Source organism: Argopecten irradians, chromosome 6 (genome assembly GCF_041381155.1).
Source record: "Argopecten irradians isolate NY chromosome 6, Ai_NY, whole genome shotgun sequence".
NCBI classification, from domain to species: Eukaryota; Metazoa; Mollusca; class Bivalvia; order Pectinida; family Pectinidae; genus Argopecten; species Argopecten irradians.
In genome coordinates, this window is record NC_091139.1 from 41,511,071 (window position 1) to 41,622,957 (window position 111,887).

The 111,887-nt window shown below is 36.3% G+C and overlaps 6 protein-coding genes, 1 long non-coding RNA gene and 1 pseudogene across 9 annotated transcripts; 4 read left to right on the forward strand and 4 right to left on the reverse strand.

Moving 5' to 3' along the window:
• The first annotated feature begins 4,273 nt into the window (after positions 1–4,273).
• On the forward strand, positions 4,274–4,982 carry LOC138325915 (uncharacterized). The gene is made up of 2 exons (XR_011208838.1): positions 4,274–4,715; positions 4,825–4,982. It is a non-coding gene; the product is annotated as an uncharacterized lncRNA (long non-coding RNA).
• A 5,144-nt stretch (positions 4,983–10,126) lies between these two features.
• On the reverse strand, positions 10,127–10,729 carry LOC138326521 (zinc finger CCHC domain-containing protein 10-like). Its single transcript, XM_069272620.1, has one exon. It carries the CDS (start codon positions 10,727–10,729, stop codon positions 10,127–10,129), a length of 603 nt encoding a protein of 200 aa, XP_069128721.1.
• A 3,402-nt stretch (positions 10,730–14,131) lies between these two features.
• Positions 14,132–20,970, forward strand: LOC138325916 (OTU domain-containing protein 5-like; annotated as a pseudogene).
• A 1,167-nt stretch (positions 20,971–22,137) lies between these two features.
• LOC138325919 (uncharacterized protein C6orf62 homolog) lies at positions 22,138–34,426 on the forward strand. The gene is given in 8 exon segments (XM_069271930.1): positions 22,138–22,341; positions 24,454–24,540; positions 25,039–25,128; positions 25,652–25,720; positions 25,723–25,776; positions 27,641–27,775; positions 28,253–28,312; positions 32,358–34,426. Coding segments are annotated over 8 exon segments (711 nt in total). The 5' UTR covers positions 22,138–22,212; the 3' UTR covers positions 32,445–34,426.
• Positions 34,427–34,801: 375 nt separating this feature from the next.
• On the reverse strand, positions 34,802–53,887 carry LOC138325917 (BLOC-2 complex member HPS6-like). 2 transcript variants are annotated; one of them, XM_069271926.1, is made up of 19 exons: positions 53,692–53,887; positions 53,073–53,210; positions 52,615–52,707; positions 52,182–52,392; positions 51,193–51,295; positions 50,585–50,747; positions 50,302–50,407; positions 49,818–49,929; positions 49,356–49,494; positions 48,684–48,776; positions 42,231–42,342; positions 41,971–42,047; positions 41,505–41,673; positions 40,352–40,494; positions 39,646–39,723; positions 38,952–39,052; positions 38,186–38,333; positions 36,433–36,491; positions 34,802–36,182 (listed from the first exon to the last, which is right to left on the reverse strand). In XM_069271926.1, the coding sequence occupies exons 1-19, from the start codon at positions 53,749–53,751 to the stop codon at positions 36,005–36,007; spliced, it is 2,283 nt and encodes a 760-aa protein (XP_069128027.1). In that variant the 5' UTR covers positions 53,752–53,887; the 3' UTR covers positions 34,802–36,004. The 2 variants fall into 2 exon arrangements, with proteins under 2 accessions (XP_069128027.1, XP_069128028.1); XM_069271927.1 differs by having other exon boundaries at positions 41,983–42,047; positions 53,692–53,886.
• Positions 53,888–53,903: 16 nt separating this feature from the next.
• LOC138325918 (threonylcarbamoyladenosine tRNA methylthiotransferase-like) lies at positions 53,904–71,567 on the forward strand. Of its 2 annotated transcripts, none has more exons than XM_069271928.1 (15): positions 53,904–54,031; positions 57,506–57,696; positions 58,019–58,120; positions 58,437–58,600; positions 59,157–59,223; positions 59,834–59,954; positions 62,927–63,030; positions 63,297–63,463; positions 64,986–65,131; positions 65,366–65,426; positions 65,627–65,746; positions 66,122–66,184; positions 66,889–66,972; positions 68,824–68,997; positions 69,664–71,567. In XM_069271928.1, exons 2-15 carry the CDS (start codon positions 57,525–57,527, stop codon positions 69,766–69,768), a joined length of 1,650 nt encoding a protein of 549 aa, XP_069128029.1. In that variant the 5' UTR covers positions 53,904–54,031; positions 57,506–57,524; the 3' UTR covers positions 69,769–71,567. The 2 variants fall into 2 exon arrangements, with proteins under 2 accessions (XP_069128029.1, XP_069128030.1); XM_069271929.1 differs by having other exon boundaries at positions 53,911–53,965.
• Positions 71,568–85,323: 13,756 nt separating this feature from the next.
• Positions 85,324–92,047, reverse strand: LOC138325920 (POTE ankyrin domain family member B-like). Its single transcript, XM_069271931.1, has 4 exons — positions 91,888–92,047; positions 87,648–87,776; positions 87,434–87,535; positions 85,324–86,954 (listed from the first exon to the last, which is right to left on the reverse strand). The coding sequence occupies exons 1-4, from the start codon at positions 91,933–91,935 to the stop codon at positions 85,341–85,343; spliced, it is 1,893 nt and encodes a 630-aa protein (XP_069128032.1). The 5' UTR covers positions 91,936–92,047; the 3' UTR covers positions 85,324–85,340.
• A 1,862-nt stretch (positions 92,048–93,909) lies between these two features.
• Positions 93,910–96,317, reverse strand: LOC138325921 (forkhead box protein D2-like). Its single transcript, XM_069271932.1, has one exon. The coding sequence runs from the start codon at positions 95,620–95,622 to the stop codon at positions 94,228–94,230; it is 1,395 nt and encodes a 464-aa protein (XP_069128033.1). The 5' UTR covers positions 95,623–96,317; the 3' UTR covers positions 93,910–94,227.
• Positions 96,318–111,887: the final 15,570 nt, after the last annotated feature.

The following is a 111,887-nucleotide window of genomic DNA, read 5'->3' on the forward strand; positions in this document are numbered from 1 at the left end:
ATCCACTGAAATGATATAATCTATGGTCTAAAATATACGCTTTTATCCGAATTCAGCCGTGACAATGATTGGTTCCGGAAGTATTGACTAGCAGATAGGTATTCGAATATTTAACTTTTACCGGAAGTCTGGTATGTGTCAACGATTGATCAACAAACCTCACCCAGGAGATACGCCGTCGTCACTTTGGACGTCAGGTACGGTCTGATGACCACGTGACGTATGGCTGGGCTTAGAGGTGTGCTGCATTTGTTCCACTTCCGATGTAGTAAAGTCCCGCATTTTTTGTGTGAGCCTTTTTTCATGAAATGTTTTGATCCTTTTGTTTGATGTGGTTTATCAGTGATAGATTAAGAAATGACAGATGATTGATGTGATTATAACATATTAAAACAAAACAAGTGACATTAAATGTTAAGAATAGTTAGGCTTCAAATATTCTATTCCAAAATATTTTTTTCATTATATCTTGAATCAAGATGTTGCAACCCAAAATTTCGTTTGATATTTCTTGCATTACAAAGTTGCAACGGTTTCATTTCAGAACTAATGGCATGTTTAAGCAGCGTTACACACAATTTTTCTATTTTTCATTAATCTTGCAATTTATGTAATTCAGGAAACAAAACAAATTTCCTTTCAGAGTATAAATTAGTAACGCATCTTCTTGATGCTATATTTATTGTTATTTGGTATCAAATAAATAATTTACCTACTAATTCAGTCTTCACTGATTTCCTTGAAAGCTCACAATGACTTTATTATTTATATGTATCTTCAAACAATATAGGTAGTGAGTACAATAAGTGTGATTAGGGGTGACAGGGTAAATGTCAATGTCAGGATATCTTCTATGCTTCTTATATTTTCAGGTCATCTGACCCGAAGGGTCAGGTTGACCTATTGTCATCATGCACCGTCCGTCGTCGTGCGCCGTCCGCCGTGCGTAAACTTTTCATTCAAACGACTTCTTCTCAATAACCGGAAGGCCCAGGGTACTCATATTTGGCCTGTAGGTTGCTGGGATGAAGGGCTACCTAGTTTGTTCAAATGAATGACATTGACAGTCATTCAAGGTCACCGGGGTCAAAAAGGCTAAAATCTTTAAACGACTTTTTCTCAAGAACCAGAAGGCCCAGGGTACTGATATTTGGCCTGTAGGATGCTGGGATGAAGGGCTACCAAGTTTTTTCAAATAAATGACCTTGACAGTCATTCAGGGTCACCGGGGTCAAATAGGCTAAAATCAATATAACAACTTCTTGTGAATAACTAAGAGGCCTAGATACCTGATATTAGGCCTGTGGCATGCTGGGATGAAGGGCTACCAAGTTTGTTCAAATAAATGACATTGACCTTCATTCAAGGTCACAGGGGTCAAATAGGCTTAAATCTTTAAACGACTTCTTCTCAAGAATCCGAAGGCCCAGAATAGTTATATTGGGCCTGTGACATGCTGGGATGAAGGGCTACCAAGTTTGTTAGAATAAATAACCTTGACCTTCATTCAAGGTCACGATGATCAAATAGGCTAAAATCTTCAAACAACTTCTTCTCAAGAACCAGAAGGCCCAGGGTACTTATATTGGTCCTGTGACATGCTGGGATGAAGGGCTACCAAGTTTGTTCAAATGAATGACCTTAACCTTCATTGAAGGTCACAGGGGTCAAAAAGGCTAAAATCTTTAAATGACTTCTTCTCAAGAACTAGATAGCCAAGGGTACTGATATTTGGCCTGTAGGATGCTGGGATGAAGGGCTACCAAGTTTGTTCAAATAAATGACCTTGACCTTCATTATAGGTCATAGGGGTCGAATAGGCTAAAATCCTTTAAAAAACTTCTTGTGAATAACTAATAGGCCTATAGACCTGATATTAGGCCTGTGGCATGCTGGATGAAAGGCTACCAAGTTTGTTCAAATAAAGGACATTGACCTTCATTCAAGGTCACGGGTGTCAAATAGGCTAAAATCTTTAAACAACTTCTTCTCAAGAACCAGAAGGCCCAGGGTATTGATATTGGGCCTATGACATGCTGAGATGAAGGGCTACAACGATTGTTCAAATGAATGACCTTAACCTTCATTCAAGGTCACAGGGGTCAAAAAGGCTAAAATATTTAAACGACTTCTTTTCAAGAACCAGACGGCCCAGGGTACTGATATTTGGCCCGTAGGATGCTGGGATGAAAGGCTATCAAGATTGTTCAAATAAATGACTTTGACCTTCATTCAAGGTCACAGGGGTCAAATAGGCTATAATCATTTAAACAACATCTTTTGAATAATGAAGAGGTTTAGAGACCTGATATTAGGCCTGTGGCATGCTGTGATGAAGGGCTACCAAGTTTGTTTAAATGAATGACCTTAACCTTCATTCAAGGTCACAGGGGTCAAAAAGGCAAAATTCTTTAAAGGATTTCTTCTCAAGAACCAGACGGCCGAATGTACTGATATTGGGCCCGTAGGATGCTGGGATGAAAGGCTACCAAGTTTGTTCAAATAAATGACCTTGACCTTCATTCAAGAACACAGGGGTCAAATAGGCTATAATCATTTAAACAACATCTTGTGAATAATGAAGAGGCTTAGAGACCTGATATTAGGCCTGTGGCATGCTGGGATGAAGGGCTTCCAAGTTTGTTAGAATAAATTACCTTGACCTTCATTCAAGGTCACGGGGATCAAATAGGCTAAAATCTTTAAACGACTATGTTGTATTGTACTAATAGTCAGATGACCGTTAAGGCCCATGGGCCTCTCGTCTTTAATATGAACACTACAATGCACTTGTAAATCAAAAAGATGCAGTTACAGCAAATATCAATGTTCACCTTTACCTGTAATATGGGTTAATCCATCATATAAACTTTGGATAACATTCGCTTCGTACCTTCAAAACACCGCACAGAAAAATTGTCGATAGATTGGAAATATACACCATGAAATTACCTCACTGTTCGTTTATTTATTTTCATCATTAGATATGTATGTAATGCATTAAAGATGCCATAATCTTTTAACCTATCAATCTTTTTAATAGTTTTCTCTGTGATGTTATACAAAATAATGAATTTCAATTTGTTAAACGTGTGGGGTTTATTAGTCATTTATTTATTTTATTTATTTATTTATTTATTTAAAAAAATGATTAAGACGTCTAACTGTTACTCCATGATAACATAATAAATTGATGTTTGGGTAATCCTAGATAAGACAGTATATCACATATCAAAATCAAGAAACAAAAATCCATTAATTACAATGTTTATGAAATGGATACCAGATTAAGAATTTTGGATGTGATGTTGTTTCTTCTTCCTAAAGTCTCTCTTGACATGGCCACACTCTTGGCCAAGCTAAGGTTATGAGAAAGTCTCTGTTTCTGTCCCCTGGCTGAGACACATCATAGTCTGTAAAAGTGGCAGTCCCTGTTCTTGCATAGCGCTTAGAATAAATGAAGCGAAACGACTGACATTGCTGTTGTCTGCCATGAATTGCATATATTGCAAATAGAGATGGCCATTTTCCCATGACATTAGCTGTTATAATGCTAATAGATCTATATTAAGATCTAGAAGAGTTTTTTTCAATGGATGGCAATGGATGAAATATATGTCACAGTTTCTTGGTTTTGGTATGCGCTCCACCGATTTCCCGAATTCATGCACCAGGTATGAAATTCCAGTGTCCTATGAAAATGAAAATATAGCCCAAACACGTTTTTTGTTAAATTGCATGAGGTCAAAAATATGTTATAGTGATTTGGTTTTGGTATTTCACAATAACCTAATCAAGATGAAACCATACATCACATTATAAGTACTAAATGCTTCATAGTATTTAACATCAAGATAAGACCACGAACGCAAAGATGAAAAATTGAGTGGTGGAAGGAAAGACTGACGAAACAACACGACAAAAACTATACCTTTACCACTTGTTCGAGGACGAGGACTATATAAACAACGCCAGTGAATATTTTAATTCATTAATAATTCAAGATAGAAATAATATATTTATCAACCCATTTAATTATAAAATGATGGCCATATTGAAAACCAATTTTCATAAAGGCATTGACACAAAAATTAGGATTCCAAATCAATTAAGTTTCAAAATACATGATATTTTTAACTTTTCTGCGGCGGCCATTTTGAAAAAATAATCAACAAAGTGTCTGATAGTTTTACCAATCAGGAAAATAAGTAACTTTTATTTTTGCTTTCAGGAACCTTCAGACACAAAAATATAGGTATAGACGTAAAAAAATTATTGCTTATTAAACATATTGTAATAAAGTTAATGTATTTGAATATATAAATTAAAAGTTTGTCTCATTTGCAATACCATGACATTAAAAAATGTGATTTTGGATATTAAATCAAAGATTTTCAAGGGACATAACTCAGACAAAATGCGAATGAACTATGCAATGGATAAATTACTATTTTGCAACATATAAATAATACATCATATATTTTGACTTTTATAGTAGTTTTATAACGAATTTGTCGATGACCATAATAAAGCAAATCGAAATGAAAAAAAAAATATTGAGTCGATGACTAGTGTAAACCGGAAGAAGATAACTCTCATAACCGGAAATCATAACGAAAACAACATACACGTGGTTTTTTCGTTGGAGAAGTACCTGTGCGAAGTATTTGTATGTATGTGGAGAAAACAATGGTTTGAACAGATAACTATTTCAGGTGAGTATTATGTACGTCAGTATAAATAGTGTATTTTACTTAATATTGCACAAAAATAATTATTTTCCAATATATTATGACACGTGTCGTTCTGTTTAATCTTTTTCAGATGAAGTGTACTGTAAAGGACAGCTACATGGAAAGTTATCAAGGACAGTGAAAATTATGGTGAAGGATTAGGAAGATTTGAGTGTGAATCTTGATGTCATTTTACTGAAAACCAACTGGATTTACTATCAAAGTTTCACAGAATATCGGAGTCAAGATTTTATTCCGAGGATTTCACAAGCTGATTTTATGAATGTTGGGAGAGGTGATTTGTTGTACTTTTTAGTTCTCATGACTGAGTGTAATTCTCGTCTGAGTGAATGTTCTAGGTTTATTGCTTTTTGTTTACAATTGCTTGTGTAGTAGGCCTTGTAAATGACGTAGCCTATATAAGTAAGTAGAAAGTTAACTCCTTCATATTTTTCATAATCAATTTTATAACCTAACACTATATTTTCCAATGTCACCATTTTTTTGCAATAACCTAGTTTACTGAACATATCGCTGACATGTGCAATAAATGATTTAATATATTTACATTCTACAAAAAAGTGTTTGTAATTTTCTTCAACTCCGCATGTATTACATAGTGGACTATCTTTTATTTTCCATTTATAAAGTAGGTAATTATTTGCCAGAACTCTGTTAATCAGTTTCCATTTAAATATTTTCATTCTATTGTCTTCAAAATGTTTAAAGGTGCACTGAAGGGATTTTCTTAATTTGTGTTCTATCTCGGATTTTTTAAAATGTATAAATGTGTTTTCCCATGATATATATGCAATCGGTCTAACTGATATTTTCTCAATCAGGTTGTTGTATATGATTTTGTTTGTAATTTTAATTATAGGTATTGTTTTTAGTGAGGGTGTCATAACAACTGACAGTTCATAATATTTCTCATTTATGTTGTATTTTGATATATCTGATTTTTTTAATTTTTCCTGCCATATTTTAGGTATTGCGTTTTTAAGTATTGATATTTGTGATATCCAATTGTGTTTATCTTGTAATATGTTCAATATTACATTTTCATTTATGTATCCTTCAACATCTAACAGATCTTTTATAGTGATGATATTACTTTTTATCCAATTTTTAAAGATCAATGATCTATTATTATATGTGATGAATTGATTGCCCCATATTATTTGTTTTCCAATATCTGTTATGTTTTTGGGGGGTTTCACATTTCTCCCATTTATGTCTACCCAAGCATTAATGATATTTTGATAGAATTGTGGAATGTTAGAGAAATCTTCTAGTTGTTTTGTGTGTTTTATATTCATTGAAAAAATTAACAAATCTTCTCCAAATTGATTTAAAAATAATCTTGGTATGATTTTCCATTGATTTTCTTCATTGCTTTTTAATTTTTTTATCCATCCTAATTGTACAGTTGTAATATAGGAGTTGAGATCAAGTGTGTTAAGACCTCCTTCGCTATATGATCTGCATAGAGTTTTTTTCGCTTTACCTTCTCACTTTTACCCTCCCAAATGAAATTGTAAATAATTTTTTCTACTTCTGTTACAATATGTTTTGGTATAGTCAGTACAGATATAAGATAAGATAATTGAGGAATAAGTAATGATTTAACAATTTGTATTTTCCCTATCATTGATAATTTCCTCCTTTTCCATGTATTGACTAATTTATTTATTTTTTTTCAATCTTACTTTCCCAGTTGATTTGAGATGTTTTAATAGCATTAAGCCCAAAGTATACTCCTAGTGCTTTTATTTCACTTTGTGACCAATCAATCTTTTCAAAGTCATCTTCTATGTTTATTTTATTAATTCCTAATTTTAGACCTAGTGATTTTTTTCTATTTAGGATTAATCCTGAAAGACTACCAAATATCTCTATAGCATTTAGGGCTGCAGTTATGTCTTTTTTATGTTTCAAGAAGAGGGTGGTGTCATCTGCTAGTTGTGAGATTTTAAAATGTCTTTCTTGTGAATTTTTAATTTGGATTCCATGAATATTGATATCTTGTCTCATTTTCATTGATAATGTCTCGACTGTTATTACAAAAAGTAGAGCTGATAACGGACATCCTTGACGGATTCCGCGCATAATCTTTACTGGTTCTGATAGCCATCCATTGTTTGTTATTATGCAATATATATCACTGTATAGGACTGAAAACCCATTTCATAAAACTTTCTTTAAATCCAAATTTTTTCAAAGTATGAAACATAAATTCCCATTCTATTGAATCAAATGCCTTGGCAAAATCTAAAAATAGTATAGATCCAGTAATATTAAATTTCTCGGCATATTCTATTATATCCTGAATAAGTCTAATGCTATATCTTATGTCGCGCCCTTTGATAAAGCCATTCTGATCAGTATTTATTATTTTAGGTAGGATGGGTTTTATTCTTTCAGATAGACAATGAGCTAATATCTTATAATCTATATTTAGAAGTGTCAATGGTCGCCAATTATTTAAGTCTAATGGATCATTTTTTTTAAACATTAATGATAATATTCCTACTCTCTGTGAATATGCTAGTTGATTTTGTAAATAGCCTTCATTTAGACAATCTATTAACATTTCTTTTAAATGTGGCCAAAATATTTTGTAAAATTCTATTGTTAATCCATCTGAGCCTGGAGCTTTGTTTAATTTCATCTTATTTATAGCTATATAGCATTCATTTTCAATTAATAAACCTTCACATTTATTGCTATCTTCCTCAGATAGTATCTTTTCAAAATTTATTGAACCTAAATACTGCTTTATGTCATCTACATTTGGGTTTTTTGATGTATACATTTTTTCATAGAACTGTTTCTCATATTTGATTATGTCTTCTTGTTTTGTCAGTAATTCTTCCTTTTCATTTTTTAGTTTAGTAATGGATTTTTTAATTTGTCTTCCTTTTTCTAAAGAAAGAAAATATTTAGTGTTCTTTTCACCATGTTCAAACCACTTAGCGCGTGATCTTATTTGCGAACCGAGAGCTATTTGAGTGTATTGTTCTTCTATCTGTTCTGTGACTTGATCTATTTCTTCTGCTGTGTCTGTATTTTCTTCGTTAAGCTTTTTAAGTTTATTTTCTAATACAGAAATAATATTCTTTCTTAATTTTGATTTCTTTTTTCCATATTCAATTGATCTTTCGCGAATTTCAGTTTTACATAGATCCCATATCATTCGACTTGACATGCTTTTATCTTCTTTTAATTTTTTAAATTCATTAAGTACTTCAATTATTATTTTTTTTTGGTACATATAATCATTTAGCAGACTATTGTTTAACTTCCAATACCCTGGTCCACGTATTGTTTTTTCAACATTTAGATAAAGTGATACAGCTTGATGATCAGTGTATTTAATTAATACTGGTCTTATATCAGTTGATGAAATTTTATGAATAAGTTCATTTTGTATAAGGAAATAGTCAATTCTACTAGCCTCATTATTTACATTTTTCCGCTTCCATGTAAACTGTTTTGTGGTTGGGTGTTTTATTCTCCAACAGTCTATTAAACGACATTCGTTTATCAGTGACTTTAAAGATTTTACAGGTTTTTGGGGGTTTACTCTAGATTTTCTGTCAGATTTGGTGTCTTGAATTTCATTCCAATCTCCACCTATGATAATTAGGCCTAAACTGTGTTCTTGTGTAAATGTTTTCAAATTTTTAAAAAAAATATTTCTCCTGTTTTTATCATTAGGGGCATAAATATTTATTATTGTGTAAACATTGTCATTTATTTTCAAATTAACTAGCAAAAGCCTGCCATCGTTGTCTCTGTGTACATCAATTATCTCATACTCTAAGTTTTTTGTTAGAAAGATAGCTACCCCACAGCTCTGGCTGGTGCCAAAATTATGTAATACTTCACCATTCCATTCTGATTGTACGAATGGGGCATTAGTTGCTGTAAAATGTGTTTCTTGTGCCAGGATTATGTTACCTTTTTGATATTTAGCCCATGTATAGAATCTCTCTCGTTTTTGTTTATCACCTAAACCTTGTGTGTTAGCAGTCAAAAAATGTAGTTTCTGCAACATGTTATGTAGAAGAGTAAAAATATTTTGGTAAGTATTATGTATATTACACCTACATGTATATACACACTCGAAAAAGATCTAGCCAGGAATGTATCCATTCTTACGTATACTATTCATTTATGTATTGCAGATAAAATTTATAAAAATATAATCGTACATACATATCTAAACAGCAGACATACAGTCTCATAGTCACATATATATACATATATACACCTGCCGACCACACTAGTATGTTTACATACACATAGCCGGATGTCTTCATATACTTTCATGTATAAAAATTGTATGCACACATACACTTAAAAAAACAATTGAATCAGAGGTAGGTTATTCAATTTCATTTCTCTTTTTATAGAGTTGTACCATATGTTGAATTCTAATAATATTAGAAAAAATCTTTTTAGCACTTTAGTAATATTACCTTGCAGATAATATATCAAGATAATTTTATTCTTATCAAAATTAGGATATGAGCAAATAGTAATATCATTGTGATGATATATTATCTTTGAGATATAATAATTCAATACGTGCATATTTTGATTTAAGTGACCATATGCATATAAACTTTGAATTATTATATGTATAAGTGATTCCTGGAATAAACTTTCATATTTAATAATCTGTAACACTCTTCTAAATATCACACATATTATCATATTAGTATAATATATTACACTGATAATATATAATATAAATAGAAATATTTTCTCATGTAATATACAATTTTGTGTATATGTTAACCAGCTTTTATAACATGTTAAGCATTTATGTATAAAAATGTAATGTAATTCACATATGTCATAACAGATGCATTGTGATACACTTACAGATATCCTACTGTTACAATATACTATACTTAGTACTACAATCACGTGAAACACATAACTGGCATAATATACTAAACTTAGAAATTTGATACTGGTATAATATGATACCGGTATATATAGAGATATTATCACATATACTGTATAACTTTGTGCAAATTTTAACCAGTTTTCATAATATTTTGTGTATTTATATATACTATTATTATATGATACACAACAAACATAATGTGATACACTTAGAACTATACTAAATATACTGTTATAAAATAATATACTTAGGAATATTATAACGGGTAATATATAGCATTGTGCATATTTTAACCAACTTACTTGATATTTTAGGCATTTGTAAGTATATGCTGTGTAAAACTTTGTGGCATTTTCAAAAAGAGATAAATTTATACAAATTTTAACTTCTTTCCTTCTATCCATATCTTGAATGTAGTTTTTTATGATTGTTTTTAATAAATTTCAGTTAAGCATAAATACTCTCTTTTTTGTCATTTGGCATTACATTTTTTCTTTGGGGTATTGTTCAGTTCATCCAGTGGGGATCTGACATCCGACGGGAGTTGACTTGATTTTCTGGAGGGAGTCTCTTTCAGGAAAGAGTCTATGATTGTCTGATTCTGTGGTTGTTTACTTTCTTGTTTTTTACCTTTTGATTTTTTGCTCTTTTTTCGTTTTCTTGGCTCATCTTTGGAATCTGTTGACTCTGCTGCTGATGAGGGCACATTTGTTGATCCGGATGAGGGCACAGGGGTTATGTCTGTTGAGGGCACATTGGTTGTATCAGTTGCAATTGGAGGCTTATGGGTTTCCGTTTGGCTTTCGGACTTAGTTTCATTGCCATCATCGATTTGTTCGTCGTCATCTTCGCTGTCGCTCTCATCATCGGAGCTTTCATCAGCGCTATTGTCATCTTTCAACAATGAAGGACAGTTAGACTGGATATGACCTGGGCTCTTGCAATGTCTGCACACTTTATCGTTAATACAGTCTCTGGCTACGTGGCCAGCCTGCAGACAGTTGCTACAGTGAGCGTTCTCATTGGGTTGACCTCTGTGTCTTATCATGGCTCTGTATTTTCCCCCTATGGTCATTGATGTTGGAAGTGGATTTTCCAGCTTCTTGACAATAACTATTCGGTCACCGGTTTCACAATTGGTGAGGTATCCATCACTCTAAGTCTTTCTCTATATAGGCTCTGAATTTCACAACCTTTGAGCTCAAGGTCACGTTTGATTTGACCATCAAAGGCAGATAGTGGAACATTTTTCACTCGAATTAGTGTAGTGTTTTCATCGTATGTATTCCCTATTACTGGATTGTTTGCATATATCTTGATGGATTTGCTCCTAACGACAAGCCCTTGAGTGATAAGTTTGAGTCGCGACTCATAACTGTCGAGGTAAATCCTCCACATTCCTCGGACACGCTGAAGTCCGATTAATTGTTCTATGGGAACTACATTGCCTATTGCTCTGTACAGTTCTACATGATTCTTTAGGGACAGTTCTAGTGCAAATATATCAAATTCATGATAAAAACTGGCTTTACCGTTCTGGCTGGAAGTAGCAACACGGCTGCTTATGAGGCGGTGCCCATTTTCTGTAGCTCGATAAATTGTTGATTAGGGATACACGCACATTTTCCTTCTATGTGTTTGTTGTCGCGCTGATTTTTCCTTAGAACTCCTTTATGTAGCTTGCGGGTTGATTTCCTTGGTTTTTCTGGTACATTTCATGACGCTCGAAACTTCATCATTGTTGATTTATTTTGATTTATTAAAAGATCATATGAACTGATGAATGATTGTTTGTTATATTTACATAATTATACAGAAACCTAAGGAGGGAAAATTATTTAGATGCTTTCATGTATTATTCCATTACCTTTATAAATAATAACCGTTGTAAATTTGAAAGTATTTTCATATGAAAATATCTTTGTTGCTTTGTATCAATACATTTCCGTCTTTAGGTCTCATTAGATGTCTGACAAAAACAAAAGAATTCAGTTCCTTTTCAAATGAAGCAATTTATCTATAAATTAGACAGAAGAATTTTTCTATTATCTCTTATTAAAGAGAACAAATATGCTGATTATCTTCCCTTGTGTAAGAAATTTGCTTTCAAACTTCTATTGCACTTGAGCGCGAAATGTGTTGTCGAGTCGAAACTTTCTCCCCTTTGAGAATTTTTGAAAAGTTGGCATGTATGATAAAATCATTGAATGACTTCTTGTCGTGCATGAAGAAACATACTTAGTATTGTCAGAAACATCTCTACATAGAGGTTGGAAGCTCCTTTGTTTTTTGTTGAAAGACAGAGGGACCTCCGGCTTATAGGCATTTCCATTGGGTAACTACTTTTAAGTTTATTATTTTAAACATGATATTTCTGCATCAATGCAAAGTCCGATTGATATATTTAATAGGATTTTTGAAAGCCTAAAAATCAGCAATTTTACCTGGTTTCTTGAAAATCAGACATTCAAAACTGAAGTTCATTTTTTTTTTTATCAAATAAGTTAAAAAAAAATTTTTTTTTCGTTCCAAAATTGTACTCAAACCATCTGAAAATTACTGAACTTGTATATAACATATAAAAGGTTTCTCTGGTATTTAAATATTTTTAACTATAAACCCCTAAGCACAGACAGAGGTACATATCTGTAGATCGTAATTTTAGGTGGTGGAGTTGCCAATCTCTCTATATGTTTCTGGTCTTGGTAAAGCAATAAATGATCTTTTCAATCACTTAAGCGCTTACGACGTTTGCCTTAGTCTTGACCTTGAGCTGATGACCATGTAATTAGACATTGTCCAAGATACATATGTATATTAATTAGCTATCCATATGTGAAGTTTGGAAATAATTCATGACGAAATGGAATTGTGAGAACGCAAACAATATTTTTCTAAAACCAATTTTGTACTTAAACTTAATAGTAATTTTGTACTGATGGGCAGAAGCCTACAGTAATAAAAGAATTTGAATTTGAATTTGACCTTAATTGGTCTCGACTTGATTACCTGTAATACGAACTTGTCAAAGATAGTCTAGTGCACATGTTGGGTTTGATGATAATTCCTTGATACTTACGTCAATCTGTAAGCACAGACAAAATACCGAGACTGTATTGGACCTGAAGCATTTGATTCAATGAAGGGCTTTCAAGTTTTTGCAATCAGGGATCGTGTACTTTTGATTCTATCGACCTTTTTCTTACGTACATATATCAGGCCTGTTGATAAAACGTATGATACACTAATCATAATGTATACATTTTCGTATTTACATTTTCAGTCACTGCAGCTCAACTATATGTAACTTCTTACCAAGATTCCGAAATTACGGAACTGATAGTTAGGCTTGTAATAAAATGTTGCAATCGGCTATCATACTTTTGAATTCCAATGTTTTTGCCAGTGTTTATGTGTCCGGAAACACAAATTGTTGTTGTTATATTCAAACAGCGGTATAAATAAAAAAAAAAAAAAAAATTGTCTCTACATAATGTAAGTGAACTTTTACAAATGATACAATGACAGAATGAATTTTAGATCAATTAAACTGAGTTTTTTTCTGTATAGTTTTCAAAACATTGCCTTCAAAATCCAACTACATGCAGTACATATACAGTGTATATATGATACAAAATCAAGTCGCGTATTTTATTATTTGCGTTCCATTTTTCTTTTAAGTTAAAAACAACATTTAAGGCACATTGTCGGCCCAAAAGCTTTTATGGTTGAAATCTTCGGTATTGTCTATAACATTCTGGGGACTCAGAGTTACATGTATATATTCTGAATAGCAAAGCTCTCCTTCCGATTATCTCCAATCATCTAGCCAGTGCATGAGCTTGGCGCAAATTAAAGAGGCTAAAAAGTAATTAAAAAAGTTGGAGTGAAAAACAGACAACAAAAATAGCATCAACTCAGATATATGTGATATTGAAAAGTGATTCTGTAACACATAAAATGGACTTTGTTTCTCTTCTATTTTATTAAATAATAAATTTTGATTTAATGTATTTTGGTGGTTTGCTAATGAAAATTTTCGTCCTTGCAAGTTGCAACTCTCAAAGATTCTTAGCTGATGATATAATAAACAAATATATATAGTTAATAACATCTTTAATCAAATGTATAGTTAATATCCTATACGCTGCTAAATCAAGTTTTGTATTAATTAAGTAACGACATCATAGTATTACAGACAAATGTGATGCTTGTAATTAAAAAAATGTAAACCAGAAACACGTGTTTCAATGTAGACATAGGCCTACGAATTACATAGATGGAAAAGCGCAAACTAAAATTACCAATATTAATTTAAATCCAAGATAAGAAAACTTTCGATAATGTTCTTCCTAATATAAAATCATTTTAATTACTTTTTTCTCTGAATAAATAACAGTTTCTTATGTCTAAATAAAATAGTTAGGTTAGGATATCATTTCCGAAGATTGGCGGAAATTTTCCGAAGTTATCCGATTGAGAAAAACCTATTCTCGCTCCCTGACATTTTGCTATTAAACTATAGTACGTATACACTGGGAACGAGGATGGTGCGCACGATCAAAATAAAGCTCGTCGTGACGTCGATTAACCTGATGAATACGACGTGGTTGAGCCAGTGCCATTCACACAAACGGAGCGAAGCTACCAAAACCCAAATCGACTGCTTGTTAGCCAGACGCCATATTTTGCAATTTGACGATGGAAAGAGAATCGTAGGGAAATTATTTCCAGAGAAATCTTCATTCCAACAGAAAGCAGCTGTCAAAAAGCTGGTGTGCAAGAAAGCTGTGTAGAAATTTTATCATAAAATGACGATTTTACCGAAAAAGAAAGTAACAAAAGACAAGAATGAAGTTGAATCATCGGACCATTCCAAAGGACACCATCCATCTACTCCAGAAAATCGACACGAAAAAGTAAATAGGACTCGAAACTCCCCAACCAGATGGCTTCCATCAACATCTAGAGACGATAATTCAGCCACACTTGAGGCGGGTTGTTCCTATGATGGACACGAACCCGCCCCTAATCATAATAAGCGGAGACATAGATCGTCGCCCCATCGAAACGTCCGGAAACATCGGGGTCACGGCCAGGGAGGTGCGAGTCCGTCCCGAGAGTATGACGAGGAGGGATACAACAGTGAGGATGAATACAACCCTCCAGCATACCCGACAGATAACATAGACGAGGTGGGGATGCTTGACATTCCATTGTCATGACCAATATCATACATGTCGCATATAAAACAAACCTGTTTACATTATGTAATATGATCCTTTCCAAACGGTATCTTATCACTGACAGATGTACGTGTACAGTAGGTCTGTTAGAGAACATGTGATCATGAAAGTTGATGAACATTCTACTGATGAGTTGTGTATACAGAAATCTTTATTTCATTTCTATTGCAATGAATTTTCCATTATTATCAATATTACATACTGGGGTGTTCCCTAAATACTTTGACAATGACTCTAGTGACAAGTCTGAAATATTAATATTGGGGAAAAACTTGATATTTATATTTTGCGAGTACTGACTTAAATATTCACCAATTCGCATATACAATAAAGGTATACAGTTCACAATTTGGCAACTCTTGAACCTTAAAAAGACAAATTCCGCGATTCGCATCAATATTGACATAAATTATCCAGAGATTAAAAGACTGGAATCTGGAAATGAAGAACAGTAGTGAGACCCACTGTAAAGAAAATATAGGTGTAAAATTGACACTCAATATGTGTAAGGGATTTACAGTTATTACAAGTTATTGAATCGCCCATTATTTTAGGTTTCATTCCCCATATTACAAATTTAAATTTATATTTTATGGTTGCTGTGTGAAATGAAAGTTTATTTACGCGCTACAATGTAATATTTCTCTCGGACATACTCTTGAGAAATATTACACCTTCAGGTAATTATAAATAAATCTACATATTGCACTGCATTCAGGTCTATAAATACATATTATCATTATTAGATATTGTCGTTAAATATTCCTTGAGTGTATTATATATATTACTTTGGTAAATCTTGATACTCCAGGGGTTACTATTACTGATGTATATCCACCCCTGGGCTATCAACTCATAGTAAATTTTCAGGCAGTTCAATAGAAAAAAGAAAGAGTGATGCCCAACTCCAAAGTCACACAGTCAACCACAGTGTACTGTTTTCAATTTCAATAAAAGAACCATTTTACCTCTTTCTTATGTTGCCTTCATTTTACTATGACATAGTCCAGGGGTGTGTATAACATTAGTGATGATAACCCCTGCAGTATCGAGGATGGGTAAATACTAGAAGCAATATAGACTAATTATGATTAAATTTTATATTTAATTGATATTTTCTTCAGTTGGAAAGACTATTTGACACAACCATGAAAGATAAGAAAGGCTGGGTGATAAAGAAAATGGCCGAGGATGGAGCCTGTCTATTCAGAGCAGTTGGTATGTACTGAAGAACCTATAGAAATGTGCATGTGTACACTGTACTGTTATTTACCGGTACATAAATCAGGTTGCAGTTGACACTAGCAAAGACATATTTTATAGGCAAATCAATATAAATCATAATACAATAAAATCATTGATACATGTTTACAATAAAAGATATATATATATACCTCCCCAGTTACAGATTTTAACATATAAGTCATTTGCTTTGAATTTAAACATGATATATGTGTCATTAACTCTCCAGCTGACCAGGTATATGGGGACCAAGAGATGCACACCGTCGTACGCAAGTTGTGTGTGGATTACATGGTAAAATTTCATTTTAATATCCTTTTACTTCTAAACAACTGTTAATGTGATCTAAGATGTTACATGTTGCTTGGATTATTTTAACTTTTTAAGGTTCACTACCTTTCCGAAACAGCTTTTAATGTTTAAAATGGGAATGTAAAACGAGATTGATAATTTTGTAGAGTTGCATAAACAATTTAATCAAAATGAACTAAATGTTAATTTCATAACGCAGGTCGTCATGTTTCCTACATGTTAGTTGACTATCACTTTGCCAGACGACAACACAGCGAAATTAATCTTCATGAATCTTCGCTGTAAACATCGATTACCCAGAGAAGTTCATATTTGTTTGGTGTTGTAACTTCATCTTAAGTCAACGATAAACTTCATCTTGGGTCATCAATATAAATCTTAGTATGTTATAATTGTCTTAAAAGAAACTTTTAATTTTTGTTTTGGAAAGGTAGTGGGCCTTCAATAATTTTTTGCTTAGAATAAAATTATGTAGTTTAACTGAAGAACTACAGTAAAACTTGTCTAATTGACCACAAATTAACAAAATGATATAATACAACTGCTTATTGTTCATTTCTGTAATTTACAGGGCAAGAATGAAGATTATTTTTCACAATATGTAACTGAAGATTTTAACACATATCTAAACCGCAAGAGAATGGACCATTGCCATGGAAACCATGTTGAAATGCAAGCTATATCAGAAGTCTTCAATAGGCCAATAGAAGTTTACCAGTATAGCATAGGTAATAATGTTATCCAAGTCTGTCGCATCCTGCCCATATTTAGCTCATTAACCCCCGAAAATTCATAATGAACTGTTCCAGCATTGAATTGGAAGAGTCCAAATGTGTTTAAAGGGGTGAAAGAGTTAACATATAGACAGGATTTTTTCGTTGTTTAGTTTTATTTTTTGATAATTCTTCACTGCCAGTAAGGCATTATTAAAAAAAATTGATTGACAAAAAATAAAAAAATTTACATGGTGCACAGTTATCATGAATTATCTTTAGTCAAATATCTTGTTTGTTAAAAACATGTTTTTAGCTCACCTGGCCCGAAGGGCCGGTGAGCTTATGTCATGGCGCGGCGTCCGTCGTCCTTCCGTCGTCCGTCCGTCGTCCGTCCGTCCGTCTGTCCGTCAACATTTCCTTTAAATCGCTACTAGTCATAGAGTTCTGCATGGATTGTAACCAAATTTTGCCACAAACATCCTTGGGGGAAGGGGAACAGAACTTGTATAAATTTTGGCTCTGACCCCCCCCGGGGGGGTAGGAGGGGCGGGGCCCAATAGGGGAAATAGAGGTAAATCCTTTAAATCGCTACTTGTCATAGAGTTCTGAATGGATTGTAACTAAATTTTGCCACAAACATCCTTGGGGGAAGGGGAACAGAACTTGTATAAATTTTGGCTCTGACCCCCCCGGGGGCAGGAGGGGCGGGGCCCAATAGGGGAAATAGAGGTAAATCCTTTAAATCGCTACTTGTCATAGAGTTCTACATGGATTGTAACCAAATTTGGCCAGAAACATCCTTGGGGGAAGGGGAACAGAACTTGTATAAATTTTGGCTCTGGCCCCCCGGGGGCTCGAGGGGTGGGGCCCAATAGGGGAAATAGAGGTAAATCCTTTAATTCGCTACTAGTCATAGAGTTCTGCATGGAATGTAACCAAATTTGGCCAGAAATATCCTTGGGAGAATAAGAACTGAGTTTGTATAAATTTTGGCTCTGGTCCCCGGGGCAGGAGGGGCGGGGCCCAATAGGGGAATTATAGGTAAATTCTATAAATTGCTACTTAATTGTCCTAGAGTTTTGTATGGATTGTAACTAAATTTGGCCACAAACATCCTTCGGGGTAGGAGAACAGAACTTGTATAAATTTTGGCTCTGACCCTCAGGGGGCAGGAGGGGCGGGGCCCAATAGGGGAAATAGAGGTAAATTCTATCAATCGCTACTTCTCATAGAGTTCTGCATGGATTGTAACCAAATTTGGCCACAAACATCCTTTGTGGAAGGGGAACAGAACTTGTGTAAATTTTGGCTCTGATCCCCTGGGGGTAGGAGAGGTGGGGCCCAATAGGGGAAATAGAGGTAAATCCTATAAATTGCTACTAGTCGTAGAGTTTCTGCATGGATTGTAACCAAATTTGGCCAGAAACATCCTTGGGGGAAGGGGAAACAGAACCTGTATAAATTTTGGCTCTGGCCCCCCGGGGGCTGGAGGGGTGGGGCCCAATAGGGGAAATAGAGGTAAATCCCTTTAATTCGCTACTAGTCATAGAGTTCTGCATGGAATGTAACCAAATTTGGCCAGAAATATCCTTGGGAGAATAAGAACTGAGTTTGTATAAATTTTGGCTCTGGTCCCCGGGGCAGGAGGGGGGGCCCCAATAGGGAATTATAGGTAAATTCTATAAATTGCTACTTAATTGTCCTAGAGTTTTTTGTATGGATGTGTAACTAAATTTGGTCACAAACATCCTTCGGGGTAGGAGAACAGAACTTGTATAAATTTTGGCTCTGACCCTCAGGGGAGCAGGATGGGGCGGGGCCCAATAGGGGAAATAGAGGTAAATTCTATCAATCGCTACTTCTCATAGAGTTCTGCATGGATTGTAACCAAAATTGGCCACAATCATCCTTTGTGGAAGGGGAACAGAACTTGAATAAATTTTGGCTCTTGACCCCCAGGGGGCAGGAGGGGTGGGGCCCAATAGAGGATTTAGAGGTTAAAAATATTAAAATTCCTTCAGAAAAGAAACAATGAACCTGTATTTCAGAAAATTATTTGGCATTACAAAACCAGGTGAGCGATACAGGCCCTCTGGGCCTCTTTGTTTGTTTTAACAAAATTGATTTATAAGGAATTTTCGTGCTGGCAGAAAAATTATTTAGAAAGGAAAGTTTATGAGACCTTTGGACAGTTAATTGAAATTTGTATCATTTGTTTGAGAAATGATGAATAAATGAATGATTTCTATCTTTAATAGTATGATGTACTCTAATCTTTCAGAACCAATCAATACATTTAGTGGTACATATATAAACAGAGAATGAACCAATCCGGATAAGTTATCATCGTAATACCCATTATAACTCGTGTGTAGACCCTTATAAGGCAACAATTGGGTCGGTCTTGGGTTACCAGGCTTCCAACCAGGGTAAGTTGTTGATGGTCTTATTTACAGTATAATTTCTGATTCCTTGGTATCACAACAAAAGGCAATTGTTTAACTTGTTCATATGTATTTGAGTCTGCTGTGATTAATCTTTGTACATGAAATTTATGCAAAATCTGCCTGGAGGTATGGTATATAAATTTGATTCAGTGATGTTTCTAAATTGTATCTAAATGTTGTAATTTCAAATTCCTAATGCTTACAAACAAAAGACTAGGCACGAGTCTTGTCATCAGTACATTAATGGGTACCCTGAAATTTCTGGACCTAGAGCAATGATTTTTGATATGTTGACTTTTGATGTATTATTTTGTGCCTTTTCTTTCAGATTTATTAATATACTAGCTTTAATAACCTAGCGTTTTTTGCCTCATTTCCTATTTTCTGGTATTTATAATCATATTTATTACATACAACTTTTTCCCTGGACACTCAGGAGTATGGCTTTTATTGTGGAACAAAAAACTAAAATATAAAAGATGGTTTGAAAACAAAGTAATGATTTACATGTGTAAATACATAATAGGTAATTTTGAGTCTGTTGCAAACAGTATACTTGTGGAAAAGTCCCCCGATGTACAAAATATTTTCTCGAAAATCTGTCTGATGTATTATAAAAATGGTTTCCAGGTGAAGTTTCTATATTGATGCTATTTCTGTATTTTGTCAGCAACAGATGTATAAATACTCAACTATAATCCTCTTCAATGTGTAATATACAACTCATAAATGTAATTTAAAACACAACTGTTCTATGTTTGCCCTCACGTTATAATAATCATGAAGGGAACTACTTTAAAAGCGTTCTAGTTGGACTTGTACCAGTCATAGAAGTCCTGAAAAATCAAAGGTATCTTTTGACATAAATACCGAGCAGGGAATATTTTGTGATTTGTTGAAACTTTAAAAGTTATAATTAGAAGAAAAGATAAATGTTTGCAAATATTTTTCTTTTTCATCTTTGCAGCTGGCAGCATAAAAAGAATCTTAGGGGCGACGCAAGTAAAACAATCAGAAAAAATTTCATTTAGAAAAGGTAGGATCCTATTACATATACTGCACAAAAACATTACTGGATTTAGTAATTGTTAATAATGAAATGTTATATGCTGTTGTAGTGTAGTAGTATAGGGACAAGCTCCGTGTGAGGACAGACTGGGAGGTCTTGATGTTTCCTAAATGATGTTTATTTAATAAGTTTTGTATGTGCTGTTGTAAGTGTATGTTGGTGAACAAGCAGCCGTGAGACAGACTGGTGGAGGTCTGATGTTTCTATGTGATGTCTTTAAATTAATAAGTTTGTATGTGCTGTTGTAGTGTATGTTGGTGGACAAGCTCTGTGAGACAGATTGAGAGGTCCGGATGTTTCTATGTGATGTTTATTTAATAAGTTTGTATGTTCTGTTGTAGTGTATGTTTGGGGGATAAGCTCCGTGAGACAGACTGGGAGGTCTGATGTTTCTATGTGATGTTATATTTACATAAGTTTGAATATTCTGAAGTAGTGTATGTTGGAGGACAAACTCCGTGACGACTCATTGGGAGAATCCGATGTTTCTATGTGATGTTTATTTAATAAGTTTGTATGTTCTGTTGTAGTTGTATGTTGGGGTATTAATAAGCTCCGTGAGACCTCATTGGGAGGTCCGAGTTTCTATGTGATGTTTATTTAATAAGTTTGTATGTTCTGTTGTAGTGTATGTTGGGGGATAAGCTCCCGTGAGACAGACTGGAGAGGTCTGATGTTTCTATGTGATGTTTATTGTAATAAGTTTGAATATTCTGTTGTAGTGTAAGGTTGGAAGGACGAAACACCTTGAAGATCTCAATGGGGATGCTCATTTTTTCTATGTGATGTATAATTTTAATACGTTTGGTATGTACTTTTTTAGTGTATGTTTGGGGGATAAGCTCCCGTTGAGACAGACTGTGAGAGTTCCGATGTGTAACTAAATTAATGTTTAGTTAAATAAGTTTGGTATGTTCATGATTGAAGGATGAATATTTTGGAGGACAAACTCCTTTAGATCATCATTTGTGAGGTTCATTATACTCACTTCATTAACTTACAACCTATATACTGTTCTTAATAGTTTAAATAAGTAGTTCACTCACATATCCTCCATTTAGGAGAATCATGAAAAACACATATCCATTATACTTACCACATAATTAGTGTTATATAAATACTATACATATTTTTTGTTTATGCAATTTTGGATGATATGCCGTACCAAAACCATGTAGATTTTCGATGATAACGATAACCAGCCACTTTCTAATACGATAATTATGAAAACTATCGCGAAAAATGAAATTGTAAAACTACAACTGTATGTTGCACGTATGTAGTGATGGTAAAGGCGGCAAGTATTTCGTATGACTTGCTTTTAGTCTGAGGAGATTTTGTCGATAGTTCGTAGTTTACTGTTCCGCTATAAAACAGAACAAGCAAAGCTAAAAGATTGAAAACATTTTTAGAAAGTGACAAACTGCCACAAAAAAACTTTTATACTGGATCAACATTTGGTTATTTATATATTATCACAACAAAAATGTGAATTTGAATACAATACTTACTAAGTTAGATTGATCATGGGTGATCCACACAACAGGAAAAATCTTGCTGTTAGCCGTTTGAGGCATCAATTGAGAAAGAAGAGGGAATCTTTGGCAGACCACTTTGATTTCAAGATGTACATTGCTTTCCATTTCAAGGAAAAGGTGATTTTATTGAAACAAACATGCATATTTCTATTATAACACTGTATCTGTATACATATACATTATTATATACAAACATGTATCCAAATGAGTTGGTAACCACCACTAAAAGTTCATATTGAAGCCTCGAGAATGAAAATGGAGGATTACATAGTTGCATGTAGCTGTAGTTAAGACCGGTGGTTCTCAAAATGTTGAAGGATAAAGGGATAGAAATAGCTGAACTATTTGTTAAGCCCCACTGTTTCAGCGCTTTCCCTCTCCTCCATTCCCTGTTATGTGACTAGTAGTAAAGATGTCCCAACATACATACAATATATTACCAATTACCCCTTTACCTATGTTTTTACCAGGGAAACACACATGAGGCAGTTGCCAGGTATTGACTGTATATAGGCCAGGTTTGAACTTAACTTTCCTAAAAAAATGTAGGTTGGGAGGGAACTTTCCTAAAAAAATGTAGGTTGGGAGGGGGGAATTCATATTTTTTTTTGTGTGGGGAATTACGAATACGTATACACTAAAATTTGACTTGAATTTTGATTTTTGATCCTAGAAAGAGCTCTGCTTTCAGCTATTATGTTCACTTTAAAGTCAGTCTATGTTAGTTGAAAATTCTCTTAGGTCATCCATTGTACATAGTCAATCTCACTAGTGTTTCCCACAGGAAAAAAAAAGGGCATGGTGCTGGGTTTTGAAAAGGGCACCTTGACCGCGATAAATAACCATCAGAGGGGCACAAAGGTTATATCGACGACTTCCAATACAAGGGAAAATCTTTAAAACTGTCTTGTTGTTTATTTAATTCTGGTTCAACTTAATATCATTTAAATGCTTTAAACTCTCTGAGTTGCTAAGTAATATCAGGACATCTATTCAATTATTCTGAGTGAAAAAAATGATTTTGAAAATTGTAATCTGCAGATCATATGATCATGACTATAATTGATTCATAATAAAGATCTAAATTTCATTTATATTAATTAAAAGAATGGGAAAATTCAAAATGTATTTCTTTATTTCAATCCAATTACCTTTATTTTAATATATATATCTTTATTCAAATATTTAAAATACTGTATTGATTTGAATAAGATAACATGTTTCATAATAATGGACAATTAATTAAAATAATGTTCTAAATTTACAAGCACTAAATTAAGAAAATACAGATAAGTGTTAGAGTAGTATGCAAAATATTTCAATTTAATCTGATAGAGAAAAAAGTTGATTTCTTTTTAATTTGATTTATTTTAATTACTTTGCTATTAATAATTTTATTATTGTTAGAGATATCTTTTCTAAAAATAAATTCACACCGAAATTCTAAAAGAAATAATACCGTTTTCATTTTTAAAAAACGTGAATATTAGTAAAATCCTGAAATTCAATACCTCCGGTTCTACTATTACAATACACCCAAAATGGCGGCCATTACGATTGCAAATCTTGTGACATCAATCCGATATAGATAGGCTTATTAAACATTAAAAACGTGAGTAAATAATTTACAGTTGTAAGCAGTATTTGTTTTTGAAGTAATGCTCACTAGCTGTAGTCATAACTTATTGAAAGGCCAGCTGATTGTTTTCTAGGTTGCCGATCGGCTGCTTGACTTCAGCTTACGTAATACACAGACCTGAAAGTGACACCACAAATGCAAGCCAAGGGGGAAATAGCCCAAGGCTGCTAATAAGGGCCACTGGGGGTCTTGGCCAGGAGGTCAGGGGAGTGGTCACACTTCTTTTTGTTTACTTAATTATCAAGCCACTCCTGGTATTTTGGTAGTTTAGTAGAAGTGTACGGGGGACATAATCGCAGGGCACGGCGTTAGGTCATAGGGGCATGGCGTCAGGTAAAAAGGGCACGGCGCGGCCGTCATGCTAATCGGGGCTGTGGGAAACAATCTCACATGAAAGTTGTTAAAGAGTTTTAATTCCCCTTTCAATCTAATACATGCATGTACTTGTATAGAACCCAGATGCAATGTCTACAGAGCCATAAATAGCCATGTATAGTCCTTTCCATTATTGTGTGCTATTGAGGAAAACATAAATGTTTATTAAAAGCTAATAATGTTATTCATTTCTATTATTCATTTTATTTTTTCAGAAGAAGAATTGTGCCTTGTTTGAAGTTGCTGAAGTGGTACCAGTTATGACTAATAACTATGAAGATAGTATTCTTAGAGGGGTAAAGGTATATAAATGTTTGTTGTATTAATCCCATTCCAATATTACACCAAGAGATGTTGTTCACTCTCTATGAAACTGTATTAGAATTCAAATGTTCCATATAACTAAGAATTTTACATTACCAGTAACAGTAGGTTACCTACTGTATATTTGGACTGTATTGCAGTCTAACTCTTCTTCAGCACATTTGACTGAAGTCAGAAGACCATGGTACAGTTAAATATACCATTACTAGTAATGTGTTATGGAAAATTTGAATTATAATTTCGTATTGTTGGAACTTTTTAACATCAGGCAAAGTCATGAAATAATAGTTATGAAAATGATTGGTCAATTGAAAAACTGGAATTTGGGGATTTAATGACTATAATAGTGTATACATTTCCCTTCCAAACTTGCTGAGAAATAATGGTAACAGATAATAATTCTTAATTTGAATCAGATCTACAGTATATCTGTAGACAATGGTGCGTTAATGACTGGTAATGATTGTTCTCTTTAGGAAGAAGCCTATACATATGAAAGTTCTAAAGAGCTTTTAGAAAAAGATGTTGTACAATTACACGCACCGAGATGGCAGTCTATGAGAAGGGTAAGATTTTACTATACAAGCGTTATTGAAATAAAATAAAACAATTACATACACCGAGATGGCAGTCTATGAGAAGGGTAAGATTTTACTAAACATGCTATTTTTGGGGGAAAAAAATCTGTAAACCAGCTTTCCTTTGTGTGCAATATATTTTTGCGAATTTCATGATCAAGGTAAATTTTTGTGAAAGTTTTTATCTGCGAATTGAATTCTTCCACAATTCTTGCACTATTAAATTGAAAGGTATTTCCATTCAATTTTAAATCTTTGAAGTTTGATTTCTGTGAAAATGCTATGAAATGCACTATGGAAATAACTGAATTTGTTAGCTATGAAAGATATTTGGTTTACAATAGTAAGGCTGCTTCAGAAGCAATCTCACAACAAGATCATGTGATATTGACATATTCTAATTCTAAAACTAATCAACTTCAACTGTCTACACTGTCACAAACTGTAAAAATCCATCTGTACATTGACGACTGTAATACATGGGTAATAATAATTGTGTATTTCCCTACAGGATGTTTTGGGATGCACCACAGAAATGGACTTTTTTCTTTGGCCTCGCAGCGACATAGACAAAATAGAGTGTGTATGCTCTTCTCCAAGTGGAAGGGAGACGAGAGTCCATTCAAACCGATACAGGTATTAAATACTCCAGGTGTTGATGTCTATAAATAGAAGGCAAAATCATGTTACCATGGGAGCAATTTTTGTTCATGCGTAAAAGAGTGACAACAATGTTTTGAGAAAACTACTTTTTAAAGTAAAATCATCATTGCTTAAATTGCCATTATAATTTAATAAGTTATTAAAATGAGATAACTGTTAGGGCCCTTTGGCAAAAAAGCAGGTGTGTTCTATACAAATAAGGTAGCCCTATAATCATTTTCATCCTTTGGTTGAAGTTGATGAGAAAAGTTATCATTATGAATAAAATTAAAGCAATGCTTTTGAAATACATTTTTACAATCTGTGATTATCACCTATGCTTTTACCATCTCAAATACAAAGGTCACTGTTACTAAAAATAGATTGTTTCACAAATTTTTCGGTTTCAGGTAATAACTTGAGAAAACTTCAACGGATTTTGATCAGATTTCACTCTATCGTAGCATATGAGAAAATACAGCTTGGGATTGAATTTGGGGTCAAAAGGTCAAATACAAAGGTCACTGTTGCTAAACCTAGTTTGTTTCACAAATTTTCATTGCCAGACAATAACTTGAGAACACATCAACAGAATTTGTTCAAACTTCATAGCATTACTAAGCAATAACATTTGCCATACATTAGAAAATGTAATTGATGGCAGGGGACGTGTGTTGCTTGCAACACTTACTGTAAGCACAGGTGTTCGTTTCTAATATAAGTATAAGTATAATACTGGGTCAAGGTCTATAACTCGGCCGGCCATATAACACTACCCAATTTCAGAAAAAAAGTATGATTATTAACCAACCGTATAGGATATAATAATAGGAATACTCTCAATCGACAGCCAGATAATTTATCTTTATTTTGGTATATGATACAATATATATCATGCCGTATAAATGTCACTAGGTATCCAAAAACATCGGAAAACAGCCAGATTTCAACTGGTCGGACACTGTGGTGTCCTCCGATGAACACGCCAGGGCTCTAATGGGTAGCTCAAAAACCACTGCATGTCAACACTTCAGCGTCATAAGAATGAAAGTTTGGTAGAAAACAAACTTACCGGTTAGTAAATCCCTGGATAAATACCATCCATTTGCCTAACGTAGCCCTTTGAAATTTCCGATTGAAAAAAATTATGTCTCTAGCCGCCATGTAAGTATGTGTGCAGTAGATTTGTTTTGTCGGCGTTGATTGGCTCTCGAAAATTAATTGACCAATCAACGCCGAGAAAACAAATGTACTACACACATATCAACATGACGGCTAGAGACACACATTTTTTCAATCGGAAATTTCAAAAGGCTGTATTGCGCAAATGGATGGTACATAGATAAACACTAACATACCGGTAAGTTTGTTTTTTACCAAACTTTAATTCCTATGAAGCTGAAGTGTTGACATGCAGTGGTTTTTGAACTACCCATTAGAGCCCTAGCGTGTTTATCGGAGGACACCACAGTGTCCGACCAGTTGAAATCTGGCTGTTTTCCGATGTTTCTGGATACCTAGTGACATTTATACGGCATGATATATATTGTATCATATACCAAATTAAAGATAAATTATCTGGTTGTCGATTGAGAGTATTTCTATTATTATATCCTATACGGTTGGATAATAATCATACTTTTTCTGAAATTGGGTAGTGTTATATGGCCGGCCGAGTTATAGACCTTGACCCAGTATTATACTTATACTTATATTAGAAACGAACACCTGTGCTGTAAGCTTGTTAAAATCTGTGACTTTCACCTATATATTTTTAAATTCAAGCCTGTGACGTTTGCCTAATTGTTATATATATTTTTAGCATTTTATTCAAGTCTGTGACCTTCACCTTTTTTAGGCTGAATTTAGATTTGATCACGCTGATTATGAGAAACAACTGATGCGACTGTTGACTAAAAAGGAAAGATCGGGCCTCATCATCAATAACCCGGACCAGTCAATGTTTCTCTTTATTGACAAAAACCAACTACAGGTAACTACTGATGTTTGTGACAGGAATTTTACAACAAAATTAAAAACAGGCAACTATTGATATATGTGTAACCCTGGTCAATACTAGCCGCAATATATCGCTCCGCTAGAGAGAACTTCTCTTTAGCTCGATCGCTTGAGCGTCAGACTAGTAATCCAGAGGTCCCGGGTTGGATCCCTAGCTGAGGCAGGTTTTAAATTTATTGTAAATCCTGCACCCTGTTACATATGTAACTAAATGAACTACAGGTTAATATTGAAGTTCTTTTAAATGGAGTTTTAGGGGCAAAAGAAACTGGTGAGAAACTTACAAGTGCATACCTTAGCTGCAGACATCGATACTCTACCAAACTTCTATCACAATGAAAACCTCACTTGAAATGCTTGCACTTTAGCAAGAAATTCAAATTTAAATATCTTTACGTATATCTAAAGGATCCAAGTGTATCTGTTTTGTTAAAATTGCATTTTTTTTCAGACCAGCAAGAGCAAAGTGATTGTGTTCAAGCTGTCCAGCATCTGTTTGTATCTACCCCAGGTGTGTACTCATCCATTTTACTAATCTACTACAAATAAGGTAAAAACTTAGTTCTATTTACTGCCTCCTTGACAAAAAAATAGGGTAGATATAGGTAGAAAAAAAACTTTATTTACAAAACAACTGAATATCAAATTCTAATTAATCCAATGTGTATTAAAAAGTGAAGTCAAACTGTGAAAATGAAACTTAATCTGAGGGAGAATTTTTTTTAAATTTCTTTGCAATTTGATTTAAATTTATTTACTGTTTCAGCCTGTAATAATTTTATTTTTGCGTCGCCTGCAACACAAGGGCAACACGTAGGTATCACTTTGTCGGCGTCGACAGTGTCGGTGTCGTCGGCATCTGGGAAATGGTTTCCATATGATAACTTAAGTATTTATTGTCCGATTTCAACCAAATTTGGTATATTGCTTTTTATCAATGAGATCTCAGATGAGATCGATAATGGTCAAAATCCCTCAATATTTGCAAGAGTTACGGGACTTTAAAATCGTCAAAACAGATAAATCCTTGGTTTACGCTCGATAACTTAAATATTTATCGTCCAATTTCATAAATTGTTATATATCAATGAGATCTTGAATGAGTTCAATAATGGTCAAAATCCATCAACATCTGCAAGAGTTACTGTACTTCAAAATCGTCAAAACAGATAAATCCATGGTTTCCCCTCAATAACTTTAGTATTTATTGTCTGATTTCAACCAAATTTGGTATATTGCTTTATATCCATGAGATCTAAGATACGTTTGATACTGGTCAAAAATCTGTTACTATTTGCAAGAGTTAATATGGGACTTTAAAATCGTCAAAACATGGTTTCAGCTTGATAACTTTTGTATTTATTTTCCAATTTCAACCAAATTTGGCATATTGCTTTTACATCAATGAGATGATGGGTTCGATACTGGTCAAAATCCAAAATTATTTGCGAGAGTTACGGGACTTGATAACTTCACCTAATTAATTACAATATTTTCAACTGTTAATAACTATTTTGTGATGCTGTGCGGGCGCACATCCACTTCCTTGGAATTCTTGTTAAATTTTTTTTGTCTAAATTTCACATCACAATTCTGGAAAAATTACCCCTTTCAATTAAAAACAGATTAGTGAAATCCTGGCATTGTATACCAATCCGATTCCACTATTATAATAGCAAAAAATGGCGGCCATAACGATTGCAAGGGATTTGTACCTTCCATGGATATTTAGGCCTAATAAACATTAAAAACGTGCTAGCTTTAATCACAAACTTTATTGAAAGGCAAGATGTTGTTTAGTAAATGGCCATCAGCTGATGACATAAGCTGTACAAGTAACACCACAAAGTCAAGTTGGAAATAGCTTTACCATGCTGCTAATTAGGGCTGCTGTGGTGTTGGTCAGGGAGTGTTCACTCTCGATTCTTTTAAAAATGTCTGACCTCTTGTCATTACACTATTATGTCTGTTTGAGTGAATAATAAAATCTTAAAATCTTGTTTACTTAATGTGGGTTTCCAGACCTGAATCGACCATCAATTTTTTTTGTACAATAAAAACTTTAGGATCGGTAGGTATAATTTAGGGTTGGTCAGGAGGCAGGAAAGACAACTATTTTTTATTTGGCTTAAAGTGAATAGTCGGGCAAAGAAAACCAGTCTAAATGCGTTCAGTGGCCTTCCAAAAGTTCTCACATATTAATACGACGGTCAAGTTCTGTTTAGTTTCCCAGTTCTGACCATTAAAATAAAGAAAAGTTGAAAGCATTGAAAGCGAGGCTGCGTGGGAATGTAACCACGGACATAGTGAGCCGGGAGGACGTTTTAGAATTTCTATACTTTAAATTAATTTCTTCGTACGCAGACAGATTTTGACGAGAGATTTTATTTTTCCATTTCATAAGAAGTTATACTGGATACATTCACACCATTTTTACCGACTTTAGCCATCCTTGCCCGACTGTTCACTTTAATAAGCGGTTTAATTTCTTATTTATATCATTTGTATTTAATTATTGGAGAAAAGAACACATACTCAGCATTATATATAAAAAGAATAGTAAACGGCAGTATAGTAACTCACCATTGTTGACATTATAAATGTACCATTAGTTTACGGCTACTATTAGCAACCAATTTATAAGCAATTATTTGATAAGTCCATTGCCATCATAAAACAAGAGATCCCAGAGGGATCTTGGCGCCCACCAAAGAATGATCTATATCTGACAAAGGAGAGATAGATCTTTTCTCTACTTTTTAAACTTTTTCAAACATACTACATATAAAATTTGAGACAGATCGCTTCAGTACCTTTTGAGAAATAGCGGTAACAAACTTCAACTATCAAAATCCAGGATGACTCCTTGGCGGCCATCTTGTTGATCAATCGGTCCCAAATCACAATATGCACAACTAGGGCCCTAGGGGAACCTACATGTGAAATTTGAGAAAGATCCATTCAATACTTTCTGAGAAATAGCGATAACAAACTTTGAATATAAAAATCCAAGATGGCTGCCTGGCAGCAATTTTGTTGACCGATCGGTCCCAAATCACAATTTGCACAACTAGGGCCCTAGGGGAACCAACATATGAATTTTGAGACAGATCCCTTCAGTACTTTATGAGAAATAGCGATAACAAACTTTGAATAACAAAATCCAAGATTGCTGCCTGGCGGCCATCTTATAAACCGATCGGTCCCAAAATGCAATATGCACAACTAGGTCCCTAGGGTAACCTACATATGAAATTTGAGACAGATCCCTTCAGTACAATCTGAGAAATAGCCATAACAAACTTTAACTTTCAAAATCCAAGATGGCGGCCATCTTGTTCACCGATTGGTCCAAAAATGCAATTTGCACATCAAGGGCCTTAGGGGAACCTACATATTAAATTTGAGAAAGATCCCTTCAGCACTTTTTGAGAAATAGGGATATCAAACCTTAACTATCAAAATCCAAGATGTCCGCCTGGCGGCCATCTTGTTTTTCCTATCAGCCTCAAAATCTGTATGGCACAACTAGGGACCAAGGGTACCCTCCATGTGAAGTTTGAACAAAATCCCTTCAGTAGTTCTCAAGAAATATCGATAACAAACTTCAACTGCCAAAATCAAAGATGGCTGCCTGGCGGCCATCTTGTTTTTCCGATCAGCCTCAAAATCTGTATGGCACAACTAGGGACCAAGGGTAACCTCCATGTGAAGTTTGAACAAAAACCCTTCAGTAGTTCTTAAGAAATATTGATAACAAACTTCAACTGCCAAAATCAAAGATGGCGGCCATCTTGTTTTTCCGATCAGCCTCAAAATCTGTATGGCACAACTAGGGACCAAGGGTAACCTCCATGTGAAGTTTGAACAGAATCCCTTCTGTAGTTCTCAAGAAATATCCAAAGATGGCTGCCTTGCGGCCATCTTGTTTTTTCCGATCAGCCTCAAAATCTGTATGGCACAACTAGGGACCAAGGGTAACCTCCATGTGAAGTTTGAACAGAATCCCTTCTGTAGTTCTCAAGAAATATCAATAACAAACTTCAACTGCCAAAATCAAAGATGGCTGCCTTGCGGCCATCTTGTTTTTCCGATCAGCCTCAAAATCTGTATGGCACAACTAGGGACCAAGGGTAACCTCCATGTGAAGTTTGAACAGAATCCCTTCTGTAGTTCTCAAGAAATATCAATAACAAACTTCAACTGCCAAAATCAAAGATGGCTGCCTGGCGGCCATCTTGTTTTTCCGATCAGCCTCAAAATCTGTATGGCACAAATATGGACCAAGGGGACCCTCCATGTGAAGTTTGAACAAAATCCCTGCAGCAGTTATTAAGAAATAGTGATAACAAGCATTGTTTACGGACGGACGACGGACCACGGACGCAGGGCGATTTGAATAGCCCACCATCTGATGATGGTGGGCTAACAATTCATTATGAAGGACTGAATTCATAATTACTAGAGCATTTTTTATTTTGTGTATAGTTGTTTGCTTGTAAGTAGTGTTTATAAGATCAATATAGATCATAATTTTTGTTTCTCATTGTGAACAGGATCAGCTGACCTCGTGGGGAGCAGGAACTGCAGAAGAGTTACTGTCGCCGCTAATGGCTGAGCCTCAGTCGGAACCCCAGGGATGAGAAGCAGACATCAACGGAAGCAGGTGTTTTAGGAGTCAGACGCCCCTAATAGCAAAGCTTCTGTCAGAACCTTTAGAAACTAGCTGACAGTTCATGCTCTGTATCTCAAACTTCATATTTAAAATTGATGGCTGCTTCTGTTTCAGGAACTAAAATTATATACAACATATTATTTTTGGTTCAAGAATAGATTTCAAATTTCAATATTTTCTAGAATAACTTTCTACTACTATCACATTAATACAGCTTCCTGATGCACAAATAGAAATCAGCTGTTTTTAAAGCATCTTTAAGGATTTGTAGTTCTTGACAAAACTTATCCAACAAAAATATATTGTATATAAGTTTTATAGTAAAACACTGGTGTTGTAGAGAACACATACAGTATGTGTATCCTGGCTTTCTTATCATTGGTTTCAGCAGCCATATTGTGTATAATACTGTATTCATTCCATTAGTAGGTCCTCGTTTTAAATGCCATACAAAATACTGCGCAACAAATGCTCTAAGCTTTTGTTTCCTTCTTTATTTTTTCTTTTATTATGAAGATGAGATGGTATGTCATTGTTGCATACCTTTCATATTTTGTTTCACTCATTTGAATGGTTTTACATTCCAGAGTTCATCGCAGATTTATAAATGCTAAAATGTTTTAAAATTTGCATTAGAGTTTACTTCATAGTTGTATACAGAAAGGAGAAATTAATTATCAAATTAATACTTATTATGTTTGATATTTCTAAAACTTAATAAAAACACAATATGAATAGATTTTGCCTTCTTGAATAATTATAATTACATGTATACGAGTTGGCTATTTACTTACAAGCTATGATTTAAAGCAACATTGATTGGTAATTTTGTGGTCCTTATCAGAAATAAATTCTCTATTAGCTTGGTGCTTACATTTGTAGAATTTCACTTGTTAAATTGGACTTGTACTTTAGTGAAGTAAACATACATATTTGGCTATTATCTTATTTCTGTGCTAATGGTACTTTCTGTACAAAGTAAATATAGCTGTTTTTGATAACGCTCAATTTACTGTTTGTGCTAATCTGTTCAAAATCATATATGTGCTAAATTTGATAAAGCCAAACTAAATTTGTTTACAGTAGCTAATATAAGTGTTAAACTTAGTGAAGTTCCCTCATTGAAGTTTTCTGTTTGTATGTAATGATAATAGAGTGAATGTGTCTGATTTATGCGATTAATCGAGGGACAATTTTGGATATGTAGGGTGATTAAGGTCTTCTACCGACCTTTCAATATAATGAGGATCTTTTGTGTACATATAGAAACATTGGCAGCCAAACCTCTTGGTGTTCGCTGTATGAATATGTATTCTCTACTTGAGCTAAAATATAATAGGTTCAGGTTAAAAAGTTCATTTAAAAAGAAAACAAATAAAAACAGCATTTGTCTTCATTTGTCTATTGTTGCAAGAGATCATTGATTTTAACGACATTTTTCAAATATCTTATATAGCCCCTGCGTGAATTTACTTTGTCAATTACAAATTAAGATTTTAATAACATTTTAAACAAAATAGATACACTTTATAAACACTATTACACCTTTTCTTAAGTTTTAAAATAAAAGCTTTGTATATTATGTTTTTGACTATGCATTCAAGTATTTTTTTTTTTTTTTTTTTCTCGAATTGATTACAATTTTTGAAATTATTATTTAAGTTTTGAGTTTGTTGCAAAGTATAGAGAAAATGATAGAATATAAAAATCTAACTTTTGATGCTGTGTAGTATGCTTTACAAAGGTGTATGGTACTATACAAAAAAGTGTAAGTAAAGTGTGAATTTCAGTACTAGTGACCATAGTTATCATGTAAATCGTCGGTAAAAGCGATGGTATACAAAAGACTGAAAGTTCCACAAGTTTTAAAGTAAATGTGCGAAAATTTTGTTGGGGTAAAACATATCTATTTTATAAAGTAATTTCAAAAATAAAGATGTTTAACAATTACAGATGTAATGTTTTTTGTCCAAGAAGCTTATGCATATTGGAACATCTGAGCCCAGCTTGATTTGTGCTCTTTTCAGAAAGGAAGTCTTCCCAAATCTTTCAGCTCATAGCCAGAAGAGTGGAATTTATGTACAAGTCTAGATATAGAAAAAGGTAAATCAAGTTTACCATAGCTTGTCAAGGATTGGCTTTTCCTTTTCAATATTATCTTCTTGATACTCAGTAAACAGAAGCCTAGATTGTACCGAGCTAGCAACATGCTAGTGCTTAGGATTATCGCATATATTCAAATGAAATAGCTTGGCCTTTATTCCATCTGTAAAAGCTAGAAACTACTTTGGGCGATGTAGTAAGTAATTACTCGAGATACAAATCAATAATTCTTCATTTTATTGTAAAAATCAATAATATTATAATAATGAAACAAGTGATGTTACGATCATAAATACAAACATTAATCATAACATCAACAATTCAAATGGACCATCGACTCCTTTGCGCTTGTTGAACACTGGACACAACCTATATAGCTAGATAGAAGTATGACACTAATCAATAAATTAGGAATTTGTTTGTTCGACCTTCATCTGAACAAACCTGGATTTCTTTATCCTTAAAGATGATACAAACATATTGCACATTAGTAAAGAATAAATTCTGGTGTTATCATACGTACTTCCGTATATTTGATTTCTTATACATTGTATAAAAGAATAATTTGATTTATTACTGTTCTGTCATATGTAACGAGACGTGAAATAACACCACGTGACTTCAATGTAAATGAAAATTCATGATATGCGACGTTATTGTCTTGTTAGGATGGTCAGATACATGTATCTGGTGTCTTTTATCGAAACAAAATACACTGATAATGATGATACTAAGAAAGCATGGTTATTGAGTCCATGTCGGTGCAAGTTTAGAATTTGCCTATATTCTCATAAGTACAAGTTATGTGATAAATAGAATCTTACACTTGTGGCTATATATTATGAAATTAAAATATTAATGGTTCTTGCCTAAAAAGTTTTCGGCATATCAATTCATTGAACTTATTTTAATAGATTTCATATTATAACCATTCAAGTAAGATCCTGTAGATCATGTATAAATGTACACCGAACTACATATATTGAAATATATCCTACAAGCATCCATATTGTCATTGAACTTAATTCTCACAAAAACATTTAACTTAATTATACAAAATGCATCCATACTACCGTCAAACTTCTCTTGAGGCAATAATTTATCAAATTCTCACACATACACGTCCTACTACTCTAGACACTGATACAAGACAATGTGAACACCTGTTTATATATTATCTACCCTGTGTACCTCCAAATATTTAGCATTTGAAATGAAGACCTTCATAAAGAAATATGCAATGAATCCATCATTTGTTCCTTCAATTAAGCCAACTGACTTTTGCTGTGATTTACTTACTCATTTCTATGCCTGTTTTATTCAAATATTTACTTTTATTGTCTGTACATGTAGTTATTTCACTATTTCACAAAGATTACCACATGGAAACTTGTTCATAGATTATTACTCTATCATCAATTCAATTCAGTCATTTGTTGCATCAAGCATCTTGTCCAATAGATGTGGCTTTATGTTTCCCAACAAATGTGGCCGTATTTGTGCAATCTGGACACTCTTAGGATCTGTAGCAAATACCTGTTTCAAACTGCCTGTATTAGGGTTATTACTGTGTAGGGGAAATGCTGACGTCACAGAATCCATACTGTGTAATGAAAAAAGTAATTGTAAAAGTAAAATGGTTAAACAATCCCAATGGAGATTTCCAAAGGTTATTTGTTTTGTCTGTAGAAATAGTTGTATTAAACTTCTTTTTCTCTTTGCTGGGTTATTAAATTACATCACTCCTAGACACAGCTAAATTTGAGAAATTCAGTTCTTTTCTCCAGAAAAGTGAAAACTATGAAACAATGGCCAATAATTAACTGTTTCATCCTAGAAAAATGAAAACTTACCTCTTACAGTTCGGCATGTTGTTGAACAAGGCATCAGCATGAATGGCAAGCATATTTTTCTGTTATACACAAAAAGAAATCATTTAAATGATATAACACACTGGCATCTGGTTTATAAATTTCTACTACATAATATAATCAGGTGATGCTAAACGGGGCTATTTGGGTTTTTTTCCCTTTGTTTTTGTTTTTTCATTTATATATTTTTTTAACAAAATTTGAATAAATGTGGCCTTAAGTTGCTAACAGTCTCAATACTGAAAATAATAAATTTCTTGAAGCACTGATAGTACTGGAAGCATTGTTTTAAGTGATAATGTTTTAGTACAAGTACACTCTTTGTTTACAAATCTGTACCGGTATATTGTTTTGCAAACGCTAATATAAAATAGCTTCATGTAATGTGCCACTAGCTGGTGACAAATACAGTGGATCCACAATGATCCGGACACCAAAAGTCTGGAAAACTCTCAATCTGGACAGAAATATCAGGGACCGGATTGACAAAGTAGATGGAATTCAGCAGACGGGGAAAATTCATAATCTGGACAGTTTGAGATGCAAGTGTCAGGATTATCAAGAGTCCTGCACTCTCACTCACCAGATATACATCAGATGTACACAGAGGTTTGGGATTTACAGTTTACAAGATGATAAAATACTAGTGTGGAGAATAAATAGGGAATTACAGAGAGAAAAAAAACTAATGTCAATGAATGACGGCACAGCAATACATGTTTGCATTAAAAATGACTAATAATGTTATTGTGACTACAGGGGTGGGAGACGGGTTGGATGAGGACAAAATCTGTGTCATACATCAGGAAATTGTACTTACCTGTGTCATACATTAGGAAATTGTACTTACCTGTGTCATACATCAGGAAATTGTACTTACCTGTGTCATACATCAGGAAATTGTACTTACCTGTGTCATACATCAGGAAATTGTACTTACCTGTGTCATACATCGAGTAATACTGGCTGGTCTAGGGCAATACACTCATGTCGCCTAAGGCTGTATTGCATGGCTACCCATGCAATAAAGCCTCGTGACGTCACGGCGTCAACAAAATCTCTATTTCCTCGGTAAAATTTTAACATTTTTTTCACAAAATTGACTGGTTTTACTATAAAAGATGCAAGCAACGGAATTTGTGTTGAAAATATCACGTAATTTTTCATGTATGGAAATTGACTTCCAGTCGTGGATTTCTTCGAATTTATTTCAAAATGGCGGGATATTATAGTTGTAAAATTGCAGTAAAACGTCGTGGTATGAAAGAAAAATACTCTTTCATAAGTGGATATGAAGGATAGGGATATTCTACCCTCGGGATCACAAAATGTTGCAAAACCCTCGGCAAGCCTCGGGTTTTACTACATTTTGTGACCCTCGGGTAGAATATCCCTATCCTTCATATCCACATATGAAAGAGTCTTATAGTACTTACTGTGTCATACATCAGGAAATATTACTTACCTGTGTCATACATCAGGAAATTGTACTCACCCGTGTCATACATCAGGAAATTGTACTTACCTGTGTCATGCATCAGGAAATTGTACTTATCTGTGTCATACATCAGGAAATTGTACTTACCTGTGTCATACATCAGGAAATATTACTTACCTGTGTCATACATCAGGAAATTGTACTTACCTGTGTTATACATCAGGAAATTGTACTTACCTGTGTCATACATCAGGAAATATTACTTACATGTGTCATACATCAAGAAATTGCACTTACCTGTGTCATACACAAAAGGATGGTATGGAATAACTTGACATGAAGAGATGGATTGTCTGCATATAAAGGGAGGAGATCGATGGCTTCCCTCCAGCATTCTTGTTCCATGTAAGTCTGAACTGCTTTTATTTCACAACCATCTTCTTCACTGTAAACAGTGAATGAAAAAAACTGTTCAAACCTATGTTTCTTTAAAAAAAATAATCAACAAAATTATCAAATAAGATCCCTCTCGCAAATAAGACATTTATTTTTACAAATTTCCAGAATTGGGGGTAGGAAAAAAAAAAGCAAATACATTGTTCAGTTTTTCTAGATGGCGACTTTGTCACCTATCTTGGATATGAGAAAAAGTTCAAAATGCGTTTTCAAGATGACAGTCATGATGGCCACCTTGGATTTCGAAATGATCCAAAAATATAACAGCACTTTGTTGGAATTCTATCAGGATACTTTGAGGCAAATTTCAGCTAAATTGTACTGGTAGAACATGAGAAGTTCACAATATATTTTCAAGCTGGCAGCTGTGGGAGCCATCCTAGATTTCAGATCAACCAGAAAAATGACAACACATGGTCAGGGATTATGTTAGGATTATTCCAGGCAAGTTTCCGCTAAATCGCAATGGTGGAACATGCTGACGTTGAATGAAGCATGATGACTATAGGTCAGATGACCTAAAAGAATCAACAAAATATTCAGATGACCTAAAAGAATCAACAAAATATTGAGTGCTAATTATTTTGGTACAAATACTCTGACTTACCTGGCCAGTAGGAGCTGTACATAGACAGTAGTAGCTTCCTTCACACACTGAGACTTGGAGAGTGTTGGTAGACACGCGATTGCCCGGTCATAGTACTGAAGCTGTAAGGTCAATGTATTGTATGTTATTGTTCTATCTGCTGTGGACGTCTACAGCATCATAACATCTATATAGACAGAGCCAAATATATTAATTAACCAGTAATATCATTATATAAATAAAAGTTTGATAAATAGATTGAATATCACATTCAACCATCACCACATAGCAATATTAGTAGTCCTTGTTTATATGCACCTCCCCCAAATACCCATCTATCATTTAATTAGTCCTTCATCCCTCCTGTTCTCTCTTTAACCATTTTGATAAATCGTCAATGTCTACAACTCCTTTCCTCCCCTCTCACCATACATTAGGTGATTCTACTCTGAGACAGTCCCTATGCAACCCTTCCCGAAAGCTCCCCCTCCTCAACCTCTCACCAGCTCCACAACAACCCCAAATCCCCATCCCTCCCCACACAACTTCTTCCCTAACCCCTGCTCATCCTCTCCCAAACATCTCTACTCCTCCCACAACCCCTCCCCACCTCTCCCCATCCCTTCTCCTCCACCAACCCTCCCCCAACCCTCCCCCATCTCCTCTCCTCCACCAAACCCTCCTACCTCCCTCCCCATTAGTTATTGCCACTCACTGCTTGTCTCCTCCTAATGAAGGCTGATACCCCCACACGCTGGTCATTGATCAGCTGGGCAATCTTCACAAAGTTTACCTGAAAAAAGTTAAAAGAATCTTAAAATAATTTACCAAAGGTTTTCACTCAGAGAAAAGATGCGACAATCATGTCCAAATGTAACTTATCTCAGAAAACTTAAAAACGTAACTTTATCTGGTTGTTCAGAAAACTTAAAGACCTGACCGCAAACTTTAAATGTATCTACATTTTTATGAAACATATAAAACATTGTTAAGTATTTAATAACCTTGAAATACAAAAAAAAGTTGTTAAAATCACCGGGCCTGCACGTTGTACATAACCACAAAGGTGATAAAATGATTTTCTGTAAGTAAACACACTATGTCAGAGCGATTGAGCAGTTCTAGCCAAAAGTTGCATTACTTTACGAGCAAGGGACAGGGTTCGGCATACAAAAGTTCGACCACAGTGTGTAATGGCGGACAGCGAGCAAGTTTGAATATTTCACACACGTGTCACCACCATAGGCGTTTCAGCATATCACAGTAACACTGACTGATGTAATTTCCATTAGAAGTTGTTTTATCTGATATATATACAAATTTTAATGTTCTCTTAGACTGAATTGTCCCTTTAAGATTAAGTAACATTTCTCAAAAATTTATTGGATAAATGTTAAAAATGTTATCAGTGAGAAACTCACCAGTCTGGATGGCTGGACAATAAATAGCAGACGACAGATGTGTTCAAACATGGGTACGGCGACCTTGGAGCTGACTGGACTCACAACGCTATCCTTGGCCAGAATACACTGCCAGCGGTGTAACTGGGCAGAACTGATGTCCTCTAAATACACAATATTAATACAAAAACGTAAGTTTGTGGTGTAACTGGGCAGAACTGATGTCCTCTAAATACACAAAAATAATACAAAAACGTAAGTTTGTGGTGTAACTGGGCAGAACTGATGTCCTCTAAATACACAATAATAATACAAAAACGTAAGTTTGTGGTGTAACTGGGCAGAACTGATGTCATCTAAATACACAATAATAATACAAAAACGTAAGTTTGTGGTGTAATTGAGCAGAACTGATGTCTCTAAATACACAAAATAATACAAAAACGTAAGTTTGTGGTGTAATGGCAGAACTGATGTCCTCTAAATACACAAAAATAATACAAAAACGTAAGTTTGTGGTGTAACTGGGCAGAACTGATGTCCTCTAAATACACAATAATAATACAAAAACGTAAGTTTGTGGTGTAACTGGGCAGAACTGATGTCCTCTAAATACACAAAAATAATACAAAAACGTAAGTTTGTGGTGTAACTGGGCAGAACTGATGTCCTCTAAATACACAAAAATAATACAAAAACGTAAGTTTGTGGTGTAACTGGGCAGAACTGATGTCATCTAAATACACAATAATAATACAAATACGTAAGTTTGTGGTGTAACTGGGCAGAACTGATGTCATCTAAATACACAATAATAATACAAATATGTAAGTTTGTGGGTGGTTTTCTTTTATATTTCTTAATATAAATTCAAAAATAATCATTAAGGATTTGAAGCAGAAATTGTGTTTATATACACAGTTATCTCCCTTCGACAGGTTTATCATAGTCATAGCTGATGAATCTTGTCTCAGAAATACCCAGGTCTAACTAGTTCTAACAATCTGCCACAACAATGTAAAAATTGTGTATGACTACAGTTTGCAAAATCTGTTCATCATAACAAGATTCTAATTTATTTTGAATTATTTTGAAAATGAGATTTTTATTATTGTACTCTTGACAAACCCCAATAACCAAATAAAGTCATTATTCCCAGGTACCCCCAGCCTACCTGTATCAAAGTCCAGTTGCTCCATGAGGACACTGAGAACCTCATGGGGGAACTTGTCGGCCAGGAGTAGGAGCCACGCCTGTCTGCCGGACATAGACATACTGGTCTCTGGACTTAGGACTCGTAGAACCTCCTCCTCGATGTCACCAGGACATACGCTCGGTAACACCTGGTGTCAGAAGTGGTCAGACATTTAAGCTATCAAGATTTGAAAGGTTAATCTCAATTAACATAATCAGTATGAAGATAAAAATTATATCTTAAATGTATATTAAAGATAAGTAGAAGGTCAAGGTCATTCATTAAACAAATATGGTTGTGCTTCCTTCCAACAGAAATCCGTATGGCCCAATAACATTACCCTTTGTTATTTAGAAGAAAAAACAAATACCGACATACAGCATGACACATACAATGTACTTAACAAAAGTTTTCCACGATTAATTTATTCAACAAACTTTGATACATTTATATATACCAATGTTCCATTAAGGATCTCTTGTTGAAACTTCTCCAAACTCCAATACTCCTTCAAATATGGATCTAAAACAGACACATGCACAATGATGGTTAATCTTCAGTGGTATTGGAGAAGATAATGAAACAGATTATTTATAGATGACACATGCTACAATGGTGATTAATGGTGATAAGAAAAGGTTAAGACCAATGATTATAACATTGTGAAGCCAAGAAAACAACCATGTTACAAAGTTTATCTCTTACTCAGAGTCTCAGCTAATTTAGTATTAGGAGGGTGGCTACTCTCTGTTTCCCAAGCCTTGCCAAGTTTGGTAATGCTGTCATACACAGGTAAGCTACTGTTATTGGTCTTCAACTGTAACATACACACAATACACAGGTAAGCTATTGTTATTGGTCTTCAACTATAACATAAACACAATACACAGGTAAGGTACTGTTATTGGTCTTCAACTGTAACATAAACACAATACACAGGTAAGCTATTGTTATTGGTCTTCAACTATAACATAAACACAATACACAGGTAAGCTACTGTTATTGGTCTTCAACTGTAACATACACACAATACACAGGTAAGCTACTGTTATTGGTCTTCAACTGTAACATAAACACAATACACAGGTAAGCTACTGTTATTGGTCTTCAACTATAACATAAACACAATATAAACACAATACAGAGGTAAGCTACTGTTATTGGTCTTCAACTGTAACATACACACAATACACAGGTAAGCTACTGTTATTGGTCTTCAACGGTAACATAAACACAATACACAGGTAAGCTACTGTTATTGGTCTTCAACTGTAACATAAACACAATACACAGGTAAGGTACTGTTATTGGTCTTCAACTGTAACATAAACACAATACACAGGTAAGGTACTGTTATTGGTCTTCAACTGTAACATACACACAATACACAGGTAAGCTACTGTTATTGGTCTTCAACTGTAACATAAACACAATACACAGGTAAGGTACTGTTATTGGTCTTCAACTGTAACATAAACACAATACACAGGTAAGCTATTGTTATTGGTCTTCAACTATAACATAAACACAATACACAGGTAAGCTACTGTTATTGGTCTTCAACTGTAACATACACACAATACACAGGTAAGCTACTGTTATTGGTCTTCAACTATAACATAAACACAATACACAGGTAAGGTACTGTTATTGGTCTTCAACTGTAACATACACACAATACACAGGTAAGCTATTGTTATTGGTCTTCAACTGTAACATAAACACAATACACAGGTAAGCTACTGTTATTGGTCTTCAACTATAACATAAACACAATACACAGGTAAGCTACTGTTATTGGTCTTCAACTGTAACATAAACACAATACACAGGTAAGCTACTGTTATTGGTCTTCAACTATAACATAAACACAATACACAGGTAAGCTATTGTTATTGGTCTTCAACTATAACATAAACACAATACACAGGTAAGCTACTGTTATTGGTCTTCAACTGTAACATACACACAATACACAGGTAAGCTACTGTTATTGGTCTTCAACTATAACATAAACACAATACACAGGTAAGGTACTGTTATTGGTCTTCAACTGTAACATAAACACAATACACAGGTAAGCTACTGTTATTGGTCTTCAACTATAACATAAACACAATACACAGGTAAGCTACTGTTATTGGTCTTCAACTGTAACATAAACACAATACACAGGTAAGCTACTGTTATTGGTCTTCAACTATAACATAAACACAATATAACATTAAACAATACACAGGTAAGGTACTGTTATTGGTCTTCAACTGTAACATAAACACAATACACAGGTAAGCTATTGTTATTGGTCTTCAACTATAACATAAACACAATACACAGGTAAGCTATTGTTATTGGTCTTCAACTGTAAACATACACACAATACACAGGTAAGGTACTGTTATTGGTCTTCAACTGTAACATAAACACAATACACAGGTAAGGCTACTGTTATTGGTCTTCAACTATAACATAAACACAATATAAACACAATACACAGGTAAGCTACTGTTATTGGTCTTCAACTGTAACATACACACAATACACAGGTAAGGTACTGTTATTGGTCTTCAACTGTAACATAAACACAATACACAGGTAAGTACTGTTATTGGTCTTCAACTATAACATAAACACAATACACAGGTAAGCTACTGTTATTGGTCTTCAACTGTAACATAAACACAATACACAGGTAAGCTACTGTTATTGGTCTTCAACTATAACATAAACACAATACACAGGTAAGCTACTGTTATTGGTCTTCAACTATAACATAAACACAATACACAGGTAAGGTACTGTTATTGGTCTTCAACTGTAACATAAACACAATACACAGGTAAGGTACTGTTATTGGTCTTCAACTATAACATAAACACAATACACAGGTAAGGTACTGTTATTGGTCTTCAACTGTAACATAAACACAATACACAGGTAAGGTACTGTTATTGGTCTTCAACTATAACATAAACACAATACACAGGTAAGGTACTGTTATTGGTCTTCAACTGTAACATAAACACAATACACAGGTAAGCTACTGTTATTGGTCTTCAACTATAACATAAACACAATACACAGGTAAGCTATTGTTATTGGTCTTCAACTGTAACATAAACACAATACACAGGTAAGCTACTGTTATTGGTCTTCAACTGTAACATAAACACAAATACACAGGTAAGCTACTGTTATTGGTCTTCAACTGTAACATAAACACAATACACAGGTAAGGTACTGTTATTGGTCTTCAACTGTAACATAAACACAATACACAGGTAAGTACTGTTATTGGTCTTCAACTGTAACATAAACACAATACACAGGTAAGGTACTGTTATTGGTCTTCAACTGTAACATAAACACAATACACAGGTAAGCTACTGTTATTGGTCTTCAACTATAACATAAACACAATACACAGGTAAGGTACTGTTATTGGTCTTCAACTATAACATAAACACAATACACAGGTAAGCTACTGTTATTGGTCTTCAACTGTAACATAAACACAATACACAGGTAAGCTACTGTTATTGGTCTTCAACTATAACATAAACACAATACACAGGTAAGGTACTGTTATTGGTCTTCAACTGTAACATAAACACAATACACAGGTAAGGTACTGTTATTGGTCTTCAACTGTAACATAAACACAATACACAGGTAAGGTACTGTTATTGGTCTTCAACTGTAACATAAACACAATACACAGGTAAGGTACTGTTATTGGTCTTCAACTGTAACATAAACACAATACACAGGTAAGCTACTGTTATTGGTCTTCAACTGTAACATAAACACAATACACAGGTAAGGTACTGTTATTGGTCTTCAACTGTAACATAAACACAATACACAGGTAAGGTACTGTTATTGGTCTTCAACTATAACATAAACACAATACACAGGTAAGGTACTGTTATTGGTCTTCAACTGTAACATAAACACAATACACAGGTAAGCTACTGTTATTGGTCTTCAACTGTAACATAAACACAATACACAGGTAAGGTACTGTTATTGGTCTTCAACTGTAACATAAACACAATACACAGGTAAGCTACTGTTATTGGTCTTCAACTGTAACATAAACACAATACACAGGTAAGCTACTGTTATTGGTCTTCAACTGTAACATAAACACAATACACAGGTAAGCTACTGTTATTGGTCTTCAACTATACATAAACACAATACACAGGTAAGGTACTGTTATTGGTCTTCAACTGTAACATAAACACAATACACAGGTAAGTACTGTTATTGGTCTTCAACTGTAACATAAACACAATCCAGTAACATGTATGGTAAGAACATAACACATACAGTATGTTATTGGTCTTCAACTATAACATAAACACAATACACAGGTAAGGTACTGTTATTGGTCTTCAACTGTAACATAAACACAATACACAGGTAAGCTACTGTTATTGGTCTTCAACTGTAACATAAACACAATACACAGGTAAGCTACTGTTATTGGTCTTCAACTGTAACATAAACACAATACACAGGTAAGCTACTGTTATTGGTCTTCAACTATAACATAAACACAATACACAGGTAAGGTACTGTTATTGGTCTTCAACTGTAACATAAACACAATACACAGGTAAGCTACTGTTATTGGTCTTCAACTATAACATAAACACAATACACAGGTAAGGTACTGTTATTGGTCTTCAACTGTAACATAACACAATACACAGGTAAGGTACTGTTATTGGTCTTCAACTATAACATAAACACAATACACAGGTAAGGTACTGTTATTGGTCTTCAACTGTAACATAAACACAATACACAGGTAAGGTACTGTTATTGGTCTTCAACTATAACATAAACACAATACACAGGTAAGCTACTGTTATTGGTCTTCAACTGTAACATAAACACAATACACAGGTAAGGTACTGTTATTGGTCTTCAACTATAACATAAACACAATACACAGGTAAGGTACTGTTATTGGTCTTCAACTGTAACATACACACAATACACAGGTAAGGTACTGTTATTGGTCTTCAACTGTAACATACACACAATACACAGGTAAGGTACTGTTATTGGTCTTCAACTTAACATAAACACAATACACAGGTAAGGTACTGTTATTGGTCTTCAACTGTAACATAAACACAATACACAGGTAAGGTACTGTTATTGGTCTTCAACTGTAACATAAACACAATACACAGGTAAGGTACTGTTATTGGTCTTCAACTGTAACATAAACACAATACACAGGTAAGGTACTGTTATTGGTCTTCAACTGTAACATAAACACAATACACAGGTAAGGTACTGTTATTGGTCTTCAACTGTAACATACACACAATACACAGGTAAGGTACTGTTATTGGTCTTCAACTGTAACATACACACAATACACAGGTAAGGTACTGTTATTGGTCTTCAACTGTAACATAAACACAATACACAGGTAAGGTACTGTTATTGGTCTTCAACTGTAACATAAACACAATACACAGGTAAGGTACTGTTATTGGTCTTCAACTATAACATAAACACAATACACAGGTAAGGTACTGTTATTGGTCTTCAACTATAACATAAACACAATACACAGGTAAGGTACTGTTATTGGTCTTCAACTGTAACATAAACACAATACACAGGTAAGGTACTGTTATTGGTCTTCAACTGTAACATACACACAATACACAGGTAAGGTACTGTTATTGGTCTTCAACTGTAACATAAACACAATACACAGGTAAGCTACTGTTATTGGTCTTCAACTGTAACATACACACAATACACAGGTAAGGTACTGTTATTGGTCTTCAACTGTAACATAAACACAATACACAGGTAAGCTACTGTTATTGGTCTTCAACTGTAACATAAACACAATACACAGGTAAGGTACTGTTATTGGTCTTCAACTGTAACATAAACACAATACACAGGTAAGGTACTGTTATTGGTCTTCAACTGTAACATAAACACAATACACAGGTAAGTACTGTTATTGGTCTTCAACTGTAACATAAACACAATACACAGGTAAGTACTGTTATTGGTCTTCAACTGTAACATAAACACAATACACAGGTAAGGTACTGTTATTGGTCTTCAACTGTAACATACACACAATACACAGGTAAGGTACTGTTATTGGTCTTCAACTGTAACATAAACACAATACACAGGTAAGGTACTGTTATTGGTCTTCAACTGTAACATACACATACACAGGTAAGTACTGTTATTGTCTTCAATGTAACATAACACAATACACAGGTAAGGTACTGTTATTGGTCTTCAACTGTAACATAAACACAATACACAGGTAAGGTACTGTTATTGGTCTTCAACTATAACATACACAATACACAGGTAAGGTACTGTTATTGGTCTTCAACTGTAACATACACACAATACACAGGTAAGGTACTGTTATTGGTCTTCAACTGTAACATAAACACAATACACAGGTAAGGTACTGTTATTGGTCTTCAACTATAACATAAACACAATACACAGGTAAGGTACTGTTATTGGTCTTCAACTATAACATAAACACAATACACAGGTAAGCTATTGTTATTGGTCTTCAACTGTAACATAAACACAATACACAGGTAAGGTACTGTTATTGGTCTTCAACTGTAACATAAACACAATACACAGGTAAGGTACTGTTATTGGTCTTCAACTATAACATAAACACAATACACAGGTAAGCTACTGTTATTGGTCTTCAACTGTAACATACACAGGTAAGGTACTGTTATTGGTCTTCAACTATAACATAAACACAATACACAGGTAAGGTACTGTTATTGGTCTTCAACTATAACATAAACACAATACACAGGTAAGGTACTGTTATTGGTCTTCAACTATAACATAAACACAATACACAGGTAAGGTACAGTTATTGGTCTTCAACTATAACATAAACACAATACACAGGTAAGGTACTGTTATTGGTCTTCAACTATAACATAAACACATAAAAACATAACATTAAAGAATGAATTTCAAATTTCAACATTTTATAAGGAAAATCATCAAGAAAATTCCTTAATCTAGTGTTATCAATTAACTTATTATGTTGAATATCAGGACATCTAAAACCTGTTTTAATAATGAAGTTTGTAACACTATTCTACCTACCGACTCGAGATAACCCAGTTCCACTGCCTGTGTCTGAAAATGGCTGCTATTTAACATATCCTTTATTTTTACTTCTTTATCTTCTTTGGTCCTCTGAATAAGTTAAATAAATTGGTATTGATATCCATTCACCATAACAACTGTAAGTAAACTGATATTTAACTTGCTGCATTATTTGATTTACAAAAGCTCAATAAACACTAAAATCATAGGCTTAATTCATGTACATACATGGGGCCTCCTTCAACAAGCATACTTCATAAGTCTCATCAATCACAATTGTATTGTTATGAGCAATCTGACCGTTACAAAATATGTGTATATTGGTCTGATCACCATAGCAACCAAATTCATTTCAAAACCTTGCAGTTTTCATGTAACACTTCTCCCCTGCTATCACCCAGTTGCAGAGAATAGTAAGTCTCATTTCAAGAAAAATTTCTTGTTTGAAACAAGATGGATGTTGAGGTTTAACACCTACACATTATACTTAATTAACATTCTTAGATATTTCCATTGAAATTGATTGATAAATGTAAGAGTAGTTTTCTGGACAAATATCTACCGGGTGTGTACATATAGAAACATATCTTGTAGCAACCAAACATTCTGTAGAAAATCCCAGCAAACACATCAACACATTTATATGATTTCTATAACCATTACACTCACCTGGATGATATAAATATTGCTTGTAGTGAAGAATGACATCCACATTACTCCTGTACTTAACTGACAAACGTCGACAATATCAGATTTATCAGGACTGGACAGGCTGTCCACCAAGTGTCCGGTGTCATGGTCAAAGAGCCTGTAGTAACAAATGACCATCATCAAGTCAAAACAAACCAGGGCCGAGGGATTATTTTGTTTTACATGCCAGGTTTGAGAAGTGAAGAAAAACTAGAGTACCCTGAGGAAAACTATCAAACTACAGTCAGTAACTGGCATTTTTAAAACTATCCTACATTGAAATTGAACTCACCACCCAGAGGGCTAGTGGTAATGTGGTGGAACACCTTACAATAAATAACCATTCGGCCATCATGACACGTACCATGGTCACAAAATTGAAAAACATTCTATGATTCTCAAAAATTTACTCCAAACAATAAACCATCAAGCTATACTTACATTATATGTGATCTAAACACGGCTGCCAGAAAACCACCGAACTTGATCCAATTCGTCGCCCTTTCTGTTTCTTTGACATCTTTGAGCTTTTGGAAGCTTTTAAGTTGACATTCTTCAAATTTTCAGGGAAGAAAAAAAGAAACATACAGAAACACTTATACAAATAATGTCAACGTGAACAAAATATCTATCAATTGTTAAAAAATATATAAGTCCTGGGGCTTAAAAATCGTAAGTGAATGGAACCTCTAGAGTATCGAGGCTGGCGAGTTTCAAGTTGGTAAGGTTATATAGCAAAGAAAAAACGAAAAACGTAAATATAAATGTATAAATTCAGAAGTGTTTCAATGGGTATCTTAATGAAAACTCAGAAGTTGATAGAAATTAACTTCAATGTTTTGGAGAAGAATAGGTTTAGGCACCCAACTTCATTTTAAGAATGCTACACTGAGACAAAAATGGATTTCATAAATATAAAACTTACTTTTGGAGTCTGAAATAGTTCTGATATTTGTGAGATCTTCTATAACAGAAACCTCCATTGTCTGGGGGTCATACGTAACATTTGTCATTCTGTGTTCAGGTTTCAGCTACAAAACAAATTAAGGTTTGTATTTGTGTAGTACAGCACTATAAATTGGGCAATGTGTACTCAATCATGAGAAGACAAACATGTTAATTTCAGCAAGTGGTTCAACATTCACGCAAGTGATTTTTCATTTATCATTGATAAATTCTTTTTATTGAAAATAATTCAGAACATATACCTGTACTGTGTAGCCAATCACTTTGAAAGCTAGACTCCTAAAGTCTATTGGTTGTCGTGTTCCTAATTCTGGAAGCTCCACCTGGTGGGGACCTACATTTATCATAACTTTGTTTGCTACTGGTAGCCATGATATCACCATGGAAACTAGAGGAGGTTTTAACCTGAAATAAAAATACTTTTTAATTTCAAAGTCAGACATAAAACACAGTAAGAATACATAAGTTCCAGAGCTGTTTCTGCTGTGAAAGCTGACACATGGTTGCATGGATGGGATGGATGGATGAATGGATGGATGAATGGATGGATGAGTTATCACAGCATAAGCTTAGTTGCTCTTTAGATCAGGTAAACTCAAATTTTAATTAAAAAGCCCTTGCTTTAAATATCAATTTTACTGCATGAAATAATAAGCAAAGTCAGTGAGTCATTTTAGATATAAGTAGCGTTGCTTGTCCAAGTTTCTGTATTTGACAATTTCTAGGCTCCATGGCCATTGATTTTTGCGACACATTTACCAATGGATACAACTGGTTCATGCATATCAATTTAGATATTAAAGAATTTCAGTCAATATTTTTTTTACAAAAACAGTATTAGAATACTTACTTAATGACGATGGCGACCCCGAATGGCACAGGATAAAGAGAAGCAGACGGACAGTTGTGTAGGATCAACTGGGTAACAGTGTGGTCTCGGAGTTTTTCTTCATCTGCCCAACAAACAAACTATATATATACACAGGGGAATTGGAAACACTTTTTCATAAACACATAAAAAGGCATCATTTCAAACAAATGGCATATATTTCATATTACACAGACATTTCTAACATGACATGGTTAACTCAAAGTAAAATTTACAGCTTCAACAAAATTTATGTGTAAATATCATTTGTTATATGTTTTGAATATTATTCGTTTGTTCACCAATGTTTATATGTAGTTTATATCTCATCAATGTTTATATGTAGTTTATATCTCATCAATGTTTATATGTAGTTTATATCACCCCTCACCCATTTTTATGTGTCGTTTATATCTCACCCATTTTTATATCTCATCAATGTTTATGTGTCGTTTATATTTCACCAATGTTTATATGTTGTTTATATCTCATCAATGTTTATATGTTATTTATATCTCACCCATTTTTATGTGTCGTTTATATTTCACCAATGTTTATATGTTGTTTATATCTCATCAATGTTTATATGTTATTTATATCTCATCAATGTTTATGTGTCGTTTATATTTCACCAATGTTTATATGTTGTTTATATCTCATCAATGTTTATATGTTATTTATATCTCATCAATGTTTATGTGTCGTTTATATTTCACCAATGTTTATATGTTGTTTATATCTCATCAATGTTTATATGTTATTTATATTTCACCAATGTTTATGTGTCGTTTATATTTCACCAATGTTTATATGTTGTTTATATCTCATCAATGTTTATATGTTGTTTATATCTCATCAATGTTTATATGTTATTTATATCTCATCAATGTTTATGTGTTGTTTATATCTCATCAATGTTTATGTGTCGTTTATATTTCACCAATGTTTATATGTAGTTTATATTATCTCACCTATGTTTATATGTCGTTTATATATTGAGTAGTTAGCAACATCTGTTATATCAGGCCTTCGCTCACACCAGTAAAGTGTTTCCTGTGAAGAGTGCAGACATATGCTGGTGACCTCTGATCTATTGACACTGCAGAGGTCAAACCTCTTGACCAACATCCATGTCAGGTCACTCCGGAACTTCCAGCATTGGATATGGCCATTCCTAAGAACCTGTCAAGTGAAAGTTCAAAGTCATTTCTCTGAGCTTTACAAATTAAAATTTGATCTTTTTCTAAAAACAAAAATTCAAAGTCATTACTCTCAACAAGTAAAAATTCCAATTTTAAAGTTTAACCATCATAATATAATTTCATCAGCTAAGTTGTTAGAAGACATATACAGGGTTTCATCCTAGCTGTCCAAATTCAACCAGAATTATTCAGAGATACTTACTACATGGACAATACTGTAGTTTGTTGAGGATACAAGAACATCTAACACAGGATGATCAAGGTCAATTAAGTCCAGACAGCCTCGCTTCTCCTCCTACACAAGTGGTATGTATCCAGGTAATAGAAAAATAATCTTCTCATCAAAATGAATGAAGAAAGGTTCAGTTTTCATTACTGGTTCAACATTCATGTCCAAGCGGAGTCCATTTTAATAAACCAAATGTCGCTGGAAATCACACAGCATGTAGATAACCAGTTACCTTAGATTTATCATATGCACATGCATGTACATGTATTTACACATTGATAAAGACTCACTGTTAGATACAATATTCTTTGAGGTCTGAAAAATTCTAATAATATTACAATCCTTGAGAAAATAATAACTTGGTTACAGTTGAAAATTTTATTTCCTAAATTCTTTCATAAAAATTAGTTTGTTAACTGTATATGACTTACATGTGTTTTGTTGGTAGGCTTGGTATCAAATGTATACATATGGCTTCCTCCATTGAAGGTTATGAAGACATGACCTGGGGACAGCCATACTCTCTCTACAGGGCCAGACTTGGCATCACACACTAGGTCCTCGTACAGCTGTAAAAAAGAAAACAAAGTTATCTATCCTACAAATAAGATTTAATACCCAGCTAGTAGTTGTAAGTTCTGTTCTGTAGTGCTGCTACATGGAGAAATAAATTTGAGTATCAATCTAGGAGACTTATCCACATTTGAGAATTTAGGTCGATAGACACCTGATTGAATGGTTTCAAAACTTTAACAAGTCAGTACAGCTTCCCCTTAATAGTGAACACAATAATTGTTTCACCATTTTCTTTTTATGTGATTGCAATTGCCTAATTTCGTTCAATTAATAGATCTAAATATAAATTCTCATGTCCTTGACATTTATCTCGAAAATATAACAAGTAACATTGCAAATGTCTGTCAACATAAATGAAAAAGTCTTTGATATGCTATCATGAATTGAACCTCTTATAAAATTACATATCCAGTCACCGACAGACTCGACCTTACTTTGTTACTTTCGATTTGACCGATCCATAACGTTACGTACCTGCCATCGACATATTGGAAGATTAGTCGACAGTGGCCGCGAAGAAAACTTATAACTCATCAAATTCGTTGTTTGTTAATTTCTTTAAGACATCTGTCTGTTTCTCTTTGGTGAATCATACCCTGATTTGATCTCATCGGTTGTATCAGTTTGTAATTTCTTTTCCGCCTCCGTGCAGGAAATAAGTTTAGAATAGTCTCCCTTCCATTAGAGCTCTTCAAAAATCACGTTGAGCATGTTTCCGGTGAAATTGCACAGAAGTTTTAGAAGTTACGTATGTATTTATCGTTGTGAACAAAATGAAGGGCCTTTATTGATCGGTAACAAAACGTGTTTCTCTGTAAGTACACATATCATAAAATTCAAAAATCGTGTTGTCATCAAAATGAATTTCATTCGGTGTAGATTATGGGCTTACCAATAAGTTTACTGAAATTACCCAGCTTGACAAAATCAATCTGTTGCAACAGTTACAAGTTAGTTTAGACGATGAAGATAGTCATCCAATGATATTAGGTGCTCGACATTGAGCAACTTCTTATAGTCAATATCGAGGATTTTGATACACGATTTTATTTTATTCTTACGAGTAAAAACTCGGAATAGATTTAGAATTCCACTTGAAAAGCCGCGGGTTTTACAACATTTGGTGACTCTCAGTCTCGGGTAGAATATCCCTGCCCTTAATATCCACGAGTCTTATCATATTTAACCATTTCACATAGCATATATCAGAAGGAACAAATCATTAGAATGGGACAGGACTAGCTACTGTTGTAGCGGAAAAGATATCACCTTCTGACTGACTCTTTTCCGCTACAACAATAGCTAGGACAGGACAAGATTAGAATGTATGAATATACCATGACTACAAAAAACTAGCTGGCCAATGTCTACATTATAACCCCATCAGGTGATCGCATACATGCCATATTTTTCTAGGGGTGGTAAGGGAGATTGATAACCAATTTAAGGGATTTTGGTCTCAGATAAGTGAGGTATATGCGCGACATATATGAATAAACTCAATATCTCCTTTTTATGATGAAATTCTTTGCAAAATAAACACAAACACATAATTTCATGTTCTGTAACAATTTTGCTTCATTTTGGTATCAATTTTCACATTGCATTTGCTTTCTTTGCTTTTTGGAATACAGCATTAGTCAAAGTGAAGCTGAAACAGTCTACATCCATATTGAAATATACTGAAATAAGGGAATGCATGGTTTTGCAAAAGTAGTCACATCTCTATATATATACACCCAGTTCTGGAGCAGTTTTCATGTTCAAAATATTAGACTGGGCTTTTTTAATATATCTTTTACAAAAGCAGATACTGTAATTAACTTAAATGAAGTTGTTAAATTTACAAGCACTAAATTAAGAAAATACAGAGAATTGTTACAGTAGTATTGAAAATGTATTTTTTTTTTAATCTGAGAGAGTAAAAAAGTAAATTTCTTTTTAATTTGATTTATTTAAATTCAGTTACTCATAATGATTTTTAGCTCACCTGGCCCGAAGGGCCGGTGAGCTTATGTCATGGCGCGGCGCGGCGTCCGTCGTCCGTCCGCCGTCCGTCCGTCCGTCGTCCGTCCGTCCGTCCGTCCGTCAACATTTCCTTTAAATCGCTACTAGTCATAGAGTTCTGCATGGATTGTAACCAAATTTGGCCACAAACATCCTTGGGGGAGGGGAAATAGAACTTGTATAAATTTTGGCTCTGTCCCCCCCGGGGCAGGAGGGGCGGGGCCCAATAGGGGTAATAGAGGTAAATCCTTTAAATCGCTACTTGTCCTAGAGTTCTGCATGGATTGTAACCAAAATTTGCCACAAACATCCTTGGGGGAAGGGGAACAGAACTTGTATAAATTTTGACTCTGGTCCCCAGGGGGCAGGAGGGGCGGGGCCCAATAGGGAAAAATAGAGGTAAATCCTTTAAATCGCTACTAGTCATAGAGTTCTGAATGGAATGTAACCAAATTTGGCCACAAACATCCTTGGGGGAAGGGGAACAGAACTTGTATAAATTTTGGCTCTGATCCCCCCGGGGGCAGGAGGGGCGGGGCCCAATAGGGGTAATAGAGGTAAATCCTTAAAGTCGCTACTAGTCATAAAGTTTTGAATGGAATGTAACCAAATTTGGCCACAAACATCCTTGAGGGAGGGGGAACAGACCTTGTATAAATTTTGGCTCTGACCCCCTGGGGGCAGGAGGGGCGGGGCCCAATAGGGGAAATAGAGGTAAATCCTTTAAATCTCTACTTGTCCTAGAGCTCTACATGAATTGTAACCAAATTTGGCCACAAACATCCTTGGGGGAAGGGGAACAGAACTTGTATAAATTTTGGCTCTGATCCCCCAGGGGCAGGAGGGGCGGGGCCCAATAGGGGAAATAGAGGTAAATCCTTTAAATCACTACTTGTCATAGAGTTCTGAATGGAATGTAACCAAATTTGGCCACAAACATCCTTTGGGGAAGGGGAACAGAACTTGTATAAATTTTAGCTCTGCTCCCCCAGGGGCAGGAGGGGCGGGGCCCAATAGGGGTAATAGAGGTAAATCCTTTAAATCGCTACTAGTCATAGAGTTCTGAATGGAATGTAACCAAATTTGGCCACAGACATCCTTTGGGGAAGGGGAACAGAACTTGTATAAATTTTGGCTCTGACCCCCGGGGGCAGGAGGGGCGGGGCCCAATAGGGAAAATAGAGGTAAATCCTTTAAATCGCTACTAGTCATAGAGTTCTACATGGTTTGTAACCAAATTTGGCAACAAACATCCTTGGGGGAAGGGGAACAGAACTCGTATAAATTTTGACTCTGGCCCCCCGAGGGCAGGACGGGTGGGGCCCAATAGGGGAAATAGAGGTAAATCCTATAAATCACTTCTTGTCCTAGAGTTTTGTTTGGATTGTGACCAAATTTGGCCATAAACATCCTTGGAAGAAGGGGAACAGAACTAGTATAAATTTTGGCTCTGACCCCCTGGGGGCGGGAGGGGTGGGGCCCAATAGGGGATTTAGAGGTTAATATTAAAATTCCTTCAGAAAAGAAACAATGAACCTGTATTCAGAACATTACTTGGCATTACAAACCAGGTGATTTAAATTCAGTTACTCATAATGATTTTTTATTATAAATGTATTTTTTCTAAAAATAAATTCACACTTCCATTTTTAAAAATGTGATTATTAGGAAATCAGGAAATTCTATAAAATCCGGATCATCTATTACAATTACCCAAAGTGGCGGCCATTACGATTGCAAAGCTTGTGACATCCATCAGCTAATAGGCCTATTAACATTAAAAAATGTGAGTAAATCATTTACAGTTGTAAGCAGTATTTGTTTTGTAGTAATGATCACTAGCTGTAGTCATAAAATTTATTGAAAGGCCAGCTGATTTTTTCTAGGCAGCGGATCCGCTGCTTAACTTCAATTTACGCAATACACAGACGTGAGTGAAAGTGACACCACAAGCCAAGGTGGAAATAGCCCTAATTAGCGTAATAGGGCCACTGGGGTGTTGGTCAGGGGGTCAGGGAGTGGTTACTCTTGTGCTAATATTAACCTAGCATGTACACAAGTATGGCGGCAAAAAAAACCTGGAGGGGTTTACAGAATACAGGAATTTAGACTCTCCTCCGGGGAGACAACAAAAGGCTTTAAAATATGGGAGGTTTTGTCTCAGGCCGGGAGGTATGGCATGTATGTGATCAGTATTATCATTATAACTTTAAAATTACAGCTTACAAAAGACTATTATCAAATAGTATAATCAATAAGTAAAGTGATGGTTTTATTAAAGGTGATTAAAATACATCACGATGCCAGCTTCATCAGGGTGTGATAAAGATGTGGATGTGGCAGACATCGAGGACATCATCTCCAAAGGCACGTCATCATCAGATATCAGACATCAACCTCACAAGACTGTTATAGCTAGAGCAAAAAAGACCAAAGTCCAGGAACAACCTCATGGAGACAGCCATATACCAGGTTTGTGTAGTTGTTTACAAAAATTTCATTGGTCTTGGTAACAATCTTCGTTACCTATTAACCAACTAATTAGGGTTAACTTTGTTAGGTTTATTTACTTATTTACAGATATGTCATTGGCCTCACTATCATCATTATTTGGTAACTTAGTAAGGGATAGCTGTTAAAGAATTGATAAAGAGTTATTTAAGTTAAAACTAGTATAAGGATGCCTGACTTTTGTGCAGATATTAAAAATTAATATATATATTTGAATCAGACCAATGTTACTTGTTTTGATTGCATACATTTTACTTAAGTTTGCATTCCAATGTTTAATAAGGTACACAAAAAGTTTATGTGAAGACCTGGGGATGTTCTCACAACAACTCAGACAGTGAATATATGGCTGGGCAGTTGGCATCCTACGGCTATCAAATAGTGGGTAAGTAGGATACCTATTGATTGATCTCAATGATGCTGGTGGCCAAAACAAGGAATTTTAGATGATGATTCAAAGAAAATTGTAAAAAGATAACTGAATATGATGACGACGATGATGATGCTGATGTAGATGATGGTGGTGGTTGTGTCAGCAATTAATAATGATGATAATGGTGATGTGGTACAACTACAATTACAATTATGATAGTGATTTCCTGATGATTATGATGAAGTTGGTCCAAGCTTATTGCATAAACTGAGTATTAACTTTACATATATTTGTTTGTATGTGACATGTATGATTCTTTGATTTCCAGATAACAAGGAGTTAGCAGATTTGTGGCTACTGAACAGTTGTACTGTGAAGAATCCAGCAGAGGACCACTTCAGGAATGAGATAACCAAGGCCAGACAACTTGATAAAAAGATGGTGGTGGCTGGCTGTGTACCCCAGGGACAGCCCAGGGCCGACTACTTAAAGGTCAGTACAACTTGATAAAAAGATGGTGGTGGCTGGCTGTGTACCCCAGGGACAGCCCAGGGCCGACTACTTAAAGGTCAGTACAACTTGATAAAAAGATGGTGGTGGCTGGCTGTGTACCCCAGGGACAGCCCAGGGCCGACTACTTAAAGGTCAGTACAACTTGATAAAAAGATGGGGGTGGCTGGCCGGGGACAATCCAGGGCAGACTACTTAAAGGTCAGTACAACTTGATAAAAAGATGGGGGTGGCTGGCTGTGTACCCCGGGGACAACCCAGGGCAGACTACTTAAAGGTCAGTAAGGTTTCTGTACAGACAAAACTTTCAATATCAAAGTTGCCTGAGTATTAATCTAAAGGGTATTTATCAAGCTCATATTGATAAAATTCTGTTCTTTGGATTTCTTAAGTTTGTAGTTGCCAAGATTTAGCTCTGAATTTAGGACTTGTTAAGAAGATACATGACATATTGTTTTTGTTTGTGTAGATATACATCTATTATTAACGGTACAATATTAAGGAATTCAACAGTACAGTGGTATGTTAACATTTTCAGGGTTTAAGTGTGATTGGAGTTCAACAAATAGACAGAGTAACGGAGGTGGTAGAGGAAACACTGAAAGGTAGGAATTCCTGTTAACATCATGCTAACAAGGCATATCCCACTGGGTCATTATGCCATTATCTCAGATCATAGAGAAGGCATCCAAGTTGCATTTGGTAAATGTTTATTATTCATAATGCAATGCACAGTTGAGTTACATGAAAAATCCATTGATGTGTAATATGGTATTTCTTATGACATTAAAGTTTCATTGTTATAACTGCAAGTTACATTTATCACTGGCATGTTGAAGTCAGAATTAAAAAGTCATAAATGCAATAATCATGGATTCTATAGTCTCTTGTAATCAGTCTTGTTTCTGTTTCCACTGAAAAATCACCTTTATATGTAATCCATTTTTACGATTTTGGTGCCCTAAACGTTTGATAGAATATGGTTTACAAATACGCTATTAAATTTATCAAAATCATATGTTCAAAATATGAATTCAGTCAGTTTCTGTCACTTGTTAAATCAGAATTGCTGTTTTCATTGAAGATTATACCAGTCCTATAGTACATTTTCATGAGGTTCTGTACCTTTAAAAGTCACCATGTTGCATTGCTTCTAATGTTCACCAGATATATTATTGATACATCATACAAGTGATAATAATTGATTATATGCAGGTAACTCTGTGAGGCTATTTGGCCAGAAGAAGGAGTCAGGGAAGAAAACAGGAGGTGCTGCACTTAGTCTGCCTAAGATTAGGAAGAACCCTCTCATAGAGATTATCGCTATTAATACAGGGTAAGGTTTGCGGCCAAGGTCAATATTACAGGGGAAGATATGGGGTCAGGGCCAATAATACAGGGGATGGGGTCAAGGTCATTGTTACAGAGGGCGATATAGGGTCAAGGTCATAAATACAGGGTAAGGTTTGGGGCTAAGGTCAATATTACAGGGGAAGATATGGGGTCAGGGCCAATAATACAGGGGGTTGAGGCCAAGGTCACTGTTACAGGGGGAGATATAGGGTCAAGGTCATAAATACAGGGTAAGGTTTGGGGCTAAGGTCAATATTACAGGGGAAGATATGGGGTCAGGGCCAATAATACAGGGTTTGAGGCCAAGGTCACTGTTACAGAGGGCGATATAGGGTCAAGGTCATAAATACAGGGTAAGGTTTGGGGCTAAGGTCAATATTACAGGGGAAGATATGGGGTCAGGGCCAATAATACAGGGGGTTGAGGCCAAGGTCACTGTTACAGGGGGAGATATAGGGTCAAGGTCATAAATACAGGGTAAGGTTTGGGGCCAAGGTCAATGTTACAGGGGAAGATATGGGGTCAGGGCCAATAATACAGGGGATGGGGTCAAGGTCATTGTTACAGAGGGCGATATGAGGTCAGGGCCAATAATACAGGGGGTTGAGGCCAAGGTCATTGTTACAGGGGGAGATTTGGGGTCAAGGCCAATAATACAGGGGATGAAGGTCATAATTAAAGGGGGAGGTCAATAACCCATAAATCAGGATAAGGTTTGGGGCCAAGGACATAATTACATGGGGAGCTATAGGGTCAAGGTCATAATTACAGGGGGAGGTATAGGGTCAAGCCCATAAATCAGGATAAGGTTTGAGGCCATGGTCATTATTACAGGGAGAGATATAGGGTCAAGGACATAATTACAGGGTGAGGTATAGGGTCAAGGTCATAATTACAGGGGGAGGTATAGGGTCAAGCCCATAAATCAGGATAAGATTTGGGGCCACGGACATAATTACAGGGCGAGATATAGGGTCAAGGACATAATTACAGGGTGAGGTATAGGGTCAAGGTCATAATTACAGGGTAAGATTTGGGGCCAATGTCATAATTAAAGTGGGAGGTAAAGGGTTAAGGTCATCAATACAGAGCAAGGTTTGGGGCCAAGGTCATAATTACAGGGGGAGGTGATTGTTATAGGGGGAAATGTTGGATCAAGGCCAATAATCCAGGGGGGTTGTGGTCAAGGTGATTGTTAGGTGGGGGGTAAAGGGTCAAGGTCATAAGTAAAGTTTAGGGCCCATATATACCGGGTAAGGTTTTGGCTATGGTCATAAATACAGGGGGAGGTATAGGGTCAAGGTCATAAATACAGGGGGAGGCATAGGGTCAGTGCCATAGATACAGGGTTAGATTTGGGGTCAAGGTCATAATTACAGGATAAGGTTTGGGGCCAAGGTCATAATTAAAGTGGGAGGTAAAGGGTCAAGGTCATAAATACAGGGCAAGGTTTGGGGCCAAGGTCATATTTACAGGGGAAGGTATAGGGTCAAGCCCATAAATCAGGATAAGGTTTGGGGCCACGGACATGATAACAGGACGAGATATAGGGTCAAGGACATAATTACAGGATGAGGTATTGGGTCAAGGTCATAATTACAGGGTAAGATTTTGGGCCAATGTCATAATTAAAGTGGGAGGTAAAGCGTCAAGGTCATTAATACAGGGCAAGGTTTTGGGCCAAGGTCATAATTACAGGGGGAGGTATAGGGTCAAGCCCATAAATCAGGATAAGGTTTGGGGCCACGGACATAATTACAGGGTGAGGTATAGTGTCAAGCCCATAAAACAGGATAAGGTTTGGGACCAAGGACATAATTACAGGATGAGGTATAGGGTCAAGATCATAATTACAGACGGAGGCATAGGGTCAAGCCCATAAATCAGGATAAGGTTTGGGGCCAAGGACATAATTACAGGGTGAGTTATAGATTCAAGGTCATGATTACAGGGGGAGGTATAGGGTCAAGCCCATAAATCAGGATAAGGTTTGGGGCCAAGGACATAATTACAGGATGAGGTAAAGGGTCAAGGTCATAATTACAGGGGGAGGCATAGGGTCAAGGCCAATAATTACAGAGGGAGGTATAGGGTCAAGCCCATAAATCAGGATAAGGTTTGGGGCCAAGGACATAATTACAGGATGAGGTATAGGGTCAAGGACATAATTACAGGGGGGGGGGGTATAGGGTCATGCCCATAAATCAGTATAAGGTTTTGGGCCAAGGTCGTAATTACAGGGGGAGGTATAGGGTCAAGGTCATAAATACAGTTTAAGGTTTCGGGTCAAGGTGATAATTATAGGGGGAGATGTTGGATCAAGGCCAATAATACAGGGGGGGGGGGCTGGGTGGTCAAGGTGATTGTTAGGGGTGGGGGGGAAATAGGGTCAAGGTCATAAATACAGTGGAGTTTTAGGGTCAGTGCCATAAATACAGGGTTCGGTTTGGTGTCAAGATCATAATAATAGGGTAAGGTTTGGGGCCAAGGTCATAATTACAGGGGAGATATAGGGCCAAGGTCATAATTACAGGGGGAGGTATAGGGTCAAGGTCATAATTACAGGGGGAGGTATAGGGTCAAGGTGTTCAATACAGGGCAAGGTTTGGCGCCAAGGTCATGATTACAGGGGGAGATATAGGGTCAAGGTCATAATTACAGGGAGTGGTATAGGGTCAAGGTCATAAATACAGGGTAAGATTTGGGGTTATCTTCATGAATATAAGATAAGACCTGAGGTCAAGGTAATTAAGCCTACATTTCAACATGTATTAAGATCACTCTTAAAATAGACATTGGGTGACCCTTAGATGACAGTGCAAATTTGCATAAGTATCCATTGTTTATCTAAACTATAATTTAAATCTTTGACAATCTATGATATTACCACGGTCAAACAACATCATTTGTTCAGATAGACATTGTCTAAATGGTTACATTATTTAAATGTTCCAGTTGTCTGAACCAGTGTACATACTGTAAGACAAAGCATGCCCGTGGAGAGCTGGGCAGCTACAGACCAGAGGAGATTGTAGCCAGGGCCAAACAGTCATTCGAAGGTAAGGATTCACCATGGTGGTAGTACAGGAACTGTATGTGAAAAAAAATCTTTTCCATGCAATAATTCAAATTTCCATAGGATACATCAGCGATTTTACATCCTGGCTTTAGTTTAGAAGGTAAAGTGTCAAGTTCACTCTCTACACTTATTTCTATGTGATAATTAAAATCTTATTAAAAATATTGACTTATAGGATTGCAAAAGGTCGAAGGTCAAGGTTACATTTACCTTAAATAGAAATATATTAATTTTCATATTCGAAAGAGGGTGTTGTTGAAATATGGCTGACATCAGAAGATCTTGGGGCATATGGACATGACATTGGTGTGACCTTACCAGAGTTGCTATGGCAACTAGTGGAGGTCATACCGGAAGGAGCTAGAATGAGGCTGGGAATGACTAATCCTCCATACATCTTGGAACATCTCGAGGTATACCAAAAATACAATATCAAATTTTAATGAATTCTACTTTTAAATAGTATTGTATTTTTCTATCAAAGATTTCTAGGTCACCTGACTATAGGTTATGATGACCTATTGCAATAGTCTTTTGTTCGTCGTCTGTCGTGTGACGTCTGTAAACATTTACTTGTGAACACAATAACATGAGTAAATATGAACCAAGCTTAATGAAACTTTGTATGTAGACTAGCAAGATTTTGAACAAGTTCAAAAATCAGCTTGATTCGGCAGTAATTTACAGAGTTATTGCCCTTTGCACTAAAAGTTATTGTTGGACATGTGAACATGATAACTTGAGTAAATATGAACCTAGCTAAATGAAATTTGTATGTATACTAATATTGGAAAGATCTCGCATGAGTTCGAAATTCACCTTGATTTGACTGTAATTTACAGAGGTATTGCCCTTCCCACTAATAATTATTATTGGACCTTGTGAACACGATAACTTGACTAAACATGCACTCAGGTTAATGAAACTTTGTCTTTAGACTAACATTCGAAAGATCTCGAACGAGTTTGAAAATCGGCTTGATTCGACTGTAACTTTTAATTAGTGAACCATGTAAACATGATAATTTAAAAAGTAAATATGTACCAAGCTTCATGAAACTTTGCATGTAGACTAACTTCGGAAATATCTCCAACAAGTTTGAAAATCAGCTTGATTCGACTATGATTTACAGAGTTAATGCCCTTTACACTAATAAGTATTTTAAGACATTGTGAACACAATAAGTTGAGTAAATATGCACCCAGCTTAATGAAACTTTCTATGTAGACTAACATTGGAAAGATCTCGTATGAGTTTGAAAATCAGCGTGATTCAACTGTAACTTACTGAGGTACTGCTCTTTGCACAAATAATTATTATTGGACCTTGTGTACATGATAACTTGAGTAAATATGCACATAGCTTCATGAAACTTTGTGTTTAGACTAAAATTGAAAAGATCTCGGATAAGTTTGAAATTCAGCCTGATTTGATCATAAATTACAGAGTCATTGCCCTTTGCAATAATAATTATTGAACCTTGTGAACATGATAACTTGAGTAGATATGAACCAGGCTTAATGCCCTTTTACACTAATAATTATTATAGGACCTTTTGAACACGATACCTTGAGTAAATATGCACCCAGCTTAATGAAACTTTTTATATAGACTAACATTAGAAAGATTTGGGAAAAGTTCGAAAATCATCTTGATTTGACTTTAACTTAATTACAGAGTTATGAGCTTTGCAATAATAATTATTGAACCTTGTGAACACGGTAATGTGAGAAAATAGCACCAAGCTTATTGAAACTTTGTATGTAGACCAATTGATCTATTGTCCTATTTTTTTTTATAAAAGACATCAGTTGGCTAGTAAATTGCCTAACTAATTGTATCAAATATCAGGTAAACCTTAAGGCCCATAGGCCTCTTGTTTTAAATATGGATTATTTCTGTTACTAAATTTTGAACTGAAAATTGATGTTACAGGAGATAGCCAAAGTCCTAAAGCACCCTCGTGTATACGCCTTCCTCCATGTACCAGTCCAATCGGCTTCAGACAGCGTCCTCATGGATATGCGACGCGAGTATTGCCAAGCTGACTTTCGACAAGTGGCAGATTTTCTTAAAGCCAAGTATGCAAAGCTATGTCTTTCTTCTCTCTACATTATATATTAGACTATTTTCTTTACCATGAGGTACTTTTATCACAGTATTCCTAGTAAGACATTGGCTTTGCATATTGTTTAACTCTAAGAATTCAGGCTAATCTAGTTATAATTACAAATTTTATATATGAATTATCAGTTTAACTGACCTGATGTTTATATGATCTTTTAACAATCTTATTTACCTGATGTTTGTTTCAGTGTGCCAGGTGTTACCATAGCTACAGATCTTATCTGTGGATTTCCCACGGAGACAGAGGAAGTGAGTATTACTCTGGGCCATGTCACTATCATCCGAATGATTTTGTGACTCTGAAAGTTTCATGTATGAGACATATAGCTCTGGAAATCTTGATAAGGAGTAAAACAGAAATATTGAGTACTGTAAATTTCTACAGAGGAGTTACCAGGGGTGACAGGGAAGATATGGAGGGCTAAAATTCTTGACTGTGTTTGTTTCAGGACTTCAAAGAAACCATGAAGTTAGTAGAAGACTACAGGTTCCCAAGTTTATTTATTAATCAGTTTTTCCCGCGACCTGGAACGCCAGCAGCTAAAATGCCTAGAATCCCTCCACCACAGGTATGTATGTAGAGTTTAGTTTGTATCCTCCTTAACATCATCCTTAACATGGTGCATCATTAACTGAGCTTGCTGTTAGGATTTGAAACAAAATAAACCCAAACACTTGTACTTTTACTATTAGTACCTTCTTGATGCAATTCTTCTTTAAGTGATGATTTCACAATCTGTTAATTATCAGTTTTGTTGAGTTGCCAGTGGAACTTCTTCTTTAAGTGATGATTTCACAATCTGTTAATTATCAGTTTTGTTGAGTTGCCAGTGGAACATTTTCTTGACTGATCCCTAAGGTGGAGTACCACATTAGACAAATCTCCTGGTGAGGCCAAATAAAAAAAAAGTTTGAAATAAAGACCATGGATGTTTATGTTACAGGTGAAGAAGAGAACAAAAGCTGTGTCTGAATTGTTCCACTCCTATACCACATACGATCACAAGGTTAGTATTGTCAGAAACAGTTACCGTATTTGACCCAATAAGCGCCCAGGGCGTTTAAAAAAATGAAAAAAAATGTAAAGGTGCTAATAAGACAAAATTATTGTAAATCTATACACAAAACCGTATTTGACCCAATAAGCGCCCAGGGCGTTTAAGAAATTGAAAAAGAAAATGTAAAGGTGCTAATAAGACAAAATTATTGTAAATCTATACAGTTTTGTGTAGTTTTGGTCTTTATTTATGCCTTGGCAATTGAAATTGAGGCCTCAAAAAGGGAGAGGGGCACCTATAGGGACATGGGCTCTTATTGGGTCGAATATGGTATAGGCTTTTAGTGTGCTTAATGAAAAGAGTAATTGAAAATATGTTTTCATGGTAAGTAGAGATCAATTGGCTTTGTGGGTCTGTAGATAATTAAAATAGCTTTTACTGGATTCTAGCAGTTCAGAGCGGCTTTGATGAATGATTTAACACTTCTAAAGGCTCATGTTGTCATCAACACCATCTACATGATAACCAGAATGCATCACTTGTAGCTGTGTAACATGAAATTAATCAAACTTGCAAAATACATAATTTGACATCCTTCCAGCTGAAAGGCTCATGGTAGATCTACGAGTTTGATAATTTCCATATAATATTGCTGACCACTCATAAAATATCCCTGTGATAGGATACAGGACTATGTGATCTTTTACTTACAGATGGGAGAAGTACAGGATGTCCTGGTAACAGAAATCTCGCATGATAAACAGTATTTTGTCGGTCACAATAAATTTTATGATCAGGTAAGGTTGGGATTTTGTTTGTTTAAAACACAAACTGTATCTATATACATGTAATTGATATTTACTGTTTATATTGCTGACTGTAGGTGACAAGTTTTGGAGAAAACTGACTAAATGATATATGAAGTTTATGCTTTTCATCCTTGTCCAAGGAATTGGGAGCAAAGATTGTTTTCTGTCTCCATATTGTATTGTTCTGAATTGATAAGAAAGTGAAGCGTAGCGTTGATATTCTACAGACATTTCTAGTTTTATCATCAGTTGTAATTATGTCCCCCAAACGAAGTGGGGGGACATATTGTTTTTGCTCCCTTTCTTATTATTATTATTATTAGTTTTATTCTTATTTCTTCTGGGTTCTTCCGCTGCGAGGGTTTACGCAGCTTTTCTCAGAAACTACTTGGCCGATTATCACGAAACTTCACATACATATTCATTAGGGTGTGGGATTGTGCTTAAAGGATTTTTTTCCCAACCGGAAGTCCAAGATGGCCGCCAGGGCCCATTTCCTGTTTTCAAGTTTCGGTCTCCAATCTCGATGAAAATTGGTCTATGGGGGTTTTAAGGGATGGCGAACAACATGAAAACATTTTTGTGAAGATTTTTGGTATTCCAAGATGGCTGCTGGCCCACTTCCTGTTTTCAGGTTTCTGTCTCCGATCTCAAAGAAAATTGGTATATAGGGGTTTTAAGGGATGGCGAACAACATGCAAAGGTTTTCGTAAAGATTTTAGTATTCCAAGATGGCCGCTGGCCCACTTCCTGTTTTCAGGTTTCGGTCTTCTATCTCAATGAAAATTGGTATATAGGGGTTTAAGGGATGGCGAACAATATGAAAACCTTTTCGTGAAGATTTTTGGTATTCCAAGATGGCTGCTGGCCCACTTCCTGTTTTCAGGTTTCGGTCTCCGATCTCAAAGAAAATTGGTATGTAGGGGTTTTAAGGGATTTCAAACAACATGCAAACATTTTCGTAAAGATTTTAGTATTCCAAGATGGCTGCTGGCCCACTTCCTGTTTTCAGGTTTCGGTCTTCTATCTCAATGAAAATTGGTATATAGGGGTTTTAAGGGATGGCGAACAACATGCAAAGGTTTTCGTAAAGATTTTGCTATTCCAAGATGGCCGCTGGCTCATTTCCTGTTCTTCAGGTTTCGATCTCCGATCTCAATGAAAATTGGTCTACAGGGGGGTTTTAAGGGATGGCGAACAACATAAAAACATTTTCGTAAAGATTTTTGGTATTCCAAGATGGCCGCTGGGCTCACTTCCTGTTTTTATATTTTGGTCTCTGATTTCAATAAAAATTAGTATATAGGGGTATTAAGGGATACTGATCAATATGATAAAAAATTTAAAAGATTGTCGCTGGGCAAACTTCCTGTTTTCAAATTTTCGTCAGCAATTCATTGAAAATTAGTAAATGGGGGTTTTAACTTAAAATTTTAAGGGATGCCATACAGTCATGATTACTGCCAAATCAATTTCTCTGAAAATAGCCTTGTATTAACGTATTTTTGCGCATATAGTGCACACTTTTTTCAGATTTGTTGCAATTGGGGGTGCGTTTGGGGGACTATGTATTGGTGTCCATTACAATGAATACTTGTTAATTATTGGCATTTCTAACCTATAGGGTATGTTGAACTACACCTATAATTGTTGTCTTCAAGCAATGACATTTGTATTGCATTTTTTGACACTTTATATCAATAACTTATCACACAGTTATATTTTTAATGTATTTCGACTGTATTTGAAAGCAATGCATATGCTGTATTATAATCTTGATTTGTACATTATCAATTTCAATCTTTGTCGTATCCCTCTCAATATTTTCTTTTTTTTAAGGTTTTAGTTCCACAAGATGAGGATTTCATGGGAAAATTGGTTCGTGTGCAAATTGTTGAAACTGGAAAACATTTCTTGAAAGGAAAAGTATTATCTAAGGAAGAAATAATGCATCCGTCTGTTCCTCCACCGCTAAAGAAGGGACAGGTTTCTGGTGTCCCGAGTAGTGAACAGGTATGACTATTTTACAGTCTGAATAAAATCATTTGTATCTGACATGGATTATGAAACGTCATGAACAATTATTTAACAATGACAATTAATGATTGGATTAGATAACATTAACATCACTGAGAGAAAAAATTTACATCGAGTGAGAAATATATTGTTATCAGTCCTTAAGTACTGACTATACTTTGTCACTAGAGGAGGAAATAGTGTTTACCATATCTGTCCCGTCCCGTCATGTTCAGTTCAGTTCTCCCCATCCTGATTTTTATATGGATTGAGAGAATCTCAGATATTTCTTGTTTAGACTATCCCTTGTACCTACCTGCAGCTATCCGATTTTGGATGGATTGAGAGAATCACACAGATATTTCTAGTTTACATTATCTCTGGTACCTACGTGTAGCTATGCTGATTTTGTATGGAATTAGAGAATCTTAACAGATATTCCTAGTTTACATTATCCCTGGTACCTATCTGTAGCTATGCTGATTTTGTATGGATTGAAAGAATCCCAGAGATAGTTCTAGTTTACATTATCTCTGGTACCTACCTGTAGCTATACTAATTTTGTATGGATTGAGAGAATCTCACAGATATTTCTAGTTTACATTATCTCTGGTACCTACCTGTAGCTATCCTACAATGATGATAAGTTACTTCTTTTTACAGGAAAACGACAGCTTTGTGAAACAGACATTTAAGTTCCTGTCCCTGGCCTGTTTGGTTCTCGCCATCGCATGGAGACTTCAGAGTATAATACTCAGTGCTACTTGAGGAAGACATAAATCTTAGGATCCAATTAATTAATTATATACTGTAACAGCTTCAACTGCTGTTCTGAAATACATGTATGTGGAAGATGTTGAAAAGTGATCTACGGAAGCGTATTAGGCTCACATAGGAAAATATTTTTCTGGATAACCAAAATGTTTTATTTGACGGTCGCCAAATAACTATCTGGCGGCCTCCAAAAATTTATCTGGTGGCCGCCATATAATTATATGGGGGCCGCCAAATAAAACATTTTCGTTATCCTATAAATATACTCCTATGTGAGCCTTATACGCTTCCAAAGAATACATGTATGTGCAAGATGTTGAAAAGTGATCTGTTTTGGTGTAACACATTTCATTATTTTGAAGAAAAAAAACTAGTTTCTCTCATCATAGAAATTGAACATATTATTTTGTCATACAGAAAACTTTTCAATTATTGGTTTATATTTTCAAAAGACATACCAAATTGAAGAAAATCAAAGGGAAAAAAAACACTAAAATTTAAGCATCATATCTGAAGACTGCTTCATACCCATGTGGCGCCATTTTAAGTGACAAAAGTAGTTCTACTTACTATCACGATTCTGGATGAATTCTGTTTTGTTCAAAGAGTTCTTGCCCTTTTTTCTTTCATTGTCATTGGGAATGCGGATAGGGTTTGATGAAATTATGTAGGCAACCATATTTTAATAAGGAATTACATTGTTATTTGAATAAACTTGAAAGGAAACTTATTTTGTATACTCTTATAACTATGTGTATAGATAATTTTAAGAAACAGATATAAGAATTCTTAAGATATTAAGATCCTAAATGATTTACAACAATAGAATAAGTTATGGTGTAAATAATGGCAAAAACTCCATAGAAGAAACCATTTGGTTGTGAATGCTTCCAGAAACATCTTTATGGCGTTAAAATTTCATTTTATGCCCCTTAACAAGGAACCTTTTAGTCCATTTAAGTTATTCCAGAAAAAGAAAAACATCTACCCCGTCGTTCCAGGCATCCGGTTAGGTTTCAGGCTAAGCTTATTCAATGGGACATTACAATAACCAGGACTTCAGGTTGTGGTAAGGACTACTAGTATTGCACTCTACCTGTCTCAATCAAGCATTAGAACCAGACAACGCACAGAATCAATATACCGTATTTTCCCTAATGAGGGCGCCAGGCGCGTGTAAATGGCTGAGGGGGCGCCGTTATTTGAGACCATTAGTATCAGATATTCAGTCATTGGTTTGTGAGCCCTTTGTGATGCTCCTTGAGTTGTCTAAACTGTTAAGTCTTTTGTCACCAGTTTGTTATATCATCTGTTTTTGAAAGTAGATGTTGGTTCTGTTTAAAGCTGCTCCACAGCTGACAAATGGTATTTTTCACTATCAAAAACAGGAGCAGACGATTTAGTACTTTTCTTCAGTTACAAAAATTACTTACTTTACACTATAACCACTCTTGAAAAGTTTGACCTTTTAATTTTACAACAAGTTAAAATTATGAAAAATAATTAATTGCATCCCCAAAAAAATTCTGTGGCACTACATCATATATGGAACGAAGTACTGATTGCGCATGCACCAAAGGAAAAACAAATTATTTTATATTATTTTTTTTTGTATTAATCACATATATTTATATACATGATTAACACCAATTATTGTTCAAATGATGAATATCATTTATGCTCTGTCTGCGGTGGAGCATCTTTAAGTAATATAACTAAACCAAACATAAATCTGAACACCTAACTCAGGTTGATGTGGTTATTGTTTGTAAAATAAAGCATTGACAGCAGTACTTACGTTATCTTTGTATTATCTTAGCATTATTAGATGGCAGACTGTTAAAATTCTCCATGGCCTGTATGTCAGTTCATCAGGGTTCCTGCTTAGCTCTCAGCATGGAGGACGCAGGACAACTGTGGTCTACATGATGCTACTGTGTAGGGTGTACATTTCTCACCAAATCATATGTATTTGTTAAGTTATAGTTACAAACCATGGGAAAGAGCACCAGGGCCCATTTTCATGAACATTCCTTAACTTTAAGGAATCTCTTAACTTAAAATTCACCATAGGAAAGCATTACAGATTTTGAGGAGGATCCTTAAGTTAAGTTTTTTTCCTTAACTTCTGTAATGCTTTCTTATGGGGAATTTTAAGTTAAGGAATTCCTTAAAATTAAGGAATGTTCATGAAACTGGGCCCAGGCCATGGTAAAGCCCTAATAATGGTAAGTATAACCAAAACAAACGCTAGACGGAGATCTATCGGCACCATACAATCGACTATAACATATCGCATGTAGTCAACTGGAGAAACAACACGCAAATAGATTTCGAAATTTGTGTGTGAAGTATCTCTACCTAATTATTATGTAACAGGAATTAGCCGATTCGTTGATCCCTCCAAGGCCGCTTCTCAAAGACAATAGACAAACTTCTTTTTAGTCTATCAATTTATATAGGTAGAACATGTTTAAAATTACATTACAGTTTTGGCCTTCCTCTAAGTCTCTCTTTCTCTCAAAGTCGCTAGTGTAGTAGGAGATAGCTTTACAGCATTGTAATTGACATATGACGAATATACGGGCGCGTTGACTGGTCAGATACAATCATAGTTTTAAATATAGAAACGTAGAATGACCGGATGTACCACCTCGGTATATAGTATTAGTAAATGGGAGATAACTCCACGAATTCTGAGGAAATATTCATCTTATTTAGAATTAAGTTACTTTCTCTTTGACTCATTTATGTATAGGTATATAAAAACCTATTGAATACATATATAATATCCAAAAATCCCAAGCCATGATGTTAGGCTAAGTACCTTGCCGTATCAGTGTATGCTGCTGTCGCTGGCTGAGCAAATCTGACAAGACAGTTGAAATCGCGCGCTTATATAAACTTTCCAGCGATCACGTGACCGAATCTGACCAATCGCCGCTTGTCCGGCGCCGTACAATAATCTCTTCGCCGGACAACAAAATCAATGACATGACGAGATATCTAAATAATTAACTATCGCATGTCCGTTTGATCTACGATTAATTTACACATAATAAAGTACTAGAATATGACGTGTCCGTCAGAATTTACAAAAAAACAATGTTTCTACTAACTTGTCCGGCACTTTGGTATAGATACTATTATAGTACCGGAAGTACACTGATGCTCTCTGACATGAAATATAGTCCGCAAACTTTACTCTAAATGTATGCGTTACACAACGCATTGTTCTCACACTTTGATACAACATTCTTTCAAATCACTCTTACGATATTACTATATAATATAATAAGTTATTTAGCAAGGCTTTCCTTATCCCTATTCTGCTACTTAGTCACTACGTAAACAAAGATGGCGCCCGCGAATCGGACAACTCTGGTAATCGCGCATAGACTGACGATAATGCCTCAGTTACACCTCACAGGTTGTAGTATCAGGATGAGAATCCAATATCACAAGTATGTATAAGTCCTTCCAACTGACGAAAGTCTATTTTGATATAAAATAAGAAGTTTAACAGACTTTGTTACTCCGACTCCTTTCAGTTCACAAATCCATGTCGTCCATGAAAATCCACTTAGATGCATCACAGCTGGGATTATCGGTAAACTATTTCTATTATATGAATATATAGGTAAAATCTATGTCCTGACTTCCCAACATTCCCCATGTACATTAATTTGGTATCCTAAGCTCTAAATAACGATCAGAATCTCTCATGACACACACGCACATTGCAAATGGCCAGAGTATAAACATTACTGGTAAATACAAGTCCTACGTTTATTACAACTTCCCCCCTCCCAAGCTGAAAATTCTCCCGAATTTTATCTATTATGAAAGTTCTGGTTAATTTCAGATATTCCTCCACCATCCACGATAAGTTCACAGTTCCTTAGACACAATTCCTGTTAGGGTCTCATCGAGGTGGAGGGCAGACTGTACCTTAAACACAGCTCCCATTGTTGTCTCATCGAGGTGGAGGGCAGACTGTACCTTAAACACGGCTCCCATTGTTGTCTCATCGAGGTGGAGGGCAGACTGTACCTTAAACGCAGCTCCCATTATTGTCTCATCGAGGTTGAGGGCAGACTGTACCTTAAACACAGCTCCCATTGTTGTCTCATCGAGGTTGAGGGCAGGCTGAACCTTAAACACAGCTCCCATTGTTGTCTCATCAAGGTTGAGGGCAAACTGTACCTTAAACACAGATTAAAGGCGTAACGTTACCCCAGCCACATCTAATATGCCAACAAGATAGTCTGTGGACTGGTCCCTAATCGATGATGAGGCTTCAACCTGTCTCGGGAACAGCAGTTGATCTGGAGAGTGCTGACGAGAGTTAACGATCTCCCTCAAGGCCTCATATGCATAGTAGCGAGATTTCCTGGTCACCCCTTCTACTGGCGGCAGATCTGTTCCGGGTAGGCCCACATATTATACTTGTCAAGAATATCTCCCCGACTGCGTGGTACCACGACTTCGTCAGTCACGCCTCTCTCGAGTGTCATGGCTGCAAACTCCCAGGCCCTCAGCTTCTGGTCTGCTGTGAACGATTTCCAACCAAGAGGCGGCCATCTAATGGAGGATATCACTGTTTGTTTCTCAGTCCAAGATCTTCTCGAAGGAGCAACTAATGGCATGCACCCCGTTCTTAACATGTGCTGCGCTCTCATTCCATCGCAGTTTGGTTGGTGACGACCATTCTCTTCGTTGGCCACTCCCTTGCATCTACTTGGGTTGTCAGCTGCTGGTACACTACTGTCGCTAATGTTGGCTGGTGTAGCGCTTGGTGTTGGAATGCGACGGAGGTCGAGGACTGTCTCCTGGCTGCCACCATCCTCGGACCTGCTGACTGGACGACTTAAATCAAGTACAGCGGTACTGGTCAAGTCTTGCGGCTCAGAAGATAGCTTGGTTTCCGCCTTCTGCAAAACTACTGGTTTAATTGCTGCTGTCTCTGGGCTTCCACTGCCTCTACTGGCCTAACAACCGGTCTTGTCTCAGATGAATCACCATCCACACTGAGGTCCATAACTTCCTCATGGGAGTCATCTGGGAGATTGGCTTCTTGCGTAGATGGACAAGCGACCTCGCACACGTCTCCTGCAGTTTGGCTTTGATTCTCATTGAGTTGTTAGTCCCTTTCCCCGGCGGCCTCTGCAGTGAGCACTCCGTTTTTATCTCCACTTGATTCAACCCTTGGTTCCACCCTCCTTCTATTTGCTGGGGACGGACTGCCATGACGACGGCGAGCGACCGGAATTGATATCTCACCCTGCATGAGAGTCTTGATGGCCTTGGGGGCTATACCCAGCACCGCCGATAGTTTAAGCTGGAGAGCTGTTTGACTTTCTTTCAGTACCTGCCGGACTGGTGTACTGGACAGCGTTGAAGGAACTGTCGTTGATATCCTCCGGGCGAGGCTGGCCATGGTCGTGCTGTTCTGTAGAGCCTTCTCTTCCAGCTCAATGGACCAGAAGGTCCTCTGGTCCCGGGAATACATCTCTACCTTGGCGTGGCGGCTCGTTAAAGATATATGCCCAATAATAACATCCGGGGCACCTATCTGGGGGTTGGAAGGTGAATATGCACTGGTGTCTTCGTCGTAGTCCGGCACAAACTGGCTCTCGGTCGATGGCGACCTCTGGAGTCGGGGGGACGTGTCCCAACCTGACCGGAATGATGTCTGCGTCTTGTCTGTCTTCCGGCATTTTCGAAGCCAATCCAGAACAGCTTCCCTAGCCAGCAACGCCTCAGGAGATTCCCACCAAGTAGGGGTGACTACTCTTCTGTAGTCCTCCGGGTGGACGTACAACCAGAACCCGTTGGCCTCTGTCAGGAAAGCATCTAATGTGGCTTTCAAAAACGTCTTATGCTTCTTCTGACAATGGGGCTGTAGATCTGCTACTCTTCGGAATGTTTTCTCCTCGTCGTAGCACCAGGGGCATACTACTCGTAGTACAGAGTGTGGTGACGACATCAAGTGAGTCTTTAGATCTCGGTTTGAAGGAAATGATGTGTGTGATGAGCACAACCAGCAGGTGAACACCTTCGTAACAGTTGAAGTCATCTGTGAATGAGCTACAATTGATCTTTAAGTTAATTTCATCAATCTAACCTAACGCATCCCTAAGGTGGTACATCTTCGGGTAAGCTACTCAACGAGATTCTTCGTTACACGGATTTGATACATCTACACGGCGTGGACGAAGAGGAAGGCTGGTTAATACAATCATACAGTATATCAGCTACATATTTACAACAAAATAAAACGCGTGGCAATTCTTTACTCCCCTCTAGCTTCAAGCTTTATATGACTAACTGTTCGGCTATCCAACGTCATTATGGACCTGCCGAGCCGGATGAGACCCGACTGGGTGATCAAGCCAGTCGCACATCCATCGAGAGCTCTCTTTTTCTCTAGCGTGTGCGCGGCACCTAGGCATACAGTCAATACTTCCGAGCTAGAATAGAATTCCACCTCATGCGTTCAATACGGCAAGCCCAGTCCGTAACTGTCTTCCGTCAACAAATAAATACTGCAACTGCGTCACTCCGTTGCTCTAACCTCCCTCACCAATTTCTTAATCCACACCGGCAATGATCGTCCTTTATATGGAAGCAGGCGGTCAACATGGTACAAGTTTGGTTGCTTCTTCGCTGACCTCTGGACCTTATATGTCGTATCATCAATCCTTTCCAGGATTACACAAGGACCCTTCCATGCACATGTCAGCTTCTTACAAACACCTGTCTTCTGTAATGGCTCATACAGCCAAACAACTTGACCAACATCCAACCCATGTCTCCTACTGGCTCGTACATCATATTGTCTCTTCTGATATTCACTGCTCCGTTTCAATGCTTTACGGGCCACCTCGTGAGTCTTGCTAAGAGTTTTCTGTAAGTTAAGAACATATTCATTTTCATCATCTTTATTATCTGTCTGAATTTCAGGTTGGGCGACAACAGCTTGCAGAGGCATCACAATCTCTCGACCAAAGACCATCATGTTTGGAGTCCTGTGGGTACTGCTGTGAACTGACGACCGATAGGCCATCATGACCTGTGGCAACAACTCATCCCATGTGGACTGTTTCTTCTCACAGTACATTGTCAACATAGCTGTCAGTGTTCGATTAAAGCGTTCAACATTTCCGTTACTCTGTGGTCTGATACTTGTTGTTCTTGTTTTGTCTATTTTCAGGAGCTTACACATCTGCTGGAAAGTCTCAGACTCGAAATTCCTACCCTGGTCTGAGTGTATCTGGAGTGGAGTTCCAAACCTACAAATGAATTCATCAACAAACACCCTACACACCGTTATAGCTTTCTGGTTTGGCAGAGGATACGCCTCTGTCCACTTTGTGAAACAATCACAAACTACTAGAATGTATCTGTTATTCTTGTTTGTCAAAGGCAACGGACCCAGGATATCAATTTCAATTCTCTCCATAGGTCCACCGGAAATAAATTGTCTCATAGGAGCAGGTTTGTTGTTTCTTCCTGTCTTACGTGCAAAACATCCGCAGGTCCTGCAATATTCTTCAACAGTTGCTTTCATATTTGGCCAATAGAATGCGGTTTTTATTCTCTCTAAAGTTTTCTCAACTCCTAAATGACCAGCTGTTGGAACATCATGATAAAATTTCAAGACTTCCAGTTTGAGGAACTACAAGTTGAAGGTAAGATTCCCCATTGTCATTCAGCCACTTCCTGTATAGCATGCCAGATCTAATCTCAAGTCGTTCCCACTGGCGCCACAAACATTTCACATCGCTTGTCATCCCAGAGATGCTGCTCCATTCAGGTCTGACTTCATCAGCTTCCTTATGAACCATTATCGTGGATATCTTTGGATCCTGAAGTTGGAGTTGGTGAATAACTTCTGGTTCCCAACCTGTCAGCAGAGCTTGATTGCGAATAGTCTCCTGAATTTGTTTGCTTTTGTGACCCCTGGTAACAGCTTTGACATAGTTACATTCCTCTACATCACCACACTCCTCTGCGCCATGTTCGTCATCCAAGCTTTGCTGACGTCTACAGGTGTTGCATGGGCGCCTAGAAAGAGCATCGGCATTTGAGTGTTTAAGTCCAGGACGGTGTACCACTGACAAATCGTATGTAGCAAGTTCCTGTAACCATCGAGCTACCTGGCCGGTAGGGTTCTTCAGATTCCTCATCCATGTTACAGCTGCATTGTCCGTCCGCAGGAGTATTTCCTGGCCATACAAGTAGGAATGATTATTCTTCAGGGCGCAAACTAAAGCCAACAGCTCCTTTCTAGTGATACAATACCGCTGTTCATGATTGTTCATAGATTTACTGAAGTAGGAAATTACCTTCTCTGTGCCATCCTGAAGCTGAGACAGAACTGCTCCAACTGCATGATCACTAGCATCAGTGTCGAGGATGAATCCTACACCGGGGATAGGATATGATAAAATTGGTGGAGAAACCAAGGCTGTCTTTAGCTGTTGAAAAGCTTATTCATGATCATCGTTCCAGTGATACTTTTGGTTCTTTTGACTTATCTTGTGTAACGGGCGGGCAATGTTAGCAAACCCTTTAACGAAGCGACGATAATAGCTGCATAGTCCTAAGAAGCTACGTACTTCTTTTGTGCTAGTGGGTCTGGGCCAATTCTGAACTGCATAAACCTTTGCTGGATCTGTGTGTATTCCTTCTTCAGAGACAACATGGCCTAGGACTTGGATGTGTTTTTGGAAGAAATGACATTTGGATGGTTTTAGCTTTAAATTGGCATTGAGTAGTCTCACAAAGACAAACTCAAGTCTTGATAGGTTCTGCGCAAAACTGACAGCTGGTACAATAATATCATCCATATACAGCAAGCAAATTTCCCACTGGAGTCCACGCAATACATCCTCCATGAGTCTTTCGAATGTGGATGGTGAGTTTGCCAGACCAAAAGGCATAACTTTAAATTGGTACAATCCTTGACTGGTGGAAAAGGCTGTTTTCTCTTTATCCTCTTCATTCATGCCTATCTGCCGAAATCCCGAATTAAAATCCATGCAACTGAACCACTTTGCTCCAGATAGAGAATCCAGACATTCGTCAATCCGAGGCAAAGGGTATGCGTCTTTTACTGTGACATAATTCAGTTTCCGATAATCCACACAAAACCGAGTACTACCATCCTTTTTTTTAAACTAGAACGATAGGCGAGGACCAGGCGCTACTTGATGGTTCTACAACACCACGTTCTATCATCTTTTCCAATTCTGCTTTTTCGATGTCCCGCTTACCAAAGGGCAGTCTGCGTGTTGGTTGGCGTATGGGATGGGCAGTTCCAGTATTGATTCTATGTTGAACTCTATCTGTACGGCCAAGATCACTAGATGACTGTGAGAAGACATTCCTATATTTCGTCAGCAATAACGCCAATTGTCTTCTCTCATCAGCTGAGATGTGAACAGAGCTTCTCTCCAACAGATCTGTTAAATGCTATAGAACCTCTTGGTCACTGGAATGATTGCCATTTTACTCTGCGGGTGTCACAGCCTGGACAATATCTGGGACAGCTTCCTCATAGTAGGACTCGCAGGTTCCCAACCGCATATTTGGATACAAGGTCACAGATACACTCCCAAAGTTAACAATAGTTACAGACTTCTCTTCCATTCGAGTATTGACAATGCCTGGAAGCAAGAGTACATCTTGATTGGCAAAAGTATCCGTCGTCATCTCAATAAGTCCAGCATCAGCTAAATGAGTTGAACCCGATATAGAAATAGGTACACCAACACGTGAAAAAGGTGGAACTACGTAGTCTCAGTTGCAAAAACTTTACATACCATCTGTGTTTCTCCGCCAAGCCAACAAGGAATGTCGCCGGTGTTTGTACAAAGTGCCAATTTCCTATAATCTATCCTGGTTATGTGTTTCAGAAGAAAATCTCGTCCCAGTATGGCATCCCCATTGATGTCACAAACAGTAACGGGTGTGTGATATATGGTATCACCAATTAGGATCCCAAGTTCCGTACGGCCTGGGACTTTTACTTCATTACCATTTACATCTAACAACCTGCGTGAATTTGAGGTAAGATAGTAGTCACTGCTTAAAGAATGGAAAACGGATGTCGGGATTAAAGTAGCTGTTGAGCCGGTGTCAATCAAAAAGTTTACAGGAACAACTCCACAAAGATTTCCTTGTATGTATAAGCCATTGTCCCATTTCTTGTATGGTTCTCCAACATTTACCAGCCACATCACACTTTCGTTTCCGCTGGGCCTTTCTTCCGTCATACCTAGGCCCTCTGAGCTGACGGATGGGAGTTTCCCTGAATCTGTTGATTATTACTTGGATTCTTCTTATCAGGACAATCCCTCATGAAATGATTTGGAGATTGACAGATATAACAAGTCCTATTACCATTTGGTTGCCCGGTGCCACGGTATGACTTCTTATTGCCACTCTCAAGTCTCGCAAGTCGTTCCTCCAGCTTTTTAAGCATACTTTCTATTCCTCCAGAGTTGCTTGATCTGTCAAGGGGCCTATTGTCTTGGGAGTGTTGGGTTTGCTCACTGACTGCTCTAACTGTTGACCTCTTCTTGTCATCTTCTCCAAGAATTCCTTCGTATCTCTCCACCACCTCTACAGCTTGTTCTACAGTTTTACAATCTTTATCAATACACCGACATTTCATCTCTAAAGTAATGCTTTTATAAAGTTGATTCAAAGCTAACGCTTCCTCTGCAGTTGCACTGAGATTTACATAGGCCCGTTGTGACATCTGTCGGAGGTCATCCCCAAGGGCAGCAATAGTTTCAGTTGGTTGGCGTTTACGAGCTTCAAACCTTGACAGCCACCTATTCTGTTCTCTAGAACTCCCAAATCGTAACTCCAGCTTGTCAATAAGACTCTGGTATGTCTTCCGGTCGGCCGAAGGCAAACTGATATAAAAGGTTCGTGCTGGTCCACGAAGGCATGCTGCTAGGGCCAATACTTTCTCATTGTCTCCCCATCTTCCAAGTTCAGCACATGCATCAAAATGGGATATGTACTCCTGCCAGTCTTCAGTCCCTGTATACTTCTCGGGCTTCATCTGGATAGTCTTCCTTGGTTGGAAGCGACCACTTGGCTCTGGAATGCGATTTGGCTCTACATAGTCAGATGCGTCTTCGAAATCCTCAAATTCCACTGTTTCATCATTAGCTTTATCATCCCTGTCCCCTTGACCTTGCTCATCAGGTTCCATGTCATGTCGGAAAACTATGTCGCGATCCGGTGAGTTCGCCATCATAAATTGTAAGACTCGGATAACTATAACATAAGTTGGATAACTTTGAAAATATGTACAAAGTTCCACTACACTAGCAAGTTGTCAAGGCGATTTCCTTATCCTAGATATCATAAAAAGTCTGATATCCCACTTCTGACACCATTTGTAACAGGAATTAGCCGATTCGTTGATCCCTCCAAGGCCGCTTCTCAAAGACAATAGACAAACTTCTTTTTAGTCTATCAATTTATTTAGGTGGAACATGTTTAAAATTACATTACAGTTTTGGCCTTCCTCTAAGTCTCTCTTTCTCTCAAAGTCGCTAGTGTAGTAGGAGATAGCATTACAGCATTGTAATTGACATATGACGAATATACGGGCGCGTTGACTGGTCAGATACCATCATAGTTTTAAATATAGAAACGTAGAATGACCGGATGTACCACCTCGGTATATAGTATTAGTAAATGGGAGATAACTCCACGAATTCTGAGGAAATATTCATCTTATTTAGAATTTAGTAACTTTCTCTTTGACTCATTTATGTATAGGTATATAAAAACCTATTGAATACATATATAATATCCAAAAATCCCAAGCCATGATGTTAGGCTAAGTACCTTGCCGTATCAGTGTATGCTGCTGTCGCTGGCTGAGCAAATCTGACAAGACAGTTGAAATCGCGCGCTTATATAAACTTTCCAGCGATCACGTGACCGAATCTGACCAATCGCCGCTTGTCCGGCGCCGTACAATAATCTCTTCGCCGGACAATACAATCAATGACATGACGAGATATCTAAATAATTAACTATCGTATGTCCGTTTGATCTACGATTAATTTACACATAATAAAGTACTAGAATATGACGTGTCCGTCAGAATTTACAAAAAAACAATGTTTCTACTAACTTGTCCGGCACTTTGGTATAGATACTATTATAGTACCGGAAGTACACTGATGCTCTCTGACACGAAATATAGTCCGCAGACTTTACTCTGAATGTATGCGTTACACAACGCATCGTTCTCACACTTTGATACAACATTCTTTCAAATCACTCTTACGATATTACTATATAATATAATAAGTTATTTAGCAAGGCTTTCCTTATCCCTATTCTGCTACTTAGTCACTACGTAAACAAAGATGGCGCCCGCGAATCGGACAACTCTGGTAATCGCGCATAGACTGACGATAATGCCTCAGTTACACCTCACAGGTTGTAGTATCAGGATGAGAATCCAATATCACAAGTATGTATAAGTCCTTCCAACTGACGAAAGTCTATTTTGATATAAAATAAGAAGTTTAACAGACTTTGTTACTCCGACTCCCTTCAGTTCACAAATCCATGTCGTCCATGAAAATCCACTTAGATGCATCACAGCTGGGATTATCGGTAAACTATTTCTATTATATGAATATATAGGTAAAATCTATGTCCTGACTTCCCAACATTCCCCATGTACATTAATTTGGTATCCTAAGCTCTAAATAACGATCAGAATCTCTCATGACACATACGCACATTGCAAATGTCAAGAGTATAAACATTACTGGTAAATACAAGTCCTACGTTTATTACAATTACAAGGATAAGAAGAACACGTTGCAATTCTAGAAAAATCCAGGAATAAACAACGTAATTCATTCGAGGTGCTAGGAAACATGGACAGACATCCTGGACCGGAGAATGATAGTGAATGCCAAAAACGCTACATCATCAGTGTAAAGAAAATTTCTATGTTGTCACACCCGCAACATCATAGAAAGAACCCGTTCTAATGAATCGAAATATCAGAAGGCCTCGGATATAAGCAGACGACTTAACTTGGAAAGCAAGAAGAAATTGCATTGGAACAGTGTCAGAACAGAAGCACTTCGAACCATCTGACAGTCGGCACGATCTTTAATCCCTGTTGAAAGTCCTCTTCGTGACTCTGATATATTCAGATTTTTGATGGACGTCTCTCCAGACACGATCTCCAACATCAATGCATAGTGTCAGTAAAATTGTCCTCGGCGAGATTCCGTGATTAATAAGGAAGAAGTAAAAGGATCTTTCTCGACACGTGTTTCAAACAACCCTCGTGACTTGATAGCCAATAGGTATACGTTTATAATGCGCAGGTAACAAGACTGATAAAGCTCTTTATGTCACAATAAAGGAACGCATTCCAGCAGAAAACACGAAACGTGAATCTTATCCTCACTCTGTTCTATACTGTAGAGACCCAATTAGAGATCATCATCTGCATCATAAATCTGCGTAAAACGGTGTGATGGCTATGATTTGTTACATGATAGAGATCATTGTAGATTTTCCCATCGAACCTTAATTGTGCCTATTGCATTTTGGGATCACTCTGTAAACATCATGATCGAGAAGTGACCATCATGGCCTATTGATGACCAAAGAGATGAGTTTGATTCAGGTTTCAAATAGTAGAGTATTGAAGGGATCTTTTTTCATATAGAAACTTTCCATTTGGCTTAATTTGTGCCAATTGCATTTTGGACCGATCCCGAAATCATGACAGCTGTCATTTATCGCTGTTTCTCAGAAAGAGCCGGATAATTATCTCTTGCGTATTATATCTAGGTTCTTCCTGACACATTCTTTTACATGTATATATTGTATTTCTAGACTGTCGGAAAAAATATCGTGTCATTTTGTTTCCCTATGCTATCAAATGTGAATGGAAAAGGGAAGGATTGAAAAGCATAGAAAAGACTCATCTCTCAGCTCACCAACTTCCCACTGGGGTTTCTTGTTTAAAGTTATATGTGCCGTATCTGGGAAATATTTTGACATGCTGTTTTTGTCTACGGTAATTAATTAAAACCCACCAGGTTTGATGAATTAAGCTGTGAAAATTATTCAAGTGGACAGACAAACATATCGCGCCGTAGATGTAAATATAATCATTTTTGGGGGTGCTGCCAATGACATTTTCAGCTCTTATTTGCGCTTGGAAAATTACAACCTATGCATTGTAAGCATTGTAATTCTCCAAATGCTGGTAATTTTGGAAGGCGATGGTAATATTTAAAAAAAAAACTCGTTTTGATTTGTGAGTATGAAAATTACGGCACATACAACTTTAAGTTTCTGTTGACATAGATGTCCCGGTCAATATCCGTTTTACTCCAGATATATTGCACCCGATATAGTTTTTACTGACGGTACATTGGTACATTGAGGTTCGATAATATGCCATCGACAGTTACACATGTATTAACACTAGCGTAAACCTAATGTATATCGTAATTAATCAGGGAAAGCAAATAGATGATGCACTGAGTGGAGCTGACCAAGCAGAAGTCAGAGCATTATGTGGAATTGGTGTCGATATTTGGTCTCGATAGATCCGATCGAAGATGAGACAACGTTATAAATCATTTAATCCGTGTATAATGAACTCTCTCAAGGGGTTTGAAGTACTGGTGATTCATAAATGTAGTGTTAGTTGTAATATCATGGATTATCCCACCCATGTAGTTACAGAGTTATTACGTTTTATTGCATTAGTCAAAACGTAAATCGGAGATGCGAGAACCATGTAGTATTCACAATGTCATTTTCCTCTTAACCTACAGATGTGTTTTGTAGACGTGAAATATAGGCATAATTTTATATGGAGAAAATATTAAGATGGATGCTGTGATCCCTAATTCAAATTGCATAGATTGGTCAAAAGTTTTAGTATTTCGGGTGTACACGGATCCTTAGGAGACACTTTTAAAATACCGTGATCATAATGTTAAAGATGCTCCACCGCTGACAAATGGTATTTTTTCACTTTCAAAAACAGGAGCAGACGATTTAGTATTTTTCTTCAGTTACAAAAGTTACTTACTTTACACCATTACCATCATTGAAAAGTTTGAGCTTCTAATTTTACTTCAAGTTAAAAATATGAAAAATAATTAATTGCATCCCGAAAAAAATCCGTAGCACTATATCCTATATTGAATGAAGTAATGACTGCGCATGCTCCAAAGGCGAAATAAATTATTCTATGTTATTTTTTGTGTTAATTAGGCACATATATACACGATTAAACACTAATTATTGTTCGAATAATAAATATCATACATGTTCTGTCGGCGATGGAGCATCTTTAAAGGGACTCGAGAATCACTGTGGTACGGGCTGAGCTAGAATTCATGTTTCTATAGACGAGAATATTTGCATGGTAACAATGAGTTTCGAGTAAAAGACAACCTACCAATGTCGTAATGGTTTAACAAATAAACAAACAAATCATTAACTTTACAATATAATTTATCACAGGTACTTTATTTTTGGGATTTGACCTTGGACAGATTGGATGCCTCTATAATGCGCCACAGATCCCGGTCTAGGGTCTGTAGTTTTACTGGGCGGGCTGACCCGGTGTAGCGCAGACTTTCTCTCAATGGAGGCAGACATACACCGCTATGAGTTTTCATATTAGAAGAACACGGAATGCTGGGTAATGGGTCCTTAAATGAGCGCCATTTTAAAGGCTCCAGATGTTTAGAATCCGATATCAGTTCAACAGGCACATGTTTATTATCATTTGACACGCCATTCTTAGCTGCTTTCTCTTTTGGTTGTGATTTTTCTTTCTTCTTTCGATGCTTTTTGCTCTTTTTAGGTTTTCCTTGACGGAAGTAGCCCGTACTGTTCAGCGCTTGTTGTTCTATAGGGACTTGTAAAGTAATCCCTCCGGCCATTCCGCCCTCACGTGACGGCGTGATTATGACCTTGTCCACCATTGGCCGCTCACACAACCTTTTTTGGTCAGGTGATATCGAGTGGGCACTGTACGTGTCACGTGAGTTGTTTCTCGAAGTATGCACGAGCGCATTACTGGAACGTGGGTTTGCAGTAAGTTTGGTAACTGATATAGAGTTTGTTGCCATGAGTTCCGATTGTCGGCCGGATCTCGAATCTATGGAGTTCTCCGTTATGTGAGGTGACTTAAGTTTCCTTTCATGATCTCCGTAGCACGTTTTGTTGTCACGTGACTCACGAAAGCCGCTATCATTTTTGGCACCAGACATCACAAGAGTGTTCACGAGCTGCGCGAGATCTTGGTGACGTTCCTTGCGTTTGGCGGCGTTCTTTTTATGTCGACGTGACAATAAATCTACCACACCACTCTGAGCAACTGATCCAGAGGACCGGCTCGAACGTTTACCTTTTGTGTCACTGCCATGTATTTCTGTATCTACTTCGTCCGACTGATTACGACGGTTGTTTCGTTGCTGTGACACAACTGGTAAATGTGGCTGGTTAGTTTCCTTGCTGTAATCTATATCATAATCCTTGCATATCTGTCTGATGTCTGCGGCACATTGACGGACGGCCAGCACCAGGTCCCCAACCTCGCCCTGTTTTTCCTGTTCGTTGTCTCGCGAGGGTTTGTTTATACCATCTGTGGTGAAATGATTACTGTCAGGTTGTGTGCGATCAGGTTTATCGGATAACTTGACAAATTCGTCAGCAAGTTCACGCTTATAGTGATGCAATGCATTCGTATCGACTGAAGTGGTCAGGGAATCACAACTCACAGATTTCACGACATCCGTTCGATAGCTATCGAATTCAGACTTCGGACGAAGTGGACGAACATCTTCCGACTTCCGGACCTTTCGTTTTGGGTTATTTCCGTAATCCGAATACTGTTTCCGTAATTCGTTTTTCTTGAGACGTGACAACATCGCTATCGTCTCGGCACTCCGTTTTTCGATGGCTTCCTCCAAAGCAGTTCGACCAAACAGATTCCGCAATGAAAGGTCAACCTTTTGCTGACCGGAAGCGTGTAATTTGAGAATTAATTCCACCATGTCGACGTTGTTGAGCTGGCACGCGAACATGAGTCCGGTCATACCCTTGTTATCTTGAGCGTTGATATCGGTTCCTTCCTGTAACACCAAAAGCTGAATCAGTGACACATTCTCAAGTTAATAAAACATATCGTAGTTATCATTCAAAATATTATAGACAATGCAAGATGCATTTCAGATTTGCATGCTACATGTACTTCCTTTCATGAAAACCACATTTTACACGTATTTTATCTTAGTTAATCCTATACAACACATCACTATTCTGCTTTACTCGCCAATGACATCAGTTTTCCTTAGGACGAATACGTACTTGTCTACTATACGTTTTGGTAAACACTAGGTCGTTATCGTGTATAGAAGTCAGCATTGCAGCAATATTACCCCTACCTTCAATCACACCAACCACCTCGCTCGTCCCCTAGCGGATCCATGGCCAAATTAGTATAATCAATACTTACAGTAATGGTACAAAGCACTTCGTAAAATTTTAGATTGAGAAAGTTTTACAACATCAAAAAATATTTTTAGAAATTCCTTGCTGAGACCTGACTGACCTTTTGCAAGAGAAGAAAGGCCACTTCCGGGTAGTCCATGATACACGTGTACATGAATGGTGTCTGACGGAGTCCGTTCCTCACATTAGTGTCAGCTCCAAGGCTAATGAGAGTCTTGACGATCGACGCCACTAACTGTGAATCCACACTGGCAATGGCGGCCATTAAATGGTGTCTGACGGAGTCCGTTCCTCACATTAGTGTCAGCTCCAAGGCTAATGAGAGTCTTGACGATCGACGCCACTAACTGTGAATCCACACTGGCAATGGCGGCCATTAAAGGGGTTTCGTGGCGGCTGTTTCTGGCTTCTATGTCCTTCCCATTTGAAAACAGCAATTGAAGCTGAAATAAATAATTAAGGTTAAATCCATGATAACTTTTTTTTGTTTTCCTTTATATCCGGCGTTATAACGATATTCAAACGAGTGACGTCATCATTGGTGTATCGCGTGTTACTAAGGGTAGATTCGTTACGGATGTCATACCACCCATCTAATTACCAATTAACCATATAATTTGATTATATATGGCATTTGTACATGTGTAGGAGGTCACGCCATGTCACATGACTGTGTGTGGTGCATATAAAATAATAATTCCACAAAATGTGTTGGCATCGTTACCCGTGGTAATTTAAAACTTGCAATAAAACAGTTGCGTATTACTCCAAAATTGTTAATAATATTGGTATTCCATAACCTGGCTCCAAACTCATGAACTATTTTTAATTTAGACTTAACCAGTCGCAGATAACTTTACAAAAAATTTCGTCATTTTTATTGACTTTAAGCAAAAAATTAAGCATATGACTTTCATGATTCTGGGGCCTGGTGATATATATCAATACTTTAATGCCCTTACTATTTTCAGTGATAACTACCTGTTCGTTTCGTCTTTGATTATAACTGTACGCGTCTATAAAGGAAACCTTGATACCACTATAACGATACGGAGTTTATTGAACGCAACCCATCATGACATTATATTGATAGCGGATTCTAAAATCCAAGAACATTAGCATGAAAAAGCAGCCTCCAGCTTCATTAGACGTACATACATTTTATTTTCCAGTAAAACTGTGATCACTAGATGGCTTGAATATCTATTGGGTAAACAGCTCACGTACACATCCACAGGATCTATTAATGCCTTGCGTATGACAATGAACAGCGGAAATCTCTCTATCGACTCGTCGGTGTCGATGCACGAGTCTACCGACACGTATTGATACTGGATTTTGAAGGCTGAATGGTTTGTTAAGAAAATGTTGCTAGTAAGAAGCTGTCACATAACATACATGTATGTTCTAACAAGTATGAACCAAAAGGCCCGTATTTCATGTCCATTTATTCTTATTGGAAAGTGTTCTTGTTTGTTCCTGGGGTTTTAGCACTGTCTGAAATCTGGGCAAGGGAAATCATTCTTAAGTCTTCTCCTTTCCTATTTTTCTTATGTAACATTACTATGGTATAAAGTAAACCAAAAGGCATTAACGGTCATCTGATAACATGAGTAACAGTTGAGCATGAAACGAAATAATTACGGGTTTTTTCCCAACATGATGATTTTGGCACCCATTTGGACTAACAGGGAAATGCTTTTGGGACGGCCTACAAATTCATAGACTGCACTTCCATTATTCATACCATTTTTCAGCATCAGTGGAATTGTTCTTACATGATGGTGTCGTGGTGGCCATATTTGATTTCGGCTTGACCCAAAAATAGCAACACTTCTTGGGAATCATCTCAAGATCAGTTTAAGCTTTTAGCTTAATTGCACTGGTTGCCTTTGAGAAGAAGTTTGAAATGTGTTCTCAAGATGACGGTTTTGGCGGCCATGTTGGAATGCTGATCGATTAGAAAATAAGAATAATTGGTCGGAACCATGTCAGGATAATTTCTTAAGAAGGGGTTTAAAATATGAAAAGTTTACTGACGACAGACCACGACGGATGAAGTGCGGTGTCTCCGAAATACACACAAACTGTGTAATATGTATACACGAAATACACAAGTAATACACACGTACTTACCACGTACTTATCACGACACCAGTTCAGTTACAAACATGATACATCAACTCAACTGGCCAACAGATTGATACTTTTCTATAAAATAATACACAATATAGTTGCCGTCGAATACCAGACCATACTCATACCAGTAGACCACAGAACCAGACACTCCAATCCACACTGCTTCAGACAAATCTCTGCTACAAAGGACACATACAAATATTCATTTTTCCCACAAACAATAACACAATGGAATCTCCTCTCTGTAGCAGCAGTACAATGCACTACACTCGATGACTTCAAGGCACATATTTCCAACGTGGCCCTTGAAGCCCTTACACATTAGTTCTGCACACACCTTTTATCTATATACTAAAAAAATCACAAATCTAATCCTTTCACACCCTTGCACCCCTACAGGTCCCCGTGACTTAATCGTCATACTTTGACGGCGTCCCGTATACAGAAGAAGAAGAAGTACAGTATAATAGATACACATGTACTGTGTCATACATACGTAATACACACGTACAGTGTAATACACACAAAATAAACGCGTAACACACACGTACAGTGTAATACACACGTACTGTGTAATACACACGTAATACACACGTACAGTGTAATACACACTACTGTGTAATGCACACGTACTGTGTAATGCACACGTACAGTGTAATACACACGTACTTGTATAATGAAACTCTTGTCCTTTGAATAGTGTTATACCAAGCAACACACACCGCCCGATCACATTATACTAACAAGAGGCGAACCAGTCGTCCCACTCCCTTAATGTTGAGCACTAAGCAGGAGCAGTTATCTCGGCCAGAGGACAGAACCCAAAACCTTCCTCACAGAATCTCAAAAGTGAGGTGTTGTCAAGGGAGACATTAGGAAGAAGAAAGTAAGATAAAAAAAAAAAAGATAAGGTACTAAATTTAGTCGCCTTTAAAATCACCTTGTGCTGGTCACCGTCAGCTCGTATAGGGATATCTATGTGTACTTGTCTAGGCTACAATTTGGAGTCTGATATTGATCCAATAATATCGGTCTTAGCTAATGCGAACAACTTAGCTTCATTATATCACAACAATGAAATCGGTGGCAGTTACCAAAATTTGACTTTGACTTTAGAGCTGAAAACATGGTCATTAAGTTGACTTTTTGGATTATAGGAACCGACAAAGTTACAAACTTTTCTCAAACGAAATAAAATTTCACTCTTTAGAGAAAGAAGGGTGTAATAATTCACATTGTTCTCTAGCTCTCTATATAAATGTAAAGGAAACATTTTCGACTGTTTTCATGCGAAGTTGCTTGAAAATCGTTACATATATATATATATGTATTGAAAATACAACTTCGCCCGGCGTTGTATGATACAAAAATAGCTAATTTTCAAGTTAATTGTTTGCTATATTGAACACCGATTCGATGTTTCTAGACTATTCAGGTAACAAAACAGTTGTTTCATACCTTATCAGTCAACAATCAAAACTCTCCCCCCCCCCCCCCCCCCCCTGTGCTGGGAAACAGTTCCTAGAGTTGGTCTTAACACCTCGGGAAAAGAGTTCTGACTGTTAACTGATAAGGCATGAAACAACTGTATACTGTAAATATATTGTGTTAGCGCCTCAGACTGTCCAATATCCAGTGGGTCGTCTCTGACTTACATATTTTCCTGGTTTCGATAGAAATGCGCATACTCCTTTTCCTCCGTACAAGTGTTAGACCTCTATGAAATAAGCGCAATATACGCGGTAATTAGTAGTCTATTATGTCCGTGTGGTCTCTACCAAGCTACATTACTGGTGTTAGCCAGCAGGACACACACCATATTTTCTTTTCTTAAGTTTTTAAAGTAGTTTTTAAATCATTAAAATCGTCGTAGGAAGCACACTACCGTGTTATAAACGCAGTTAAAACTATTTGCTGATGATATAAAGATGTATGCCTGTGTCACCAACGAGAGGCGGAAAGTTCCAAGACAATGCAATATGACATACAGATATATATTTTAAAACCACATTACTACAGTCATCGAGCCATTTTTATACTATTTGAATAGTAATATTTAGACATGGATGATGTTTCCTCACCACGACAGAAATCCAAATCCTTCATGATTATGTGTCGTATATTCCTACAATCAGCCTTTTAAACAAAGGAAATAAACAAGATCACGTTGAACATAATTCAAACTCTATGAATTTTCCTGATAAGTTTCACAGGAACTCGCCTGTTCGATAAATTAATTGAAAATTATAGCTTAAAATTAATTAAACTTATTTTTATGAGTATATTTTTGTATATTGGATGACATATCGTTTCTTAGTGTCTCGATCATGCCGTCAATATTGATGATTTTAGGATTTTCACGTCGAAATAAAAACAATCAGCGAACAGCTAACAGAACAAAGGTAACAAACTCACCTGTCTTGGGTTTTGACATTCAGCCAGCAGCCGAAATTCATCCGACATGTTTCCCGCTTTTTACCCTCCCTCGAAATTATACATTCTTATCGACAGTCGCCTTAAGAAGGACAGACTCCGGCACCCGGTCAACAAATTATGACGTAGTTGACAATACACGGTTTCTTTGACGTCATCGGAATTGTTGTAGGCCTACATCTTAGAAAACAGTCTATGAACTGTGTTGCAATGTACGTAGTTGTTCAAAGTGGCCTCCGATTCTTTATACGAAGGATCCGACATATGCTCTGATCCGATAGATTTCTATGGGACATTGATCGCCATTTCTGGAGAGATTTTTACAGAAAAAGCGTTGCTGCCTTTGCTCGATCGATTGGTCACTACTATATCTAGTGTAAAACCGTACCTGTATATTTACCTATAATATGGACCAAGGTACGCACCCAGAGAGACTCTGTTACTACAGTCTGCCGTCTACTGGTTGATTGCAGACGTTTTCTATATCCATATATAATACCGTGATCAATACATTTTGTTTTATCCACATGATGAAATAAACATGTGTAATAGAATTAACTCGACACGTACTTCAATATCATGACACTGTTAAGGGGGAAATGATATACACGTAGTTCAGTTTTCAGAAAGATAAATTGAAGACGGTCCTTACCGGTAACGGTTAGAATTTTTCAGGAATCAGAGAAACGGACCGGTCTTTGCTCTATAAACCGTTCCATCTGTTCCCTTGCAGTCCGAGACACATACAATCGGCCCCATCGGTCTCCGAGACATGGAATCGGCCTCCATTGGCCCCTGGCGCTCAATCATAAAACTATCTGACAGATGTAAACTAATCAGTTCTAGCGCACTTCCAACTTAATGCAGTTACATTTTCACAGCAACCCTTCTTCATACTAAACGCGGTTGGGATTTGATCAGCACATGAACTGCCATCGCTCATTTTGACGTCATTGCCATAGTGACGTCACAATTGTCGTTCAAGCAATCACGAAAGACGACTGTTGAAGTCGCTGTTCTGTACTTTACGACAAGGAAATTGTTTTTTCATCATAGATGCAGAATTTCGTGATTTCATTAAAGATTGCTATCAAATGTAAATACAAGAATTAAACTACATAAAGCTAGCAATTTTTGGAGTATGAATGCCACTTGGACAGCGGCAAATTTAGTATGAAGCGCTAATGCGCTTGATTAAATTTACTGCTGTCAGTTGGCATCCATATATAAGGATTTAACTACATCCAGTCGGCAATTAGGGAAGTATAAATGCCAACTGGACAACGACAAATTCAACGTACTTGCCAAAAGAATGCTCAATGCTTAAATGAACTTTTTTTCTAACAGTTTGTGTTTATAAACGTTGTTGGTTTCCCGTGGCATTACTATCAGCCGAACTGCCAGATTAACGGTATATAGGCGGTAAATAGAACATTCGGTCTATATAAAGCACTCGTTCAACCTGTTGTTTTTCACGTTGTGTTGGAACTATACAAAAGTAGTTAGACGCATTTACTTGTGTTGACCTTATTTTGTCTGTTTTTTTGTATCAATTAAGTCTAATTTAATCTAGCTGGTTTTTAAAAGCCAAGTTAAAGTTATGTGTATTAAACAGAAGTTATTACATATGTAACCCATATAAATGCTCTTAGCTACCATTGGTTCAAACACTTCGTCGTAACAAAGGAAAATTCCATGGTAATCAATCTTGTCTATTTCTGAGTGCTTTCGTTTATGTGGAACAACCGGTTTGACCTTTCGTAAAAGTACCAATTACTTATGTTTAAATCTTGATGTACCTATAGATTCCATTACATGCCATGAACGTCATCATCACATCTAGTTAGAAAACAACATAAAATCACCAGGCCAGTCAATATTTTATAAACAACTACAGTCCGACCGGTCCAACCATATAAACGAAACGACTCAGGTTTTCGCCAAATTTAGACGACAAAACAGAAAACAAAGAAAACATTTCTTTTTCAATTAAAAACATTTCGTTTTATATAAACCTTTGGGCATTCGTTCAATTTGTATGTATGTACATAAAAAGCTATTGTTCAATAAAGAGAGTGAGTATTAAAATGACAGAATTGTCTTTAAAACACATAAGATATGTATAGAGAATATATAGCACCATACTGTGCAAGGGAACGAATCACACACACAGATTTAGCTGTCAAGTTTTTCAGCTAAGCATAAAAACATTTTCAATCATTTCCATTTAAATATAAAATTCAAAGTTACAAGTTCATTGTTGAAAATTGTAAGTGTTCAATCAAATAGGCCATATGTATCTCCGTCAGGTCCGAAACGTCACTACTGCGGGGTCGACAATGTCCACGGGGGCGGTAGTCCAGACCCCGGGACCCGGGCCATCGGGAAGTTCTTGTCTTGCTGTGCGGGGCTAAGTCCTTGGAATGGATACATGGGCTGTGATTTTAATCCTGGATCAATGTATGGCGAGTTCCACATATTTGTTGCGTTACCTAGAGGGCTTAGACTCTCAGTTTTGATTCCAGAAGTATGTGCCATGTTCAAGTTCGGCATATGTAATCCCTGGAATTGGTGCAAGTTACTCTGGCCCCAGAAGCCTGCCATTCCGTTCATGTAATTTTGGTACGTGTACCTACTGTTCCCATCTGAAGAAGAGTGACCATCATTAGGTGATGACGTCATTTGAGACTGTGGGGAAGTTGCACACGCATCGTTGTATGATGGCGGACTCTTATTTGAATGTGATAGCGGCGTAGTCTGCACGTTGTCGTTTACAAACGGGTTCCACAAACCATTGTTAGAGGAACGTTCCTCAACAGACGTGGCGTAGTCATGTTGTACATTGAATGAGTGTCCAAACGTGTTGTCAGTTGGGTGAAGTTGTGCCATTTTGTTTTCAAGACAGCTGAGACCCACGTGATGGCGCTGAGGCTGCAGAACCACATCCGGGGACCCCAGGGAACTTGGCGCCGATGAATGGCGCGCCTTTTTACGTACTCCATCCTTGTAGCGGTATCGCCTCCTTAGAAAGCTCCCGTGATCAAACATATCCTCGTATTCCGCGTCAATAGCCCATTCGTGTCCCTTCATCCCCGGCCGGCGGGGCAGCTTCACAAAACAGTCATTTAGGGCTAGATTATGACGGATGGACCCCTTCCATCCCTTTTGGTTAGGGTGGTCCCGGAAGTAAGGGAATTTGTCAGTGATGAACTTGTAAATGTCATTGAGGGTGAGTTTCCGTTCAGTATTGTTACATATAGCCATACTGATGAGAGCGATATAACTGTACGGTGGTTTACCTTTAGGGATTGGGCGTTTCCGTTTCCTGTGTCCTGTCGGTTTGATGTCGCAGTTTTCCTCATCACTGTGGTAACGCCGTGCGGGGGGAGTCTGGTCAATGATACCGCTGTCTAGTTCCACTCCCTCCTCCTCCCCACTCAGGGCGGTGTCGTTCTTTACATCACCACCATGTCCGCTGTCCGGGGACGAATCCCCGGGGCCGGGCGGTTTGGCATTCACATTTACATTAAACATGTCAGCTTTTTGGTAAAAGTCATTTAACATACTCATATCCGCGGGGGTCGGGATATCCCCGATACCTCCGGGCACATGATGCGGGAGAGTCGGGGTTGATGTGTGTTGATACGGTGGCAGTTCCCGGTAATACCCGCCTGGAAACATTTTGTAATCCATATGTGAAAATGATAAGTCCGACATTTTACAAACTTCAACAGTTCTCACACAAACGTAACGTGTAGTTCACAGTGTAAACACAAGTTTGCTTAACTCGGTCGTTCCACGTACGATGTAAATCCAACTTAAGAAAATCTAAAAGTGGTATAAACCACAAGTCCATAGCACTATAATAAATAAAACCATATAGGACGTGAGTTACTCACTTCAGTCCTGATCTCGTCCTGTCGGGTACATGGTCTCGCTGAGTAGGGCTGTGACGTCACTTGAGCGACACCCGTACCACGGGCCGCACGCGCAGAGTCGTAACTCGCGAGACAATCGCTATACAGTCCAGGGCTAAGTAACAATAGGATTATCTTAATCCTTTCAGTGTCAACATATAATTGTGCGAGTTTTTACAAAAACTAAATCAAAGGTTGTGAAAAATTATTTATGACATGTTTAACTACATAGAAAAGGTATGTCATTTTATTGCTTTTAATCAAATAAAATTGACATTATTTCTCATCTGTTATCGGGCAGACATCTTATCCTATATGTCTGATTTGCAAAATGGAAAATACTTGATTCAGATATTAAATACACACATTCTAGGCCTAAGTCAAATGAAACTTATGACTTTCTCTCTATCTTATTTATCAACGTTATATACCGTGTTCGGCCTAATAAGCGCTCATGTCCCTATAAGTGCCCCTCCCTCTTTTTGAGGCCTCGATTTCAATTGCCTAGGCATAAATTAAGACCAAAACTACACAAAAATGTATAGATTTGCAATACAATTTCGTTCTATTTGCACCTTTTCATTCTTTTCAATTTGTATACGCCCTGGAAATTAAGACCAAAACTACACAAAAATGTATAGATTTGCAATACAATTTCGTTCTATTTGCACCTTTTCATTCTTTTCAATTTGTATACGCCCTGGACGCTTGTTGGGTCGAATACGGTACTAGGTGGTTTTTATTTTGTTTTCTTTTAATATTCAATTGTGAATGTCTTCTCGATTGTATAACAACATTATCAGTTGCACCATTTCTTCCAGTGCATCATATGAAAATGATATATGCTCGATTTTCTTCGTAAGCGCACTATATATGTGTCTATTTTTTATGGATGGGGTGGGAAAGGGAGGGGTGGTAGTATAAATTGTGAGTTTTGTGTTAATGCCATTTATCAAGCAATTTTTTTAAAGTTATATGTGCCATAACTAGCTCTGGCGCGAATATAGCAGAGTTTTATATATATTGATAATCATTAAAAGTTATGAACTTTTCGTTAATAACGTTACAAATAAGCTACTGGTTAAATAAATATTGTGTGATTATTTAGTTGTTGGATATATACCCAACATGTTACGTTCAAACACAAAACTAGTAATATATATATCCAACAAGATAATATGAAAACAACAGTATAGGACAGGCGACAAAATACATGTTTGGGAGAACAGGATTTTAGTACAGATACGGTGAAACCTGAATAGCTAAATTTACATTTCAATTTTATTGTTTGACACATAAACGCACTCCTCGGAAGATATATGTAGATAGATTCTGCTATTCATAGCCGCTATGAAAATTAGAAAAATACATTCAATCCATATATTTATATTAAAATATTTTATGAAAATAAAAATTGTTGAAAGGTTATTATAGACAAATGTTTGTTTTCGTCATTTGGTTGATTCAGTACAGTGACGAAACACTCCGAATGTTAATATAGGAAAATATGGCTACAGCAGAAAGCATTTATATATCGCTGATAAATCATTGTTTTAGAAATTCCAGATAAGAAATCAACGTGACCACAACTTATTGCAAAAGAAAGATTAAAGAGATCAATATATTTTGTATGTATATTTATGAAACTGATCAGACATATATCTATGATAAGGCCCTTTTCTCTGTTTGAAAGTTAGTTGACTTCACCTTTAGGCTGAATAAATCTTGAATTCTGAAATATTTTATAAATATCGGTCCTCTATAACTCAAGACAAAGTGACGTCACAGTTATTCATTCCGGACTCTGCGTACAGTGTACAATAAGACTTTGCGTACAGTGTGACTTTTTGACAATGTCCTATATTTTAAGACTCTGCGTACAGTGTGACTTTTTGACAATGCCCTATATTTTAAGACTCTGTGTACAGTAAGACTCTGCGTACAGTGTGACTTTTTGACAATGTCCTATATTTTAAGACTCTGTGTACAGTGTGACTTTTTGACAATGTCCTATATTTTAAGACTCTGTGTACAGTGTGACTTTTTGACAATGTCCTATATTTTAAGACTCTGTGTACAGTGTGACTTTTTGACAATGTCCTATATTTAATCTGATTTTAAGACTCTGCGTACAGTGTGACTTTTTTGACAATGTCCTATATTTTAAGACTCTGCGTACGGTGTGACTTTTGACAATGTCCTATATTTTAAGACTCTGCGTACAGTGTGACTTTTTGACAATGTCCTATATTTTAAGACTCTGCGTACAGTGTGACTTTTTGACAATGTCCTATATTTTAAGACTCTGCGTACAGTGTGACTTTTTGACAATGTCCTATATTTTAAGACTACTCAGTGTGACTTTTTGACAATGTCTATATTTTAAGACTCTGCGTACAGTGTGACTTTTTACAATGTCCTTATTTAAGATTGCGTACAGTGTGACTTTTTACAATGTCCTATATTTTAAGACTCTGCGTACAGTGTGACTTTTTGACAATGTCCTATATTTTAAGACTCTGCGTACAGTGTGACTTTTACATGTACTTATTTTAAGACTCTGCGTACAGTGTGACTTTTTGACAATGTCCTATATTTTAAGACTCTGCGTACAGTGTGACTTTTTGACAATGTCCTTATTTTAAGACTCTGCGTACAGTGTGACTTTTTGACAATGTCCTATATTTTAAGACTCTGCGTACAGGTGTGACTTTTTGACGATGTCCTATATTTTAAGACTCTGCGTACAGTGTGACTTTTTGACAATGTCCTATATTTTAAGACTCTGCGTACAGTGTGACTTTTTGACAATGTCCTATATTTTAAGACTCTGCGTACAGTGTGACTTTTTGACAATGTCCTATATTTTAAGACTCTGGACGTGTGACTTTTTGACAATGTCTTATTTAAGACTCTGCGTACAGTGTGACTTTTTGACAATGTCCTATATTTTAAGATCTGCGTACAGTGTGACTTTTTGACAATGTCCTATATTTTAAGACTCTGCGTACAGTGTGACTTTTTGACAATGTCCTATATTTTAAGACTCTGCGTACAGTGTGACTTTTTGACAATGTCCTATATTTTAAGACTCTGCGTACAGTGTGACTTTTTGACAATGTCCTATATTTTAAGACTCTGCGTACAGTGTGACTTTTTGACAATGTCCTATATTTTAAGACTCTGCGTACAGTGTGACTTTTTGACAATGTCCTATATTTTAAGACTCTGCGTACAGTGTGACTTTTTGACAATGTCCTATATTTTAAGACTCTGCGTACAGTGTGACTTTTTGACAATGTCCTATATTTTAAGACTCTGCGTACAGTGTGACTTTTTGACAATGTCCTATATTTTAAGACTCTGCGTACAGTGTGACTTTTTGACAATGTCCTATATTTTAAGACTCTGCGTACAGTGTGACTTATTTAGACATTGACTTAATGTCCTATATTTTAAGACTCTGCGTACAGTGTGACTTTTTGACAATGTCCTTATTTTTTAAGACTCCTGCGTACAGTGTGACTTTTTGACAATGTCCTATATTTTAAGACTCTGCGTACAGTGTGACTTTTTGACAATGTCCTGTATTTTAAGACTCTGCGTACAGTGTGACTTTTTGACAATGTCCTATATTTTAAGACTCTGCGTACAGTGTGACTTTTTGACAATGTCCTATATTTTAAGACTCTGTGTACAGTGTGACTTTTTGACAATGTCCTATATTTTAAGACTCTGCGTACAGTGTGACTTTTTGACAATGTCCTATATTTTAAGACTCTGTGTACAGTGTGACTTTTTGACAATGTCCTATATTTTAAGACTCTGCGTACAGTGTGACTCTGCGTACAGTGTACTATATTTTAAGACAATTTGCGTACAGTGTGACTTTTTGACGATGTCCTATATTTTAAGACTCTGTGTACAGTGTGATTTTTTGACGATGTCCTATATTTTAAGACTCTGCGTACAGTGTGACTTTTTGACGATGTCCTATATTTTAAGACTCTGTGTACAGTCTGCCTTTTTGACAATGTCCTATATTTTAAGACTCTGTGTACAGTGTGACTTTTTGACGATGTCCTATATTTTAAGACTCTGTGTACAGTCTGCCTTTTTGACAATGTCCTATATTTTAAGACTCTGTGTACAGTCTGCCTTTTTGACAATGTCCTATATTTTAAGCCAATGATACAAGTCGTCTATAACGTTAACTCCATTTACTGCTATTAGCTGTCCCAGACAGTGCCATGTGTTCCTAAATTCATCGCAATTCAAGCATTTTTCAATAATCATTAATCCTTATTATGTTCAACATTTAGGATTTGGAAATGGCGGAATTAACCAATGCATGGACACTGTAACAATAAATGAAAATGTGCATGCAATATTATAGAGTACAACAATATCTAAATCGGTTATCATGCTAAAATGACAAGCATGTTACGGGCAAACAGGACTAAGGCACGAATGGTTACAAAAGGACAGGCAACACACGACGGGTAACACAGGGACAAACGACACACGATAGGGACAGACGGCAAACGACGGTGAGTGAAAGACGACAAATGACGGATTCATATGACAAACGACGGGGACAGACGACAAATGACGGGGTCATATGACAAACGACGGGGACAGACGACAAATGACGGGGACGGGGTCATATGACAAACGACGGGGACAGACGACAAATGACGGGGTCATATGACAAACGACGGGGACAGACGACAAATGACGGGGACAGTCGACAAACGACGGGGACAGACGACAAACGACGGGGACGGACGACAAACGACGGGGACGGACGACAAACGACGGGGACAGTCGACAAACGACGGATAACCCTGGAACAGACTCAAACGACGGGGACAGACGACATAGATGATGGAAGAGACGACAAACGACGGGGACAGAAGACAAAACGACGGGTTACAAAGACGACGCGACGACGGGAACAGACGACACACGATGGGTTAAGAAACACAGGACGACATATGACGGCAAACACTGGTAAAGAACGGGTGTAAAACGACATGTACCAATTCAAAGAGACGGATGTCACATGGCAGGTACATTTTGTTTGGAAGAAAAAGAAAAACGTGGATTTTGACAAAGTTGGTTAGCTTCCATGTACATTGTATACTACATGTATCTAATATGAGAGAGAAAACCTTCATATTTCATTTGAATGACAATATATAGATTATTCAATTGTAAATCCCAAGATCCAACTAGAACACGTACACCGTATATATACATGTATATAATCGAAATGCGGCATAGATAAAAACTACAGTTTTTATTCAAATAAAAGGTTAAAACGTACATTTATACATGCATACATCCGTAAGTTTCGTTTATTTGCCATTATGTGTATAGCATATTTGACTACTCAATAATGATATGTACATTGAAACAGTTCTGAGGACATTTGTTTAAATTTCAAACATGTCGTAAATAATCTATAAATCGATCGCTTCAACCATGTCAACGTCCTTCGACCAGTCTCATTAGGGACTATTGAATTGACCATTATAATTACGTGCTGACCAGTGAGTTATTCTTGTAAAAACAATCAACGTGTTGTTAAAGTTTAGCCTGGCCAGCTTGTGTCCAGCTAATTATGCAAGCGTGTCCGGTTTTTTTCAGTTTTCAATTTATTTTTATTCCGTGGACGTTTCGGGACCTACATGTGCAATATGAACAATAATGTTAACAAAATAGAAAGTACACGAATTATTTAATATTTCGGATAACAATATTTTTTCACAATTTTGACAAAATGATAGTCAACTGTTATGTTTTCTATGCTGACCTTGACACACTTCGTAATTTTAGTATTTTAGTTTTCTGACGTAAATCGGCATAGAAACAGGACATTGCAATAAGAAATGAATTTCATCATGTATATAACAGAGATCTAAATAGTACTATTACTATTTAAATCTCTGGTATAAATATGTAACATTCTCTCGCGTGGTCATAAAGTCTGAATGCTTTCAGTCACTTTCGATATTCAAATTACGTATACGTCACGACAAACTTAATCCAGTTAAACATTTCTATATTCAATATCGATAGGCTTATTAGGATGAGACTGCAAATAGAAAAATGACGCTCTCAAACAGACCAATCAATACCAACAGGAACAAATAACACAGATAAAATGCAAAAACAGCTATAGATTGGAGTCAACATCAAACATGGGGTTTTCATTTTGTACATCAAAATAAATGACGGTAGTTTCACGTTAAAATCTATTTCAACTGTATAGTAATATGCGTTCTCTTCTGTTATCGAATGATTTCGTTCAGTTTCAAGTTCAAATATTTTATTTAAGTCTAACCCTAACATATTACATAATAAATACAACAAAGTTTCTTTAAAATGAAGAGGCCATTCTATACAGAATTATGAGAGACTGCAATACCCATACAAGATATGAGAATAAAAACCTTAAAAATAATACGAATTAGTTATTATATATACAATGTAAGTTTCGGCGTTTATCTAATATTTGTTTACAGGTTTTGGCACTATAACAACACATATCACTATTTTGGAGAATAAAACATAAGTTTTCTGTATCACAAAGTGTTAGAAAATCAGAATTTATCCTACTAGCCCTTAAGAATAGATAATTTCTAACATCCTGGTATAAATGTCAATTTAACAAAACATGGAATTCATTTTCTATTTGATCATGACAATCAAAACATTTTTTTAGAATTTAAATTTAAGTTTTCTTAACGACCAGTTGCTATTCGAATAGGAGCCACTCCACATCTGAATGTGGGTAATGATTAATGAATATAACCGTCCTGTCAACTGATGCAGGACGTAGGACATGTAAATGGTTTGTTGGAGTTGTATGTTCTCCTCATCCTTCCTCCTCCTCCACCACCACCTTTTCCTCCTCCTCCTCCTCCTCCAGCGGAACGGTTTATGATGAGAGTACATTCTGATTCTCACTGGTAACCTCTAGATATTTTCTGGACTTAAAAGTAATTTTAGTCTTATAGTTGTTAATGACAGTACACTTCACTTAAATTCCATGTGCCATTAATTTATTCCCTGTTTGCAAGTTTTTGTCAGTCTTCAACAGAAACGAGATTTTAGGTAAAAAGAAGACAATTGTCTGTAAATAATTTGATATTTCATAAAACAGAGTCAACAATGTCATGAATTAAGAAAAGAAGTGGGCCAACTGCTGCCCCCTGGATTACCCCGGAGAGGACTAGGACACTGTAGGCCCCATTCAGTATATGATGTTTTATTTCTGTTGCTTAAAAAGAAAGAATCAATAGAATAATCTTTGTGTTGATATCTTCATTTAGATGATAACCTGCCGAGTATGGACATTCGAAAAGTTTAACAGAGCCATATCAATCTGTTTATATTGTCTAGGTTCCTGGCTAAATCGTCAATGGTTAATACTTAACATTAATTGTGTTTCAGTTGAGAGTTTATTACCGAACCCATGTTGGAGATTGGTAAGGATGTTGATGTACATGGTGAGACATGATTTAATATGTATAATAAGTTTGAAAAACTTACGATCAATAGTATAAGTGACAGCTCACGTTTTTCAAAGACTACAAATACACACCTAGTTATTTCACGCCAGCTTAAAGATACAGTGCCAGGAGCTGGAGTGCTTTCAGAAGCAAGTTCATTTAGAGATTTTTTCTACAGCAGTTATAAGACAACCTACTTACAAGATTGTATATGTAATTTTCTTCTCTTCGCTGGCTTGCGTTCCGCTCACTAATACGAAGACTAAGATGAATGTTTACTTCGAGTTGGAAAATCACCTAACTGAGTCAAGCTAATTAAGTTCATGAAACAAAGAAATAAACTGCTCACTTTGTATATTTATTACTAGAAATAACTTTCTTGGCAGATCAGGCTGAATTCACCCCCAAACAATGTCACCAAACGAGATAGAAACTGTATGTGGTCTGTATTGATAGGCTACTATTTTTTCTATGTGGATATTACTAGCGTGACTTTGTCATTTTCATAGGAGACTGTAGCATTGCATGTTCGATTTGATGCTGCGATGATGGTGCTAAATGCTGAATCTGTTTCTATCATTTCGAAAAAAATTGTTCCTAATTTCTTACTTCAGTCAGGTTTCAGTTCCAATGATAACAAAGCATGCTAAATTCCATCCCGTTTAAAAGGAACACTTTCAAAGTTGTCAAACAGTGGTCGGAGTGAAGTCATATAGACATCCCATATTAGGTAGGATTGGGGAGGATGTTCTCGGGATGGGTCATCCTCGATACTCCAGTGGTGACTATCAATGTCATTATATTCCCGTTAGTGATAGTAACCCCTGGATTATCGAGGGTGGGGATGGATGTGATGCCATGGAATGTACGGATATTTCGACAATTTTAAGAACTTTCAAGAGTTTGAACAGAGGAAGATCACAGGGACCTGGCACGATTTTTTTAACGAAATATATATATCCGTGACCGTCCTTAACATGTAATTTTATTTGTTCTTCTTTTGTCTTGACAAAGGGACAGATCGCCTCGAAAATTCGACAATCTTTTGTCCACACTGTTAGAATTACCTCTTTGTCCTATATATATATATATATATATATATTATATATATATATATATATTATATTATCAATGTATCAATGGTACATGTATGAACTCTTCGGCTGAGAAAAACGTTTATAAAAAAATCAAGGATTTAAACACAAACAGGTCCGTTTTTCTCTATCGTCGAGTTCATACCCTTGATACAATAATATATACATGTATATATACTGTTGGTTAAAAAAATCGTGCCATGTGCTTGTGTGGGGATAAGTACACCTTGAACACTATTTCCAACAGTGTTATCACTATAATATATGCTTATCGTATTATTGAATAGGAGATTGTGTGTAGCCAATCTAAAGTCATTAAATAGGAGATTGTGTGTAGCCAATCTAAAGTAATTAAATAGGAGATTGTGTGTAGCCAATCTAAAGTCATTAAATAGGAGATTGTGTGTAGCCAATCTAAAGTAATTAAATAGGAGATTGTGTGTAGCCAATCTAAAGTCATTAAATAGGAGATTGTTGTGTAGCCAATCTAAAGTAATTAAATAGGAGATTGTGTGTAGCCAATCTAAAGTATTAAATAGGAGATTGTGTGTAGCCAATCTAAAGTAATTAAATAGGAGATTGTGTGTAGCCAATCTAAAGTCATTAAATAGGAGATTGTGTGTAGCCAATCTAAAGTAATTAAATAGGAGATTGTGTGTAGCCAATCTAAAGTAATTAAATAGGAGATTGTGTGTAGCCAATCTAAAGTCATTAAATAGGAGATTGTGTGTAGCCAATCTAAAGTAATTAAATAGGAGATTGTGTGTAGCCAATCTAAAAGTCATTAAATAGGAGATTGTGTGTAGCCAATCTAAAGTCATTAAATAGGAGATTGTGTGTAGCCAATCTAAAGTCATTAAATAGGAGATTGTGTGTAGCCAATCTAAAGTAATTAAATAGGAGATTGTGTGTAGCCAATCTAAAGTCATTAAATAGGAGATTGTGTGTAGCCAATCTAAAGAAATTAAATAGGAGATTGTGTGTAGCCAATCTAAAGTCATTAAATAGGAGATTGTGTGTAGCCAATCTAAAGTCATTAAATAGGAGATTGTGTGTGTAGCCAATCTAAAGTCATTAAATAGGAGATTGTGTGTAGCCAATCTAAAGTCATTAAATAGGAGATTGTGTGTAGCCAATCTAAAGTCATTAAATAGGAGATTGTGTGTAGCCAATCTAAAGTCATTAAATAGGAGATTGTGTGTAGCCAATCTAAAGTCATTAAATAGGAGATTGTGTGTAGCCAATCTAAAGTCATTAAATAGGAGATTGTGTGTAGCCAATCTAAAGTAATTAAATAGGAGATTGTGTGTAGCCAATCTAAAGTAATTAAATAGGAGATTGTGTGTAGCCAATCTAAAGTAATTAAATAGGAGATTGTGTGTAGCCAATCTAAAGTCATTAAATAGGAGATTTGTGTGTAGCCAATCTAAAGTCATTAAATAGGAGATTGTGTGTAGCCAATCTAAAGTCATTAAATAGGAGATTGTGTGTAGCCAATCTAAAGTCATTAAATAGGAGATTGTGTGTAGCCAATCTAAAGTAATTAAATAGGAGATTGTGTGTAGCCAATCTAAAGTATTAAATAGGAGATTGTGTGTAGCCAATCTAAAGTAATTAAATAGGAGATTGTGTGTAGCCAATCTAAAGTCATTAAATAGGAGATTGTGTGTAGCCAATCTAAAGTCATTAAAAGAGATGTGAGCCAATCTAAATATGTAGGAGATTGTGTAGCCAATCTAAAGTCATTAAATAGGAGATTGTGTGTAGCCAATCTAAAGTCATTAAATAGGAGATTGTGTGTAGCCAATCTAAAGTCATTAAATAGGAGATTGTGTGTAGCCAATCTAAAGAATTAAATAGGAGATTGTGTGTAGCCAATCTAAAGTCATTAAATAGGAGATTGTGTGTAGCCAATCTAAAGTCATTAAATAGGAGATTGTGTGTAGCCAATCAATCTAAATAGGAATTGTGTGTTAAATAGGAGATTGTGTGTAGCCAATCTAAAGTCATTAAATAGGAGATTGTGTGTAGCCAATCTAAAGTCATTAAATAGGAGATTGTGTGTAGCCAATCTAAAGTCATTAAATAGGAGATTGTGTGTAGCCAATCTAAAGTCATTAAATAGGAGATTGTGTGTAGCCAATCTAAAGTCATTAAATAGGAGATTGTGTGTAGCCAATCTAAAGAAATTAAATAGGAGATTGTGTGTAGCCAATCTAAAGTCATTAAATAGGAGATTGTGTGTAGCCAATCTAAAGTCATTAAATAGGAGATTGTGTGTAGCCAATCTAAAGTCATTAAATAGGAGATTGTGTGTAGCCAATCTAAAGAAATTAAATAGGAGATTGTGTGTAGCCAATCTAAAGTCATTAAATAGGAGATTGTGTGTAGCCAATCTAAAGTCATTAAATAGGAGATTGTGTGTAGCCAATCTAAAGTCATTAAATAGGAGATTGTGTGTAGCCAATCTAAAGTCATTAAATAGGAGATTGTGTGTAGCCAATCTAAAGTCATTAAATAGGAGATTGTGTGTAGCCAATCTAAAGTCATTAAATAGGAGATTGTGTGTAGCCAATCTAAAGTCATTAAATAGGAGATTGTGTGTAGCCAATCTAAAGTAATTAAATAGGAGATTGTGTGTAGCCAATCTAAAGTCATTAAATAGGAGATTGTGTGTAGCCAATCTAAAGTCATTAAATAGGAGATTGTGTGTAGCCAATCTAAAGTCATTAAATAGGAGATTGTGTGTAGCCAATCTAAAGTCATTAAATAGGAGATTGTGTGTAGCCAATCTAAAGTAATTAAATAGGAGATTGTGTGTAGCCAATCTAAAGTCATTAAATAGGAGATTGTGTGTAGCCAATCTAAAGTCATTAAATAGGAGATTGTGTGTAGCCAATCTAAAGTCATTAAATAGGAGATTGTGTGTAGCCAATCTAAAGTCATTAAATAGGAGATTGTGTGTAGCCAATCTAAAGTCATTAAATAGGAGATTGTGTGTAGCCAATCTAAAGTCATTAAAATAGGAGATTGTGTGTAGCCAATCTAAAGTCATTAAATAGGAGATTGTGTGTAGCCAATCTAAAGTAATTAAATAGGAGATTGTGTGTAGCCAATCTAAAGTCATTAAATAGGAGATTGTGTGTAGCCAATCTAAAGTCATTAAATAGGAGATTGTGTGTAGCCAATCTAAAGTCATTAAATAGGAGATTGTGTGTAGCCAATCTAAAGTCATTAAATAGGAGATTGTGTGTAGCCAATCTAAAGTCATTAAATAGGAGATTGTGTGTAGCCAATCTAAAGTCATTAAATAGGAGATTGTGTGTAGCCAATCTAAAGTCATTAAATAGGAGATTGTGTGTAGCCAATCTAAAGTCATTAAATAGGAGATTGTGTGTAGCCAATCTAAAGTCATTAAATAGGAGATTGTGTGTAGCCAATCTAAAGTACCAATTAAATAGGAGATTGTGTGTAGCCAATCTAAAGTCATTAAATAGGAGATTGTGTGTAGCCAATCTAAAGTCATTAAATAGGAGATTGTGTGTAGCCAATCTAAAGTCATTAAATAGGAGATTGTGTGTAGCCAATCTAAAGTCATTAAATAGGAGATTGTGTGTAGCCAATCTAAAGTCATTAAATAGGAGATTGTGTGTAGCCAATCTAAAGTCATTAAATAGGAGATTGTGTGTAGCCAATCTAAAGTCATTAAATAGGAGATTGTGTGTAGCCAATCTAAGTCATTAATAGGGATGTGTAGCCAATCTAAAGTCATTAAATAGGAGATTGTGTGTAGCCAATCTAAAGTCATTAAATAGGAGATTGTGTGTAGCCAATCTAAAGTCATTAAATAGGAGATTGTGTGTAGCCAATCTAAAGTCATTAAATAGGAGATTGTGTGTAGCCAATCTAAAGTCATTAAATAGGAGATTGTGTGTAGCCAATCTAAAGTCATTAAATAGGAGATTGTGTGTAGCCAATCTAAAGTCATTAAATAGGAGATTGTGTGTAGCCAATCTAAAGTCATTAAATAGGAGATTGTGTGTAGCCAATCTAAAGTCATTAAATAGGAGATTGTGTGTAGCCAATCTAAAGTAATTAAATAGGAGATTGTGTGTAGCCAATCTAAAGTCATTAAATAGGAGATTGTGTGTAGCCAATCTAAAGTCATTAAATAGGAGATTGTGTGTAGCCAATCTAAAGTCATTAAATAGGAGATTGTGTGTAGCCAATCTAAAGTAATTAAATAGGAGATTGTGTGTAGCCAATCTAAAGTCATTAAATAGGAGATTGTGTGTAGCCAATCTAAAGTCATTAAATAGGAGATTGTGTGTAGCCAATCTAAAGTCATTAAATAGGAGATTGTGTGTAGCCAATCTAAAGTCATTAAATAGGAGATTGTGTGTAGCCAATCTAAAGTCATTAAATAGGAGATTGTGTGTAGCCAATCTAAAGTAATTAAATAGGAGATTGTGTGTAGCCAATCTAAAGTCATTAAATAGGAGATTGTGTGTAGCCAATCTAAAGTCATTAAATAGGAGATTGTGTGTAGCCAATCTAAAGTCATTAAATAGGAGATTGTGTGTAGCCAATCTAAAGTCATTAAATAGGAGATTGTGTGTAGCCAATCTAAAGTCATTAAATAGGAGATTGTGTGTAGCCAATCTAAAGTCATTAAATAGGAGATTGTGTGTAGCCAATCTAAAGTCATTAAATAGGAGATTGTGTGTAGCCAATCTAAAGTCATTAAATAGGAGATTGTGTGTAGCCAATCTAAAGTCATTAAATAGGAGATTGTGTGTAGCCCTAAATCTAATTTGAATTAAGTCATTAAATAGGAGATTGTGTGTAGCCAATCTAAAGTCATTAAATAGGAGATTGTGTGTAGCCAATCTAAAGTCATTAAATAGGAGATTGTGTGTAGCCAATCTAAAGTAATTAAATAGGAGATTGTGTGTAGCCAATCTAAAGTCATTAAATAGGAGATTGTGTGTAGCCAATCTAAAGTCATTAAATAGGAGATTGTGTGTAGCCAATCTAAAGTCATTAAATAGGAGATTGTGTGTAGCCAATCTAAAGTCATTAAATAGGAGATTGTGTGTAGCCAATCAATAAATTGTGTGTAGCCAATCTAAAGTCATTAAATAGGAGATTGTGTGTAGCCAATCTAAAGTCATTAAATAGGAGATTGTGTGTAGCCAATCTAAAGAATTAAATAGGAGATTGTGTGTAGCCAATCTAAAGTCATTAAATAGGAGATTGTGTGTAGCCAATCTAAAGTCATTAAATAGGAGATTGTGTGTAGCCAATCTAAAGTAATTAAATAGGAGATTGTGTGTAGCCAATCTAAAGTCATTAAATAGGAGATTGTGTGTAGCCAATCTAAAGTCATTAAATAGGAGATTGTGTGTAGCCAATCTAAAGTAATTAAATAGGAGATTGTGTGTAGCCAATCTAAAGTCATTAAATAGGAGATTGTGTGTAGCCAATCTAAAGTCATTAAATAGGAGATTGTGTGTAGCCAATCTAAAGTCATTAAATAGGAGATTGTGTGTAGCCAATCTAAAGTAATTAAATAGGAGATTGTGTGTAGCCAATCTAAAGTAATTAAATAGGAGATTGTGTGTAGCCAATCTAAAGTCATTAAATAGGAGATTGTGTGTAGCCAATCTAAAGTAATTAAATAGGAGATTGTGTGTAGCCAATCTAAAGTAATTAAATAGGAGATTGTGTGTAGCCAATCTAAAGTCATTAAATAGGAGATTGTGTGTAGCCAATCTAAAGTCATTAAATAGGAGATTGTGTGTAGCCAATCTAAAGTCATTAAATAGGAGATTGTGTGTAGCCAATCTAAAGTAATTAAATAGGAGATTGTGTGTAGCCAATCTAAAGTCATTAAATAGGAGATTGTGTGTAGCCAATCTAAAGTCATTAAATAGGAGATTGTGTGTAGCCAATCTAAAGTAATTAAAAAGGAGATTGTGTGTAGCCAATCTAAAGTCACTATTGCATCACTTATCGTTCTCATTCATGTTGATTAAGATAATCAAATAGATTGTATAGTGAATATCAGTGTTCTGCTAGAGAAATATTCTTTCTAGGATGTATGTGTATATAATACGGGGCTTTTGATGTGGGTAAACACCTTCGATGATTGTGATGACACAAACATCACGTACATTTACGTCAATCAAGAGTACATCATATTTCACCAACGTCGTTTTGGTACGTATTGAATTGGTTATCTCTCAGGGGTGGATAACTCTAGGTGACCAATCTATTATCTTTTTACTGACAAGTTTTGCATTGACATAACAGAATGTTTCAAGCACAATCAATCAAGGCAAAACGGCTTAATATCTACCTACAATGATGTAGATGTCAACTATTACTGACAAATGACCCTACAACATGTATGTTGTGTGTAATATAAACCTACCTTGGTTGTTTGGATAATTTCATTTTTCTCCTTCAGATTAGGTGAACTACAAACCTGTCTATAACAACAACCCAAATGCTAAAGGAAAATATTTTTATAGCCAAGTAGTCTTTATACACAGGTCAAATTGTGTTTAAATTGACTATTTGGGACCGGAGAAAGTGGTCTTATTAAGCAGGTGGTCTTTATAGAGAGGTGGTCGCTAAGGCAGGTAAGACTGTACAGCAAGTTTTCATCTTTTTCATTAGTATTTGGGGAAATAACTGTTTTGAAATGTCTAATTTGCTATGTATGACATGTACTATTTATTTTGAATGATTTTCATACCAGAAATAATGTAAATGTTTATATTCTTTAGTGGACCGATATCCGAGCACTTATATACATTTTACAGATAAATGTTTAGCCCGAGATACTCTAGCCCTGACACCAGACTTAGACATTATGACAGATAGACGTCTGGTTTAGGGCCAGAGCGCAGTAGTACTCGAAAACCTAGAATAAGCCGACACCGTTTGGTATCGGGCCAGGTACTCTCCGATTCAGACTACTTACAAAATATCACCACCGAGAATCGCCACTTACCTTGGTCTTTTCAACAAATGAATAATTTATCTACTCATAGCCATCCATTTCATCACGCATGCACGTTCTATTGTGTCAACACAGTAGTTTCTTTTCCGCAACTTTAAATTTCCCTCGTCGTCGTCGCCATTTTCTCCTAGTATGCAAATCATCTTTAATCTCAACGGATTGCTATGTTTGGGTAGATATGATATTCATTTGTTGTATAGACTAAGGTTAGTGGTGCTTCTCGTTGGTCAGTCTGAATCGGAGAGTACCTGGCCCGATACCAAACGGTGTCGGCTTATTCCAGGTTTTCGAGTACTACTGCGTTCTGGCCCTAAACCAGACATCTATCTGTCATAATGTCTAAGTCTGGTGTCAGGGCCAGAGTATCTCGGGCTAATGAATGTTGTGATGAAATAATTGTCATATATTTGCATATTACAGG

What these genes read in the sequence shown, in the direction of transcription:
- LOC138326521 (XM_069272620.1), bottom strand. Translation starts at nt 10,729, where the DNA reads ATGACCATAGGGGGAAAATACAGAGCCATGATAAGACACAGAGGTCAA.
- LOC138325917 (XM_069271926.1), bottom strand. Translation starts at nt 53,751, where the DNA reads ATGAGTTATAAGTTTTCTTCGCGGCCACTGTCGACTAATCTTCCAATA. An exon ending in ACTACAGTATTGTCCATGTA is followed by an intron (nt 52,393 to 52,614) that starts GTAAGTATCTCT and finishes TTCACTTGACAG; the next exon opens with GTTCTTAGGAATGGCCATAT. An exon ending in GAACATTGGTATATATAAAT is followed by an intron (nt 41,674 to 41,970) that starts GTATCAAAGTTT and finishes TTCTGACACCAG; the next exon opens with GTGTTACCGAGCGTATGTCC.
- LOC138325918 (XM_069271928.1), top strand. Translation starts at nt 57,525, where the DNA reads ATGCCAGCTTCATCAGGGTGTGATAAAGATGTGGATGTGGCAGACATC. An exon ending in ATTATCGCTATTAATACAGG is followed by an intron (nt 59,955 to 62,926) that starts GTAAGGTTTGCG and finishes TAAATGTTCCAG; the next exon opens with TTGTCTGAACCAGTGTACAT. An exon ending in GTGTCCCGAGTAGTGAACAG is followed by an intron (nt 68,998 to 69,663) that starts GTATGACTATTT and finishes TTCTTTTTACAG; the next exon opens with GAAAACGACAGCTTTGTGAA.
- LOC138325920 (XM_069271931.1), bottom strand. Translation starts at nt 91,935, where the DNA reads ATGTCGGATGAATTTCGGCTGCTGGCTGAATGTCAAAACCCAAGACAG. An exon ending in AATGTCAAAACCCAAGACAG is followed by an intron (nt 87,777 to 91,887) that starts GTGAGTTTGTTA and finishes TATTTATTTCAG; the next exon opens with CTTCAATTGCTGTTTTCAAA. An exon ending in TCGTCAAGACTCTCATTAGC is followed by an intron (nt 87,536 to 87,647) that starts CTTGGAGCTGAC and finishes ACTCTCATTAGC; the next exon opens with CTTGGAGCTGACACTAATGT.
- LOC138325921 (XM_069271932.1), bottom strand. Translation starts at nt 95,622, where the DNA reads ATGTCGGACTTATCATTTTCACATATGGATTACAAAATGTTTCCAGGC.